Below are 138,693 nucleotides of genomic sequence, written 5' to 3'. Positions count from 1 at the left end.
AACACTACTTCAAACGTAATTGATATACTTGACGACAAAACAGTTTTCAATAACAATTACCCTTTTAGTAATCATCATTACAACAGACCTTCTGATACATGTACATGTACACTGAGGTCATAGGATACCTCCTAATATCATTTGGATCTCGTTGTGTCTAGAGTAGTGCAGCAACTCGACGTGGAATAGACTCAACAAGTCGTTAGAAGTCCTTTGTAGAAATATTGAGCCACGCTACCTCTATAGTAGGATTCTGAACACGAACAGACCTATCGTTTATGTCCCACAAATGGTCGATCGGATTAACGTTAGGCAATCTGTGTGGCCAAATCATTGCCTCGAATTTTCCAGAATTTTCTTCAAACAAATCGCGAACAATTGTGGCCCGGTGACATGACGTACTGTCATCCATAAAACTTCCGTCGTAGTTTGGGCACATGAATTCCATCAGTGGTTGCGAATGGTCTTCACACAACCAAACATAACCACTCCCAGTTAATGGTCAGATCACTTGGTCCAGAAGAACCAGTCCATTCCATGTAAACATAACCCACATCATTATGAAGCTACCACCAGCTTGGACAATGTCTTGTTGACAACTAGGGTCAATAGATTCATGACGTCTGCATCACACTCGAACCCTACAATCAGCTCTTACCCACTGAAATCGGGACTTATCTGACTAGACTACGGTTTTCCAATCGTCTAGGGTCCAACTAATATCGTCACGAGCCCAGGAGAGGCGCTACAGGCGCGTGCGTCTTTCGTTCCACACTGATTTATGCTGTAACTAACTCTACGCCAAGACCGCTGCTCTCGCCCTTTATGTGAAGGCCGTCGGCCACTGCGTTATCGGTAGTGAGAGGTAATACCTTAAATTTGGTACTCTCGGCACACGCTTGACGCTGTGGATCGGGGAATAATGAACTCCCTAAGGATTTCCGATATTCAACGATCTATGCCTCTAGCTCCAACTACCATTCCGCGTTCAAAGTCTGTTAACTCCCGTCGTCCGTCCATAAACACGTTGGAAACCTTGAAACTTCTTTAGGTCTGTCCACTGAAATAACTGAGTACGTGAAACTTTTTAGCGTTTACTTAAACTGCTGAGTGAAACTGCTGCTACTGTCTCGTTACTTATTTTTATCATTTCAACACCGACCTACGGAATTTTCCCTGACAGTGACAACTCAAACTTAACCTATTCATTTATCAAACTTAACCTATTCATTTATTACCCACAGTATACAAGCCCGACGCAATCTGACTGCTCTACAATGACAACAGGGCTTCAAATAATTAACATAAAAGAATGGCCCTGAATTGCAAGAAATTCTAACGCATGCTTTTTCATGACTCACTTACCTCACAGAAAATCTTCATAACACGAATTGCAGCAATTACAGCAAGCAGCAACTACAGCCAGCTAAGTAAGAGGATTCTACTAGGAGGCATATGGTTAGCAAAAGAAAGATTTTGTTGAAGATCAAACAATGTATTTAGCAGGTTTTACCTTCTTCATGTGACACCCAGTTCGAAAAATTATATAGTCGTCAGTAATTCCACTGCCCAAACATTATCAACTTCTGCACATCCATCACCATTTTACAATGCATTTCCTACCAACACTGAGTCTCCACGAAGGACATATGTCAAAGCCGTCAGCTCGCTAACTGCTAGTCCGTCCAACCACAAAGTCTCTTACCGAGGGCATAGAGCGCTGTCAGCGATATTAATTACAGCCTATAGCGCTGGCGACATACAAACATATAAACAGACTACTTACAACCTTTGCATATGGATCACCTGATTGCGAATGACAGCTCCACCAATGCACTGCCCTTCTTAAACCTTGTGTACGCGGTACTGCCGTCATCTGCGTATGTACATATCGCTATCACATGAGTTTCGTCACCTCAGCGTGTATTTTTGTATGTTTTTATGCTCATTATCATGTAAGAGTGCAGGTGAGTGTTGTTTTGCCCGTACCAGTAAGAGGAAAGCTGGCCACGAAACAATTTCGTAAGTGTCTTTATTCACATTTGGAGCATTCTGTGTTAAGTTGACTCTATAAAAGGGCCATGACACGAATTTATTTTAGTCGGGAAGATTTAGTTATGACCTCACAGTGTGCTAAGGTGCTTTGTTTTTGTGGTGGTTTAGCGAATGCTTCCTATCGGTGCATTCCAGGCAGTGTAGTGAGAGTACTGGGTTCCGTTATATTTGTACGTTGCAGTAGGAGTTATCGTCGTTTACGTCATTGATTTAAAAGCATAATTAAAATTTTTGAAACTGTCTTAAATAATGTAGTAGCGATAGGTAGTTGCCAGAGAATAGGTAGTTAAGTACAGGTTGGCAAAGAGACCCCGAAAGGTACATTAAATCACCTAATCGGAAACGATTTTTTTCTTTCGTACACAATTGCCCCTTTCCTTGAGGTGTGTACGTTATGTCTCAAGTGTATGTGTTAATTTTGGCTCACTGACATTGATGTGTGTGTAATGTGATGTCATGTTTCTGATGCTTAGTGATAACAGAAGCCAGAAGGTGAGATTCAATGCTGGCACACAGCCTACTCACCTCCAACAGCAACAAGGAGGCGGTGGAGCTTAGCGTCTCCATCCGACGGACAGTTAAACATCACTAGTGGTACCTGTCTTGTCTCAATGAGCTACTGCGGAGAGGTTTTGATTATAATCCAGAACGTAAATGGGAAGTCTCGTTATCAGAAAATTTACGCCACCACATCTTGTCCCCTTTCTCGTCAAAGAAATAATGCTGGTGAAAATTTCTTCCACCAACAGGATTATAAGTAACTACCTCCGAGTCGAGCTCCGTCGCACAGGTCTGTGTTATCCACCGCGGCCAGGGAGGCGGGTTTTGATTTTAAAACGAGCTTAAATATAAGCGTAGCTACCTCAGTATGAGATGTTCTCGCTGAACGGACTTGTCGCACTTATAGTTGTGACTGACAATGCGCAACTTTTCACAAACACAAATTTTATTGAGGTAAGTTCACAAGTTTGATGACTAAACAACAAACGAAAAGGTAACAATAACGATGCCAGTAACACTCTCCTAATTGAGGCAAACAAAAGTTCACTTCTAATTTTCCACAAAGATTCGTGGTAACACACACACTTGTAAGAGTCCAATTCAGAGACGAAGACGTAATCTTCAGCAGCCGAAGTACACGAGGTCGGCATCTGGAGTGAACTGATTTTTGGGGCTGGTTCTGCCCCTAAATAGCTGTCTCCAGCCAATCAGATTTTGGCGTGTTAATAACTTCCTGCAGGCTGTGGCTCGAGCTCCCCCTGCAGGAAGTAGCGCTCGGAATGTCTGTTTCCATTATCTTGGATGTAAATAGTCATTGTTTACCATGGTGCTTTTGGTACGCCTTGGACATAGACAACCTCGTCCTCTGTGATGACGTCCGCAGCTCGTGGTCGTGCGGTAGCGTTCTCGCTTCCCACGCCCGGGTTCCCGGGTTCGATTCCCGGCGGGGTCAGGGATTTTCCCTGCCTCGTGATGACTGGGTATTGTGTGCTGTCCTTAGGTTAGTTAGGTTTAAGTAGTTCTAAGTTCTAGGGGACTGATGACCATAGATGTTAAGTCCCATAGTGCTCAGAGCCATTTGAGCCCTCTGTGATGTAATATGGGTTGCCGGCCCTCTGGGGCTACCTTGGCTCCGGCATAACACAGATGAGCTTGTTCGCTGCGTTGAAACGTAATAATTTTTCACAATGAGTTCGGGTACTATGACGAAGCCTGAAAAATTTGCAGCTATAGGAACCAGTCACAGTAAAACAATAATCGACAAGTTAAATAAATGTGTCTTTGTGATCACTGAAATATAAATATATATTGTGCACACATGAGTTTTTACAGAAACCACTCTCTTACTTTGTTTGAATGTAGCTACAACAAGCGTTACAGAAGAAGTGAGTTGAACAAGGACAGACGATATCAAATATTCATACGAATATTACACATTTTTAAAGCAAATGTGCTAGCTTTAAATGACCTGAAGTAGAAACTAATCTAACTAATGGAAATTTCAACTAGTGAAATCAATCAGTTTATGTGTCAAACGTTTGAATAGAAGTAGTAATGTCATTCTGGCTACGTGAGTAGTATTCTTTATTTATTTTTTTTTTTTTTAGGGTTGTTTGGGGAAGGAGACCAGACAGCGAGGTCATCGGTCTCATCGGATTAGGGAAGGACGGGGAAGGAAGTCGGGCGTGCCCTTTGAAAGGAACCATCCCGGCATTTGCCTGGAGCTATTTAGGGAAATCACGGAAAACCTAAATCAGGATGGCCGGACGCGGGATTGAACCGTCGTCCTCCCGAATGCGAGTCCAGTGTCTAACCACTGCGCCACCTCGCTCGGTGAGTAGTATTACTCATCCCATTTATATTACTGGTATTTACGTGAAAAGGTGTAAAGATGTTATATATTTGCTTATAAATGATTATGAAATGCTGTGGATACTAATAAGCCTTAACAATGCTTTGGTGTTCGGTGGTGCGTAGGCCTATATACATGACAGTGGCTAACATATATAAACTTATGGTGCTGTTTAGCGTTCAGCTTGTTGCACTGATATTGAGAAGGGATCGGATTTCAAGAATTAATGATAATCGTTGAGGAGAGTGACCGTCTTTTTTTGGAAAGACTTTTGATGACTAGGACATTTAATCTGAATAATTTCACAATCGCCACTCCTAATGAAACGGTTCTTTGTAAGAGTCACAACTTACTCTACTAGTTCTGACTCTATTGACATCTCTTAGCTTTCATGCTGATTTGCTTCAATTACATGCAAATTTAAATGAATTTTTTTTAGTCACTAATCACTATTGCTTGTATTGCAGATCGAGAATAAAAGCAGTTGGTCGTATAATAAAACAGAGGGTAGTTGTGAAGGAGTTTTAATTATTAAAGCACAAAACTACTTCGTGGTCATAACAGTCAATGTCTTTGAATTATTTGGTAGCGAAACTACAAACGGGCCATACAGATACAGAACAACACGTATTACACTTTTATATCAAAATAAACTAAAATATGAGTATCGATCAACTACGGTATTATTGCTCACTTCTTACAGAAATGTGTCGCTGCCACTTTTGATGTTAAGCAAACCTTTAGTCTCATTTCTACTACTCTTCAGCACCTACGATTTTCTTTGTTTATCCTTGAGACATTTCGTTCAAAGTGAGCAGGAAAGGAACAGGTCGGCTTAATCTTCCTTATTCCTAGCCAGAAGGCCTAATGTACGATGCCGATGAACTTTAGATTTGCTAACTATTCCCAGAGCCCTTTTGCTTTCCTTCCTAAATTTTATTTAACTTCCTACATTACTTCATTTATGTACAGGCTGAACACCAGCAGTGACAAGCTGCTATCCTGTGCTATGCTCTTTTTAACAAGGACATGTTTTTTTGGACCCTCCACCTTTATTATTCTCACTAGACTTTTAAGGTATAAATTACCCGTCTGTCTCTGTACTTTAACCCCAATCTTTCAGACATCCTCCAAGAGCTCTCCTAGGTCCACCGAAGCTAGGAAGAGATCGTGATTTTTTTGAAACTGATTTCCTCGACTAACTCCAAACTCAGCCACAACACAAACACATCTCTACACCGTGAAGTCGTAGTCACCCACCCGCTACATAAACACTCTTGATAATTCATAACAAATGGAGGCACGCCATGGCAAACACCGCCGTCGCCCACTTTTCCAGCAGGACGTTTCTCAGGCTCTAAACTTTATGCCACAATTTCAAATCATTTTTTGTACTACTTTCGTGCTTAGAGTAAAAAAGCATAGGAAAATGTTGTTAGTACTGAGAAGTAAATTATACACCCAAGACCACATCCAACATGCTAACTGAAGCACACTTATCGAGGTAACAAGTGCTGCAATAGTACAATGCGCTAGTCAAGCGTATCCGAGAAATCGAGATTAAAAGTTTTCGGGCCTGTTGAGAGCGCCAGGTATCGAGCAGGAACATTACAATAACTTTATGTGGCGGCAGACTAGAAGTATACGTTCTTTGTTCGAGATTCATCCCTTTTTTCCTGATCTTCTACCGAAGACTTGTATCGGTAAAATGAATCAAGTTTCTTCAGAAAGAAACAATAATCATAATGATAGTCACCATTTTACGTTCCTGGTAAGGTATAATCAAGGTATTATTCTGTACCGTGTGGATCCATTCATGGATGTATTAAATTTTTTCGCATTGGGGTTATTACATTTATAATCTTTCATCGTCGTTGGGAGGACGACAGCGTTTGTCGTGGTAGCTGTCATAAAAGGACGTTTAATGAAAGCCGCTTTCTGATATGGAAATCTGATTTTATCTAGCAATGTCATCTTCCCGTTTTCAAGAATATTTATCCGTTATCAAGAAACACCATGACGACTGTGCACAGCAAATGGCTGAAATTTTTACGATATGTTCCTAAGATACGGATCTCGAATAGCCTTGAAAATTTTCTTTATATCGTTATTCTTTTCCAGGATATAGAGGCTCCATGTTACCATACTTGTACATGTAAAATACGCACGTAAAACCCAGCGTGAGGAGAAATTGTAGTTTATAAAGTGACGAAACACGGAGCAATATGCTGTAAAGTGTCTCTCATCATCATAAGGGTTCCGGGAGTTTCATGTTGTAGTACTGAAGCGCATGCAAAATTTTTGTGCAGATCGAATCCGGTCTGAGGTATAAAACGAATGTTGCCTTATCTCATTTTCGCATAAGTAAAGTATCAGAATTATACTGACTCGTAAAGTTGGTTTCTTACGAGTGACATGCCCTGCTGTAGCAGGAAAAAGAAAGGAACTAGCGGAAAAATGCTCCGATCGGAGCAGAAAAAAGGCGAATATGCTCCTGTTTAAAAGACTGACTGAGAAGTCGGGTATCAACCAAGTGTTTCATTCTACATTCGTCAGCACCTTAAAGAATTCTTCCAAAAATTTTGGCGTGCCAACATATTCGCACTTTTTTATGCTGATAGAGAAGGAGAAAGTGATAGTGGAGAAGAAACGGAAAAGTAATAAATACTGAAAGGTAGCAGACCGTGGTTGTGGTATTGAAGGAGCGAAGGAGACAATGACAGTGTGAGAGAAAGAGATGGACTCAGCGGCAGTGGAATATAGTTGACAGTGACAGAACAGTGTTAGGAGAAGAGTGAAGGGGACAGTGCGACCGAAATAAAGAGAAGGAGCGAGTGGAAGTGGCCGAGGGCCAGTGACAATGAGAAAGAGTGCTATGACAATGACAACGAGGAAGACAGAGGTAATGATAGTGAGAAGAAACAGAAGCAGTGGGAAGGAATGAACGATATAGAAGCAATAAGAGAGAGCAAGAGGAAGACATTGACAGAGAGAGGAGACGGTAGTAGTAGGACAGAACGAAGGAGACTGTGCTGTAAGATAGGAGACAATGACAGCCTCAAAGAGATAGTGGCAATGAGTTGGGCTGAATGAGTGAGTGAGAATGGGCAAGTATGAGTGGATGGATGTGAGCAACTTACAGCGATAGAGTAATGGGTGTGAACGAGCTACAGTCAGGGGAGCTTGTGGGAGTAAGAGGAGAGCTGCACGTTAAAAAGAGCGCGAATTTGTCCGCGTGCCAGAATTTCTGAGAAAATTTTTAAAGGTGCTGAGGAACAAAGAATGAGGCAATTGGTGCCCCACTTCTCAGTCAGTCTTTTAATTAAAAAGGAGCCTATTCGCCTTTTAACACAGCATTTTCAGCTGTTATTGTTGTTATGATGATGATGATTATTATTATTATTCGTTTCCAAAGAAATATGATAAGTTGAAACGATAAAAATGTTGGGTGGAATATTTCAAAATCATGACGAGACTGGATCGCAGTACAGGATGACGTCTTGCCTGGCGCCTCAGTCGGTTTCGCCACTGATCGGCAGATGGCGCTCTCGTGGTAAACACCCTTGCAAAACTTGGAAACTCGATTCTCGATAACGCCTGACAAGCGCATCTTACTAGAGCAGCATTTTATAAGTCTGACAGTAAGTATATTGAATTACAATCTGGGAAAGATTGATTGGTAAAGCGTCTGCTTCATTTGTGAGTGCTGTAGTTACAACTGACAACTGACAAATGGAGCGGCTGGAAGGCAGCCAGTAAGAGACAGCTGGTTACAAGAGCGTTCGCTGCTCCGTCGATAACAACGCACTACATTCGTAAGCTCTGAGCAAATTTACCTTCTTACCTCAAAGTATGCGGAGTGTCCCACCCGTGGGTGCTTAAGTTGTCCGTGATGTGCGAATGTTCGTTATTACGGTGCCTTAGCTTCATTTGTTCGTAGCGACGAACGCAATATTTGTACGGAGACGGTCGAGTGAAAACAACTTCTGACGTCGTCGACCATGAACGAGGACAGCCCAAGACGCTTAAATTTTTCCTGCTTAATGACGCTGCCAATTCACTGGGTTACTAGAAAGTTTGATAAGGTCATGATCCATCTCATTCTGTGTGACTGGTCTGATGCTGTACACCACAGCGCCGATTTAAGGTCGCGTGGGCCAAGACGCCATATTGTGGAACACATCCTCATATTTTTTAAAGGTTTTATTTTAATACCATGTAATATCTTATGGTAATATCTAACGCGACTTATTTCACTATTTTAAGTACTAACAATTCCTATGTTCGTTGCTTTTGAACCAATTATCAACACTACTTACATCACTGTCGACTCTAATTATCCCCACTCAAGTAGCAGGAAATAATGACTACTTACGGATAACCATAAAACTGAACGAAAATCTATGGACCACCACCTACTTTGGACTTGTATGTTCTGAAGCTGACCGAGTGACTTAGACGCTCTTACTTTGGTTTTCACTAAGTGGGAATAGCAAGGTGGCCACTGTTCTAGATTTTTACCATCTACATATACATATACATTGATACTCTGCAAACCACTGTGAAGTGCATTACAGAAGATACTCCCATTTTACCATTTATTAGGGCTTTTTCTTGCTGCATTAACGTATGGAGCCCCGGAGGTATTATTGCAAAAGTGTCTGTTAGCGCTGTGATTAGCCTAATCTTCGCTATTCCTATAGGAGCGATATGTAGTGGGCTGTAGTATATTCCTAGATTCACCACCTACAGTTGCTTCTACGAACTTTTTAGCAAGCTAGGCACATGGGACATTCCATTTCTGAAATCCTTGGGGAATTCAATATAATCCGAGGTTCACAGTGTCAGTGTGTGTTGAGAGTATCAAATTTCAGGCATTGCCTCTCATGACGGTCAACACAGTAGCCGACGGCCTTCACTTAACGACCCAGAGCAGCGGCTTTTGCGTAGAGTTGTCAGTACTTTCAGGCAACACTGAGTGACATAAACGCAGAAATCAACGTGGGACGTACAACGAATGTATCCGTCGGCACAGTGCGGCAAAATGTGGCGACGCGAATGCATTTGCTAACAGTACGACATCACCTATAGCGCATATCCTGGGCTCGTGACCATATCAGTTGGAACCGAGATGATTGGAAAACTTTGGTGTAGTCAGATAAGTTCCGATTTCAGTTGGTAAGAGCTGATGGTAAGTTTCGAGTGTGGCGCAGACCCCACGAAGCCATGGACCCAAGTTGTCAACAAGGCACTGTGCAAGCTGGTGGTCGCTCCTTAGTGGTGTGGGTTGTATTTAGATGGAATTGACTGGGCTCTCTGGTCAAATTGAACTGATCATTGATTGGAAATGATTATGTTCTGCTGCTTGGAGGCCATTTGTTTCAAAACAACGACGGAATTTTTATGGATGACAATACGCCATGTCACCTGCCACAATTGTTCGCAATTGGTTTGAAGAACATTCTGGACAGTTCGAGCGAAGGATGTGGCCATCCAGATCGCCCGACATGAATTCCATCGAACATTTATCGGTTATAATCGAGAGGTCAGTTCGTGCTCAAAATCCTGCGCCGGCAACACTTTCCCAATTATGGACGGCTGTAGAGGCAGCATGGCTCAATATTTCTGCAGGGGACTTCCAACTTCTTGTCGAGTCCATGCCAAGTCGACTTGCTGCATTACGTCGGGTAAAAGGTGGTCCAAGACGATGACATATCGCTTTAATTAGAGTGGACATATTGTGAACAACAGTCGACCATGCAGTGTTTGGATGCTGCATGGCAGAGTCAGGAGAAGATAATTAACACATGTTGTAGCTTGTGACCATATTCTAATAAACGTGCCAGAACGACAGTTATCATGTGTCTGACCGTTCCTCCACTTTTACTGCAAGAACACCACTTTCTGACCGCTCACAGTAGCATATTTTTGCCCGGTGCCAAAAAGTGGAACTATTATTTTTTTTCAGCACACTGCGCGAGCTCACCGATTAACGAACATACCTTCGATGTTTAAGAGTTGGGTTGGGGGGGGGGGGGGTTGGGTTATTTGGGGAAGGAGACCAGACAGCGAGGTCATCGGTCTCATCGGATTAGGGAAGGCTGGGGAAGGAAGTCGGCCGTGCCCTTTCATTTGAACCATCCCGGCATTTGCCTGGAGTGATTTAGGGAAATCACGGAAAACCTAAATCAGGATGGCCGGACGCGGGATTGAACCGTCGTCCTCCCGAATGCGAGTCCAGTGTCTAACCACTGCGCCACCTCGCTCGGTGTTTAAGAGTCCTGCAATATATACAGCCCGCGCCGCCGCACTCAGAACACCGTCATTTCAACCACTGGGTACTTTCTACAGTAAGCATAGGTATGATACTTATTATGTCTCTATGCTCGTCGTCGAATACGTGGAGCCTAGGAATCCTACTTGCTCGGTTCGCTAGACAAACAATTCAAACAAATCGTATTAATGAGTTCTGTTACAAAAAGTAAATGACAATACTTAACTTTGACAATTACACAGATGTGTCGCAAGTTAAGGGCGACATACAACATAAGCAATCTCTTCAGTATAACAATTCCCAATTCCGTGTTACGTAGTGTGTACAAGCGAAGTAACGGGCGTTGACTCCTCTATCCAAATCGCTTGTCTTGAAGTGGCTATTCAACGGGGCCGTCACCAGTCGGTCGGAGCCCTTATGTCCTAGCCGAGCGGTCTAAGGCGCTGCAAATGGCTCTGAGCACTATGGGACTTAACATCTGTGGTCATCAGTCCCCTAGAACTTAGAACTACTGAAACCTAACTAACTTAAGGACATCACACACATCCATGCGCGAGGCAGGATTCGAACCTGCGACCGTAGCGGTCACGCGATTCCAGACTGTAGCGCCTAGAACCGCACGGCCACACCGGCCGGCTAAGGCGCTGCAGTCATGGACTGTGCGGCTGATCCCGGCGGAGGTTCGAGTCCTCCCTCGGGCATGGGTGTGTGTCTTTGTCCTTAGACTCTGAGCACTATGCGACTTAATTTGTCCTTAGGATAATTTAGGTTAAGTAGAGTGTAAGCTAAGGGACTAATGACCTTAGCAGTTAAGCCCCATAAGATTTCACACACATTTGAGCATTTGAACCCTTATGTCCTCTTCACAGAGGGGCCGCTGCTGTTCTGTTGTCATCCTGGAGAAGAGTCGGTCAGTGTGCGATTGGCTGGCGTCTTCTCACAGCCATCTCCTGACTCGCGTGCCGGCGCATGACTTTACGCTGTAACAATACTGAGTCAAATGCGTTTTGGATGTCAAGAAATACTTCATCTACTGGACAGCCTTGGTCCACGGCTTACAGGCTGTTGTATAAAAAAGTGTAATTTTGGTTCCACGTGATCGATGTTTTCGGATTCCATACCGATGAACTGAGATCATTCTTTTCGAGATGCCTCATTACTTTTGAACTCAGAATATCTATATTACCAAGCGACTTTCCCGAAACATGGAACACAAGGCACTTGCAGGTTGCCTATCTAATGGCCTCCAGGGGCAACAAAAATTTTATTTTCAATATTTCGTGTGGTTATTGACAGAATTTAAAAATTTAAAGTGCTGTCATAAGCTGTTCAATAAAAGATGTAATTTTAGTTTGGAAGTTTAAGACAGTAAGACAAGGACACAGAGACTGTGTGTCTTGGGGCAGACGTCATGCAAATACCCGGACTTGATTCAGCCAATATTTGAGAATGAGGGCACTGAGAGACCTGTGACATACTTATCGCGTAATTTCAAACCTTTCCTGAACTTTTTCTCCCTCACATGCTGAACGTCAAGTATTTAATACATTAACTCATTCGTAAAGTTATCAGAAGTTGAAGCTGTTTTATACGTGGGAGTTTGGTTATTTAAAGAATCTTGGGTTTTATAAGATTCCGAAAGAAATAGACGTCAAAAAAATTGGTAATTCTGTGGCCACTTAAACTGATACCTTTCTTGTAGAAGGGTGTAACTTGTACTTTCTTCCACCCACTGGGTACGAGTTTTTGTTTGAGGTCTCTACGATGTTTTATAGTTAAAACAGGTGCAAACTTAGCTGAAAATTCAGAATGGAACCTGATATGGGCTCCACTTGGCCCTGGGGCTTTCTTCAAGTTTATTTTTTCATCGTTCGAACTGCCATGACTGACAGTCGCTAGCCGTTACAGGTGCCGACTTGCGCACAGTCTCTGAAAAAATGTTTATCAATTATTCCGGGTCATGTAAAGAAAAAGCAAAATGTGTAGTGTTAAATGTTGACGAATTTAAGGCCTCTGGACAGAACATAATTTCGTGACAAGCATCATAATTCTGTGTCACATAGCACAACGCCACGACACACCTGTAGCAAAGCCTGATGTATGTAGTGGTTAATGCTGGAAACTGTACACCTCACACAGTACAGCAGCTATTTGAATGGATGAAAATCTTACAGAAATGCATCTATACTTGGGAGGCAAACGTACTGTACATCAACATTATGGCTGAGCTCAAAAGTAACGAAGGGAACATGAGGCAGGGTCACAATATCAGCTTTAAGGCAACAAGATTACAACTGACTTTAATTCAGACGAAAAGATGTGAGAATATTTTATGCAAGTTATTCGACTATTTCGCTAACTGGCGTATGTTGTTTGGTGCGAGGGTACCTGTATATCATCAATATTTAGACGAGATTTACTTTAGCAATGTAAAGCAAACAACCTTTGTCCATAATACTGTGGTGGAAGTTCATATCGATGCACAGCAGATAACAGTGAAATTGAATGTCTAAAGAAAATTCTTGCACCCACGTGTAATACGTAAAATGTGACTTCTTAAACGATTTACCCTATATGTCGAATATGTTCTTCAAACTTCAGAAAGACACTCAATTTTATGTCTTCATGTAACTATATGGGCCGTAGCAGGAATATTACACGATGTCCCGCAAGAAATGCCACATTTTTTTCAACTGAAACCGGCTGAGAAAAAGAAGTGTTGCATAACTTACGGAACGCCCCTCGTGTATAGTTGACCGCTGCTCTTTATGCCACGCTGACCACATTGAAGTGCATGAGTCCACAGTTTTGAATGCACTGAATTCGCTGACACTACCGATTTGGTCCTGATGATCATTCCCGGAAACTAAACTATCTCGCAGCTTTCTTGAATGAAGCTGAACATGCCACCCATAGCATTTGGGTTGGGGGGGGGGGGGGAAGGGGGAGGTGGAGGATTGACGTCGGTTGGAAGAATGGGCTCTTGGACGTCTTGTTGTTTATGAATTGGCCACTGAAAGTACGGTTTTATATTGCATACAGTACAGAATAAATGTGGCGAAGTCGTCGTGGTCTCGCTGGACACAGACCATCGCTCGCCTGTGGTGACCCCACACAGCTCACAGCGTCTATAGTCGACTCGTCGTAAGTTGATTCCTGATAGTTACTGTGGGCTGGGTGCCACAGGTTTGCGCACCTGCCTGAACAAATCACGTAACGCAATTTTGTAAACATTTCTACGGCAATGTCACGGTGTTGTCGCAGTTATATAGGCGACTACTGCTAACATCTGCAGCCGTTAGCTGGCAACAACGATGTTAGCTATCAGGGCTCTTCTTATACCGACTTGACTATAGGCAAGTCTTACGATCTTGATGATGATGATGATGATGTTGATGATGTTTGGTTTGTGGGGCGCTCAACTGCGCAGTTATCAGTGCCGGTACAAATTCCCAACCTCTGCTCTGTCCAATCTCGCCAATTTCATGAATGATGATGAAATGATGAGGACAGCACAAACACCTAGTCATCCCGAGGCAGGTGAAAATCCCTGACCTCGCCGTTAATCGAACCCGGAACCCCGTACTCGGGAAGCGAGAACGCGACCGCGAGACCACGAGCTGCGGACTTACGATCTTGTTACAGCATCGTCACAGTCTTGTCGCAGTTATATAGGCGACTATTACTTTCGCCTGCAGCCGTTAACGCTATGCAGTTGAAAGCTGGCAACAGCGGTGTTAGCCGTCAGGGCTCTTCTTATACCGACTTCACTATAGGCAAAGCTTATCATCTTGAGACAGCATCGCATATGCAACCTGTTACACTTCAAGGAAGAACATGCAAATCACACCCTCCAATCCAACTACGTCCTAATAAGAAATTAACTGTTACGCACCGTACAGTTGATGTTATAGGGTAGAATACCAACGTGAAAAATGATACAGTTAGTATGCCACGCCTCATCAATATGTTACAGAAAAATTACCAATTTCGTTGATTAAAGCCGGAGCCAGGTTTACCGATTCGATTTCTTCAGTCCCTGGCAAAGAAGCTTGTAACTTGGATGCCAGGCGTGTCCTGCTTGACGATCTCAACGGACTGTTATTGTAGCCAGTCAGGCCCGTTATGCCGCTGCAAGTAAATTCACAGTAACAGACATTATTATCGACGCTTGTGCTACTGAACGTAGCATACGCCCATGAATAGCTTCACGAGGCTTTCAGGCGCTCAGCTGCCTAAAACTAATAAAATAGGCTGCCCTAAAATATGGGTTTGTGATCGATCTTGTTTTCCAACAATGTTCTGACTGGTTTGATGCGGCACGCCACAACTTTCTCTTCTATGCCATCCTCTTCATCTCTGAACAGCTCTTGTTGGATACATTCCAGTCTGTCTTGTCTCACAGTTTTTTCTCTCTGCGTTTTCATTTAGTACCATGTACATCATCCTGTGCCTACCTCTAGTCACGGCTTTGCACATATTCCTTTCATCGCACGTTCTGCGAAGAATCTCCTCACCTAATATCCCCTTAATTTTCATCTACCTTCTCTAACAACAGATCTCTGTTCAGTTTTCTTCTTTCTCGGACTTCCCAGACCCCAAAATGGTTCAAATGGCTCTAAGCACTATGGGACTTAACATCTGAGGTCATCAGTCCCCTAGACTTAGAACTACTTAAACCTAACTATCCTAAGGATAGAACACACATCCATGCCCGAGGCAGGATTCGAACCTGCGACCGTAGCAACCGCGCGGTTCCGGACTGAAGCGCCTAGAACCGCTCGACCACAGCGGCCGGCTCTCAGACCCCATGATTCACTTCCGTACAATGCTGTGCTCCAGACGTACATTCTAAGAAATGTCTTCTTCAAATTAAGGCCTTTGATACGTAGAGACTCCTTTAGCGAGAAATACCCTCTTTGCCTGTAGTGGTCTGTTTCTTATATCCAGCTTGCTTCGTCTGCCATTTTTTATTTTACTTCCGAGACACAGGATACCTTCAATTACAGCTCGTTTTTTCACTCTTATACACACACGCATGAGGAAAAATGGCTCTGAGCACTATGGGACTTAACTGCAGTGGTCATCAGTCCCTAGAACTTAGAACTACTTAAACCTAACTAACCTAAGGACATCACACACATCCATGCCCTAGGCAGGATTCGAACCTGCGACCGTAGCGGTCGCGAGGTTCCAGATTGTAGCGCCTAGAATCGCTCAGCCACTCCGGCCGGCACGCATGAGAAAAAGGGACTACAAGTTTTAGAATGGAAGATGGCGGTGGCGATCAAAACGTAGCACAGTTGAAGACATAATTTATTACGGCAACTGAAGATGAACGAAAGTCTGAAACACATCTTGGAATAAACTGCTTTAGAAAAAGTGCTTCGTAGCTGTATTTCTTCTTGTAATTTAATCCACAGCCTCGCCGCTCAGCCACCGTTAACACGGATAAATTAAAGATTGTTGTGTATAAACGGATGCAAGGTCATACGGATGCAAATTAAGTCTGTTTGCCAACAGAGGAATGTTGTTGGGACTTAAGAAACAGACCTTGTTAGCAAGAGGATAGAGATCTTACCTTCGCCCGGAATGACGTGTGGTTATCACGACAAGTGACATTGCTCCCATACCACATCCGCCTAATGTGTATCTCCACATCGTACCCGGGTGCTCCTTTCTTGCCGAATCAGGTGTGTGTGCAGATAAAAGCAAGCGGCAGGAGATCACGGTCTAGTTGAGTCAACGGCGCCGTCGCCTTGCCGCACATCAGCTCCCTGCAGAGAGGCAGCACGAGGGAACAGCAGCCATGGCGACAGCACCTCAGGACAGCACCGGTAAGTTCTCACGCAGCCGCTGAACGGGAAGGAAGGTTACAATTTTACGTTACTTAAACAGCGCTGTCATTAGAGGCAACGTATCGACCGTGGCCTAATTAAAGGAATCATACGGGTATTCGTCTCTAGCGGTTTAGGGAAATATGGAAGGTCTGTATCAGGAATATTGGACAGTGAGTACATCCTCCTCCCTAACAGGAGCCAGTACCTCAAGCCATCTGTTACCTCCCTCTCTTCTAAATGCCGAATACTGAGAGGCCAGTCTCAGAAATGTGGTACAGTGGCCCTAGGAGGTATCGCAGAGCCAGGACAAATGTATTGTGCTAAAGGGAGGATGACTTTGCAGAATATCTGTGGCTGTATTCAGCATGTTTTTTTCTTGTAGACAGCAGTACGCTTCGCGTCATGGAAGACTATGATATGTTACCGCACTGATAAGAATAAAGCACCTCTAAATCCTTCACGATCGCTGAATAGGCACAAACTATTAAATGTCTTTGGACGACAGTGGCAGAATTTTAATTTCAGACCTCGAGTCTCGAAATTGCTACTTTAGGCGAGCTGTTTTTCAGTTAATGTTCTTGTGGATAAAAAGAAAGGCCATAAGGCTTTTGTAACGTTACTTCGCGGTATGAGAATGATAACACAGGCCAACTAAAATTTTTGTGGAAAAACTTTTTTACTTTGATAACTGATCTTTACAGATTTTTATGAGCTGAAACCAAATCTAGCCTTAGTTTTCTTGTATCACGCATAGTTTTCGAGCAATATGCCTCCCTGGAGGCACCACCTTATCGTAGCACTGTCCGTGCGGGTGGGAGAGTTTGCGTGTTCCTGTGATGCTGAGAGCTATACCGGTGGTAGCGTAGCTACTGGCAGGTTCAACCTAGCCGGTCAGGTCTCAGCAGAGGAGCCAGACGAAGTGTGCCTCACAACGACCTACCGTCCCTTCCTCCCTTTCCCTTCCAGTCCCTTCCCTTTCCTTCTTCCCCTCTGTCAGTCTCTTCATCGGTGTAGGAGGCGGGTAATATCGATAGGTAAACACTCACGGCTTCTGTACCGACGAAGCAAGGCACCTGTGATGTGCCTTAAGAGCGTATGTCAGGATACTTCCAGTGGCATATGGCCATTCACTGCATCCCCTGCCTCTTGCCAGTCGTATCGGCCCTACGATCCACTGCCAACCAGAGGCGGAGGACGAGAGAGTGGATCTGCATCTGCGCAACTGCTTGTCCACTTTAAATATCTTCACGCGCAGATGACTCCGGCAAAGTTTCAATGGACTATGAGCTTTGAAAGTCCTGCGGCGATGGAGTACTGATGGTGAGGCAAGGGTTTGGTGTACCTGAACCTTAGTTGGTGCTCTGCACGTTAGGCGGTCAGACGGTGATGGTCGTTCTGGTACTCGTGAGAGACGGGAGGACTGGTTCGGCAGCTCGTCAGACGACAAAGCAGCCCTATTTAGGACCGCTCTGCTTTCCCTAATCCAGGGAGGGGCCTAGAAAAGGTGGCCTGAACATAGCCCGTCTCAACCCAGCACAAGTGGCAAACTGCGGTCACTTGTTCACTAACATATGCGGTCAAAAAAATAATAAAATAAATAGTTACCTTAAATATCTAATGATTGGAGTCTGGAACGTCCGTACTTTACAGGATAACGACCATAATCAGTGCCCAGAGAGAAAGACAGGACTTATCGCAAGGGAATTGGCTAGATATAACATCGACATTACCGCCATAAGTGAAACACATCTTAGCGACTCTGGACAGTTATGTGAACCGCTCGGAGGTTATACCTACTACTGGAGTGGAAAATCATCCACTGAAAGGGCGGAAAGTGGGGTAGGCTTTGCCATACGCAATAAATTGGCATGTTCACTAACAGCACTCCCAAAAGGTATCAGTGACAGAATAATAACACTCAGACTTCACCTGGCATCCAAGAAATATCTTCACTTGATCAATGTATACGCACCTACATTGCCATCTCCGGATGAAGAGAAGAACAAGTTCTACCAAGACCTCCGACACGTCCTTAGGGATATTCCTTCTGCAGATAAACTTCTGTTACTTGGTGATTTTAATGCTCGTGTTGGGAATGATTTCAGTGCTTGGAATGGAGTCCTCGGTCGCCATGGGATTGGAAAATGCAACTCGAATGGCTTGGATCTTCTAACTCTATGTGCCGAGTTTGAACTCTGTCTGACAAATACATATTTTCGTCTGCCTGAAAAATATAAAACGACATGGATGCATCCGCGATCTAAACACTGGCACCTTCTGGATTATGTGATAGTACGGAAAAAAGATCTTGGTGACGTACTGATCACACGTGCAATTAGAGGCGCTCAGGGATGGACAGACCATCGACTCGTGAGGTCCAAATTAAAGATAACTTTGAAGGCACCACGCCGAGCTTCAAAATACCAACAAAATTGTCCTGCAAAATCTTGGCCAATGATCAGACTATGAGAGCAAAACTGGATGAAAAATTTGGTGTCGATGGCCTTTTGATATCTGAATCTGCCCCTGTAGATGAACAGTGGAGTGCATACGCTAGCAGACTGCGTGGCTGTGCTTCAGAAGTCTTGGGAAAGCCTCAGAAGAAGCACCAGGACTGGTTTGACGACTCAGATCCAGAGATCAGAAAGCTAATTAATGATTTCAGAACCTCTCTTCGCACCCCTGATGATAACAAGCGTAGAGCAGCGCATTACAATCTGAAAGTGAAGCTACGTGCTCTCAAAGACAGTTGGTGGGCAAATAAAGCAAATGAAATACAGTTATATGCCGACTCACACCAAACGGGCAGATTCTTTGAGTCCCTGAAAACTATCTTTGGTCCAAGAGTTGGGAAGATAGCACCAGTCTATAACAAAGATAAAAGTTGTCGGCTGACGCAACAGAGTGACATCCTGTCTCGGTGGGCGGAACATTTTAATGACGTTCTTAATCCCGACCATCAGACAACCGATATTCCATACAAAGAAGCACTTGAAGACCTCCCAGTTGAGGAACAACTTGCGGATGCCCCTTACTACGATGAATTCATTTCAGCACTGGCTAAGCTGAAAAATGACAAAACAGCAGGATTAGATAACTTGCCATCAGAGCTATATAAATATGGGGGGGCCAAACATCAAGAAACCATTGTTTGCTCTGATCTTAAGGATTTGGGAGTATGAAATGATTCCACAAGACTGGAAAGATGCTTGCATTTCCAAGATCTATAAAGGCATGGGTGACATATCAGACTGCAGCTCCCACAGGGGCATTTCTCTTCTCTCAGCAGCGGGAAAAGTCCTTGCCCACATAATTAACACCCGGCTAACACACTTTGCAGAAAAACTGCTACCAGAGATCCAGTGTGGCTTTCGTCCAAACAGAGGCACAGTGGATGCCATATTTGTTGTCAAACAAATGCAAGAGAAAAGCTTAGAGCAACATCGGCCTTTGTTCATGTGCTTTGTAGACCTGGAAAAAGCTTTTGATCGTGTCCCACGGGAAGCTCTCTGGATCATACTAAAGAAAACTGGGTGCCCTGACAAAATTGTCAGTTTGATTCGGCAGTTTCATGAAAACATGATGGCAAAAATCCGCCATGAGGACAAGCTCTCAGAACAGTTTCCCGTGACATGTGGTGTAAAACAAGGCTGTGTTCTGGCTCCCACACTCTTCTCACTTTACTTCGCAGTTGTTATGAGAGACGCAACCAAAGCCTGTAGTAATCAAATTAGTCTCGACACAAGGACAGACCAAAGTGTCTTCAACATCTCTCGCCTCAGAACAAAAAGTCGCGTAACCAAACTATCAGTCTTAGAGATTCTCTACGCGGATGATGTATGCATGATGGCTAATTCTTGCGAAACTCTTCAGACTTACATAAATCTGCTAAATGCCTCCTGCAGAAGATTTGGCTTAGCCATTAGCATCACTAAGACGCAAGTTCTCAAACAGCCACTTAGAGGTCTTAATGCAGATGACTCCAGTATTGAGATAAATAACAAACCCTTGCAAAATGTGTCAAATTTCAAATACCTGGGAAGCCAAATTAGAAGTGACAACAGCCTGACAACGGAAATCGCAGCGCGTATAGCCAGCGGAGCCTCAGCCTTCGGTAAGCTTAATGACCGAGTATGGAAATCACATGATCTCAAACTACAAACAAAAATTGTAGTCTACAAAGCAGTAGTATTATCCACCTTACTCTATGCCTCGGAAACCTGGTGCTGTTACAAAGCTGACATTAAGAAGCTAGATAAATTTCATCTTCGATGTCTGAGATCAATTCTGCGCATCAAATGGGAAGACCGTGTCCCAAACACGGAGATTTTGCGCCGCGTGAAACTGGCTGGTATTGAAGCTTTAATAATGAAACATCAACTGAGATGGAGTGGTCACATAGTACGCATGGATGACAGTAGGCTACCTAAAGCGGTGTTCTACTCGCAGCTCTCCTGCGGGAAGAGGAGGAAAGGTGGTCAACACCTGCGATATAAAGACACCATTGAACGCCACCTTGCAGCCTGTGGCATCCCGAGCAACCGTTGGGAGGAGCTAGCATTGCGCCGATCGGAGTGGCGATCAACTGTACATAAGAGCATCGAACAATTCGAGCAAAAGCGTCTAATGAACCTGGATGCTAAAAGAGAGCTCCGAAAATCTCAGCTCAAGCCTGTCTACACGTATACTTACAACTCTGCTGGTCAACTTCACTGTGCTTCATGCAACAGGATATTCAAAGCGAAATTCGGATTCGCGAGCCACATCCGAGCCTACCACAACAAGGACAGAGAAGACTGACGGAGTCGCTGTCGCCGGACACGGCGAGGAGGACATCATCATCATTACATAGTATAAAAGTCCCATGCTATACGATAAACGAGGAAATTAATGAAACGCTTTGTTACAACATAATCATGGTTTGTGTTTACAGTAAGCTACTTAAAACAATGATATGTGTTAACAGATATTTCACTTGTCAGCTGGAACTGGTTTGTTTTTTCATTCTCTTTTTTCTTCGAAGCTTCTTGTGTAGCTTTTTCTAAGATGAGTAACCTGCTGAACTTCTCGGTGAAGTGACCAACAGTAGTCCCACACCACGTTGGTGTTCCAGCGGCCTTGGTAGCGTTTTTCCATCACTAGTTTTGGATGACTCAATAAACAGCCTCTAGTCTTCCTTTTTTTATTCAGTACCAAACTCATTCATCGGATCAGGAATGTCTGAGCAGTACACTAAATCACCTCTTGTTGAAAAAAATTGGATAATTGCTGCTCCATCTTTCTACGCATGTATATGCTGGTTCCAACTGTCAGTAAGTTCTCTTCTTTTAATCTAGAGCCAAGAAATTCAGCTTTTTCTTCCGTTAAGCCCAGATCCCTAAACAAATCGCCGGCCGGTGTGGCCGAGCGGTTCTAGGCGCTTCAGTCTGGAACCGCGCGACCGCTACGGTCGCAGGTACGAATCCTGCCTCGGGCATGGATGTGTGTGATGTCTTTAGGTTAGTTAGGTTTAAGTAGTTCTAAGTTCTAGGGGACTGATGACCTTAGATGTTAAGTCCCATAGTGCTCAGAGCCATTTGAACCATTTGAACCCTAAACAAATTGTTAAGCTCGGTCTGAGTAAACAATTTGGGCGCTAGACTTTCTGTATTACAATGGAATTCATCATCATCTGGTTCATCTAAATCAGATTGTACATCAGAAAATGCTTCTGTTGGAATAGAATTTAAATCATGTGGTGGTTCAGGAACCGACAAATCTACACCATGCCCTACTGGTCGGACGGCGGACGGAAGGTTAGGGTAACTTATTACCTTCCTGTTTTTCGAATTATGACCAGTAATATCAACAATGCAAAAGTAGAATCATCGGAAAAATTTCTTGGCTTCCTCCGTATCATAGGAACTGCAAATCTAAAGGCTTTTTCCTCCTTTTTGGACCCTTTTCTCAGGTCTTCAACGCACATATAACATACCTTATGCGGCGCGCAAGATTCATATTGATCACCAAGTTTAGATCCAAAGTATGATAGATAAACATTTTCCGACAAAGTCTGTAACGTTTCTTTGGTGTTTTTTAATCACAAATTCACCACAAATATAACAAAAACTGTCAGCAGAGTATTGTACTGAGCACATGTGCAGAAAACGAAAGTGAGAATAGGTTGACAGAAAAAAAACCGCCAGGTTGACAGTAAAAAAAATACCATCTATTAACACAAAAATAGAATCGTCCTTTCTTTTCCAGCAAACGTTTTTCAGCAGTGCTACAAGCGTCATCTACATTCATGACACCTCTTTTTTAAATTATTTTAACTATATAAAAGCTGTTATATTCTTTAAAAAAATCGCTTAATTTAAAAAGTTAACTGTAAAATGTGGAGAAATGCTGGGTGATACAGTTTTTTAAGTATCATATTTGGATTTCATACCCTAAAAAACCTAAGAATAAGGTTGTTGTTGTTGTTGTGGTCTTCAGTCCTGAGACTGGTTTGATGCAGCTCTCCATGCTACTCTATCCTGTGCAAGCTTCTTCATTTCCCAGTACTTACTGCAATCTACATCCTTCTGAATCTGCTTAGTGTATTCATCTCTTGGTCTCCCTCTACGATTTTTACCCTCCACGCTGCCCTCCAATGCTAAATTTGTGATCCCCTGATGCCTCAGAACATGTCCTACCAACCGGCACCTTCTTCTGGTCAAGTTGTGGCACAAACTCCTCCCCAATTCTACTCAATACCTCCTCATTAGTTATGTGATCTACCCATCTAATCTTCAGCATTTTTCTTTAGCACCACATTTCGAAAGCTTCTATTCTCTTCTTGTCTAAACTATTTATCGTCAACGTTTCACTTCCATACATGGCTACACTCCATACAAATACTTTCAGAAACGAGTTCTTGACCGGTTTTCGGCTATCCGTCTTTTAATGTCTGAAGACGGCCTTGTAAGCCGAAAACCGGTGAGCAATAAAAGTAATATTGTAGAACAAAAGCAAACTGGTGCTTTTCATTTATTATTTTGGGAGATACTTGCTTAAATTATGTTTTGGTATTTATGGGATTCTGTGTGTTTGTCTGGGGTTTTTGCTGGCCTGTGCCCTTACGATTTCCCGTTTCCTCGTCCGGGAGTCGCACGTAAAGTTTAAGGTGAGTGAATTTTGGTAGTTCCCGTCCAGTGGTTCGGTGTGCCCCGTGACTAATTGTTTTTTTTGCACCCTGCCTGTCCTATCTCCCTGGCTTAAGGTTGGCTCCTCTGTGCCCGTGCGCGAGTGTGTATGTGGGCGACGGTGATCGTTTCCTGACTTGTTTACCGATTCTTGCCCATTTCTCTGCATAGACTGCCGAATCTGTAATTTGGTCTATGCCATGTTATAGTTGCTTCAAGCTGGTTCGCACACTCCCCTTGGTAATGACATCTGCGCACCTATGAGACTGAATAATGTTTGAACTATTGTAAGCTGTCGGTTGTCGCCGTGTGTGTTAAATTTTAACTTGTATTTGAGGTTTGGTGTAATTGTATTTTGTTAACTGAGCTAATTTTATCTTGCCTACTGCTGCGATGTCAGAGAAAAAAAAATTGACAATCATAAATTTAATCTTACCCGTGAAGCCATATTTGTGGAGACTTGTTATTTAAATTTAATTGTCTTCCAAGCTTTCCCTTTGCTACTGTATTAAAAGTGTTTGTTGTTTTGACTAATCGCAGCTGCTTGCCTTAAAGAACTAAAGCTGATTTGAAACATTGAGAATTAGTGTAACTGTTCACTCCAATAAAGCCACCCTGTTAAAAGAAAAATTTTGGTGCTACCATTTGTTTCCCCCTTGTTCCCTTACCACGGCTGAGCGGAGAAAGACAGATGGTGACCAGTTTTGAAGTAACACACTGAGCCACTACTGATGTTCTTAATATTTTGTGTAGAGTGCTTTTGCCCAAACAGACACAGAGCAGTTAAATACTGTCGTACAAGCAATGCCCATGCTATGGGGCACAGATATACACTAAGATTGCAAGGCTACAGTGAGTGCCTAGAGAGAAGAGATATGTACAGCTCCCAACGAGGAATATGGTTCAAATGGCTCTGAACACTATGGGACTTAACTTCTGTGGTCATCAGTCCCCTAGAACTTAGAACTACTTAAACCTAACTAACCTACGGACATCACACACATCCATGCCCGAGGCAGGATTCGAACCTGGGACCGTAGCAGTCTCGCGGTTCCAGACTGTAGCGCCTAGAACCGCTCGGCCACTCCGGCCGGCCGAAGAATATGACTCTCTAGGCACGGGAAACAAGGGTGCATTACATTGTTATATATTTAACTCTGGATTACTAAATTTTGAAACGATTGAAGTAGGTATCTCTTGTCGGTTCCCTTCAATCTGGATATATGAACTATATGTGCTCTTGAGTAGCTTCAAGGCAACATATTGTTGTTAATAATGGCTGCATTATTTATTACCTGACTCCAGTGGTTTTCTGACACAGGTGCTCTTGTCTTAAATGTTTCAAATGTTTAGTAATGCTGTGTGTGTCTCCTAATAGTCGGCGTGTTTGCTTAATCACTCCTTTATCAATTGGAAGAGTGTAGTTTCTATCACAGTGACCCTCTTCAGTCCAATCTCGTCTTTTGCCACTAAAATTAGCGCAATGTGAATGGTGTAAATTATACGGAATGCTAAATATTGCATTTATAAATGCATATATCATTTATTGCATAAACAGATTTACAAAAAATGAAAATCGCTATTCAGAAAAGAGTTCATGAAGTCGCTGGGTCATGATCTGACAGTAACACAAATAGATCGGAGTCTGAGCGTACCAGGCATCTGTGACCTACGACCAGAGGTATGCGAGGCTCAGGACACAATCTAAGCAGCAGTAGCAGAACCTACAACAGCCTCAAGGAAGAAGTATGCTCATTTTGTCCTTCGAACAAACGAAGAATGGCTTCGATGTTTTGTAACCACTGCTCAAGCGCAAGTTGTGCAGAATACCGAGCTAGGTCTCTCTTGGATTGTAATAATAATAGTGAAAGCAGATGACTCTTTACTCTTTTGTGCGAAAAATGCTCTTGGAATTATAATAAATTTTTGGTAGGGCACAACATAAATTATGGCTTCTTTCCCAATAGTATTTCTAGCAGTAAAACGGTCATTATAGGGTATAAGTCAGGACAACTTTGTACTTATTTGGTGTGTAACATACCACTGGAGATCAATAATAGTAATTAACTAGTGTAGAAGTTAAAAATTATGACTTCCTTTGCATAAACTTTGGAGTAGTAAAATTTACGATAATTTAGTAGCACTGTCACATCTTCATCCTTTATCGCTCTAGGGTTAATAACATCGTCTACTCATTGTGTTTAGAGTACTTTTAAAGCTGTTCGTATTTTCCTCGTTCAGATTCAATAATATTCCTGTTTGATTAGGTTCCCCCAATGAGCAGGCACATTTTTTTTATATATTTGTTATCCAGAAATGTTTCGCTGAAGTTACAGCATTATCGGTGGTTTTTTAGTTGTTTTTTAATTAAATGTCAAAGCGTATTACTGTATGTACATAAAGTAAACATGGTGCGGATGACAAACTGTAAAACAACAAAACAGTTATAATGCAAAGTTCGGGAAGCCACAGAAACCACAGCACGTGTTAACAGTGTATATGAATATTTAATAGAAAGCAAACTAAAAAGCACACTGGTGGTGGGTTAACGTCAGCAAAATATATCTGTGTAAAAAAGAAGGAAAAGTTGTAACATTGATATTAAACTGGTGTTGAGAAAACCGCAATATGGTTTCATGTGTTACAAGACCTACTGTCTGAGCAGAGGTCAGCCGTGGCATTGTGGTGGCTCCCATAGTTACGGCCTCGCAAACTGTCTGGATACAGAGTTCTAACCTGCTATTGGCTGAGCAAAGCTCGGCCGTAGAGGCTAGCACGAATTTCCTGGATGGTAATTGGTTGGAACGCTCGAAACAGAAACATTGTCGTGGTGGCAGAAGACACTGAGGCCTGGGCTGGAACGGTGAGCATCCCGAATCTAAGAGTGAGTAAAAAATCTGGGTTTTTCTCAGGAAGAGGTCCAGGCGCGGGCCGGGCCGGAACCGAGTGCGGCCACATTTGATTAGCAAGAGTCTGAAATGGTGCTCACAGCAAGATAGCCCATGACAGACGAAGGAAGGAGGCCATCAAAAGAAGACTAGCACTGGCAAAGAGGGCAACATGGACAAGAGAAGTCTACTAATATCAAACAAAGGCTTTAAACTGAGGATGAAATTTCTGAGAATTTACGTTTGGGCTACGGCATTGTACAGTTGTGAAACATGGTCTGTGGGAAAACAGGAACAAAAGGGAATCGAAGGAATTGAGATGTGGTGCTATAGAAGAATGCTGAAAGTTGAGTTGACTGATAAGATAAGGAATGAGGACGGTTTCCGAAGAATCACCGAGGAAAGGAATATAAGGAAAACACTGACAAGAAGCAGGCACAGCGTGATATGACATCTGTTAAGTCATCAGGGAGTAACTTTCGTGGTAGTAGATGCTCTAGTGGGTAAAACTGTACGGGAAGACATCCAACAAGTAATTGAGGACGTAGGTTCCAACTGTTATTTTGAGATGAAAATGTTGGGACAGGAAAGCAATTCGTGGCTACCGCATCAAATCAATCAGGAGATTACCGACCCATGAAAAAGTTATCAGCAGGGACAATAAAACAGGGCGATAGTAGTCAGTGGCGGGCCAGGGTGGTGCAGTCGCTGCTGCAGTCTTGGTTATTCTTCCTATTAAAAAAAAAAATGTTCAAATGTGTGTGAATTCCTAAGGGACCAAACTGCTGAGGACATCGGTCCCTAGACTTACACACTACTTAAACTGACTTATGCTAAGAACAACACACATACACACACACACACACACACACACACACACACACACAGCCATGCCCGAAGGAGGACTCGAACCTCCGGCGGGAGGGGCCGCGCGATCCGTGACATGGCGCCTCAAACCGCGCAGCTACTCCGCGAGGCTTCCTATTTTACTGCTAATACATATCGATAAAACAAATATCGCAGTAGATTAATCTCTCGCTTTAAAAACACTTTTCTGCACTGGAAATAGATAACAATGTACATTGAACGTGTTCTGTCCCGGAAAGCATTCAGATTAGCGCACATGTTCATATGAATTTTTCTTCTTCAGATGATCGTTCCTGTCACATCCCAGAATACTGACCATTCCTCCTGGGGCACTATGTATAATATTCTTTTGAAAGCTGAAATTTTTCTATTTCCGGGAAATTGTGGTATATATCGTTTTCAATGGTAAATAATCTCTGAAACATTTAGTCTAGTATTATGTCAGAAATGAAAGAAAGTAGGGAGAAAACGTGCTGCTTAGATAACTGAACTGTGTATAAATTTACTGCGTAGGTCTAGAATATCTGTAGAAGGAATCAGACGATGACATCTTTAAGCAGCATTATGTCTGAAATACAAGATTCCCATGAGAGTGCATTCATCAATTTCCTAATGAGAGTTCTCAGTGAAATACGCAAAAAATCTTGTCAGGTCAACCAGATCAGTAGATTAGTTCTGTTGAATGGCAGCATATGTACAATAGTTGCAAGAAGTGCAAACTGAAAGTCCCACATCGTGTTTCACATGAAGCATGCTCGTTTGAAATTCCAGAACAAGGAGAAACTACTGACCCTATCAACGTTTCCACAGATACATGGGATACTGCATATATTTCTTCTGCGGCTTTTATTATAGTTTTGACATCCAATGGTGGTTTACAAACTTGTAATTTTTCATTGAAAGTTATCATCATTTCAATAATGTAACAACTTTACCGCTATTACTGCTTACGCTATTGTAATCGTCAGCATTTCAATATACTGAATATAAATTTTGTGTCTTGATAGGGCATCTCTTCGAAAATTGCATCTTTTATGCGTTACAAATTTAAAATTTGCCCATGTTGCTTCTGTATTATTCAAACATAATTTGAAAAGCACCGAACAACAGTCTTTTCTGCATTAATCAGATAAACTCAATGGAGTTGTGGGCGTTGGAGAAAACAATTCCTTTATTCCCACATATATTTAGCAATAACTTAACACTACACACATGAATGAATTGTGTAGACATGAACAGCACGGAATAACTATCAAAAGCTAAGTCAAAGAATAACTATATCACTGCACGTAAATTAACACTTCACGGAATGTTTATGAAGCACTGTACACTTGTAGGGATCGATTGTCAGAAATAGGTCACTACATGACTCCCTCATTTAATGCTAACGATACCGCAGATTAAATTTCACACGCCGTCCAGCTCTTGTAACTACTTCTTTCTTGAAACCGGGCGGTGCGTCACGTGTGTCAGTGGTTGTGTCAGGGAGTGGTGTAGTAGTCCTCGACGTCGGTCTTGGTGTTCGCTGAGCGTTGTGGTGTTCATGGGGTACAGGAACACATCTTGTAGCTTCTCCTGTCTTCTCTGGTTTGTGTTCAGTGGTAGCTGTGGTGTCTGTTGCGTCCAGAAATGCAGGCTTGATTCGGTCCACTGCGACTGTGGTGGGTGTACTGTTAATCATTATGCGGAAAGTATTGGTATCCCTACTGACTACCAGATATGGTCCGTAATAATAGTTAATGGTTTAATGGCTCTGAGCACTATGGGACTTAACTGCTGAGGTCATCAGTCTCCTAGAACTTAGAACTACTTAAACCTAACTAACCTAAGGACATCACACACATCCATGCCCGAGGCAGGATTTGAACCTGCGACCGTTGCGGTCGCGCGGTTCCAGACTGAAGCGCCTAGAACCGCTCGGCCACTGGTCCGTAATATGGTGGCTGCAGTGGTTTACGCACAGTATCATTGCGTAAGAATACATGCGTGCACTTGTCTAGCTCCGCAAAAACGAACGAGTGTTTTCCAAGCTGGTTTCTAGGTATTGTTGGTCTCAATTGGCTTATATGCTCTCTTAATCTTATGGCGAATTCTGAGGCTGTGATTGTATCATCTGCCATGCTGTGCAGAAATTCTCCAGGTAGGCGTAACGTTTGTCCATACACCAGTTCTGCTACTGTTGCTTTCAGATCACTTTTGAATGATGTTCGTAGACCAAAAAGTACGATAGGTAGTGTCTCTGTCCAATTCGGTGTTGCGTGACATCTCAGTGCTGCCTTTAACTGTCGATGAAGACGCTCAACCATGCCATTTGATGCGAGGTGGTATCTACATCTACATTTATACTCCGCAAGCCACCCAACGGTGTGTGGCGGAGGGCACTTCACGTGCCACTGTCATTACCTCCCTTTCCTGTTCGAGTCGCGTATGGTTCGCGGGAAGAACAACTGCCGGAAAGCCTGTGTGCGCGCTCGAATGTCTCTAATTTAACATCCGTGATCTCCTCGGGAGGTATAAGTAGGGGGAAGCAATATATTCGATACCTCATCCAGAAACGCACTCTATCGAAAACTGGACAGCAAGCTACACCGCAAAGCAGAGCGCCTCTCTTCCGGAGCCTGCCACTTGAGTTTTGCTAAACATCTCCGTAACGCTATCACGCTTACCAAATAACCCTGTGACGAAACGCGCCGCTCTTCTTTGGATCTTCTCTATCTCCTCCGTCAACCCGATCTGGTACGGAACCCACATTGATGAGCAATACTCAAGTATATGGCGAACGAGTGTTTTGTAAGCCACTTCCTTTGTTGATGGACTACATTTTCTAAGGACTCTCCCAATGAATCTCAACCTGGCACCCGCCTTACCAACAATTAATTTTATATGATCATTCCACTTCAAATCGTTCCGTACGCATACTCCCAGATATTTTACAGAAGTAACTGCTACCAGTGTTTGTTCCACTATCATATGATCATACAATAAAGGATCCTTCTTTCTATGTTTTCGCAATAATTACATTTGTCTATGCTAAGGGTCAGTTGCCACTCCCTGCACCAAGTGCCTATCCACTGCAGATCTTCCTGCATTTCGCTACAATTTTCTAATGCTGCAACTTCTCTGTATACTATAGCATTATCCGCGAAAAGCCGCATGGAACTTCCGACACTATCTACTAGGTCATTTATATATATTGTGAAATGCAATGGTCCCATAACACACCCCTGTGGCACGCCAGAGGTTACTTTAACGCCTGTAGACGTCTCTCCATTGAGAACAACATGCTGTGTTCTTCAATCCAGTCACACAGCTGGTCTGATATTCCGTAGGCTCTTACTTTGTTTAGCAGGCGACAGTGCGGAACTGTATCGAAAGCCTTCCGGAAGTCAAGGAAAATAGCATCTACCTGGGAGCCTGTATCTAATATTTTCTGGGTCTCATGAACAAATAAAGCGAGTTGGGTCTCACAAGATCGCTGTTTCCGGAATCCATGTTGATCCCTACAGAGTAGATTCTGGGTTTCCAGAAACGACATGATACGCGAGCAAAAAACGTGTCCTAAATTCTACAACAGATCGACGTCAGATATAAAGGTCTATAGTTTTGCGCATCTGCTCGACGACCCTTCTTGAAAACTAGAACTACCTGTGCTCTTTTCCAATCATTTGGAACCTTCCGTTCCTCTAGAGACTTGCGCTACACAGCTGTTAGAAGGGGGGCAAGTTCTTTCGCGTACTCTGTGTAGAATCGAATTGGTATCCCGTCAGATGCAGTGGACTTTCCTCGGTTGAGTGATTCCAGTTGCTTTTCTATTTCTTGGACACTTATTTCGATATCAGCCATTTTTTCGTTTGTGCGAGGATTTAGAGAAGGAACTGCAGTGTGGTCTTCCTCTGTGAAACAGCTTTGGAAATAGGTGTTTAGTATTTCAGTTTTACGCGTGTCATCCCTTGTTTCAATGCCATCATCATCCCGGAGTGTCTGGATATGCTGTTTCGAGCCAGTTACTGATTTAACGTAAGACCAGAACTTCCTAGGATTTTCTGTCAAGTCGGTACATAGAATTTTACTTTCGCAGTCACTGAACGCTTCACGCATAGCCCTCCTTACGCTAACTTTGACATGCCGTGGTGCGTATGCGTTTTGTACCTAATAACGTAGCCAATGCTTTGAAAACGCAGGCTTCAAATTGTCGTCCTTGATCAGTTGTCATTCTCAGTGGAACTCCAAACCGGGCAATCCAACCACGAAAAAATGTTTGAGCTATAGTTTCTGCAGTGATGTCCTTCATTGGAAATGCCTCACGCCACCTAGTAAATCTGTCAATCACCGTGAGGCAATAACTGTAGCCTTCCGATGTGGGCCGATGATGTCAACATGCACATAGTCAAAACGTTGATTTGGTGGAAGAAATGTGCCTAATGGTGCCCTGACGTGCTGTGTGATTTTATTCCTCTGGCACGCCAAGCATTGCTTCACAAATGTTTTACAGTCTGTGTGCATACATGGCCATACAAATTTTTGTTTGACCAATCTGAGTGTGGCTCTTACTCCTGAGTGTGACAGACTGTGCATTGATGCAATTGCCTGTGTTCTGAATTGCTGTGGCACAAATGGACGTATTTTTCCTCTTGCTACGTCACAGTACAATTCAATGCTTGCTTCAGGAAATGTCATGAGCTGTAGCTTCAATCCTTTCTCTTGTTGCAATAGATCAAGCAACTCACTATCACACTGTTGCGCATGCGCGAGGGCGTCGTAATCAATGGCCTTTGTCACTGCTTCCACCTGTGCGATGTCATCTACTACTGTGGACACTGCTTCTATGCGAGAAAGTGCATCAGCTGGAACATTTAGCTTCCCTTCCACATACACAATGCTGGTCGTGAACTGGCTGATATAATCTAAGTGTCGCAGCTGCCTGGGCGATGCTTTCTCTGGCTTTACCTTAAAGGCATCGGTAAGTGATTTATGATCTGTGTAAATCGTGAACTGTCGCCCTTCTAATGCGTGTCTGAATTTTTTTACTGCCGCATAAGCGGCGTACAGCTCACGGTCATATGTTGCCCAACGTTGCTTAGATGGTGACAACTTATGACTATAAAAAGCAATGGGCTGCCATAACTGATCAATTTGTTGCTGAAGTACGATACCAATGGCAGTGGACGAAGCATCAACCATGAGAGCGAGTGGAGCATGCGCGACCGGGTGTGCTAATTGTGCGGCCTCTGCTATAGCTTTTTTTTTTTATAGCGTGAAGCGCGGTGTCCGCCACGATAGTCCAATGCACACTGTGGTTAGGTTTAGGCGCGCCTTTAAGTAGTTCATTCAATGGTGCAGTTATCAGTGCATGATTGCGAATGAAACGTTGGTAGAAATTCACTATTCCAATGAATTGTCGCAATTCTCTGACTGTGACAGGGCGGGGGTATTTGTTTATGGCCTCTACTTTACTGTGGCGGTCGAATACCCTGTGCATTCACCAAATATCCTAGAAAGTGGACCTCTTTCTCACCAAAAACACACTTGGCAGGATTAATTACTAGTCCATGTGCGCGTTGGCGGTCAAACACTTGTGCCTAATGCTGAAAGTGCTCTTCCGATGCAGACATCACCAATAAATCATCTATATACACATAGCAAAAATCTAAATCTCTTGTAACCTCATCCATAAAACGTTGGAAGGTCTGGGCGGCGTTACATAGTCCGAATGACATTCGGGTGAATTCAAATAGACCGAATGGTATTGTCACCGCTGTTTTAGGAATGTCTTCTGCAGCTATAGGGATCTGATAGTAAGCTCGAACTAGATCAATGGTAGAAAATATAGTCTTACCGTGAACATTTGCAGAAAAGTCTTGTATATGTGGAACTGGGTACCGATCGGGAATGGTCCTTGCATTGAGTTGGCGATAGTCACCGCAGGGGCGCCATCCATTCTTCTTTTTAAGCCCGATGTGAATTGGGGATGCCCAACTGCTACTAGAAACTCTGCAGATACCTTGTGACAGCATGCTGCGAAATTCCTGCTTTACCACTTTTAGCTTTTCGGCCGTTAAACGTCTAGGCCGTGCGTGAGTTGGCGGCCCTGGCGTGGTCAAAATGTGGTGGACGGTTGTATGCTTGACTGGTGGGAGAGTAGGCGATTGCTGTGTGATCTCGGGGTATCCTTTCAGTAATCGTATATATGGTGTGTCGCCTGTGACTGTGCGTAGCTCTAGTGGTGTGATACAACGGACTTTTCCTGTTGTATGCAGACTAGTAGTCAAATCTATTAGTCGCTGACGTTGCAGATCTGGCAGTAAGTCGTAGAAGAACAAAAAATCTGCTCCGATAATAGGCTGTGATACATCTGCCACTGTAAATTGCTATTCAAACACACGGCGTAGCCCCAAGTTAAGGAATAATGTTACTCGACGGTATGTTCTAATTTTGGAGTAAAAAATGGTTCAAATGGCTCTGAGCACTATGGGACTTAACATCTAAGGTCATCAGTCCCCTATAACTTAGAACTACATAAACCTAACTAACCTAAGGACATCACACACATCCATGCCCGATGCAGGATTCGAACCTGCGACCGTAGCGGTCGCGCGGTTCCAGACTGTAGCGCCTAGAACCGCTCGGCTACCACGGCCGGCAATTTTGGAGTGATTGGTGGCGAATAGATAAGAGTTGTCGCAGCTCCGGCGTGATAGGCGGTTTGCTGATATACGGACACTTCTGCGCCTGTATCGACGAGAAACTGTAGTTTTGTTTCGCGGTCTGTCACAAAAAGTCGGCGAGTGTTTGCACTGGAAGTTATCGCTGCTACGGTGTCTGCTTCATGTTTCCACTTGCAAGGTGGAGTACACTTTCGTGCATCATTACCAATTGTCTTGTGGTACCAGCATAAGTTCTGTAGTGATGGTGATCGATTGCGACTTCGTGACCGTCAGCGGCGTGGCCGTTGGCGGTTGTGCGTTGTTTGTAATGCAGCTACCTGTGCGGTCAACTGTGCCAGTTGTGATTGTAGGGAGACTAGCGTCACTGTGGGCGAATTTTCTTGTTGTGGAGTTAATGTTGAGACACTGGCTTTCTAACTGGGCAAACCACAATAGAAGATTATGTAACCAGAATGGTGGAGGTTTTATCGTCACCCTGTTAATTGCACTGCTGGCTTCAGGTTGAATTGAGACTGGCGAATCGGTCATTATCGTGCTGAAACGAGTGCGACGCGGTTGGCGCGGAAGTTACAAACGTGAACGTTGCGGAACTTCGTTAAACGCTGAAGCCGACGCGGATGTTAACGTAGTTCGTCGGGGTCACCAAATGTGGGTGTTGCAGAAAACAGTTCCTTTATTCCCACATATATTTAGCAATAACTTAACACTACACACATGAATAGCACGGAATAACTGTCAAAAGCTAAGTCAAAGAATAACTATATCACTGCACGTAAATTAACACTTCACGGAATGTTTATGAAGCACTGTGCACTTGTAGGGATCGATTGTCAGAAATAGGTCACTACAGAGTCATTGGGACCATTGTTGAAATAGAATATTTCGATAACTTTGTGCTTATTAGGGTGATAACTCTTATTAGCATGATAACCTTAAAAAGTAAGTAAACTGTTTATTATTTCAAAAGTAATTGCCATATTCGTTAATACTTTTATCACACTGTGATAAGATGGTAAATGCATCCATGGAAAAATGTTTGCCGTTTCCTTTGGAACCATGATTGTAACCAGGCGCGCACTTCTTCTTCCGAAGCATGTCTGACGCTACGAATGTCTTTCTTCAGGGCTCCAAAAATACGGAAATCGCGTGGGGAGAGATCGGGACTGTATGGATGATGTGTAAGGGCTTCCAAAATAATTTTGGCACATGTAGACACTTTACAGCAGTTACTTTAGAAATAATAAACAATTTACTTGCTTCTTTTCCATCTATCTAGTTTTGATTTGACTGTTCCTTATAGTAAAGAGATTGAGTCGCCTAGTACTGAAGTAGAGAATGCATTTCTGCGCCGGGTCAAAGTCACTTTATGCGAGGTAAATGTACGGAATTCAAATGCATCAGCCTGTTGGTGATGGGGATGGTTCCTTTGAAAGGGCACGGCCGATTTCCTTCCCCATCCTTCCCTCACCCGAGCTGGCGCTCCGTCTCTAATGACCTCGTTGTCGACGGGACGTTAAACACTAATATCCTCCTCCTCCTGTTGGTGTTGCACAAAGCATGTTCTCTACTTGTTACTAGGTGTTCGATCCTTCTGTTGGATTCAAATACTGTACTTGCTTTCCATAATCTTTACCAGACTGTACCTTCACACATCTTAAAGCTGTTAGACATTGTATTGGCGGCTGCTCGACCTCTTGATGATGGTTATATAATCCTCCCACTTTATGGCAACGGTGCAACAACATTTTTTTGAGGTAACTTCCTAAACAAGTTTTGAAGATGCCTCAAAACAGCTATATGCGTCAATAAAGCTTCTGTTAGCATTGCAGCCTAGGCTGTTTTTCCTACTGCAAAGCGTCGATGATGTGTTTGTTAGCAGCATATCCGCTAGTGATTTACCAGACAGCGATGATGTGCGTAGCTTTCTCAGATGACTGCAAATCGACAGTGAGCGACATCAGGCAGTTAATTACCTTATATCTTGGATGTGCAGCAGTTTTTAATAATTCGGCCTTCCGTCTCCTGTGCTTACTGGAACAAAACTCTTCGAATCTGTGGACTGTCTACATCTACATTTATACTCCGCAAGCCACCCAACGGTGTGTGGCGGAGGGCACTTTACGTGCCACTATCATTACCTCCCTTTCCTGTTCCAGTCGCGTATGCTTTGCGGGAAGAACGACTGACGGAAAGCCTCCGTGCGCGCTCGAATGTCTCTAATTTAACATCCGTGATCTCCTCGGGAGGTATAAGTAGGGGGAAGCAATATATTCGATACCTCATCCAGAAACGCACCCTATCGAAATCTGGACAGCAAGCTACACCGTGATGCAGAGCGCCTCTCTTGCAGAGTCTCCCACTTGAGTTTTGCTAAACATCTCCGTAACGCTATCACGCTTACCAAATAACCCTGTGACGAAACGCGCCGCTCTTCTTTGGATCTTCTCTATCTCCTCCGTCAACCTGACCTGGCACGGATCCCACACTGATGAGCAATACTCAAGTATGGGTCGAACGAGTGTTTTGTAAGCCACCTCCTTTGTTGACGCACTACATTTTCTAAGGACTCTCCCAATGAATCTCAACCTGGCACCCATCTTACCAACAATTAATTTTATGTGATCATTCCACTTCAAATCGTTCCGTACGCATACTCCCAGATATTTTACAGAAGTAACTGCTACCAGTGTTTGTTCTCCTATCATATAATCATCTTTCTATGTATTCGCAATACATTACATTCGTCTATGTTAAGGGTCAGCTGCCACTCCCTGCACCAAGTGGCTATCCGCTGCACATCTTCCTGCATTACGTTTCAATTTTCTAATGCTGCAACTTCTCTGTATACTACAGCATAATCCGTGAAAAGCCGCATGGAACTTCCGACACTATACAATACTTCTAGATAATAAACTTTAAGGGATTAGAGGAGAGTTCAGCAACGATGCACTTCACAGTTGGAAAGTAGGAAGCAGAAGTTTCCCCTCCAGTGACAACAAACAGGGAGCAGATTTGACTCTGAACAGGGTCATGTAAAGTTGGTGGTGTCACAGGGTTATTAGTTAATATCATTGTTTTAACACGAGTGTGTAAGCATTTAAATTCCACAAAACTCTTTTGCACAGTAGCTAAACACATGCACTTTTGTCAGCTGATGATTCAAAGTTGCTAGAGTTGATTTGGTGACTGCGGCGTGCCTGTGTGCTCAGGCCTGTGGAAGACGCGCTACACGATGGCGCTACTGTGCCTGCTGGGTCTGGGCATCAGCCTGGCGATGCGCGTCAACCTGTCGGTGGCCATCGTGGACATGGTCAACGAGACGGCCGTGCGGGAGCGGGACTCCAACGGCAGCGCCCTCCCCTTCTTCGACCCTGACGCCTGTCCGGGGGAGCTGGCGGTCAGGGGTCCGGGTGGTCGCAAAGTGAGTGAGTCTCTCCTATAGTGAAAACTGTGTCTGGTATGTTTTCCTCAGAAATGACTTCCGAAATTTTCGTAATAATGTTTGCAGAAGGCCTCTGAACTGGGACACGTGTACTTAACAAGTGACCATCTTCTATTAATTTATTCTTCTTTTATTGATAAGCTCTCGACAGTTTCATCTGAAACTCCATCCGAACTGGTCTCGGAAGGGCCATCGTTACCGACTGACGCCAGTGTCATCCTCAGCCGATAGGCGTCACTGCACGTGTGTGTGGAAGGGCATGTGGTCAGCACATCGTCCTCTCTGCCATTGTCAGTTTTTCCAACCAGAGCTGCTAGTTCTCAGTGAGGTAGCTCATCAATTGTCCTCACATGGGTTGAGTGCACCCTGCTTGTCAAAAGGGCTCAGCAGACCCGGATGGTCGTCCATTCAAGTGGTATCCAAGCCCAACGGCACTTAACTTCGGTGATCTGACGGTAACCGGTGTTACCACTGTGGCAAGGACGTTGGCATCGACAGGTTCATATTTACTCTTAATTAATCACACCACGTGACATAAAACGTGAAGCACACAGAAGACATGGTCTGAAATCAAAGTAACTTCTTACACGATTAAAGTTGAAATTCCTTAGGTAGAATAGCCGCAAGAGTTCAATAGTATTGTTTCTGTTTAGTGTTGTCATCAGGCATGGTAGGATGTTAACAGTGTCAAATGTTGAGTGATCAGTGGAAAGGACACGGAATGCAAACTCCACTCTCATACTTGAATCTTCATACACGTTTCTCAGGTCAGTCACTATTCCTTAGAATGTGCTGTACGTGACGCAAACTATACTGGTTCAAATGGTTCATATGGTTCTGAGCACTATGGGACTCAACTGCTGAGGTCATAAGTCCCCTAGAACTTAGAACTACTTAAACAACCTAAGGACATCACACACATCCATGCCCGAGGCAGGATTCGAGCCTGCGACCGTAGAGGTCTCCCGGTTCCAGACTGTAGCGCCTAGAACCGCTCGGCCACTCCGGCCGGCTATACTGGCCAAGCCTTCCCACTAGAGACTGGGCCACTTAAGATGACCTTTCTTGGATTGTCTAAGTGAATCGGCGTGTATTGTTTCCTGCTGTCTGTACTCTGTGAAACTCTCGTACATGATGTCCCCAAAAACAAATCTGGCAGCGCTCTGGATTCTTCCGAAAGTCCGTAGTATGTCCATAGCCTCGTATATTCTACACACTATCAGAACATTAATGTTTAACGTCGATTAATGCATCAGTGAAATAAAGACACAGGGATGAGTGTGTAAAGGTTCAGCCATTCCTTTCAGTCCGCTTCGTTATAAGCAGCGGAACGTGTGTAGTCTAGTACGACTCCCTTAGGCTCAAGTAGCTGAGTTTCCTGGCAGTCCATAAGTGTTGTACTACATAGCAGCCATGTTCCATACCTCTACTGCCTGGAGCCGACTGACATATCAAGGCGCGGCCTTAAGGCTAGGAACTACCTCTTGAAAAGCGTCGCTTCACGTCAACAGTTCTGAAAAAAGGCAACTGTCATAATTTAAAACCGTGTGCAAGATATCCAAATTGCTTCACTAAAATTTCAGTTCTTTAATACATTACAGAAAAACATATTTTACTCTCTGTGTTAGGGCAGCTCCGCCTCGGACTTTAACTATTAGTAGCGGCTGATTTACACCCTCAGCGAATGTCAGACGTATATCGTCATTTCACAGTACTCGAGTATCTCACTTCCTTACACATTGATACTTTTTGACGAGTTTCCTGAACTTGTCTAGTCTTCGTCATACCCGAATTGTGATCGAATTTACCCAGTCAGTACAAGAAGTTTCCAGACTTAATAATAATAATAATAAAAAAAAAAAAAAAAAAGAGAAAAGTTAAAATGGTGATTTTAATGCTCCCAGTGTTCTACACAGGCTCTGCTCTCCCGCCCCCCCTCTCCCCTCCAAAAGTTGAATGCGACGCACAGAACGTTCATAAAACCAGGCGAAACTGCCAGAAATGTCCTCCTTTGCGGTATTATTCAACTCGCTTGTCACATTGGCTTGAATGTCGGCTATGTCGAAAGTGAATTCCTGCACTTCGATGTTTTGTATTAGGTTAGTACTGATAACGTCATCCACCACGATTTATTCCAGAAAAAATTATCCACATTTAACATTTCGATTGAGTCGTGGCAGACGTCAACAGTGTTTGAACATACATTTCTCCCCTTCATTCTGGAGAATTTCTTAAACATTTGATTTAGGTATGTGTTTTCAAAACGATTTATGGCACAATGAAATTTAGGTCCTATAGCTACATGTCCACTGTATGACACTGCCTGTTCACGACTGACTTGTAGAATGCACACCTACTGTTTCGTTTACATTTGTTAGTTCAAGTTACCACAGTAGTTACTGAACTGACGTCGCTTATACGCCAGTAATAAAATAAATTCCACAATTTTTTGGATGGACGCTACCTATCAGCATCTAGGTTTGCCTTGCAATCTAGTATCTGCTTTCGGAATCTCTGACTTGCCATGAAGTAAACCAGCTTGCAGAAGTCAACACAGGATATGGTGGCCGGTTCACAGTAATTAATTTTCGTCCGAAGTGTGGGCGAGTTCATTTGTTTGCTTCGAAGGGGGGGCCGACATTGTTTTCCCACTTTCAGGTGTTTAGCGATACGCTACTCTGACAGAATCGAGGCACATATTCTCTATCTCAAACTACACTGGTGACCAGAATTAAAGTAACAAACGGAAATTTTGCAAGGTTTCGTTTATTTTGCCAGAAAACAGCAGGAACAGGTGGTAGCAAAGTAGAAACAATGTAAAGAATACAGAACGTAAACAACTGCAATGTGCATAACGGTAGACAAAAATGTTCTTCATTTTTCCCAACTTAACGGATTTGCACACATATTCTGACAACTGGTTAAAGTGCTCAGTATAGAATGTGATCACCTCTTGCAGCAATACAGGCGTGACAACGACGGGAAATGTTGTGAATGATATCAACAATCTCATGTTGAGGCAATAACGCGCATTCCTCCTGCAGAGCTGCTCGCAAGTCTTGGAGAGTGGTTGGTGGAAGCTGACGTGATGCAGCCTGTCTCCCCGTGAATCCCATCCCATGCATTCTCTATGGGATTCAAATCTGGAGAGCTATTAGGTCAGGGTGCAATATTTTCCGTTTCCAAGAGAACATCAACGACCTGTGCTCTATGAGATCGAGCATTACCATCCATAAGTACCTAGTCTGGGCCCACAGCACCTCGCAACAACTGCACGTGAGGTCCCAAGATCTTGTCATGATACCTGACACAAGTTAAACCTTGCCGATTCATCCATACAATTTCATGAAGATCTGTTCGAGTGGTCAGCGTAATTCCCGGCCACATCATTAGAGATACTCCTCGGTATCGATCTCTTTCCACAGTGTTTGGGTCCAGAAATCGAGTTCCATGTTCCCTCGAGATACGAATCCGTCGAGAATCACTGTCCAGACCAAATCGGGACTCATCTGTGAAAAGAACATTGGCCCACTGTTCGACCGTCTAAGTGACATGCTGGCGACTCCGCTCTAGTCTTCCCTTCAGTGAAGACGCGTCACAGGTACTCAGACAGCAGGTCTCAGACAATAAAGGCCACTCTGCTGGAGCCTTCTGCACACCGTTTGCCTCAAGACAACAGGTCCGGCGCATGTTGCGGGGTTAGATGCCATTTGACATGCGGTACTAAGACAGTATCGTCATGTCCTTACAGCCAATAACGGTCCTTTCTTTGTGATGTCACTTATGAGCGGCCCTACAATTTCAGACTCTTTAAACTGTAGACACATCCGAGAAACAAAAGAGCGATTTAGAATAAGTTATGAGGCCACACCAGTTTGTGACTGCCCTGCTTCCATTCTTCCTATGGCCCACCACCGCAGAGAGTCCGATAGGCGTCTTCTCTGTGCCATACTGCTCAATCTGTCACTGTCTACAGAGGAATTGTGGATGAGGGTCTACATGGCAAACACTACGCCGTTTCATAGGTGCCCTGACGTCATTGTTGGCGTGGTTATCTGTTGACCGGAGTTTGTATGATTAAAATGTGAATTAGACACAAAACAGTGAAATAGCGGTTTGTTGCTTTAATTTTGGACACCAGTGTATTTTTTGAGAAACTAATCGGTAAAAAAAATCATTTTTGCGTTACTTATAGCCTCATATGTCAGCTTCATGATTACGTGCCCATCATTTCGTTGATGGTAATAGTTAGTGTGATATTTGAATTTAAGTAAGACACTTCGCGAAATTGGAAAAAGTTTGCAATGAAAAACAAGGGTCGCTATGATTTTGCATGTGGTGCGTATTAGATAATACGTTACTGTGCATGAAATGTAGGTAACACGTTGAATTTTTCTTTAGACTTGGCTGGGTGATCTGCGGTCATGGGCGCCAGAAAGAAATATCCACACCATTCTTCATATACCATAAACGGTTTGAGATATCGAAAAGAGATTTTGGCCACTAATAGCACACAAAGAAGAGAGTATTATGTCATACGGTTTTGTATGTGGTATTCCACTACAACAGATTTTTTTGATGAAAGAATGTACCCTGGATGTGCTTTTTCATAAGCTGTTAACTTTACTTGTCCTAAGTTCCTCACTTAACAAACGACTTTTTCATAATTGTCTCGCAGTTGCGTCTGCCCAATATGTTAGTGAGGTAGCATTATGTAAACTCCGCTGTTTCTTGGCAAAATACACAAATTTTAACGTGATGACAAGAGAAATGCAAGTTTCATTCGAGATTCACCACTCATGACGCTTGTCTGAAAGTTACAAATGGTTAACAAGTCCGGCCTAAATAAACCGCCACTTTTTGTTGCATTTTTAACAGAATTTTGATGTCACTATGCAAATGTTGGCATGGAAAGGGCACACTTACTATTTAGAAGAACTATGCATGTAGGCTTCGTTTATAACGGGTATTTTTCTTCTAGCGTTCGATTTTTCCCATGTATCCCGCTGACGGTCTGCCTGCAACCCCCATCAGTACCACTCTCCACGTATGCTCCGCCGACTGTGCATCTGCCGGCCACATTATTCTGTGCACACTCTGTTTCCCACAACCGCAGGCCTTCTCCAAGTATACCTTCTGCTCCTATGAGTCTTGAACAATGTATTCGCTATTACAAGCTGAAATTTACTGCAGAGCTGCTGGCGTCGTTCTCCTCTCACATTCCAAGTACAAAGCCCTAATTCTCTCATGTCCCTGTTTTGTATTCCTTCCCCTACTATAGCATACCAACTCCTAATGGCTTCTAGAATATCATCTCCCTTTACGTACTGAATTATCCTTTCGGTTCCCTGTCATACTCTCCACACCTCCACGTCACAAGCCTGTGAAGTCGACAGGTATAGCTGAAAGAAAGAGTAAACGAATTTTCTGTTTTTGTTTGTTGCAGGACGGTGACTTCGCGTGGGACAAGCAGAAGCAGGGCGAAATCCTGGCCGCCTATTACTAGGGCTATGTAATCGGACACTTCCCCGGCGGCATGCTAGCAGATTACTTTGGAGGGAAGATAGTGTTCGCAGTTGGCATCTTTGTTTCGTCTCTGCTCTCTATTCTTACTCCGGCTTCAGCGTGGGCTGGTGATTACGTCCTGTTCGCCAACAGAGTCGCACAGGGGTTGGTGCAGGTACGTCTTGCGCTCCCATGTTTCTTTCCTCTCTGAACACTTATGAATTAAAGTGCAAGTGAAAGCGCCCTACGACACTGATTCGTTGGCAAGCAGTAATAATCATGAACTTCGTTGTATACACTTTCCTTTTACATAAATTACAAGACGCCGAAGTGGCGTCAAATCGAAAGACTTGTACCCAGCGAACGGTCTACCCGACGGGAGGCCCTAGTCACACGACATAAATTACTGATAGAACATTTGAGCCATTGGTGATATGGCGTTAGATGAGAAAGCGATATAACATGTATATATTTATGCTATGAATAAACGAAACAAATGTCTTCAGAGAAGTTAAATAGGACGAATCAGCAAATACGACATACGCCAAAAGTGCAGCTGCTTTCCAATTGAAGACCGTAACTGCATTTTTTTTACTTTTTGTTAATTCTGTAAGCTGACATTTGTTTTAATTTTTTTTTCTAAAATTTAATTTGAAGTCCAGGCATTGGTACATACATGATGTAACTTTCATAATCGATGTTCCAAAAATAACCTTTCGTCAAGCAACATGCATTTCACTTGCAGCCAAGTTTCAATTATATATATTCCATAATTATAATTCCGACTAAGAAGTGCAGTTAACATGATCTCTTTGTTTCAGGCTGGAATAGTACCAGCCATACAAACTCTTGTCTGCAGATGGGCGCCAGACCACGAAAGAAGCAAATTCTCTACAATATTTGTAGATAAGACGTGAAATTTGTCGGTGCTGCAATGTAGCTAACATAGATGGTACAGATCCTTCTATTCCCTAAAGACGACACTCCTTGCCGATAGAATCGATAATTACACCGACCTCGTTGTCCTGTTCTCATTTTCATGGTACTGCGTAAGCAAGATAACTCTATGCTGTTAATCTGTTCAGTTCTTCTTCCGGTCATTATTTTACAAGCAACGTTTGTGTGTAGTGGCTCCAGTTATACATTACTTACGCGTACCGGAGGTATAACGGAAGTTTGAGGCCATGCAGATCTGCATTACGTTTTTGTCCTTATAACGTCCGTCTCTGGAAAGAGTACATTTCCATACGCAGTGGAGAAATAATCCTTACCAAGTAACTCAGATTTGCTTAATATTTTTTATGTATACCATTCAGCAATTAGCCAAACAGCACAAAATTTTTGGTTTTCTTTGTGTTTAGGCCTTGGTCCTCTAATTAAAAAAGCAGCCCGATAATCCAAGAACTGACTGACTCAGTCCGAAGCGTTCTCGGAAAACCCAACTGCATTGACCGATCGAGGTCTCCCACTCAGTCGATAGACCTCAGGAGGCGAATATGTGGAGGCATGTGGTCAGCAAACCTCTCTCCCAGCCTTTGTCAGTTTTCGTGACTGGAGCCACTACTTCGCAGTCAAGTAGCTCCTCAATTGTCCTCACATGACAATCACCCAGCACAGTATTAGCCAAGCCCCCCAGCATTTAATTTCAGAGATCTGATGGGAAATGGTGTTACCACTGCGGCAAGGCTGTTGGCACTGTTAGTTCTACTCTTAGAAAAACTAAAATTCCATATAAGTCGATGGCAATAATTGTATTTCATCGTAGTTGTGTGGTGGAACTGTAAACTACTGATGTAAGTGCAGTTTGTGGATAGACAATCCCATGTAGTGTACATACGTGGTGGGCAGAAGCAGACTTAAAATTTGGAAGGGTCTTGCAGCGAGGCTGTGCTGAGAAATGTTAAGAAAAAAAATTCGATACATTGCACCGCTTTCAAGTTATTTAGCATTGAAGGTAGAAAATCAGATCGTTGCCCCCGCAAATTTAAGCATTTGCACGAGTTAAAATGCGGCGACAATGCAAAGACATCTGTGGGTCTCTGAATTTCTTTTTGTTCAAATGATTACCACCAGTCAAAATATCCCTTTTTCGGAAGTGATATATTTAAGCTAGGTGAGCGAAAGCTACATTTGTTCATTTTGAGGAAACCAAACGAAGAACAAGTTTAGCGACGCAATCTCTGGCGGGCTCCTTGAATTTGTCCACTCGACGACCTGCCCCCCAGGGGTTCCACAACTCTTTTCTGGATACGTGCGTAGGGAGCACGGGACCCCGAGCTAGTGCGGCCCTCTTTCCTTTCCGGGCTGCATACCTTCCTTTTCCACATCCTTCCCCATCCTCCATCTTCCCCCGCCCCCCCCCCCTCACCTCTGCCTCTTCCCTTCCCTTTATCCCCCTCTGGGAGTATGTTTAGTACCTACGTCTGGAGATGGACGCTTGAATCTTTAAAACAGTCTCTCTTCTTCGCTTTCTCTGCTGGGAAGTCTCTGTCCTTCCTTTGTCCTTCTCTTTTCCTTACCTCTTCTCTTTCCCCTCTTCTCTGCTGCGACGTTTGAGACCTCTCTTCTTTCATTTCCTTTTCTTTGTTCCTCCCTTTCTCTTTTTTCCTCCCTGTGCATGTCTGAAGGCCGACCCACGCATTCTCACCTGTAGCCGGTGACGGGGTAACGCGTAATTCGCCACCCTGGGTAGACATGTAGGACACGTACGTACCCCCTTGTAACGGCCAGGCCCAGGGAGGGGTGATTACCCGAGCTGGTACCTTCTGAAAGTGCCGATTGGTCCCTCCGTCCGTTTCGCGTGAGGTGTGACCTGAAATGTGAACAATCACCTAAGGCGGGTGTGCCCTCAGAGAGGGCCCCCACAAGGAAGGAGCGCGCCATCGGAGACGCCGGTAATCATGGGGGATACCTCTGCAATGGTTTCCTCATCATCTACTATGTCTGCTCACAAGTGAAAGTTAAATGAGTCTCAGCCACGGACAATTCTTCCATCAGTGCCACAGTTCCTTGTTGTTTCTCGGTCGGACAAAGATCAAGACTTCTCCACAGTCAACCCTTTCGTTATTCAGAAAGGTGTCGACGCAATTGCAGGTCCTGTAAAGTCTTGTTCCCGATTACGCAATGCACCTTGTTCTTAGAAACAGTCAGTGCCCTCCAGGCACAAAAATTGCTGCGTACTTCACTGCTGCACACCTTCCCTAACCGGGTGGAAGCGCACCGCACATGAAATTCATCACCTTAAGTTGCAGCCACAACTGCCATATATGCCCGAGACGCTGGAAATTTGCCCAAGCCGATTAGACACTTTTTTCATCTCTAGCGAAATTCGATGACCTTCACTTTCCTAGCGTCGACGATGAGGTCACTCCTATTACAGAAGTTATTCTTACAGCTGCGGAACGTTCAATACCTCGCACCTTCGATTTGCCCCGACGCCCCCCAGTTCCTTGGTGGAACGAGGCATGCCGTGGCGCAATACGTGAGCGGCGACGTACTCTTCGCGTTTTTCGCCACCATCCCCCTTTGGCTAACTGTATCCGCTATAAGCAGTTCCATGCGCGATGTCGTCGGGTCTTCCGCGATAGAAAGAAGGCAAGATGGGACTTCTTTACTAGCTCATTTAACACCTTCACTCCCTCCTCGGAAGTTTGGAGTCGGATTCGACAGTTATCTGGCGGGCCTAGTTTCTCTCTGGTCTCTGGGCTCACTGTCGCGCATGATACCTTAGTGGACCCCGTCGCAAATTCTAACTCAATGGGTCAACACTCTGCTGAGATTTTGAGCTCTTCAAATTACTCGCCAGTTTTCTCCCGAAGAAACGTGCAGAGGAAGTGCGACCTCTTGCTTTCTCCTCTCAAAATCGCTAAAGCTATAATACTGTTTTCTCCATGCGGGAACTCCAACACGTACTCTCTTCTTCTCACTCTTCCGCCCCAGGACCGTATGGTATCCACATCCAAATGTTGCTGCATTTATCATACCATAATCTGCGCTAACTCCTTCGCCTTTATAATCGAATTTGGACCGACAGTCCTTTTCCGAGAAGATGGCGGGAAGCTATCGTCGTTCCTGTTCCGAAACCTGGAAAGGACAAACATCTGTCGTGGACTATGTGGCTGGTCCCAGCGGAGGTTCGAGTCCTCCCTCGGGCGTGGGTGTATTTGTTTGTCCTTAGGATAGTTTAGGTTAAGTAGTGTGTAAGCTTAGGGACTGATGACCTTAGCAGTTAAGTCCCATAAGATTTCACACACATTTGAACATTTTTGACAAACATCTCCCCTCTAGCTATCGCCCCATTTCTCTCACGAGTAGTGTATGTTAGGTTTTGGAGCGTATTGTGAACTGCCATTTAGCCTGGTGGCTGGAGTCCCGAAGTCTCTTAACACCTGCCCAATGCGGTTTCCGAAAGCATCCATCTGCCGTTGACCATCTTGTTGCTCTCTCCACTTATAACATGAACAATTTTCTCAGAAAACGCCAAACAGTAGGAGTATTGTTTGATCTGGAGAGAGCATACAATACCTGTTGGAGAACTGTTCTCTTGGGACTTTCGAGGTCGGCTGCCCCTTTTTCTTCGTGAATTTATGGCAGAGCGCACATTTAAAGTGCGGGTGAACACTACTTTCTCCCAAGAAAATGGAGTACCCCAGGGCTCCGTGCTAAGTGTTGTACTGTTTGCCATTGCCATAAATCAAATTATGGATTGTCTCCTTCCCGATGTCTCGGGCTCCCTCATTGTGGATTTTGCGATCTACTACAGCTCTCAACGGACCTGCCTTCTTGATCGAGTCTTCAAGGATGTCTTCAACGCCTCCACTCTTGGAGCATCGAAACCGACTTCTGCTTTTCTCCCAGTAAGACCGTTTGTGTCAATTTTTGGCCTCGTACGGAGTTTCTTCCGCCTTCCTTACGTGTAGGCCCTGTCTACCTTCCGTTCGCTAAATTCTTGGGTCTTATGTTTGACACAAGACTGTGCTGGTCCTCTCACGTTTCCTACCTTTCGGCTCGCTGTCTGCGATCCCTAAACACCCTCCGTGTCCTGAATGATACCTCCTGGGGAGCGGACCGAGTGGTCCTTCTCCGCCTCTATCGCGCTCGAAATTGGACTATGGAAACATAGTTTACTCCTCTGCTCGGCCGTCTATTCTTCGGCGTCTCGACTCTGTCCACCACCGTGGATTACATTTAGCGTCTGGAGCATTTTACACCAGCCCTGTGGAAAGACTTTATGCTGAGACTGCTGAACCTCCGCTGTCCAATCGGCGAGCTGTCCTTCGGAGTCGTTATGCTAGTCATCTGTCTTCCATGCCTGCTAATCTGGCCCATGACATTTCTTTCGACGCCTCCTTGGATTTAGAGTATGCAGACCAGCCTTCCTCTCTACTACCACCGGGAGTCCGCTTCCGTCAACTGCTCCATTCTCTTTCCTTCCACTTTCCTAAGACTTTCGTGACAACTTGGGGTACAGCACCACCTTGGCTCCTGCCCCGGACCTGCCTGCTCCATGACCTTTGTCAGTTTCCCAAGGATGGTACCCCTTCTATTGTTTATCGTCGGGCATTTGCTGCTCTGTGCGCACAAATGAAGGATGCCACATTTATTTACACTGATGGCTCAAAAACATCATTTGGTGTTGGGAGTGCCTATATTGTTGGCGACACCCCTAATCGATTTCGGCTTACCGACCAGTGTTTGGTTTTTACTGCGGAGCTTTACGCTGTTCTCGAGGCTGTCCAATACATCCGTCACCATCAGCGGATACAGTATATTATATGCTCATATTCGCTCAGCTCTCTCCTCAGTCTCCAAGCTCTCTACCCTGTCCACCCTCTGGTCCATCGGATTCAGGACTGCCTCAACTTGCTCCACTTGGGGGGGCGTCTCTGTGGCGTTCCTCTGGATCTCAGGACATGTTGGTATATGTGGAAACGAGGAGGCCGATATAGCGGCCAAGGCTGCAGTCTCTCTTCTTCAGCCTGCTGTTCGCATGGTTCCCTTCGCCGATCTACGGAGTGTTTTATGTCATCGTGTTGCTCTTTTATGGCACGAACATTGATCGACACTTCCCAATAATAAATAGCGGGACGTGAAAGCTCTTCCCTGTGCTTGGACCTCTTCCTCCCGAACTCGTCGTCGGGAGGAGATAATTTTAACTAGACTCCGGATAGGACACTGTCTTTTTAGCCATCGACATCTTTTAAGTGGCGTCCCCCCCCCCCCGCCCCCACTTCTCTTTGTCCTCACTGCTCTCAACAGTGGACGGTGAGACACGTTTTGGTTTTGCTTGAGTGCCGCTATTTTACTCCGTTACGCGCCCGTCTACAGCTGTCGCCTGATATGTCTTCCATTTTAGTAGATGATACGCGCTCAGCCGATAGCGTTCTCGAGTTTATTAGTGTCAGTGAGATGACGTCAGTCATTTGAAGCTCTTTTTGGGGACAAACAACCCTTCTTCTATAGTGTTTTTCTAAGCTTTCCTTCTGTTGTTAGTTTCCCCACTTTTTTTGAGTTTCGCTCCCATTGCTGCTGGTTTCCAGTTTTTTTTTTACCTTTTCCTAAATCACAGACCGAGCGCTAATGACCGTAGCAGTTTTGCGCCCTAAAACCATAAAAAAAAGTGACGACCTGATTGACTAAATTCAATGCTAAGTAACTCAGACGGAGCAACGTATCGATATTTTTCTTACTGATTATTACCAGCGCAACCTCCCGTGCAACACGCTTACAAGCTTAACAGACTGTTTCTGATCACCCTGTATACTGACGACCATATCATACATACCTGTGAATGGCATGTTGTTATGGTACATTGGGAGGAGCTTGACTTTAAATTTATATGACCATAAGCTGCTTAAAGAAGTTGATGAATATCAACGGGGACAGTTGAAAATATGTGCCGCGACCGAGATTCGACCCCGGGATTTCCTGCTTACGTGGCAGACGCTCTATCCGACTGAGCCACTGAGGACACAGAAGTGAGTGCGACTGCAGGGACTTATCTCTGGTACGCTCCCCATGGGAGCCACACTTCCAACTTACTGTTCACATACTACACTTGTAATGCCCCTGCCAACTATGCTCATTACTCGCGGCAGTCAATCACCGATTCCCGTAAGAGTTTGACCAATGAGAGTGTATCGGCACTGAAGAAGATCGTTTGCTGGTAATTCTTATCTATATGAAGATGGTATCTGTTCTTTATATATTAAATTTATATGGTAAACTGTAACGCAAAGCAAATCTTGAAGCCTCTTGAAGCCACTCTCCTCCTCCTCTGCCCCTCTTCCCCCTCTCCCCCCCCCCCCCGCCAACTGGACAAGCGTGACTCGTTACTTAGTAGAGGGGGGGGGGGGGGAGTGGGGGCGTTTGGTGCATTGTGTCGCATTTTGACCCACGTAACACTATGAAAATTACAAAGTTAAAGAATTAAAAAATAATGGTAAAGCAAAAATGAAACCCAGGAATAGACAATGTTGAGGAAGCACTGAATTAATGTTAACTTACAATGTTTATCACAGGCAAGGAAAACCAATGAAATCGTGTACAGAATGTGGTCGTACAGTTCTGTTACTGTTAAGAGCTTCTACATCAATGACATAAAGTAAATAACACAATGAGCAGCAGGCAGAGCAGTAGGGAACGTTTCGTACACTGTGGTTCAAGTTCGTACTACAGTAATCATCAGCTACGCATGAGAACATCTATCCAACCTCAAAAGGGTGCTCGGAAATTCTCTGTTAGTTGCAAATGCAAGTATTTTCCGAACACACTTGGTTCCATGGCCGATTAAAAAAATTGTAAGGGAAAGGTTGGTAAAACATGAAATATGCGCAAAAATGACAACACAAAGTTTATATATATATATATATATATATATATATATATATATATATATATATATATATATATATATATACTTCTTAACATCCAAACAATACACTTTCCAACCTCTCAAATCTAGCAACTCTCAGTACACTAATCAAGTTAGTCAGTTTGCGAGCTGGTGTGACCGAGCGATTCTAGGCGCTTCAGTCTAGAACCGAGCGACCGCTACGGTCGCAGGTTCGAGTCCTGCCTCGGGCATGGATGTGGTCCTTAGGTTAGTTAGGTTTAAGTAGTTCTAAGTTCTAGGGGACTGATGACCTCAGATGTTAAGTACCATAGTGCTCAGAGCAATTTGAATTATTTGAATCAGTTTCTAATGCATCGGCCAGAACTCGTTCCAGCAGATCTTCCTCTGTCTCTATAGGAGTCTCATATATTAAACTTTGCGTAGGACCCCACCATACGAGTTAAGTGGCGATCGGGCGGCCACGCGGTTGGGCCACCTCGGCCTATCCATCTTTCATCGTATCATCTGCTGAGATGATTCTGAACAGCACGTGAGAAGTGAGGTGGTGCACTATCATCCTGAAACAAAATTTCGTGACGGACATTCAGTGGCAAAGCTTCCAAGAACGGGTCCAATACGTTTTGTAGGAAGACAAAGTATGAAAGACCAGTTAGTTCGCTTGGAAGAGGTGTGGTACAATCACATGACCACTGAGAATACCTGATCCCACTTTAACAACCGGTACTAAAATCCCTGAACATGCATGGCTCGAAGGTTTTCGTCTGCCCAGACTTAGTTGTTTCATCTGTGAGCAGAACTCGACGTGGAAACAAGGGTGTGTCAAATGGTTCAAATGGCTCTAAGCACTATAGGACTTTACATCTGGGGTCATCAATCCCCTAGACTTAGAACTTCTTAAACCTAACTAACCTAAGGACACCCCACACATCCATGCCCGAGACAGGATTCGAACCTGCGACCGTAGCAGCATCACGGTTCCAGACTGAAGCGCCTAGAACCGCTCGGTTACAATGGGTGGCTCAAGGGTTTGTCGATGCAGTTGTGAAGGAACCACAGGTAGTAAGCTACATGTAATGGAAAATCGCCTGGTCTCATAGCGTGTGCCCTTTGTAAGTGGTACAGATGCAGTTGTTCTTCACGCAGAACGTCCCAGACGATAATCAGACTAACACTCATTGCAGGCGAAATTGTACGAGTACGCTTTGACCGATTCTCTTCAACGTGATGCAGTACATCTTCTTCAAATTCTGGCTTGTGGCGTTGCCATGGAGCACCACAGTCCTGCCTCGTTACGGTGGAGATACCTGTCTCTCGGAGCCGCTGCGTAACTTGAGCAAAAAGCTTGTGCGATGGCGTGGTACGTTCCGGAAAACGTTCGTGATACATAGACTACAAGCTCTTCCGTTACCTCGAGTTTCACAATACACATGAAGTATGTTTATGCGTTCCGAAAACGGGTACTCAACCATATTTACTGTTGTTGATAATTCTTCCGGGTTATATGGCCGTGGTCCATGGAATACTTCTATTCTTAACGTTTCGTCCAATACTACATTGGACAGCCTCAGAGGTAAGGCTGGTCCTGTTCAGTCCTGCCGACTGACGGCAGGACTGAACAGGACCAGCCATACCTCTGAGGATGTCCAATGTAGTATTGGACGAAACGTTAGGAATATAAGTGTTCCATGGACCACGGCCATATAACCCGGAAGAATTATCAACAACAGTACCATCCGGTCGTGAAAGCCTTCATTGCATATTTATTGTATCGGAGACGCACAGGCACTGAATAGGTCTCGCAGCAAGTCAGGCGTTAAGTGACAGCAGGTGACCGTCTGACATAATACACGTTATACTGTCTACCCTACCTCGCAGAACAAGCAATTTTTCTGTTTCCATCAGCAGACGACATGTGAATTGAAGCCGTCGTATAACGGAAAGAGTACGTCTACAAGTCCTTGAAGTTCGTAACGGGAATTTCCGAACACCTTGTATATCATCAAGGTCTTTAATTAACAAAAGTTCTACGCCTGGTCGCGGAGACTTTAAAAGACTAGTGCAATAGCTGAAATTTACACAAAGTCCGAAACGCGCGAACAGTAGGCACTCTAAACACGTACGAAACTCCAGGCGCCCAAAATCTCACAAATCTTACAACAAATCACGAGCGCCAAGGCTCAGCGAAACTCAGTAGCGAATAAGCTCCAAGACTGGCTGTGCCTGCTTACTTAGACACACCGTCACCTGACCTATTGCTGTATACAAGACACAAACTTCCCCATGCCGCAGCCGGCCTCTGTGATCGGGCGGTTCTAGGCGCTTCAGTCTGCAACCGCACTGCTGCTACGGTCGAAGGTTCGAATCCTGCCTCGGTCATGGATGTGTGTGATGTCTTTAGGTTTAAGTAGTTCTAAGTCTAGGGGACTGATGACCTCAGATGTTAAGTCCCATAGTGCTTAGAGCCATTTGAACCATTTGAACCCTATGCCGGCCGGCCGCGGTGGTCTAGCGGTTCTAGGCGCACAGTCCGGAACCGCGCGACTGCTACGATCGCAGGTTCGAATCCTGCCTCGGGCATGGATGTGTGTGATGTCCTTAGATTAGTTAGGTTTAAGTAGTTCTAAGTTCTAGGGGACTGATGACCACAGATGTTAAGTCCCATAGTGCTCAGAGCCATTTGAACCATTTGAACCCTATGCCACATATATATAATAAACATATTCACAATTTTATTGATTGGCGACTCCATGGAGTGTTCTGTGCAGCACGACCAGATAATGGATATAATTGGAAGGAGAAACAGCATTGTCGTATTTTTTTGTTTTATTATCCGCAAATTCGGTTTTCGGTCACTTAGTGACCATCCTCAGTGCTGTAATATACAATTAAAATTGGTAGACACTGGTATCAACAAGCTTAGAGCTTAGAGCTTGTTGATACCAGTGTCTACCAATTTTAATTGTATATTACAGCACTGAGGATGGTCACTAAGTGACCGAAAATCGATTTTGCGGATAATAAAACAAAAAAAAAAAAAAAAAAATACGACCAATGATGTTTCGCCTTCCAATTATATTCAAAATTTCTTAAGTACCTTCATCAAATTTATTATTGAAATAGCTGTAAGTTTGCCTAAAACATATAAATTACACTTGTAGTGAGAGGATGGCTCAGCTCAAGTCAAATGGGTAACTCACCAGTGCGTGTCGTGGCAGCACCATACTTGTCAATCCAAATATTAGTTCGTAGCGTTTTTGTTTTGCATGTTGGTATTGGTTTCTGTGCACTTATTTATCGATTGTCATTTTCTGTTTGTATTCCACTGTTGCTCTTTGACTTTACATATTGGCATTTTGTCATTTGGAGATAGTGAGTGGAGTTGTGGACGCTAGAAAATGGAGTGACAAGTGGAGAAATCGGAACAGTTCCGGAATATTGTTCTGCTCGAGTTCGAAAGAGGGGAGACAACAGCGAATGCAGCCAGAAACATCTGTATCGTATATGGGGATAATGTCATTGGACAGAGCATGGCAAGGAAATGGTTTTCTCGTTTTGAGGATGATCGTTTTGACATTAGTGACTCTCCACGTTCAGGAAGATTTTCGGAGTATGATGAAGATCGTTTAAACGCATTAATCCGCTATGATTCACGTCTCTGTTCTTGAGAAATGTGATGAACTGTGATCATTTCACCATCGTGCGACATTTTCTTGCAACAAAAGTTAGCGGATGGCCGTATGTGCATCTCTGCTAGCTCGTCATCAGTTGGCTCGTGAACAAAACCGACCATCCTGTATCGTTACCGCTGACGAAATGTTCTCTTAGCGATAACATCAGAAAAAGAAAGACTGACTGAGCACAAACAAAGCAGCAATTTCCTGTACAAAGAGTTGCGCGCATCCAAAAAAAGGACAGTGTTATGCACCTTGTGGGTAGGTGTAGCCATCACTACATTTATTGACATTTATTGTCAGCGACTGAGACTCTTGCAGAGCAGTCCAAGGACGACGCACATAAGACTTCATGAAGTTATGATATTCCACGATAGCTCCCGCCAGCATTCTGCTAGACAGATAAAAAACACAAAACAGGAGTTGGATTGAGAAGTCATGCCACACCCACTTTTTTCAGCTGAACTTAAGCGGCCAGACTTTCACGTTTTCCGCTCTCTATCGAACATCATTCAAGGAATTTCCTGTCAGAATGAAAATGTACTAACATGCCTCACGAGTTCTTAGCCTCAAAACCACGTGATTTCTACAGTCACGGAATCCGAAAGTTACCCCAGCATTGGCAGACTGTTGTAAGTAGTGAAAGAGAATATATGACGACTAATGTCTCTGTTATGTGTACCTGTTGTTTTTGTTAAATTTACAGAAAAATGCCATGTACTTATGTACCAACCAATTTTATCCTTGGTTTTCTTTACTGGTTGTTTAATGCACAGTCTGAATCACGTTGGGGCCCCTGCCTCACTTTCTTCTCACCTACTCCTTCCCTTTCGTGCCCTTCGACTTTTATAACTGCAATATTGTTTCTGTACAAGTTATGAATAACCATTAGCTCCCTATTTTTTATCGTTGCTACCTTCCGAATTTCAAAGACTATATTCCAGTTAACATAGTCTAAAGACGAACTTCCAGCATGCTGGAGTAATTGCAGGACAGCAGCTTGTGTTAATCAGTACAATGGAAAAACAGCCAAAGTTCCAAATTTCACTTTTATTTACTTGATGACTAGTTTTGGGTCGGGAGATCTTTTCAAATCATCCAGATAGTCAAAACGGTATTTCCCAAAATATAGGAATCATGTCGAGATAACAAACATATACGTATAACAAAGTGCAATGCTTTGTTAGAGGCGTTTCACCGTATACACGCTGGAAAAAGTATATTTAGAATATGACATCTGGGCCACTAGAGTCAACCATATACATTGGAGTCCAAACGAAAGAAGTGATACATGTACACGCCTGGAAATGGAAAAAAGAACACATTGACACCGGTGTGTCAGACCCACCATACTTGCTCCGGACACTGCGAGAGCGCTGTACAAGCAATGATCACACGCACGGCACAGCGGACACACCAGGAACCGCGGTGTTGGCCGTCGAATGGCGCTAGCTGCGCAGCATTTGTGCACCGCCGCCGTCAGTGTCAGCGAGTTTCCGTGGCATACGGAGCTCCATCGCAGTCTTTAACACTGGTAGCATGCCGCGACAGCGTGGACGTGAACCGTATGTGCAGTTGACGGACTTTGAGCGAGGGCGTATAGTGGGCATGCGGGAGGCCGGGTGGACGTACCGCCGAATTACTCAACACGTGGGGCGTGAGGTCTCCACAGTACATCGATGTTGTCGCCAGTGGTCGGCGGAAGGTGCACGTGCCCGTCGACCTGGGACCGGACCGCAGCGACGCACGGATGCACGCCAAGACCGTAGGATCCTACGCAGTGCCGTAGGGGACCGCACCGCCACTTCCCAGCAAATTAGGGACACTGTTGCTCCTGGGGTATCGGCGAGGACCATTCGCAACCGTCTCCATGAAGCTGGGCTACGGTCCCGCACACCGTTAGGCCGTCTTCCGCTCACGCCCCAACATCGTGCAGCCCGCCTCCAGTGGTGTCGAGACAGGCGTGAATGGAGGGACGAATGGAGACGTGTCGTCTTCAGCGATGAGAGTCGCTTCTGCCTTGGTGCCAATGATGGTCGTATGCGTGTTTGGCGCCGTGCAGGTGAGCGCCACAATCAGGACTGCATACGACCGAGGCACACAGGGCCAACACCCGGCATCATGGTGTGGGGAGCGATCTCCTACACTGGCCGTACACCACTGGTGATCGTCGAGGGGACACTGAATAGTGCACGGTACATCCAAACCGTCATCGAACCCATCGTTCTACCATTCCTAGACCGGCAAGGGAACTTGCTGTTCCAACAGGACAATGCACGTCCGCATGTATCCCGTGCCACCCAACGTGCTCTAGAAGGTGTAAGTCAACTACCCTGGCCAGCAAGATCTCCGGATCTGTCCCCCATTGAGCATGTTTGGGACTGGATGAAGCGTCGTCTCACGCGGTCTGCACGTCCAGCACGAACGCTGGTCCAACTGAGGCGCCAGGTGGAAATGGCATGGCAAGCCGTTCCACAGGACTACATCCAGCATCTCTACGATCGTCTCCATGGGAGAATAGCAGCCTGCATTGCTGCGAAAGGTGGATATACACTGTACTAGTGCCGACATTGTGCATGCTCTGTTGCCTGTGTCTATGTGCCTGTGGTTCTGTCAGTGTGATCATGTGATGTATCTGACCCCAGGAATGTGTCAATAAAGTTTCCCCTTCCTGGGACAATGAATTCACGGTGTTCTTATTTCAATTTCCAGGAGTGTATGTAATCCCTGTGAACAATACCAGCGCCACATGAATGCTGGAGTGTTTTCTCCCCAAGACTTAATTGAAAAGCGCAACTTGTTTGTCGTGCAGGGATGTACGGTGGTATGGTGATCTCGATGGCGGCAACGGGCGCTCTATGCGCGACGTCGGTACGCTGGCCGCTGACCTTCTACGTGTTTGGCGGCGTCGGGCTGCTATGGTGCCTGCCATGGTGGCTGCTGGCTGCCGACTCGCCGGCGCTGCACAGGAACATCGACCCGGCTGAGCGTCGATACATCGAGGCCACTATACAATCCAGTGCCAAGGTGCAGTGTCTTGTTTTTTGGGTCGTCAGTCTACCGACAGGTTGCACGCGTCCCATCATCGCTTCCTCTCCCAAGTCAACCTCTTCCTCTCAGAGTAGGACTTACACCCAACATACTCAGTTATTTATTGGATATGTTCCAATCTCTTTCTCTTCTACCAGTTTTGCCCTCTACAGCTGCCTCTAGTAGAATGAAAGTTGTTGCCTGCTGTCTTAACCTATGTCCAAGTATCCTGTATTTCCTTCTTCCTCGCTCATGCTGTCGGCGACATACTCATGTCTTATCTTACGAATCCACGTAATTTTCAACATCATGTAATATTATGATTCAAAAGATTTTATTATTTTTCGATTTTTCCGCAGTCCATATTGTGCTTCAAACGTGATTTTCAGAAATTTCTTTCTCAAATTAAGGACTACGTTCGATAGCAACAGATTCCTCTTTGTGAGTAATTCCCTCTTTGGCAACCTAATCTGCTTCTTACATCCTCCTTGCTTTTTGCTTTGTCCGTCGTTTTATTTTGTTTACAAGGAAGCGGAAGTGCTTAACTTTCGACTGCAGGGGTTGGACAAAATTATGAAATAAACTACGTGAAATACATGCTTGAACATAAATACAGATGCTAGTCAAGCCTGCACGTTGCCCTGTTGAACCGTGAATTTACTTTCAAAACTTTTTCTTAAGAATTTGCTTGATTTACTAGCGATTCATCAAGAAAATTAACACATTTAATCACACTATGTGAGCGTGGAAGTAGTTCCAGTGGGAAACTGATGAAAACAAATCAAATTTCTTTCAACAAATGAAAATTTTATTCCTAAAAGCCTATTTTTTTAAACAGATTTAAAATTATAATCAGAAAGCACCCTCTCAATATCAAGTTACAATTTATTTAGAGGCAGAAAGAAGAAATTTTGACTGTATGTGCTTTCGGGCTGAGAACCTTGCCGCTCCATTTTGACACGGCCGTAGACACGGCCGTAGTCACGACCGCTCACAACAACCTCTGAAAGACTACACTGGTGCAAATCTGCAATACACCAGATTACTTTAAACTAAAAATTTTAACAACTCACACAAGCACATAAACTATGCACCCCATAGGAGGGATGGAAATGGTACAAAACACTAACATTAAAATCTTACGGTGGAAGGGTGGCAACTTCATATACTAAAATGACCATTTAAATAAAAACCCGTGAAATGCAGTCTTACAGAAAATATACAAGGTTGACCACACATGCTCTACATTACACATATATCGCCTCTCAAGATGATAGGCAAGATAAAAACATATTTCAGGAATTCGGCCGTTACACTTCAAGCAAAAATTCGTTAACATCGAATCCGACAAGCATGACAGAGGCAGCTATTAACGTACGGCAGACCGACAGAAAGACAGACAGACACCAACTGCCTAACAAATGTGGACGAGAGACAGACGAGCAAGCTGGGGACGAGAGACTGACCCAGACTCACCGACTGGCGAGCTCATAGCGCCCCTTAAACGCACGTGAACAGGCAACCTTTCCCATTTCCCACCAGAGGGAGACACCAAAGCTGCGATTGCCACAGCAGCGCCACCGCCAGAAACGGAGGCCGACTGCTTCACGCTTCTCGCTGCGGCGCGCTCTTCAAAACAGCAATTTTTACCACGGCTCACCTGTCATATATGACACCTGCGCAATATCCTCAATACACTAAAAGTGTCAGTTGTGGTCAGAACAGTATTCAGTAGTCGTGAGGGCATTATATCGGAGCTAAGTGAATTCGGATGTAGTTAAACTGCTGGTGTTCCCTTGGTGGCTGCTTCCGTAAGCAAGGTTGCCGAGGTGTTTTGTGGTGGTCCAAGAAGCACCCTATCGAAGATATGCACCGTCGTTTTATTTTGTTTACAAGGAAGCGGAAGTGCTTAACTTTCGACTGCAGGGGTTGGACAAAATTATGAAATAAACTACGTGAAATACATGCTTGAACATAAATACAGATGCTAGTCAAGCCTGCACGTTGCCCTGTTGAACCGTGAATTTACTTTCAAAACTTTTTCTTAAGAATTTGCTTGATTTACTAGCGATTCATCAAGAAAATTAACACATTTAATCACACTATGTGAGCGTGGAAGTAGTTCCAGTGGGAAACTGATGAAAACAAATCAAATTTCTTTCAACAAATGAAAATTTTATTCCTAAAAGCCTATTTTTTTAAACAGATTTAAAATTATAATCAGAAAGCACCCTCTCAATATCAAGTTACAATTTATTTAGAGGCAGAAAGAAGAAATTTTGACTGTATGTGCTTTCGGGCTGAGAACCTTGCCGCTCCATTTTGACACGGCCGTAGTCACGACCGCTCACAACAACCTCTGAAAGACTACACTGGTGCAAATCTGCAATACACCAGATTACTTTAAACTAAAAATTTTAACAACTCACACAAGCACATAAACTATGCACCCCATAGGAGGGATGGAAATGGTACAAAACACTAACATTAAAATCTTACGGTGGAAGGGTGGCAACTTCATATACTAAAATGACCATTTAAATAAAAACCCGTGAAATGCAGTCTTACAGAAAATATACAAGGTTGACCACACATGCTCAACATTACACATATATCGCCTCTCAAGATGATAGGCAAGATAAAAACATATTTCAGGAATTCGGCCGTTACACTTCAAGCAAAAATTCGTTAACATCGAATCCGACAAGCATGACAGAGGCAGCTATTAACGTACGGCAGACCGACAGAAAGACAGACAGACACCAACTGCCTAACAAATGTGGACGAGAGACAGACGAGCAAGCTGGGGACGAGAGACTGACCCAGACTCACCGACTGGCGAGCTCATAGCGCCCCTTAAACGCACGTGAACAGGCAACCTTTCCCATTTCCCACCAGAGGGAGACACCAAAGCTGCGATTGCCACAGCAGCGCCACCGCCAGAAACGGAGGCCGACTGCTTCACGCTTCTCGCTGCGGCGCGCTCTTCAAAACAGCAATTTTTACCACGGCTCACCTGTCATATATGACACCTGCGCAATATCCTCAATACACTAAAAGTGTCAGTTGTGGTCAGAACAGTATTCAGTAGTCGTGAGGGCATTATATCGGAGCTAAGTGAATTCGGATGTAGTTAAACTGCTGGTGTTCCCTTGGTGGCTGCTTCCGTAAGCAAGGTTGCCGAGGTGTTTTGTGGTGGTCCAAGAAGCACCCTATCGAAGATATGCACCGCATGCAGGGAAAGCAGAAAAATATCATCTGCTAAAACATGGCCGGAAGTGTGTTACGAGTGATCGTGGCTTATGTCAAGTGGAGAGGATCGTGATGAGAAGTAGAAAGCTGACAGCTGCAAAAGTACTAGAGAACTGAATATCGCTCTCGCGAACCCTGTCAGCACTAAGACGACGGCAGCTCCATAAACTCGGAACTGCAGACCGAGATGGAATTCCAAAACCTCTCACCAGTGTGTAAATACCCTCAGTAGAAAACACGCGGTGCTAAGCCACAAAACCGGGACTGTGGAGCAAAGGAAGGGAAGAATGTCATTTGGTCGGATGAGTGTTGATTCACACTGTTTACTACTTTTGGCCGAATTTACAGCCCAGGAGTGAAAGAATGTGGTAGAGGCTCGGTGCTGATTGAGGGAGCCATATCGTGGTATTCCATGGGCCCCGTGGTTAACTGCGAGGTCGCATTACTTTCAAGGATTTAGCTGATGAGATCCATTCCATGATAAAATGTTTATTTCCCAATGGTGGTGGTGTGTTCCAACTTGACAGGGCCCCTGTGATACAGCTCGCCTCATCCAGGACTAATTTTTTTAGCTCAAGTATCAACTGTCGCAGCTCGCCTGGGCACCACAGCCACCAGTTCTCAATACTATTGAGCCTTTGTGGTCTACTTTGGAAAGAAGGGTGCGTGATCGCTATTCACCTCCATTGTCGTTATCTGAACTTGCCACTATTTTGCAAGAAAATGATATAAGATTCCCCTGAAAACCCTACAGGAACTGTATTTATCCAATATGAAACGACTGGAAACTGTTTTGAAGTCCAGTGGTTTAGTCATGGTAATTCATTGGGTTTGTGGAGTCTTCGTATCTTTATTAACGCCCTGTACGTTGCCCCTAGGTATTACGCAAGTTTGTCGCTATTCCCATTTCTGCCACAAATTACTTTCGTCTTTCTTTGGTATACTGTCAATATTCTGTACTCATCAGACTCTATAAACCTTTCAAAAAACCCCTTAATTCCTTCTCACATTCACTGAGAAAAGAAAGGTCATAAGCGTGCCTAATTATTGATGTCGTTTCATCTGGAGTTTCAATCCAACACCTGAATGTTTCTTTTATTTCCATCATTCCTTCTTCGATGTGTAAATTCAACAGCAGGTCCAAAATGGTTCAAATGGCTCTGAGCACTATGGGACTTAACTTCTGAGGCCATCAGTCCCATAGAACATAGAACCACGTAAACCTAACTAATATAAGAACATCACATACATCCATGGCCGAGGCAGGATTCGAACCTGCGACCGTAGCGGTCGCGCGGTTCCGGACTGTAGCGCCTAGAACTGTTCGGCCACCCCGGCTGGCACAACAGCAGGAACGAAGTACTATTTTCCCTGTCGTATACGCTTTGTAATCAGTGCACTTTGTTCTTGGTCTCTCACTCCTATTGTTGCCTCTTCGTTCTTGCACGATTTGTACACTGAAACGCCAAAGAAACTGGCCATGCGTATTCAAATATAGAGATATTTATACAGCCAGAATATGGCGCTGCGGTCGGCAATGCCCATATAAGACAACAAGTGTCTGACGCAGTTGTTAGATCGGTTACTGCTGCTACAATGGCAGGTTATCAAGATTTAAGTGACTTTGAACGTGGTGTTACAGTCAGCTCTCGAGCGGTGGGGTATAGCATCTCCGAGGTAACGATGAAGTGGGCATTTTCCCGTACGACCATTTCACGAGTGTACCGCGAATATCAGTATTCCGGTAAAACATCAAATCACCGACATCGCTGTGGCTGGAAAAAACTCCTGCAAGAACGGTATCAACACGACTGAAGAGAATCGTTCAACGTGATAGAAGTGCAACCCTTCCAGAGAACTGGAAATAAGCAACAATAATACCATACTGAATATATCAGGTATTTACAGTAGTTATTTCAAGTAAGGAGACAAAAGTAATTGGGAAAACAATAGGTCCATTTCTGTGCTAAGCGCTGGGTATAAAATATATTCTAAAGTAGAGAACAGCACTAATTGTTGAAAACATTCTGTTAGAAGAGCAAACAGGCTTTAGAAAAGACAGATCGTGCATAGACATGTCGTTAGCCAGAAGCCAAATCTTTGAGAACACAAAGACGTATTTTTGGCTCTGAGCACTATGCGACTTAACTTCTGAGGTCATTAGTCGCCTAGAACTTAGAACTAATTAAACCTAACTAACCTAAGGACATCACACACATCCATGCCCGAGGCAGGATTCGAACCTGCGACCGTAGCGGTCGCTCGGTTCTAGACTGCAGCGCCTAGAACCGCACGGCCACTCCGGCCGGCAGAACACAAAGAGTTCAAGAGAATGATACATCTACTCTTTCTAGACTATGGGAAAGCTTTCCATAAAGTAAACAGAGAAAAGCTTTTGGGAGTTACCTCTGCAAGTAGAAAGCATGTACCAAGAATCAGAAAGCGAAATTGCAGGAAATCGAAAATCCTTGACGAGGACAAATTTGAGAGTAAGACAAAGATGCAGTCTCTCTCCGATTGTTCTTAACATTTATACTGACGACATGCTGAGGCAATGGCAATAAAATTAAGCTTTTATGCTTATGAATTCAACAAAAGGAACTTCTGTGTGAAACTACCCTTTACTGATGATAAAATCGTGATTACTGACAGCGAGTACATATCCTAAAATTCGGGAGGACGACGGTTCACTCCCGCGTCCGGCCATCCTGATTTAGGTCTTCCGTGGTTTCCCTAAATCGCTCCAGGCAAATGCTGGAATGGTTCCTTTGAAAGGGCACGGCCGACTTCCTTCCCCGTCCTTCCCTAATCCGATGAGACCGATGACCTCGCAGTTTGGTCCCTTCCCCCCAAACAACCCAACCAAGCACATCCTAATGTGCTGCTCATATTTTAACCACAACAGTTAAGTTACATAATCTACTAGTGTCCTCAAATAAAACAAAAGTATGACTTTCAGAGGGCGGGAGCAATCCCAGCAGAATATCAGAAAATAATCATAAATTAGGAAGAGTAAATTCGCTCCAGTTCTTAACTACTTTATGACAGAAATGAACGTACAAAGGGAAGTACTAAAATTTAATTATATTAATGTTCAATATGCAGCACCCTCAGCATTAAAGTAAGAAAGGAAAATCTACTCAAGTTCTGTATAACGATGTCGGTACCAACTGTGACATATGGAAGTCACTAGTGAACTGTTACAAAAAGAAATGAAAAAGAATACACGCATCGGAGATGCGATTCCTAAGAAGAGTAGGTGGGTACACAACCCGACTGGAGGAGGAATGCTGACGTCAGAGAAGAACTAGCACTGAAAATCTTCAATGAGCAGATCAATGAATACAGGAACAGCTGGAAGGACAATGTTACAAGAATGGAAGACGACAGAACACCAAAATTAATAAAGAAATATTACCCAGTGGGCAAAAGATCTTTAGGAAGACCGAGGGCGTAACAGGCAAATGCCTAAGACATGCAGAAAGAAAAAGAAGAGTGTTATTTAGAATTTAGCGGTGAGTAGGGTCGGCTCCGGGAGCTAGGTAGTTTTGAATAGTGGTCAAAGAACCTACCCCTAGAACACAATGACAAACAGTAAATTCTCCCTCCTTCGCAAGCATCGGAAATTCACGTCTCGTCACCTCCGTAATGCCCAGCCTCGAATGCAACTGTTACATCGCTTTAATGCACGTGAAGTTGATTAGGAACGTTGTTTGTCGTATAAGTCGGTTCTGGCTTTGTTAGTTGGTACTGATTTGGTCTCGCTTTACTTACAGTCGTACCGTTAACGCTCTATGGAATTTTATCAGACTTCGTTGAAGGGTGGCAACGAATTTAAGGTCCCTACCTCCAGAGTGCAACACCCAAAGAATTCAACAAAGCAACAACCAAACACCAGTCCAGTCAGACCAGCGCCTCTAGCGGTATAGCACAAAGAAAATAATAAATTGTGAACCCAAAAGGCATTTTTCATTTTAGTGCAATACTGTCTTATTTGTTGCATATGTACCGAAGTAAGATTTTCATTGTGTTCATGTTGCAGTTTTGATTGTGACTGCTCTGTAATGATGATAATTATGTGATTACTTGCCGAATACTTCCATAATTTCACTGCTACGCGCCAGTTCAAGGATAAGGCCTAAGAGACAGGGCCATAAATTCTCTCTTGACTGTCGTTTCACTTCTCGTCTGTTCTGGCAATCTGTCTGTGCACTAGCCCTTGGACAATATAGAGTAGTCAGCAGTTGTAACCTGTGCACTACGTTTCTGATATTGCAGCAAAAACTGCCAGTGCCGTGGAGGAGCCTGCTGTCGACGCCAGCTATCTGGGCCCTGGTCGTCTACCTCATGGCCTCGGACATTACTCTGTACCTGTTACTGTCTTCGCTGCCGCTCTACATCGCCGACATCTTGCACTTTGACGTGGAAAGTGTAAGTATAGAAAAACTTTTGCGTACCAATGTTACCAGCGGAAACGAATCCTTATGATAAATACAGCGACATTTGTTCGTGTATCTTCGCTTGGTGGCTGGTTCATTTTTGCAATGAAAACGTTAAATTTCTTTTGTTACATCACTAACAAGATTAGGGTCACTCGTTTGAATCTCATTGCTGAGGGAAAAGGAGAAAAGTTCTCCACTTGACAGCGACATTTCTCGACGTAGTCTCCTTATCAATCAATCTACACCGTCCAAAGATATATCAATGAGTAGATTCAAGGAGACGTTACGACACTACACAAGGAACCTGTAACTGAGCTCCCTCAAACGATTTTGTAACCTGTGCACTACGTTCGCAGCTCAACACGAGATGGGGTTTGTAGATCTTGAGACAAAAGTTATCGAAATAATCATTATTCTGCAATATATCCTCTTTGGTTTTTTTTTTTTTTATTATTGAATTTCAATTCCCCCCGAAGGGGGCGGGCTGGCAGCAGCTTAGTATGCCGCTCTTCAGCCGACAGATTTTGTGACAAAGATCAAGAGAACAAATAATAACAAAACAGGCGATAAAATCGGAGACTTAGAGAGTAACAAGGCGAAAAGAAATCGTGGAACTTAAAACAACAACAGAGGGATGATGATGCTAATAAAAATACATACGAAGCAGACAGGGAAAACAATAGACAATTAAAAAACACGGCGACAGTCTGGATTCTGTTCGCAAAAGACATAAAATTCACACCTAGCGACAGCATGGTTTCTGTTCGCAACACGAGAAAGACAAACAACACTGAATAGTCATTGGAACACTGCACTAAAAAGTTGGCAGATGTGACACCACAGTCGAGAGCAGGTGGGGGGAAACTGGACAGAAGATGGGAAAACAAAAAAGGGGGGAAAGGAGAGTAAAAGCGAAGGGGGGAACCAGGAAAGGAGCTGATGGAGGATGAGGACCCAGAAGAGGGGTGAGGGGCAGACGCGACAGGGAGTGGGGTAGGCAGAGGAGGGGAATACAAAAGGACTGGGGGGGAGAAGGGAGGTAGGGAGAGGTTTAGTGGGGAGAAAACAGGACGGAAGGGGGGGGGAAGAGGGAGCCCAGGGAAAGGACAGAGGAAAGGAGGGGGAGTGAGGATTAGAGTTGATAGGAAGGATAAATGGAGGGAGAGAGGGCATCATCCGGGAGGGGGAGTTGACGGAAGCCACCTTGGGAAAGGAGATGGAGGGTGTAGAGATGGAGGGTAGGGGGGACACAACGGTGAAGACGTGGCAGGGGGCGGGGATGGGAGAGGAGAGGAGCAACCAGGGGGTGAGGGGGTTCAAGACGGCGGGAGGTGTAGAGGATGCGGATATGTTCGAGTCCTCTTTGGGCAAGTGAGCGTCTCATATAGCGAGGGAACAGGTGGTATGAACGAAGTGTAAATATGACTTTACAGTGAAAGTGTTATTCAGAATTACAGCCACTGCGGCGACTACAGCCGTTATAAAATGCATTAAATTTATTAGCAATTGCGAATTTCGACAACCATCGGCTCTAGAATGGAATGACGACAATGAAAATTTCTGCCGGACCGCACTGGAGTCCGTATATACCGCTTATCGCTAGAGGTCGCCTTAGCATTTGGCTATCCGCGAGTGACTCACGGCCAGACTCAAACTTCCATATGTCGTCAACATAGGCACTGCAAAATCGTATTTATCCGCCAACACCATGCAAGCACTTGCAGAAAATGTCTCGCCTGTACGGGAATAGACGTAATGGATGTATGAATACAGGTTGCAGACACAGGGTTGACGGCATTTGGAAATTTAAGTTGTCTACGAGTCGTACAGGGATAGCTAAATGGTAAGGCGATCGCTCGTGATAAGCGGGAAACCTGGGTTCGAGTCCCGGTCTAACACAAATTTGACTTATACTCATTCCAATCTACAGATGATGGTTGTCCATATTTGCAGTTGTGAATACGTTTAACGTAAGTGTAACTATAGTCATTAACAAATAAACGAACCAGCAGGATGAAGAATCCTCACTGGCTTATCGGACACGAGAAGTTAGCAGGACGCTGTGGGAGAGAAGCGGTTTGGAGAGTCCACTGCTGTGGAACGCTTTGCTGCTGGACGTTATTTGAGGAACTCCATCTACTGGTGGGAGGTCGCTCAAGACTTTGAGCGTAAGCAGTGCCGATCAGTCGCGGTAGAAATCTGGCCCAGTCTCTCTCCGCCGCACCCTCTGTGTAAACAACGACCAGCTGCCCAGTAATGGGGACTCACAATGTCAACTGAAGATCGGCGCACCTCCGTGAGATTCCCGTGCGTAGTACAAGAGCTGGGTAATGCGTCAGGGACAAACTCACCCTCCAATGTTCTCGAGGCATATTACTTAAGTATTGCGTTTGTAACATGACTAGCACTCACGAGATCGGAGGTGGTTTCATTTGGTTTGAGTATGGCAGCCCGTCGGTGGGCCTCTGTTTTGAGGTTTGACTGAAGGCGAAGGAGGCCTGATGGCTAGGCCAGGTAGTGGCCGCTCAGCCCACACCGTCCAGACGTGACGTCACACGAGAAGATACGACTCGCACGAAGACTAGACAGCTTTGTAAACTTTTACATGCTTCGTAAATCATAAAACTTACGGTGGATTGAGACACGTCAATTTATAGAGCAGAACACCAGATTCAGTTGACACCTGGACTACGCAAATGATATGCGTAATTAGTCATAGAGTCAGGAAGGTATCTGTAACGGACTTTTCCCTCAATATTTAATAAAAATTGCAAGTACTTAAGTAGAAGAGAGGTCGACTTATCATATTAAAGCCCTCATCGAGACGCATTGAGTGAATGATCTACATGTTTTCGTTCATTTCTAAATGGAGAGTAAGAGGGTATTTAACAAAGTGTTTGGTAAAACTGAGCTTAATTAATGAACCGAGACGGATTCACGATCAGCCTGCCCATGTGTGTTGGTGAAAGTAAACATGTTTCACATACAACATTTAGATTGTAAGTTTGAAACATCCCCTTTGAAAAATTATACAAGACTGTGCTTAAACTGACACACAATATTTTTAGCGCAACGCAATCTGACTTTCAATAATCTCTACAAGAGAATGGCCCTGACTAACATTAACCTGTACTTTTCACAAATCACTTACCTCACAAAAATCTTGGTTACTCCCACTACTGCAATACAGCAAGCGCCACTACTCCCAGCTAAATAAAAGATTCAAACTATGGAAGGCACTAACTACTGATAGGGATAGTTAGCAAATGAAAGATATTAATAGAGTACAAACAATGTATTTACCTTGATATCATCATATATATATATATATATATATATATATATATATATATATATATATATATATATATATATATATATAGCAGTTCATCACAAATTTCAAAACTCCGCCATCTCTCTCCCCACATCCACCACTGCTGGCGGCTCACCTCCAACTGCGCAACGCTACGCGCTGTTCACAGCCAGCTGACTAACACTACAATGGCGAGTATTACAACAATGCAAAGCAGCCACAGACTGCACACAGCACAGCCAGTGATTTTCAAACAGAGGTGGCGTTACCAATAAAAAAACCTAAACAGCCTACTTACATAGCCCCCATGCTCCCCACAAAAAATTTTACACATTTTTTTGGGCACTGGGCAATACATATTTGTTAAAATTTTTCATAATCGTAATTACAATAACAAAGAAATCAAATGCACACACTTATTGATACAATGTTGGTCAAAAGCTAAAATTTTCTCACAATCCATAAAGACAGTCCTGATCATTCATCACAGTAACATTGCAGTGTTTTTCTCAAAGTCTGAGCAGTAAAAGAAAATGCACACGGAAGTAGTGGATTTCCATGCAGTCTTGAAGAAGTAGTGTTGTCCTTCCAACGGAAAGACAGTGCTGACTCTTGACATGCTGACAGGTAATGGGCCACAACAGAGCAAACCCACAGCGGAGTCAGTCGAAGTTTTGAAGAGTATTGGTGGGTAGGTCATCACAGAGCAGACCCACTGTAGTCCTGGTAGAGATTACGGTATTGGTGGGCCACCAGAGGTGCAGACCCACTGCAGTCCTTGTAGAAATAATGGTATTGATGGATCATCAAAGATGCAGACCCACTGTAGTCCTTGTAGAGATGGCCAGCAGCCATCCGTTGTGACTGTGCAGGTGCACCATCACCATTGAAGAGTCTTGCGGATAATATAGCAAGTCCATAACCACTACTTGTGCACTCACAAAGTTTTTGGAATTGTCCTTAGAACCAGCAATGCTGTTATCCAGTCCCTTGCTGAATTATTAACACACATGCAAACACTAACAGCCCTACTTCTCACATATTGTCCATATACTATGACCAACAGAAACGTGTGCAGTGAAATGATACTTAATTTGAAGAACTGGTGTCAATTACAATATTATAACATAAGAATACAATTACAAAGGTACAAAATACATCATTAAAGAACATAACAATACAGATAACATTTGTAGTAATATGGGCTTTACAAAAGAATAGAAATAAACATATACATCAGTGTTACAGGAATTATGACATAAGTAAACACATAAAGATCAGAAGTACTTTTGAAACATCACCTTCACATGTGAGCAACAAACCAGAATAAATAATGTCTAAACATCTTTGAAAAGTAAATAACATAGTATTAGAAAAATTCTACAACATAGGTCTTATCAGCTAAACACATGAAGACAGGAAAAACAGAAATACACAAGGGTACACAAACATATAGAGGGAGGACACAAAAGGAAAGGACAGGGTTTGTTTTACTGCAGTATTTTGCAAACAAAACTTTCTTTACTTCTCGGAGATCTCCTTTCGTTCCTCACTATTTCCAAAAAGTCCTATCTATACCTGTTCTCTGTACTTTTTTGGTATGACTTCTCAATGCATTTCTTCCAATTCATCGCAATGCAGTCTCTTATATAGTCTACCCCCTCTTAAGCTAACTTAAATCTACTGAGCTCATATGCTAAACTAAGGTACGAGGCAATGCAGCAGCAAAAAACAATTAACATAAACAGCTGTGACAAAAAAAAATGGAAAATTGCAAAGCAAGCTACAGGAAATCTAAATTACCAAGCAATGCAACGTTACAACTAATATGAGCCAATGTGCAGCAACAAGAAAAATAAATCAGTAGTAAAACTAGCTTAAAAGAATAATACAAAGTGAAATTTAGTAGCACTATGCATGGCAAACAGCAGCAGCAAATGCTATAATTAATACCTAAGCATGGCAAAGATCAAGCAGAAAAAATATTACACTAAAGACAACAATGCAGATAAGGGAAATGTCTGTTCACATCTTAATGTCTATGTAATTAAAGTGGTGCACCACAAAAACTAATTCTACAAAAGATTACTAAGTACTAGAAAAGAAAATTATGTATGCAGTTCCTGCGAAGGTAAATGTCTTTTTGTGCTCCCTCATTTTTTTTTAAAAAAAATTATTATTTACTCGATCTGTAGACAGAAAATATTTACATTAATACATCTATAAAATTTTATTTTTACCAATGCTGCAGTGCAGCTAGAAACTAGATATTAAATGAAATAAGCAATTACGCAAACCAAAGCATAAAAATATCATTCAATAGTCATGTGACATTTCATAAGTTAGTAGAAATTCTCTCAACTGTCGTAGAAAGACGCTTGTCAGAATCAGGTGTGCAGATGTAAAAATGTTTCCAAGTTATTATTAGCATGTCGTATTTACAATGCTTTCTACAAAGGAACGTCAATAGCGAGGATAATGGCCTCCCCTTTTTTTTTACCTGTGCCGCTGAAAAGTGCTCGCAATAATGGCTTTTTCTCAAGGCGGCTGGCACATCTGGCCGCTCACAACGAATTACGTCACGGTCACTTACCTTTCATACCGAAACATTTACGACAGCAGTTTTCGCTACAGTGACAGTCTCATATAAAAAAATTCACAGGTTGAGAATTTGGTTACAAATGTGTAGAAACAAAATCTTATGAATATAACAGTGTCCAAAAAATTTTCGCCGGCATTGTGATACATTCACGCATTTACACACATTTCATAATTCTAAAATACGATTCTTGGTTTCCAACATCCTTTTCCACAAAGCAGAGTCCCTAATTCATTACTCCTTACCTTATTACACATATACATATTCGTCAACACTTATTCAATATTTCCTCATAACAGACATGTAGCATAATCAAATTCCTCATATAGCATCAGCTTCTTGACCATAAACATACCTCAGCAGCATAATACACATCGTCGTCGTAATAATATCATAACACCTCAGTCAAATCTCAAAAAAGTGCTCAGAGCCATTTGAACCATTTGAACCACAAAGCATTTCACTTTTGTTTATCATGAGGTAAGTACATTGACTTCTGCAGAACTTAGCTTTCGGAGGACGATAACTACGAGACTTTCACAGAGGTTATCTTACAACATGACACACAGTTTAGCGCTACAGTACACGTATTTGAGTGATTAATTTCGCACTTCAAACATTTATTTTTTTAAGATATTTGAAGTACAATGATACAAGGGTTTTCCGTGATATATTTCATTCCATTGCTGTAATCTGTAACACCTGAGGGTATAATTACATTAATCCTCAGGGGGGTACACGCCTACTTTGTGTACCATGTGTTTGGCAAGCACAAGGAGCCCTAGCTAATATGGTATTTGCTTATACAACTTTACACATCGGTACCATATTTCTCTAACACAGAATTACACAGCTATCTGATTATTTGACAGAGATAAACATTTATTTTACTACATCTGTGACAGACGTTTACGTAATTACACCGTTGGATAACTTCACACTTACGAAATTGTATGTTGTTTGTACTTTGTGAACTGTTCATATTTTTTCAGAACCATTGTGATACTATGAGAGCTTTGAATGATGTATTTGGTTTGGGATCACGATTTTTAAAGTACGTTTGAGGTTGATGACACTATTGAAATGAGCAGAGAATTTTTTTAGGTTTTGAAACTATTGGAGAAAGCTACGACGATTTTGAGAGTTGACTGAGGTGTTATGATGTTATTTTTACGACGACGATGTGTACTATGCTGTTGAGATATGTTTATGATCAATAAGATGATGCTACCGTATATGAGGAATAAGAAGTATGTTGGAAACCAAGAGTCGTACTTTAAGAGTTATGAAATGTGTGTAAATGTGTGACTGTATCACAATTCTGACGAATATTTTTTTTGGACACTGTTATATCAATAAGATTTTGTTTCTACAGATTTGTAACGCTAATTCTTGACCTGTGAAATTTTTTTATATGAGACTGTCACTGTAGCGGAAACTGCTGTCGTAAATATTTCCGTACGAAAGTTAAGTGACCACCTGCACGTAATGCGTCGCGGGCACCCAGCTGTGTCAGACACCTGGAGAAAAAGCCATTATTGCGAGCCCTTTTCAGCGGCACAGGTAGAAAAAAAAGGGAGGCCATTATCCTTGCTATTGACGTTCTTTTGTAGAAAGCATTGTAAATACGACACGCTAATAATAACTTGGAAACATTCTTACATCTGCACACCTGATTAGGACAAGTGTATATCTACGAGAGTTGAGAGAATGTCTACGAACTTATGAAATGTCACATGACTATTGAATGATATTTTTATGCTTCGCTTTTCATAGTTGCTTATTTCATTTGATATCTAGTTTCGAGCTGTGTTGCAGCATTGCTTTTATAAAATAAAATGCATTTGCTAATGTGAACACTTTCTGTCAACAGATCTATTAAATAATAATTTTGTAATCCACATTCTTAAAAAAAAGGAGCACTTGGAAAGGAAAGAACAATAAGAAGGGACTAGTAACAGTAACTGCACACATAATTTTCTTTTCAAGTATATGGTAATATTTTTTTACAATAAGTTGTTGTGGTGCATCACTTTAATTACATAGACATTAAGATGTGAATAGACATTTCCCTTATCTGCATTGTTGTCTTTAGTGTACTAGCTTGCGCTTTGTCATGTTTAGATATAATTTATTGCTTCTGCTGTTTGCCAGGCATAGTGCTACTGAATTTTAATTTGTGTTACTCTGTTAAGCCAGTTTTACTACTGATTTATTTTTCTTGTTTGCTGCTCATTGCCTTATATTAGTTGTAATTAATGCTGCTTGCTTCGCCATTTGTATTTTTGATCATTGCTGTTTGTGTTAATTGTTTTGTGCTGCTGCATTGCCTCGTCCCTTAGTTTAGCATCTGAGCTCAGTAGATATAAGTTAGCTTAAGAGGGGGCAGCCTATAAGAGAATGAGTAGCGATTAATTGGAAAAAATGCATTGAGAAGCTATACGAGTAAAGTACAGAAAGCAGGTATAGATAGGACTTTTGGAAATAATGAGGAACGAAGGGAGATCTCCAAGAAGTAAAGAAAGTTTTGTTTGCAACATACTGCAGTAAAAGAAACCCTGTCCTTTCCTTGTGTTATCCCACTATGTGTTTGTGTTCCCTTTTGTATTTATGTTTTTCCTGTCTTTATATGTTTACCTCATAAGACTTATGATGTAGAATTTTTCTAATACTAAGCTACATTCACTATGATGAGGAATACTGTTATCCTCAAATATAATTGGTATTAATAATATGTTATTTACCTTGTAAATATGCTTAGACATTATTTATTCTGTTTTGTTGCTCATGTGTGAAGTTGATGTTTCAAAAGTTATTCTGCTCTTTATGTATGTACTTATGTCATTATTTTTGTAACATTGATGTATATGTTTATTTATATTCTGTTGTAAAACCTGTACTACAAATGTTATCTGTATTGTTATGTTCTTTAATGATGTATTTTGTACCTTTGTAATTGTATTCTTATGTTATAAAATTGTAATTGATACCAGTTCATCATATTATTAACTTGTAAGTTACATTTCACTGCACACGTTTCTGTTGGTCATAGTATATGGACAATATGTGAGAAGTAGGGACTGATAGTGTTTGCACGTGTGTTAATAATTCAGCAAGGGACTGGATAACAGCATTGCTGGTTCTAAGGACAATTAAAAAAAAAACTTTGTGAGTGCACAAGTGGTGGTTTATGGACTTGCTATATTGTCCGCAAGACTCTTCGATGGTGATTTTGCACCTGCACAGTTGCAACAGATGGCTGCTGGCTGTCTCTACAAGGACTACAGTGGGTCTACACCTTTGCTGACTCACCAGTACCATTATTTCTACAAGGACTGCAGTGGGTCTGCACCTCTGGTGGCCCACAAATACCGTAATCTCTACCAGGACTACAGTGGGTCTGCTCTGTGATGACCTACCCACCAATACTCTTCAAAACTTCGACTGACTCCGCTGTGGGTTTGCTCTGTTGTGGCCCATTACCTGTCAGCATGTCAAGAGTCAGCACCGTCTTTCCGCTGGAAGGACAACGCTACTTCTTCAAGACTGCATGGAAATCCACTACTTCCATGTGCATTTTCTTTTACTGCTCAGACTTTGAGAAAAACACTGCAATATGATGAATGATCAGGACTGTCTTTATGGACTGTGAAAAAATTTTAGCTTTTGACCAACATTGTATCAATAAGTGTGTGCATTTGATTTCTTTGTTATTGTAATTACGATTATGAAAAATTTTAACAAATATGTATTGCCCAGTGCCCAAACCAATTTGTAAAATTTTTTGTGGGGAGCATGGGGGCTATGTAAGTAGGCTGTTTAGGTTTTTTTGGTAACGCCACCTCTGTATGAAAATCACTGGCTGTGCTGTGTGCAGTCTGTGGCTGCTTTGCATTGTTGTAATACTCGCCATTGTAGTGTTAGGCAGCTGGCTGCGAACAGCGCGTAGCGTTGCCCAGTTGGAGGTGAGCCGCCAGCAGTGGTGGATGTGGGAAGAGAGATGGCGGAGTTTTGAAATTTGTCATGAACTGCTATATATATATATATATATATATATATATATATATATATATATATATATGAAAGATATTAATAGAGTACAAACAATGTATTTACCTTGATATCATATATATATATATATATATATATATATATATATATATATATGATATCAAGGTAAATACATTGTTTGTACTCTATTAATATCTTTCCTTTGCTAACTATCCCTATCAGTAGTTAGTGCCTTCCATAGTTTGAATCTTTTATTTAGCTGGCAGTAGTGGCGCTTGCTGTATTGCAGTAGTGGGAGAAACGAAGATTATTGTGAGGTAAGTGATTTAGTGATTTGTGAAAGGTATAGTTTAATGTTAGTCAGGGCTATTCTTTTGTAGAGATTTTTGAAAGTCAGATTGCGTTGCGCTAAAAAAATATTGTGTGTCAGTTTAAGGACAGTCGAGTATAAGTGTTCAAAAAGGGGACGTTTCAAGTTTTATATGTTTAATTATATATTTCAGTTATTTAAGCACATTTTTTCGTACTTTCGCCCGTGATTTAAACGTCGTTACGAAATTTGGATTGCAGAAGTGCAAAGAGCAGGTCATTCCCTTCAAGACAGGTGTGTCATTCAAGTGTGTACTGTAATGATTAGAGGCATGGTAAGAAATGATCAATTCTTTTGAACTCTACAATCATTCGAATTAGATTTGTGGGCGAACTACTTGATGTATTATTAAGTAAATATATCACATCAGTTAGGTTTTCATCGCGCTTCTAACGACGCACGTAACCTTAAGACTGAACTTCCGTACAAAAAGGTGTAATCTGGGCTAGTGGTTACTCTAACATTAATTCATGGAATTAACGGGATTTGGGGAAACCCACTTATAAGTGGGGACTTCTGTATTGTCACTTTCATAATCGATCGGACACAGTTGAAGACGCTGGTTCTGTGTTGGTCTGGGCTTTGATTTTGCCGCAGGTTTTTATGAATTGTGGAGTTTTTTCGGTACGTTAGGCACTACACTTAGAATTACTTTCATGGCGCTTCACTTTGGGCTCTGAAAATTTCACAGCGGTCACTTACAATTATTTTGTCTCAGGTTAGGTGGAACTGGTGATTTTCGTGTGTAGAACAGAGTCGGAATAAGATTAATATCCTACCGAGTTGGACCTTAACTCAGACTCTTCAGTGTGGTTTCTAGCAGTACTTGACACATAGAATTATTACTTCGAGTGTCGTATGGGCAATCATTTATTGTGATTAGGAATGATCTGAATATCTAACGTTTTGCTCTGTGAACACATGCTTTATTACTGGTTTTATTTGAAATTTATAGTGAGTTTCTAATAACGATATCGGGACTCACGCTACTTTAGATCTATCAAATGAAGACATATTTAAAGTCTGAAAACGAGTCGGTGATCATATTTTGGCACTTTATTTTACAGATCTTTCTTAATCACACAAACTTTCACACTTCACTACTACGGTTTCGGCTACTGCCATGTTCAGATCTGATTTGTTTGTAACAGATCTGAAAATGGGAGCAGCCGAGACCGGTAATAGTGAAATGTGAAAGTTTATGTGATCAATACGGACCAGTAAAATAAAACTTTAGATCCAATTAGCAACAGTGAATAGATTAACCATCAGTCTGGTATTTCATTTCTGAAAAAGTTTAATAAACTGTTAATTCTCAACTTTAAACTCGTACTTGGCGAATATAATCTTGCATGCAGCACTTATCAGCAATATGTTACTTATTCTGATTTGTGCATCTGGGACAATTGATTGTTTTTATTCAGAAAGCAACAGATATGGTAACAGCATCCATCATAAGGATGAGCAAAAGACATTATAATTCATAAAACTTTTGATCAGTAACTACATAAACACAACTAAAACGAAGTGTAACTCCACGTATTACGATCTGTCAGTGCTAATCATTGTGGATTTCTGTCATTACTACTTGAGTCTCTATAAATATCCATAGATAGTAGTGCTAGCATTTCAGCACTCATAAATGAGTTTGCGATGCGTAAGTTGGAAACAATCGAAGAAAACAAGAATTCCGTTATACAGGTAGGAACTGGTGCTTACGTATTGAGGAAAAATATAAGCAAACGAGTCATCCAAGGCATATGGAAAACAATGTACTTGACTTTTGATGGTTAACTGTGTTGTTACAGTCTGCCAAAATAAAGACTGCAACAGAACCGAACTTCTCAACGTGACGAATGTGAGAAGGACAAATATTTCCTTTTCCCCTTCATTCTCATGCTTAAATTATTTAAAAAAATGCGCTGAGACAGATTCGATTAAACTTCAAATGTGCCATTTAATTTCTCAGCCAACTTTCCTCCAATGAACCACCATATGTTCAGTTCGAAATGAAGTTTGACTTTGGTGAAATCAAGGTATTGCAGAATTTTGTCAGGACCAAAAATCATCTGAATGATGGCAGATTTTCTTGTAAGGAAACCGTCCACCACACGGCGAATTTAAAGAGGTCGTGGCGAGTCGCCTACCCGGTAGCTACTCCTCCTTTCCAGCAGGAAGTGTTTACCTAGGCCATGGAAACGCTTTCACACAACCCCGCTAGTTCCAAGGTACGCTGACAATTGGTGGATCTGTGCGATGTCCTAGTGCCAAAGGAGAAACACAGAACGAAGTGCCACAAGTGGGGCAGTACTGTGTGCATCCTGCCTTCTAACACTGAAACGCCCGACATCTCTCCCATAAGAGTCCACCTGCCAATGTTTTGTTTATCTGGAAGTAATAAATAACGCCAAAGGAACTGACCCTGAGATGATAATTAATACAATGAGCATATTTTTACTGTATCTTTAATCATAATGTGTGATGGAGGTTGCAAATTTTTCAGAATAAGTTTTGTAACGGGATGACTGCGATCAGTTTAGCTACAGACTAGAATGAAACAAATTTTATGGAAATAAATGCAGTTATAAAATAGTTAGTTACATTTTTGCAATTGATGCACCTAATCTTTTCACCTAATGTTCAATTCAAATGCCGCGCGCAAGTGCAGTTTTCACGTTTAATACATGTAATATTATTTCTAAAGCTAGGTTGTACAATATACCCACCGCTATAAAAACAAGGTACTCAACATGACCTTAATAGGAGTTGTACGACTATACACATTAGCTTGCCAGTGTGGGCTGACAAAGTTGAACTACAGATTCGAACTTGGTACATTCCATTTTTCCCATTGACATAATAACTTGGTGAACAGAAGCATTGTCTAGATTTTTCTTTTACGATCTAATTATGTTGTCGCATCTTTTATCTTGTCGTCTGATTGATCCAAAACACTTACGTAGTATTGGTCAGCTACTGGTCTCCCCCCTCCACCCCCCCCGCCCCCGCCCCCTATAATATAATAAATATAAAGAATGTCTTTTGCAATCAAGATGATGAAAGTAAAATGATCCTGGCGATTTAGCTACGCCACTTTCCTCAGCAGCTATAACAACATGACGTTTCGAACTCTGCCGAGATTCCATTCAGGATTCTTCAAATGATTTTAGGGTTTAGGTGGATGAACGCTATTTCTGCGTTAGGTAATGGATCCCAGATCTCACCCACAATAACAAATCGTAGCGTAAAATCAATTTATTTTTTAAAAGTATCCATACATCGTAGAAATCTTAGTTTCCGCATTTGCGGAAACGAAGTCCATCCTCGTCCATCCTCGCTTAATGGTGTACATATGACGTCCGCTGTTTCATTCATCCTCATCATAAAGCATTCAGTTCTATATAGGACATTTTCTCGATATTTTCGTCGTTTTCAAGAGAAATATGGACACATTACTATTAAATTTTTCTTTTCTGAAAATAAAATAATCCCGTGATCAGGCCTAGAGGACAATGCGATTTTTACCGGCCTCTGTATCATTCTGACATCATTTAAAGATGAAGGTTTAACGTGCCACTCTCGAAGCTGTTGTCAGCTTTCCAGACTGCTGCTTCTCATTCAAGTATCCCTTCAGCTGGGCTCACGAGAATAAATGCACCCCATTCCAGTCGCCTCACCTACGAAACAATCACTGGCAACACCGGGAGCTCAACCTCGGACCTCCGCACGACAGTTAGACTTTCTGACCGCTCAGTTTCTTTCCTTTTTCTGTATCTGTCGAAAATAGCGTTCTTACGTAAGTAAAAGAAATTTGTATGAATATTCGTTGTATATAATATGCGTCAAAGAAAGAAATTTGTCACAGCATTGTATTTCTTATTACGCATTCGAACGAAAACGTACTTTGATAAACCGTTTAAACGAACTTTTTCATTTGTCAAGTCGACACTTGGCTCACTTTACAACACGAATAAAATTTTTGGGAACAGGACCATTCCTCTACTAAGAAAAATAATATTTTCCTAGCCCTTGTTTTTGGAGAAAGGAAGAACCGCAGAGTGTCCTTGAAGATCCGCTATCATTTCAGTAAAATGTTGACTTGGAAACTATTAGATTTAGAGCATCATGGTTTGCTGTAAAACATTTATCAGCTCTCAAAGCTATTTTCAGAATTTCAATGTGCGTCCTACTCGCCACTCGTAGAACATCAAGGCGATATTGAGTTCTGCCCAAGAAGGGGTCGCTGCTGAAGTATCATTTCTGATTGCTTCATTGACTAGTGCCGAACGGAACCAATGTCAACCATTGTTGCTGTGTACACGTGATCCTTGAAGTAACCCCACAAAGCAAAGTGTAATGGAGTCGCATAGGGAGAGGGCGGGGGCCATGTGATAAAATCATCACGACCCTTCCATCTCTCAGGAAATGTGTCATTCAGTACATCCCGCAGTACGGGGCCGCCATCACACCCGAAGATGATAGACGGCTGCAGCTCTTCAATCAGCGGTAGCAGCAACTGTTCGAGCATATCAAGGTAAACATTTCCCGTTACGGTTTCTCTGTGAAGAACAATGAGCCCATCACCGTATCGTGCATTACCCCGCACTTAACATTAAAATTCGGGCTATCACAGTTGTATTCAAGCTCGCTGTCTGGGTTTTAGGAGCCGCAAATTGTAATGGCCTCCTCCCACCATTTTCATATATTCCAAATCAAATCTGCAGGAAATCTCAAATGGGATAAAAGAGCATTGAGAGTTGTAAACGTTTCACAATAAACCAAGACTGTCCATCTGTAACAGTTTCCAAGTTATTATCTTTTGAAATGACAGCAAGGTTCTAAGGACATCCTGTGTTGCTCTGGTGTGCTGTCTGTTTAGCTGTCAGTAGAAATTGAACATCAGATGGAGTAAGAAAAAGGTTAGGGCACGAAATATTTCGTAGTGTTTTTACATGGACCATCGCGGATTCGCCTCAGATGACTGAGGGAAACTGAGGGAAACCTAAATTAGGAAATCCAATTGGGGATTTGAGTTCTTTTGTGGAGAACCAATATCCATTGTGCTTACTACTGTCCATCATTGTTCAGATAAAGTTAGCGTGACATGCCACATAGGGTCTCAAATTTGCGAATGCGATATACACTCGTATAATGAAAAATTTTGACCTACTTGCTTCGATATGCTTTTCATCAGTTACTTCTGTCCAGTTGACAGATCTAAAATTTATTTTCGCCTTTAAGAAACATTTAATATGAGCAAATGCTAAATATGAAGATACTTGTACTAGAAAAACTGTTTCCCAAACAGCTGTTTTTACTGTTTCACGCTATGGACAGTGACTGGTTTCTGAACGTAAGGTTCCATTATCACGTGATTTCCACAGTCTTTAATGCAAAAGAATATGTTACAGTCTTTTTCATAGGAGTATAACTTTTATAGATACTTTAAAACTAACTGCTTGCATTTGATAATGGAGTTATATTTTCTGAAGCTTTTTTACTCTAGAAGTCGAATTAACAAAGGTAACAGTTTGTAAAAAAATATGCTATACATCCAAGTTTATACGACAGCGGACCCACAATACTTCATTGAAAAAACTAAAGCAAATATTGACTAATTTACTAACTCCTTATGTAAAACAGTGTCTTAGGTGTCACAGAAAACGGAAATCTTTTGTATCCAGAAAGAAACTGCTCACAACAATCACAATGTACGATTGTTAAAGAAGTTTAATTTAAGTATTTTTATGTCAAACAGTTTTTATAATTTTTATTGATTTACGATGCATTTCGACCTCTGGTAGCTCGTCTTTACACAGAGAAGGGAAGGCCTCGGACACGGTCAACCGATTCGGCTCATATTTGGCAGGTCGCTTGCATACAACTTAAAGTGAAATACTAATATATTTTGGCGCAATAACCCCGTTTTTGAGAAAAGTACCCCTAAAGTTCATGACGCGCATTCGAATCAGAACTGACGGATAATTGAAAATAGATTTTTTTCATCAACGTAGATAGGGTCCGCAAAAGCGTATTTTCCTAAAACTGGTAGAAAGAAACTTTTTCGACTACCGCTCATGAACCGGTAAGGTATGCGTTGTTAAACGAAAGCGCAGTTGGAGTAGCGACCAAGGCATCTGGCAGGGAACCAGAGAACCTGTGTTGTATTCGCTGTTGTAGTCCGCAGTTTTTTTTCCGCATCGAAACTGGTAGGACTAGGTAAGTAAGGTATAACGTCCTAGCATTGTAAGGAATTTGTAAGCCTCGTTGTAAGAAAACGAAGGATTGCTGCGAAGGCGAGCATTAGACGCACTTTTTCGCATAAGGAAAAACTGACCTTTGTCGCAGTTGGTTAACCAACTCGTTAAAAAAATGTGCAACAAAAAGACTGTTGGAGACTTAGTTCTCGGCCAACTAGGCCTTAGGCCTTTGTCAAAAGTAGACAACATACACACACGCATACACTTACGCAAACGCAGCTCACAATCACATGACCACAATCTTTGGCAGTTAAGAGTTAGCCTATCAGTCTGGCTCTAGCTGCCAGAGACTGTGGTCATATGTGTGTGTGTGAATTGCATTTGCGTGAGTGTCTGCATGTGTGTTTATGTTATCTACTTTCGACAGAGACCGTGTTGGCCGAAAACTAACTCTCGAACAGTCTTTTTGTTGTGCCTTTCTGCATCATCGCTATATAGTGAGTAGCAACTATCCTTTGTAAGCCTCGTTGTAAGAAAAATAAATATTGGTACATTCCATTCTGGATTTTCCGTCGCTAAGAAATATGTACGTTACCAGTTCAAAACCTGAGAAACTGACAAACACAATTTAGAAAACGTATCTTGAGGACATTTTAAAACCATGCGTTGCTTATAACAATTTTTGTCCGATACTGAATTCTTGGCGTGGACAACCTAACACCGCCATGTGCTTACAGATGACGAGGGTCAACCGACGCACAGTCGAAGTAATACCGTCAGACAGCGCACTTGTGTGCCAGCCAGCTATGTGATGTTTATTTTTATCGCCAAGTTAAAAACTTTTTTCAAGGATTCAAAATTGCGGATGCAATAACAATCCACAGCATAATTTATGATCGCCGGCCGCGGTGGTCTCGCGGTTCTAGGCGCGCAGTCCGGAACCGTGCGACTGCTACGGTCGCAGGTTCGAATCCTGCCTCGGGCATGGATGTGTGTGATGACCTTAGGTTAGTTAGGTTTAAGTAGTTCTAAGTTCTGGGGGACTGATGACCACAGCTGTTAAGTCCCATAGTGCTCAGAGCCATTTGAACCATTTGAACCATAATTTATGATCAGCTTACAGCAACGACTTTTCGGGCAATGTTATCGTATGAGTTGTATGCTTCGAAAATTAATTTCCGAAAAAGAGATATTTTAAAATTAAATCACGTTTGTTTTCCTCCGAATCTTCGAAAGGAATGATGTACATGCGCGTAGATTGCGTTCCTTAAAAAAATAGTTCAGATGGCTCTGAGCACTATGGGACTTAACATCTGAGGTCATCATTCCCCTAGAACTTAGGACTAGTTAAACCTAACTAACCTAAGGACATCACACACATCCACGCCTGAGGTAGGTTTCGAACCTGCGACCATAGCAGTCGCGCAGTTGCGGACTGAAGCGCCTAGAACCGCTCGGCCACCGGCCTGCGTTCCTTAGATATTCTTGGTGCCGACAGTATATTTGCATTTAATGCTTACGAAGCAAGTAGGCCTACCATCCATCTAGTTATTCGAAGGAAAATGAGGACATGTAACAGAGTGAGAGACAGTAGCGGTCGCGCGGTTCCAGACTGAAGCGCCTATAACCGCTCGGCCACACCGGCCGGCCAAATCATTTAACACATTTATTTGCCTACCTTATTATTATTCCCCATTATTTTACTTACCTCTTTAACCATCCTGTTCCTATCAATTTCGAAATGGAAAAAATACAAATAAAAAAACTGTAGAATAAAGCCGACAACCGAACACAGGCTTCCGCTCAGCAGCCAGATAACTTTGTCGCTACGCCATCGGCTCTTTTGTTTAACACCTCTTAGCTTATGGATACGTAAGCGGCAGCCGAAAGAGTTTCTTTCGTCTACTTCTGTGTAATTAGACGTTTGCGACGCATTATATGTGGTTGAAAAGTTCTCAGTTTTCAATTATCTATTATTATCCATCAATCGCGTCAATTCTGTGTCGACTGCACGTCAAAGCTAGCGGTTGTTGAGCCAAAATATCTTGGAGTCTTCGTTTTAGTTAATGCAGAAGCAACCTGCCAAATATGAGCCGAATCTGTTGGCAGTAGCTAAGGGCTTCCCCTTGTTAGTTTTAATTAATGATGTAAAGTATAGGCAGCACAAATAAACAGATGTGACAACAAATTGTTACTAATCCATCTAGTTGTTTATGCTCTCTAGAGTATTGCAAAAATGATCGAAGTACCTGTATTTTACACAGAATGGTATCCTGTCTTCTGTTCCTCAAATCACCGGCGCAGTTGGCAATTTGCTGTTTGGATGGTTGGTCGACTTCATTTACCGGAAGGGATATGTGTCAAAAATTAGTGGCTTCCGTATTATAAACGGAATAGGTAAGTTTACGCATTGTATTTATTTCTTGTGTTTAGACCCTCTTTGCAAGAGTTTTTATCTAGTGTGCTAGTTAGTGAGTGAAAGCAGTAAATGACACGTTATATTAAAAAAGGCGTAAATAATAATTATTTTTAGTCATTATTTCACTATCCAGAATGATCTCGGGGTCTGTTTAGCAATTTCTAGATTTCCAACGGCCGGCCGGAGTGGCCGAGCGGTTCTAGGCGCTACAGTCAGGAACCGCGCGACCGCTACGGTCTCAGGTTCGAATCCTGCCTCGGGCATGGGTGTGTGCGATGTCCTTAGGTTAGTTAGGTTTAAGTAGTTCTAAGTTCTAGGGGACTGATGACCTCAGAAGTTATGTCCCATTGTGCTCAGAGCCATTTCAGCTAGATTTCCAATTGGATTTTCGGTAACCGATTGGGGAGCACACTATCTATTGATTTGTTTATTTAATATGACTGCAAGTATAGCTTGAGAGAGTACTCGAAGCCAAATTATTGACCAACTCATTAGGAATGCACACAGTCCACTGTGAATAATCTCCAACTCTCTGCTTGAGCAAGGTGTAATTTATAACTAAGTATAAGTGCCAAATGGAAACATTGTTGTGATCTCTCTACTTTACAACTGAAAGGAAACAGCCCTCGGTCACAATTTTTAACGAATTAGCCGGGTTTCAACACTGGTAGGAGTGTCTTCCTCAGAATTTAAATCAAAGAATGGTCTATAACATGCTCACAGAATTATGACTAAAAGCGTATGATACAGAGTATAAGTACGGAATCATCGTGAAAGACTAGCAGTACTTATATGTCATTTATAAAATAATAATTATGCCAAAAGGGCATTAGTCACAAAGATATTTAAGATAAAACTGTGATGACGAGCAGCCCCTAGTCGCCCTTAGTGACTCGCCATCATCATTTAAATTCTGAGGAAGATACTCCTAGCAGTGTTGAAACCCAGTTAATTTGTTAAAAATAGTGACCGAGGGTTGTTTTCTTTCAGTTGTAACTATTCACTGTCTCTGAACGTGCAGCCACGTACAAAATTTTGTCTCTCTGCTTTGCTTTTATCTCCTTCCATGTCATATCCTTCTCTTGCCCCTTGGCAATGTTTTAAAGAGAAGTCATAGTGACATTACTAAATGCGACGTTCTCCAAATACGTGATACTGACATTGTTTTCTTTGAGATCCTATAAAAGACCTCAAAAACATATCAGCAACCATGTTATATCGAGCACGAATGCAGACAGTCGTGAAACTGAACTCTTGAAGACACAGTAACCATCAGACAGAGCGACCATGAGACAGTTTCACACTCATTAAAAGTCCCAACACTCTGTGCTCAGTACAAACCTTGGTTGTTGCACCAAACAAGTAGCACCTAACTTTCACAAAGGCCAGTACAATCGCTAAAGTCCAGTTAATGAATATTTCACACTTCATGTGCACGCGGCTTGCAAAAAGGATTGTATGCTACTCCATCTACCTCAAATTCCTGGAATAGTTCAGAACCAAAAACCATCTTAGAGATGTCCTTGCTTAGGTAAAAATCCTTACTCAACTCTGGATGAGAAAGAGGAACCTCCAAAGGAACCTGTTTTATACTGAAACTTCCTGGCAGATTAAAACTGTGTGCCCGACCGAGACTCGAGCTCGGGACCTTTGCCTTTCGCGGGCAAGTGCAAGTTTGGAAGGTAGGAGACGAGATACTGGCAGAAGTAAAGCTGTGAGTACCGGGCCTGAGTCGTGCTTCGGTAGCTCAGATGGTAGAGCACTTGCCCGCGAAAGGCAAAGATCCCGAGTTCGAGTCTCGGTCGGGCACACAGTTTTAATCTGCCAGGAAGTTTCATATCAGCGCACACTCCGCTGCAGAGTGAAAATCTCATTCTGTTTTATACTGTCTGTGCTTGGGCATCCCACTCACAATTAGTTTTCTTACCCATCAATGTACACAAATCTGGCATAGCCAGAACAGTCAGATTCAAACCTATTATAAAAACAGTTAGATCCCAAAATTCGATGAAGCTGCTTCTTTGTCATAATGGGAAAAATTTCTAATTAGAGGTGAAATCTTTCATGCAGTCACAAAGTTTCACAATAATTTAGTTGTCCCTGTCTGAGCTACAACTTCTCCAAATTTACTGTTACATCAAACTGTTTGTAGACACTCAACAACATATCCAGAACTTTTTATTATATTTCCCCCAATTCTCTTCTACCATTCACACTTCATCAATGTATGTTGTCAATGTCTTTCTGAGATATGACAGAAGAGTGCTCTTAAGACCTCCAGTAAATGCAGCTGAAATGATTTTCAACCCAATGGGTAACTTGCAAAACTAATAGTAACATCCATATTATAAGAATGCTATGAACATTCAACATGGAGGATGCAGTTAAATTTTCCAGTAGCAGTATAGGTCAATTGAAGATAGAACCTTAACATCCTGAAGTTTATTCAGTAACTCATCTCGCATCAATGGTCATGTTTCTGGCACAACAATTGTATTAATGTGCTTGGAATCCAACATCAACCCAAAACTATTTGCCTTCTTTGGCACAACTAACAATGGACTATTATATGAGATGACATAAGATTCAGTTACACCTTACTACAACATTTTCTCAATTTCTGCTGCAGCTCTCTCTTTGTAGATTACTGGTGTTCGAAACTGTCTGACAAAGAATCTCTTTTGTTCCTTAAATTTGAACTGGTATAAAAATCCCTTAATAGCATCAGGGTGTTCAGAAAACACTGAAGAATGATGATGCAGTACCTCAAAAATATTTCGTTTTACTTCCATATCTACCTCCTAAATACAGTCATCCCAGTTCATACTGTCTTATTCAGTACTAACACATCTTTGGCAATCTAGTAATAGAACTGTATTGTCTATACTCGTATTTACAACAGACCTCGATTCAAAAGACAATGTAGCCCCTGTGAGAACTTTAAGACAGTCATTTGAGCTCTTCTCCCTAATCACACACTCAAAAACACTTAACTTCAGTGTAGTGCATTACACTCACCAACACTTCACTATGACCCAAGTCCATCATATCTTGGCATGTAGACAAAAAATAACTGCCAATATAACATCAGTAGCCAGTCTAGGCTACTTCAACACTCCTTCCATGGATTGCCCCTTCACCTTGTTCCTCCATAAACGAAGAGTAGGCCATGAACTAACACCATTACATCTCTGAAACGCCAGCTCACTCATCATGGACCCCTGGCTACCCATACCAAAAATGAAACATATAATACTTGCATAAATATCTATTTGGATCATTGGACCCACTATAGAATTTGCACACTCTCTTAGAGGAAAACCTCCCTCACATTTTAAAATTTCATACATTCACCATATTCACAGCACCCAATTAGTTGCTGAATGCATTTGTCAGTCATGTGGCGATGGGCTCACAGCCCACACATTATTCCATGGCTCAAATGATCACACCTACACAATGCATAGGCCTGAATCTCTATCATTCCCATGACCATTTCTGTAATTACTTTAAAGTCTAGCATTGCTATTACTACTGCTTCTCCTATAATGACTTTACACATTGCAATCTGATCTGTTGTCCTGATGCCTCCACCTGTCATTGCAATACTTGTCCCAATGTGAATCATATCACTGATGACGGTAATTTCTATTTTGTTGCGTCCTAGGATCAGCATAAACGATTATTGTTCCCATCATGGCTATTCTCATCCCCACTGTTATTCTCCAATTCCTGTTACAAACTCTGAAAACCCTCCAAGTCATCTTTCATATAAATGGCAAGAATATTTGAATGTAAATGTGAAGGAAGTTTCATAAGACAAATATAAATGAATTAAGCTGGGCCGCAAGAATTATATAGGAATCGATTTTTTTTAACAATGTGTATTCAAAGGATTTTACAAGACCACTAAATCCAGAACTGCTAAAATTTTGCGTATATAGAATTGTATATTTGACCCTATCCTGGGCTGCCTCAGACCAATATCCAGACAAGAGTAAGTACCTAAACTCTTCATATGATGCACAGGTTATAATCATTGTACACATATGTACAGTAGTTCATGTTTCAAGTATTCACTCACAAATTCAATCTTGTGACCAAAAGGCCAAATAGGTTGGAGTGAAAAATCGAATTGATCCAGTCAAGGATGAGTGTTGTTGGCGAATTTCTAACAAAACTGAAACTATTTGACAGTTAAAAATGATTATGATCAGAACTAGACATGTCTTCACCATGTACAGTGTCTCTATGAAAATCACTACACCCAGAATGAGTTTTTCTCCACTCATAATGAAACAAAGGAACTGGCTCATCTTCATGCCTTGAGTATTCCTCATCAATAGGTACATGGCCCTTACTATGCTGTGGACCTTCAACATCTTTAGCCATCTTCTCTCTTCAACATGTAAATCTCTCGTTCAACTTTTGTTCTTATTCCCTTCCTCTCTTATTAATTTCCATTTGATCTTTTTTAAATCTTAACAGTGACCTTACTTTCTCTGACCCACCAATCCTGATAGGGAACAACACTACACTTCAGCTCAATATTTGCCACTAAATGAACATCAGAAGAACATAGCTCATCAACCTGCTATATTACTTTGTTGGACTATTGTTGTAGAACGCTTTTATTCTTCAAAATTATTTTCTAAACCTTCAAAAATTGTGGCATCACTTAAAATCTGTTCTTGAATTTGTGTAACAACTTGCTGATCAGGTTCACCCTTAAATCTATTTGAAAACTCTGTTGTATTCCTCTCATATTCTTGTGTTAAAATTTGAAAATTATTTTGCAAATGTTTTTTAGTTCATTCATCAATAACCAACTGAAACTGACTCTTACTTCTTCCTTAGTAATAAGTTTACCTTCACCATTAGAAATTCTTTTATCAAACTCCATATGTAACTCTTCCTTTAATTGTGTGGCCAACTCAGTAAGTTACCCTGCACCTCTTCACTAATGTTTTCAACCTATTCTCTTTATCTGTCAGTAATCTCCTTGTGATCCACAGCTTTACTTTCTATTTTCACTAATAAAACCTTATCCAATTCTCTATTATTAATCTTGCTACTGGCTTCTGACTTTATGAATTGTACTTCATTAATCTCTAGTTTTTTTATCTATTCTTTCAAATAGCTTTTCATTAATCCATAGTATTTTATCAGGCTTTTTAAACTGCTTCTCACTAGCCTCCAGTCTTCTATTGAATCCTCTTGCAATTACTCTATTTTCATCCCTCTTGGCCAATAGTTACTCCAAAACAGACTGACCAAATATCAGTTTTGTAACTGACCTAACACTTGCTGTTCAACCTGAACAGGACAAAGTGTAGAAGCAGAAGAAGGATCTGCTGATGCACCACAGCTATTAACACATTCAAGTTGCTGAAGAGCATCACAAATGTGTTCATTCTCACATAACAACACTCCCTGAACTGGTTATTAGCACCACCAAAAAAGGAAATAAGCAAAAATCTTGAAGTCACGCCACAGATCTCAGTCAAAAAAGATTCATTTTCAATATACAGAAAAAGTACATTTCGTATGGTGTTAGACACACTATGCTTGTTCCTGTGTATTCTTGTGTATTCCTGTGTATTTTAATCAGTTAATAAATATGTGATATTGAAAATTAGTATAGGTCATCGCTTTACAACTGAACACTCACAGTCCAATTTTTTTTGCAGGAGTGTTCTCTCATCTGGAAATATGCACAGTCTACTTTTACAATGTCCATTTCTATATTAGTAATCACATAGTCTCTTGGTATACACAGAATTGTACCCTCTATATTTCACTAATTCACACATTCAGTTCTTGTACAGTTTTAAGTCCACTATGTATTATACTCCGTATTTCCTTTTCGATTTAGGAAAAATCAGGTAATGGTTATTTTGATCAGGTATATCAGTCACATTTCAGCATCCTAAGTGTATATAATAAAACTTACAAATTTCAGTAGTAATTTCTTATCATTTTTCATGTGACTTAAGCAACACCAGTTCTCCTACTGTATCTTAGTTAGTTTTCACTTTATCTGTGCCTTTTCTGACAGGTTTGCTGTTGTATATGGTATTTGCTAACCATTGCTTTTCTATTAATGAGACATAACTGTTGGAAGGGAATTTGACATTCTCCTTAATAACATTAGGCTCTTTTATTCCTTCCATAATTTGAGTAGCTGTACATCCTGTACTTTTGAGCCCAAGATTAATATACTTTTAATGTCTTCCCTAATTTCTATGCTTATCATGGCAAAAGTCTGACAAAATCTCCCTATCTCCCTCTTGTGTAGCATTCTGCATAGTAAGTGGCCATGTACTTTAATTCGACTTCCTGAATCTGCATACTAGCTTCCGATTTCTTGGAAATAAATTCTGACCCATTATCAGATAATATAGCTTTAGTTTTACCTATTTTTACAAAATAATACTATATCACTTTATCACACAGAGCTTTGCCTTTGCTTTTTCTCATGAAGTATAATTTAATGAATTTAGAAAACAGTTCAAGGGCTACTAGAATATAATGCAAACTTCTTGGTGTTCCTGATGATCGGCCAAACAAATCTAATGCTACTAGTTGTAATACTTCATTGGGTACATGAACCACATGGGACCTCTACTTTTTAATTGGTTACTTCAGATTTTTGACACAGGTCACAGGTATTTAATCGTTCATGTACTCTTCTAGATATTTTATTAAAATCACATAGTACTGACACTTGTTTTGGAAAAGAAAAGAAAAAGAAATACTTTGCGTTTTGTAGAAAATGGAATTTTTAAAACCCAGACTGAATATTAGGACAGTCTTTCCAGTGTGTTGGCAATGTTCAGCACAGGCATGAATCTTTTTACGTTGAAGAGTAATGTTTTCAGGCTGAGGAATTTGTAATAGTTGAAATTGGACTTGCAACTACACAGCCAGGCTAATTTCAATAATGTGAAGATTCAAAACTGATATCAGTAAGAAGTGGTGGATGAGGTAAATACGAAGGGACTGTCTGCAGTGTACATTTAAGTAGCCGTACTTGCAGCCAGTACAGGTGTACTGCAACTTAGTTTGCACTGGATGCTGTGTCCTATGACTGGCAGAAGAGCTGAGCCGACAATGACGCCCTCTTGCACACAGGTCTGTTGGGTCCCGCGGTGGCGCTGGTGGTGGTGGCGCTGGTGGGCTGCGACTCGGCCGCCATCGTGGCGTTGCTGGCGTTCGGCGGCTTCTGCATGGCCGCACACTGCTCCGCCTTCTACATGAACATGCAGGCCATAGCGCCCAACTTCGCCGGCACTCTCGTCGGCTTCGTCAACACCTTCGCCAACATATCGGGCATCATTGTCCCTTATGTCGTCGGAGCTGTCACCAATGAAAATGTACGTCATATCATATCACTTGTGGCAAGTAGAAGCAGCTTCACACCTGGTCCACACTGTGGAAGTGATTAAAAAAAGATACCACTTTGAATCTCAGAGCAGCTTAAGGGATGTAGAAGTCGAATCGAGCATTATTTGCCAAATTGCCATAATTCGAAAATGTAACAGTGTGGTGCTATGACATACGGCCGGGATAGTGGGGTGCCACTCCATATCCGCATCCAGTGACGCCTGTGGGCTGAGGATGATACGGCGGCCGGTCGGTACCGTTGGGCCTTCATGGCCTGTTCGGAAGAAGTTTAGTAGTTTAGTGGTGCTATGGCTGTGACACAGCAGTCCCCAACGAGGAACGCACGAAAATGTTATACTGTAGAATTCAGTTACTGTAAGCATATGCTTCTGTGGCCATTGTCACTAGAGATGGGACGTTCGCGAACTAACGGGTCCAAAGGAACACTTCGCCAAGATGAACGGAAGGGGCGAGGAACGAATTCTAAGGAACGGTCTTTCATAGTTCACTTCGGTCGCTGATTTCTACTTATAGTTCCCAGGAACGGGAAACGGTCGTCTCGTTCCCGCAACGGCACGTCGGCCGGTCTCGTTCCAGCCTCGGTCCCTTTCCCGTCTGTCTTGGTCTCAGGTCGCTCGGCCGGACTCGGCCTTCTTCGTGTGGTCACTCGTCGCAGTTCCACTGCCGTCTGTTCGTAGTTCAGTATCGAGTTGTTGTTCGTTTCGTTCGCTGCGCACGTCCTTTCTAGATCAGTTTCAAACCTTTTTTGAACTCTGAACTTCTGGTTCTTTTCGTATTCTATTCAGCGTCCATGACCGGTAATTAAAATATATTTTATAATTACATAAATTACTTAAAATTACGTGGTATGTAATAGATACATTTTTTCGGGTAACAAAACAGCATATCAGCTTACTTCACTATTTCGATAAATAGCAGAAGAAATACTTGTAAAAAGGCAAGATTTTTTTTGTTATTACACACGCAAAGGAAGTCAGCACGGCACACAACAGTGGCCATTTTTCGTCTTTTTTTGATCCAAGGTAAAAGGGCATGTTCATTGTTATGGATGGCAGACCGACTTACAACCGAATGAAGCCCCCGCTCCATAATCGAGTGTCTGGTGTCAAATTTTGTAAAGAGAATATGATTACTTCTACAATATTATTTCAGTGGTACAGGGTGGCGCACGAAAAATCGGCCCCGAGTACTAGACTCTCATTGTCACCCACCAGTCATCATCTATTGCTAGTAGGTTGTTGTTTGCATTAGCTTTTTTGTTATTTCTTCTCTGCCTAATTATTACATGTTTATCTATTGTGATCGTAGCGGTCAACAAATCGTGCGTAACTGGCGAGCAGTCTGTACTCTGGGCCGGTTTTTCGTGCGCCACCTTATATTATTTCACTGCGATCAGCCACATAACGCTGCAGCTGGCTTAACGAGAGGTTTTGCAGAATCAAGAAAATTACAAGTGTGTGAGAATTCTGTTATGAATAAAAATTCTGTACTCCAGGGGGGAGGCAAGTGCCCCTTCTTGGCGCCTTCCATCTCAGTCACCTGTGCTACTAATTTTTCATAAGAACCACATAACAAGCACAAATGAACGGTGAACGAGTAAAAGTGAACGGTTCCCAAAAAAGAGCGATCACCAGTGAACTAGTTCCCAAGGATGAAACAGTTGGTCCATCTCTAATTGTCACAGTAAATAAAATTCTTCTGGATTTGTGATGTGTGTGTACGACGGCCGACGTTTCGGGCACTATGGCAAGTCGCCTTCCTCAGGGCGTTTCCTCTCTCTCTTTTTTATTTTTTGCTAACTGCTGAGTGAGAACAGTTTGGTTGTTGTATACTGGCGGAATATGCAACTGAAAGGCTACATGCTTCTGGAATTTACGAAATCGGGTGCGAGTGTGGACTAGTTTATGCAGGCGAGACGGGGTGACCCATTAGCACATGTGTATCTGAACATGAAAGATTTATCCAACTAAAACAGCACATCAAGTCAGCAGTGAAGAATACTAGGATGAGAGCGGCAAACAGATAGAATTTAGAGAAGCCTGTGTACTGGCGAAACAGCCTCTTATGTTCAGGAGGAAGATTAGAGAGGCGATAGAAATAGCCAAGCGAACAGTCGGCATGAATAGAGAGCACACGTACCGCCGACTTCCAGCGTCTTGGCTGTCGGCAGTAACAGCACTATGGAAGGGCAGCTCACAAGATGCAACACACACAGGCACGAGTGAGACCACAGCGGCCATAAGTGTGAAGAGTACTGGCATACTCCAGCCGGCACTACGCAGCAAGTAAACACCACTACGTCACAACGACTGCCAGTTTCCCATTAGCTTTTTTCCACCAGTGGCAAACAATAAGGCAAACACTAGTCAAGAACGTCTGTTTCCACCAATGAAAAGAGATAATGAAAACACGAATAAAGGGCGTTTAACACCCCTCCTCCTCACGTTCAAAGGCCTATCAGAGTTCGATAACAGCCTCTTCCGCCAGTACATAAGAACCAAACCTTACTCATTCAGCATTAGCACTTGCAATAGTGACTGAGAGGTCGGAACTTTTGCACATTGACGTAGAAAAATTTAGAGACAGTGCAGTTACTGATTAAACTAGGTCGAGGTAGTTGCTTAAGCTGAACAGTAAAAATCTAGGCAAAGTTTCAATTGATATCCACAGTTGCTTCCATACATGCGAGTTTTCTGCTTTGTTTATAGACAAAAGCTTGACTACTAAATAAATTACTGTAACGCCACTAAATTGTTGCAGTATTAAGCTGCACTATACATGTATTATTGCAGTAAGCTCTTCGGCATGAGTTGCTGGGAGGTCTGCTGGTTTTGATGATGGAATCTTAAAGCCGAGTGTTCAATTTCTATTAATGTGTGGAGAACATCAATTTCTAACAAGTATATCAGTAACTAACTTTTATTCTAAGGATTACAATAATAGAGTAAGCTACTGATGGAAAGCAAAAAGGGATTAGATCTGAACTCTCTTATTATTCTTAAATTAATTATTTTCACAGTAAATGTTCGAAATATATGCTCCCAACACTGCTAAAAAGTAGATCTTTAGAGAAATTTTGATGTAATCCTCGAAAAAAATTAACAGCTTGTCACAAACGATCGTTGCCTCGAAAATTCTTGCATCTCGTTCGTGAAAAATGTTGACTTCTGTGCAGTCGTCGTTGATTGGCTGGCGTTAAATAGCCGCACTTCTGCAACGTTTCATGTTTGATCTATAGCGATGTGGCAAATTTTGTTCGAAATGAGATTCCTTAGCTCGCTCTTACATAACTATCACATTTTTAACGTGAAACCTGAATAACTTCCGAACAGAAACCATTTATTAACTGTGTACCTTCTTTCCACGCTTCTTTCTACATTACTAGTACATCAACAAGCTCGTTAACTCTTACATAATATAACTATGATAAACACATGTTTGTTAAGATTCAGTGTCTCCCAGCACCAATGTAAAGGTCGCTACTGGGAAGGGAACCAACATGTAACCGTCAGTGGATATACAGTGGCTATACATGAGTACCTCCAGAGTTTCAGAAGATGAATGTAAGACAACTACGCGACATACAAAAAAATGGAACATATCATTGGATAGGGGATCTCTCCAAATTTCGATTCGTAATACACGACATGGCACAGTTGCGTTATGGGAAAGACATGTCAGAAAATCTAGAGAAATCATCTGCTATGCATCAAATCATTTCATGTCTGCAGATAGGCAATCCAGTGAACAGATATCCAAAGCGGGCTGCTGTCGCACCTTCCTGAGCAATTCGTATCAGCGACTTCAGTGAACTGCACAACGCACTGACGTTTGGTGCATCGCAAATTTTGCCAATAATGAGCACCTGTAACGTGAGTTAAGAACTTGGAGTCTCTATCCACTGACACAAGGCTATTTTCTGCATATTTCGTAGTTTCTGCTGTGAAGATACTTATGAATAATCTTGAAAGAGTAGGTTCATTTCGCTGGAATGCTGTTTGCGGAGGAACTGCTACCGATGAGACCCATGCAGACATTCTATTGCCATGACTACTGACGTAACCCACCCCTTCGCCATCACTGATGAATGTACAGTGCGCCTGTACAGGGATCCCATATGACTCCACACGCCCCACACCATTACAGAGCCTACACCAGCTTGAACTGTTCCCTGCTGACATGCTAGATCTATGTATACATGAGATTGTCTGCATCCCCGTACACGTCCATCTGCTCGATACAATTTGAAACGAGACTCGCCCGACCATATTTTCAGTCATCAACAGTCCAATGTCTGAGTTGACGGGCTCATGCGAGACGCAAAGCTATGCGTCGAGCAGTCATCAAAGGTACACGATGTTTCCTTGAATGGTTCGCACGCTGACACTTGTTCATGGCCCAGCATAGAAATCTTTAGCAATTTGCGGAAGGGTTGCACTTCTATCACGTTGAACGATTCTCTTCAGTCGTCGCTGGACCCGTCTTTGCAGGAACTTTTTCCGCCCCCGGCGATGTCGAAGATTTGATGTTTTACCGGATTCCTGATATTCACGGTGCACTTGTGAAACGGTTGCACTGGAAAATCCCCACTTCATCGCGACTTCGGAGACGCTGTGTCCCACCGCTCGTGCGCCGACTGTAACATCACGTTCAAACTTACCTAAATCTTGAGAACTTGCCATTGTAGCAGCAGTAACCGACATAACAACTGCACCAGACACTTGTTGTCTTACATAGGCGTTGCCGACCGCAGCACCGTATTTGATTACGCATGCCTATACCAGTTTCTTTGGCGCTTCAGTGCATTTCTACAACTTGTTGACTGTTATTTTTCAATCCTACCAAGTTTCAACGTGCACCATTGCTGAAGAACAGCCATGTTCCATATTGTAAAAAGAAGTTTGTTAGTTCCAAACTTAGGCCTTAGTTTGAGAAAGAAATTTCTCAGCATGTAGGTCGACATTGTTTGAAAGTGAAACATGAACTGTGGTAAAGCAGAAACAAAGAGAATAGAAGCGTTTTAGATATGTTGCTATGGAAGAATGTTGAAAATTAGTAGGACTAATAAAATAAGAAAAGGAGAAGTTCTCTGTAGGATCAACGAGGAAAGGAATATACATGATCGTAACTGCATCACTAAGTGGGTATTCCTGTCAGTATAGGCAACCACTTTACGTCGTCCACACTTCCACACTTCAACACTTCATCTTCTGCCCAGGGGAAAATAAAAATTAATGGCTTGCTCTTACATCATGTACTTGGTGTACTAACCAACCCAAAAACACACTAATCCTAATAGGTGTAATTATTAGGTTGAAAGTGAAGTAAATGTTGATGTAATGTTTTTCAGTACACTATTCTCAGTCACCACTAAAAATATCTGCACTTTTACCCATTACATTCTGTATGGGAAAGACTGGCTAAAAAAATGGACACGGTGACAGGGTATGTGTTAAGATATCAGGGAATATCTTCAGTCAAACTAGAGGGAGCGAAAGAGAGCAAACACTGTGGGGGAAGACAGAGATTTCAATATATCGAACAATTAATCGAGGACATTGAATGCAAATGCTACTCTTCAATGAAGATGTTGATGCAAGGGAAGACGTTGTGGAAGGCCACATCAAAGAAGAAATAAGAAGATAGAATAGTAGCATAATATATAAAGAGTTGAGTTAGAAGCTCTGGCCTTAAAGTTCAACTCATTAACTGTTTATGTGCCGAAATTTGTACCTGACATTGTGAATGCGTTCAGGTAAAATCACACCAACATTTTATGTCTTCAGCGTGGTTGCTAAAATTCCCACGACGAATCGAATATGCAGAAACTATTCCACTCTTATTCAATTAGTAAACGATGTATAGTTTCAGAGATTGACGCATTCTTACTACATTTTCCCTGAATGTTGTAGTCACTGTAAAATCTTATAACTCATAATGCTAGTGAATAAATTAGCCATAGTAAGCTGTATGTACACGAAAGTTTGTTCACGTCGTTATAACAAAGAAGTCTATAGATGAGGTACGCGATATGAAGTCTCTATAGATGAGGCACACGATCTTACACCAATGACAAGGGTAGAACTGTATGTAATCCCTGACACTGAAATCGCACTGTGGCCTTCTCTACGAAACGAAACGGGGACAGATAGAACAAAAGAAGTAACAATGGTGGAGTCCACTAAAATTAGGCCTCTTCGATTTGTGAAGGGCCACTCTAGGGAGGACATGGTCATAAGTGTTCACACACGCGATGTTGATCACGTAATATACATGGGACTAAAAGTAGACACCGTAGGGGAGAAGAACTGACCATTTTTGTAAAGCGAGTGATACCACCGGAAATGGTAATTTCCGGTGGTATTAACATACCATTTTTTTCTTTTACCTTAGACTGAAACACGGATGGACAACTCAAAACACAACTATAACTACAGTTATAGTTAAATTACATTGATTATATCCAAAGTTGGGCTGCGTCTTGTCATTTGCAGAAACAAACCCCCTACAGAACATTTATCTGCACGTCGCTGCAGACTAAGAGGTGTTTGGAATTCTGCGCTTCATCGTAGTCGCATATCTCGCCTTCTTCAGTGTAGACGCTCTTCTACATGTTGGTTTTGTGCCTCTTCATTCCCATTGTTAGTTTGAGCGCCTCCCATGTCCCAACTGAAATGTGGTAACCAGTTTTCGGAGTATCCATGGTAATGCAGAATCGACCAGGTGATCTTCTATTCCACGAGTCGATGTGATGAGATTCAGGTGAAAACGACGGTGGAATTGGTGCCGATTTCTCTAGGAGAATCTTCAGGGGTCTCTGAATTACGGCGGCCTTCCAATATTAACTATTGTGAATCTCTCTCCTGCTTTTCCAGTTTTTCTGCTACAGTTCTCCTGATATGTGGGGCTTTCATGCCAGTAAGTGGGCAGGTTTTTCTGTCTGGGGTTTGTCTTAAGAAAGCCTTTCATATTCAGAATGGTATGTCCTTTCTTCCAGGAGTGCTAGTTTTCCAAAGTAAGCAGGAAAGCTTCTGTGAAGTTGGAAGGTAGGAGATGAGGTAGTGGCGCAATTAAACGGTAAGGACGGTCGTGAGTCGTATTTGGGTAGCTCAGTCGGTACGGCACTTGCCTGCGAACGGCAAAGGCCCCGAGTTCGAGTTTCGATCCGGCAGACAGTTTTAATCTGCCAGGAAGTTTCGTTAATATCCATCCGTTAGTATTAATATTAATAGTTGTCTCATTAAATGTTAGATGAATATGGAATCAGTTTCTCCAGTTTGTTGCGACGTACTCAGCGGCTGAAAAACGCAGTGCTAGGTCTGATGTGCAAAAGATATTGGTATGTACTCCCCAATTGGTGTTTCTTATTACTCAGTATCCTCGCAGTAGGGCTTAAAAGTCAGAATGTAGTCCAATTTTACACCCAGCTGCTTTAGGTTCTGGCAATGGGGAACGTGTTAGACGTTACAGGTAACATATAATTTCATTTCTGCCTCCCTTTTTCCAAATACGGTAAATCTCGACGAGTTCGGTGATGACGAGTAGGGGCGACCCTCTATAACTGGATAATTCTGCAACATTACGATCGACCTTATTTTCTACCTCCCCGAAAGTTACTGCAGCATCATGCCTATAGATAAATACCGTGTTGTCGACAGGCGACCACTGTGGCCGAGCGGTTATAGGCGCTTCAGTGCGGAACCGCGCTGCTGCTACGGTCGCAGGTTCGAATCCTGCCTCGGGCATGGATGTGTGTGATGCCCTTAGGTTAGTTAGATTTAAGTAGTTCTAAGTCTAGGGGACTGATGACCACAGATGTTAAGTTCAAAATGGCTCTGGCACTATGGGACTTAACTGCTGTGGTCATCAGTCCCCTAGAACTTAGAACTACTTAAACCTAACTAACCTAAGGACATCACACACATCCATGCCCGAGGCAGGATTCGAACCTGCGACCGTAGCGGTCACGCGGCTCCAGACTGTAGCGCCTAGAACCGCACGGCCACTCCGGCCGGCCAGATGTTAAGTGCCATAGTGCTTAGAGCCATTTGTTGTCGACAAAAACCGGCTGATTATTAGTACAGATGTTGTATGGAAGGAGACTTTATAGGGTAGCACATTATTTTGTGCTTTCCATCTGCATATTCTTTCTTGCAGAGTGACATAATATCTTCCATTCCGTAAAAGACATCTGAAGAACGACGTTAGCCGGTAATCCATTGTGGTCAGACATACCTTTCTTACGGAAATATTGTAAATGAAATGATTCTGTGGCATTGACTGCCAGGAGTCCCCACCTGAGGAAGTAGGGCCGCCGAGTTACAAGTCTTTTCAGTTGACGCCACTTCGGGAAACTTGTGTGTCGATGATAAGGAGAACAATACAACACCCAGTCCCCGAGTGGAGAAAATCTCCGATCCGGCCGGGAATCGAATCCGCGCCCGTCGTATGGCAATCAGACGCGCTGACCAGTCGGCCAAGGAGGGGGACAATATCTTCTGGTTTACTGTTTAACATGTTTGTGTAAGATCGATAAAGCGCTGATGTAACATACTACATGAAGATACGAAACAAATTACGTAAAATTATCAGAAAAAGATATTTACGAGCGTGCGATACTATCAGGCCGCTACTGATACTTTTGGAAGCAAAAAGCTTAACACGTTCGTTACTACACACAAGGCATTATTTTTTGGTCAAAGACACGGTACCAATAATTCTACAAATAACTGTTAACAATTTTACAGCAATGCGCTATCCATCTGCATGAACAAAGAAAGGGGTGTTTGAAACATAGGGAAGGATGCTTCGCAGAAACTGATCCCTGCCCAGGCAATGGCCCATGGGAACCACTTGACGTTTGCTTCATTTCTGCAAGTAATTAGTTTTACCGACTGCGTCTGCATGTCTGTGTCCTGCTGCCGATGCGTTTAGAAAGCTGCCGCATAATACATGTGGGATACGCAACACTGTTTACGTGAATTATTACTCTACCTGTGCGTTTGCGTAGTGACGTCACAATCGTACATCTTTACGTAACAAGAAGATAACGTGAGCAATTAGCAAAACGACACATGCGTGGAAAGCATCTTCAAGAAGATCCGAACAAGCAATGCTCGGCGCTATCATTATCTCGACGATACGCTAGGTAACCCTGCTTTTTCTTCCACGTGCGTCGACTGCTTGCGTTTCTGATGTAACGTGTGAGAAAAAGCTCGACGAAAGCAAGTGTGTTTCAATTCACGTATTAACGCCACACATGCAATTTATGTAGGGGATAATGTTAAACCGTGTAAAGCATTTTTTTTTTTTTTTTTGGAACCAATACGATGAGTTGCAACAGTACAGCTCACTGAGCTTTCTCTCACGCCTTTGAACTCCGAATTTAGTAAGAATTTATACGAGACAAATCACTGTAAATTACGGTTACCGAGACCTGACTCCAGGTGGAAATTTTTACACCATATTAAAATACAATAAACTTTGATAATACAAGTGACTACGAAACAGTTGAACGAGTATTTCTGAAATTGTATGTGGGTACATTTATTGGGTGCAGCGCATCACAGTGTCGGTTTCAATTGAGGTAGCGGTCATGTTAGGATCAGATCATATCTTCAAGCAACGAGACGTGAAGACTGTGTGAAACTGACTTTACTGTCCGCCTCGGTAGCTGCACGGTCGACGCGGCGGATTGCTAACCGAAGGCGCCCGAGTTCGATTGCCAGGCTGGTAGGAGATTTTCTCCGCTTGGGGACCTGGTGTTCTGTTGTCCTTACGAACGTATAACTGACAATACACTATTGCCATGGCTGTGTGGTATGCCTCGAAAGCCAATAAATTATAAAAAGAAACGACTTTACTGATAATGTACAAAAACATTTGTACCGTTGTAGGACACGGTTGGTAGAGTCGCAAACACAAAGTGAGACGGCCAGAACAAGCGACAAAGTAAATACTCGGTGTCAAGAAAGTGTTTCATGTTTTGAAAAGTGGTAGTATGCAGTGCTGTTTTTCTGGGGGAACGCTGAGGGATGCGTACCCCTAAACTTTTTCGTCGACAAAGTAATTTTTTTGCGATGTTGAGAAGTAGGAAGAGTGCCAAAGATTTATTTCACGGACGTAAATTTTTTATTTCATTTTTTCGTGTTGATAATTGCAATACGAACGATACCAGTGCAGTTTTTGGTGGGAAAATCGATGTTATTGACTGTTTCAAGCATTTGGAAGCCGCAGCAACCGTTCTCGACAACTGAATCGCTGGCAGCCAGTTCGACAAGCATGTAGTGCCTTCACCCGCTAATAGTGGACCATGGTAGTGCTAAACGGATATGCGTACGCTCAAATCGCATGCTTCATTTGAGGTTATGTTAACTGAAGTGTTCGATACCACTTTCTCTTGTATGTTTGTTGCTCGGTATCGCCTGCTTCATTTGAGCTGTAAAGTAAACTGAAGAGTCCGATACCATTTTTTTTAGTTCGACATGTTGATGACGTCATGGCTAAAAGCAGACGGGTGGTATCCCATGCTTTAGCCATAGATTTTTTCGCTGCATTATATCCCGTGTCGGAGTACCCTCAAACTCTTTTTTAGAAAAAAGCACTGGTAGTATGGATAAAAGAAAGAATAAAGTCTAATAAATGTGGGGTCTAAAATTGCGTACCTTGAGAGCTACGAACACTTGTTCATCTTCGCTACAGTGAAACAGTATCTCTTTTCTGTTTTTATTATTCAGTCTTCTGACTGGTATGATGCGCCCCGTCACGAATTCCTTTCCTGTGCCAATCTTTTCATCTCAGAGAATCGCTTGCACCCTAAGTCTTCAGTTACTTGTTGGATGTGTTCTAATCTCTGTCTTCCTCTCCAGTTTTTACCCTCCACAGCTCTCTCAAGTATCATGAAAGTTATTCCCTGATGTATCAACACTTTTCATAGCGTCATGCCCCCTCTTCTTGTCAGTGTTTGCAGTATGCTTCTTTCTTCGTCGATTCCGCCTACAATCTCCTCATTCCTTACCTTCTGAGACCACCTAATTCTCAACATTCTGTTGAAGCACCACATTTCAAGCGCTTCGGTTCATCTCTGTTTCCCTTTTCTCGCTGTCCATGTTTCTCTGCCATACAACGCTGTGCTCCAAATGTACAGCCTCAGAAATTTCTTCCTCAAATTAAGGCCTATGTTCATACTAGTGCCGGCCGCTGTGGTAGAGCGGTTCTAGGCGCTTCAGTCCGGAACCACGCAGCTGCTACGGTCGCAGGTTCGAATCCTGCCTCGGGGATGGAGGTGTGTTAGTTAGGTTTAAGTAGTTCTAAGTCTAGGGGACTGATGATATTAGGATGTTATGTTCCATAGTGCTTAGAGCCATTTGAACCATTTTTTTCATACTAGTAGATGTCTTCCATCTGCGAATTCCCTCTTTGCCTATGCAAGTATGTTTATTATGTCCTACTTGCTTCGTCCGTCATGGGCTGTTTTGCTCCTAAAATAGCAGGATTTCTTAACTTCATCTACTTTTTGATCACCAATTTTCATGTTAAGCTTTTCGCTATTCTTAGTTCTGCTACTTCTCATTAATTTCACCTTTCTTCGGTTTACTGCCAATCCACACTCTGGGCTCACTACACTGTTCTTTACATTCAACAGATTCTGTAATACTACTTCGCCTCAGCCGAGAATATCAATGTCATCAGCTAACATGATATCCTTTTACCTGAACTTTAATCCTACTCTTGAACACTTTTTTTAATTTCAGTCATTATTACTTGGGTGTGTAGACTGTACGGCAGTGGAAAAAGCCTTCACCCCTCTCTTACATCCTTTTTAACCGCAGCACTTCGTTCTTGGCCTTACAATCTGATTGGTTCCTCTTGGTTTTACTACACATTGTAAAACGCCAATCTTTACTCAAAGCTCACTCTTATTTTCGAACATCTTGCACACTTTACATTGTCGAACGTTTTTCCAGGTCCAGAAATTCTGTGAACCCGCCTTTTCATAAGCCTTGCTTCAACTGCTAAGCGCAGTGTCAGAACTCCTTAAGCGAAATTGATCGTCACCTAACAGGTCCTCAGATTTCTTTTACTGCAAGACTTACAGGACAACGTACTGCAACACAAGAAGACTAGTTTTAACATATGTTCAGCACCTGTCAAAAGCCTTCGCTGTCCTGCTACAGGTAGTACCATTATAACAACGGCTGGAGATGTGGCTCGTACGTGATGGAGCAGTAGTCTATTTTCTCCGAACTGTCTGAGAACACCTCGGACATTTTAATGGATTGGTCGGGGAGTTTTAGTACGTTCGGCAGATGGTTCTACCCGATCTTAATCCCTGGGTTTTTTGGTTGCTGAGCCACTTGAAATCTTTGGTGTATGCAAGCCCAAAAGATGACGTTCAGACACTACAGAAAAGCGTCATCATACCTTGAATTTTCCAGACAGTATGTGATTCCCTAAGACGTCGGACAGAAGCATGCCTTACAATGAATGGATAAAGAATTGAGTACATCCTTCATCGTTGTCTCACAAGTGCAGGTCGTATGAAGCAGCAAACAAATTGTGACAGAAGTTCTGCTGTTTCACGGTAAGAGAATTAGATGTTTTCATATGTTTACTCATGCGTTTACTGCATTCTGTAGTTCGTAATAGCAAAGAGCTTGCAATGGAAGAGAAGTGTTTCACAGTAGCGCAAATGAACAAGGGCTCACAGATCATCAAGCATTCATTTTAGAGCCCATGTTTACTGGCCATTTCTTTCCTGTTTTGGTCCGTACTACCACCTCTCAAAATATGGAATACTTTTACTCAAAATTCTGTATATGACGTGCGGTTATCATCTAGAAAGAAAAATACTCATTAATACTCCGTAGGTAAAAAGCTTGTACTACAAGCGCCTCGGGCTTTTGGCGGATAGAGAGGTCGGGAAAGTCACGATAATTGTAAGCAAATTTAATGATTTACACGATAAAATTGAGCTCGCAGTCGAACAGAAAGGAAACGATGAAGTGCAATCCTTTGATCTAAACATCACGAAGCAAGTGGTACGCATGCCTCCAAAGTGTACAGGAAACCCACAATGCCGAAAGTTTAATTATAATCAACCTGTATATGTTCTAAATGAAGCATGGTACATAAATATTATTCTCATAGTGACGCTACAGATGGAGAGCTGTCCGTCTTCTGTACCAAGTCTACCTAGAGACATAGGAGTCTGAAGTTCCTGGTTTGGCACAACAACATTTCCTGAACTAAATGAGGCGGAATGTCAGAATGAACCAACCTACTTCGCACAGACAGAACATTCTGTCACGTTGTAACTCATACGTAGGGACTGCGTCATTGACGATTGATACGGGCACACGTTTTGACATCTGCGCTTCGTTCATCGCTATTTAACTTCATTACATGGGTAAAACATTCAATATTAAAGCCGACCAATAGAAAGGTGAATCCTTAAAGAATATGTACCTATTCTCTCTGCAAACTTAATCATTCATTCACTTTTCCACACATCCTGTTAATCTGAATTCACTCATGCCATTGTTTCTGGGTTTCACAATTTTCGGCGCCGGCCGTTGTGGCTGAGCGGTTCTAGGCGCTTCAATCCGGAACCGCGCTGCTGCTACGGTCGCAGGTTCGAATCCTGCCCGAGTATGGCCCTGAGCACTATGGGACTCAACTGCTGTGGTCATCAGTCCCCTAGAACTTAGAACTACTTAAACCTAACTAACCTAAGGACATCACACACATCCATGCCCGAGGCAGGATTCGAACCTGCGACCGTAGCAGTCGCACGGTTCCTGACTGCGCGCCTAGAACCGCGAGACCACCGCGGCCGGCGCCTCGAGTATGGATGTGTGTGATGTCCTTAGGTTATTTACGTTTAAGTAGTTTTAAGTCTAGGGAACTGATGACCTCAGATGTTAAGTCCCATAGTGCTCAGAGCCATCTGAACTATTTTAACCATTACAATTTTCACACGCGTTGTTTCACGGCAAACATCTCCTCCGCTGTAAATGGGACACTCCCTCAATAATTACTAAGATGTGAATGATAAAAGAATGTCGTAAATTTCCTTGTTAGATTACTTTGATCTTGTTAGAAGATTTCGCTGATAAATGTTCCAACAGCCAATAATAAATACATACCGATGCGGCCGGAGTGGCCAAGCGGTTCTAGGCGCTACAGTCCGGAACCGCGCGACCGCTACGGTCGGAGGTTCGAATCCTGCCTCGGGCATGGAAGTGTGTGATGTCCTTAGGTTAGTTAGGTTTAAGTAGTTCTAAGTTCTAGGGGACTTATGACCTCAGCAGTTGAGTCCCATAGTGCTCAGAGCCACATACCGATGCTTGAAGGCAGCTGCCGGAGTGACATTACAAAGTAAATCCATTTAGCCTGTCACAACTAAACTGCTACTATTTTCTTTCTTCTCTTCTTTGTGGACAAGCGTTAACAATGCAGTGAAGCCGAACCATTTGGTGTGAAGACAGCGCAATACATTAAATTTTCAAAGCTCCTGCAAATAAGTAAATTTTTGTATCTGCAATTCCTTAGCTGAGATTACAGTCAAGACAACAGACAATTTTTAATTCTTGCCTTGAAGACTGGTGAGAATACATTGAAAGAAAAATCGCAACCTCAAAAAATATTTAATTTCGCGGCAATACATTTGTTTTGGTAACAGATTTATGTGATTAACGTTGCAAGATCACAGGTTAATGTAAGCACGAGATAAGCCATTGCAAATGTGAAATACTGGTACATTAATAACCCGTGTAACCACCAGAAAGTTGAATGCAAGCATGCAAACGTGCATACATTGCGTTTTACAGATGTCGGATGCGTTTGTGGGAAGGAGTTCTATTACTGTGGCTCTTGGTCGGTCAACGCAGGAACGTTTAATGCTATTTGTGGGTGGCACTGTAGGTGTCGTTCGATGATGTCCCATATGTGCTCGATTGGAGACAGATATGCTAATCGGTCATGCTAAGGCAACATTTCGACACTTTGTAGAGCAAGTTCGGATACAACAGCGGTTTGTGGGCGAGCGTTATCCTTAGAAAACACCCCCTGGAATTCTGTTAGTGAATGGCAGCATAACAGATCGATTCACCAGACTGACGTACAATTCTGCAGGCAGGGCGCATGGGATAACCACGAGAGCGCTTCTCCTGTCATACGAAATCGCACCCAAGACCATAACTGCAGGTGTACGTCCAGTGTTCCTAGCACGCAGACAGGTTGTTTGCAGGCCCTTAACCGGCCTCCTAACCAAAGCGCTCTCCTTCTAACCAATGAGCGCAAGCCACTGGTACCGAGGCAGAACCAGTTTTCATCAGAAAACAAACAGACGACCATCCTGGCCTCCAATGAGCTCTCGCTTGACATCAGTCAAGTCGCTAACGGTAGCGACAGTTGGGCTCAGTGGAAAGCACGCTACAGATCGCCTGTATGGGAGCTGTCCATGAAGTAACCGATTTTCACCAGTTCGTTGTCTGACTGTGGTGCCAACTGATGTTCAGATTGCTGCTGGAAATGCAGTACGATGCGCCGAACACGATGACCTTCCCTCTTTGTGGTGCCACGTGACCGTCCGGAGTCCGGTCTTCTTGCGATCGTAGACACCCGTGTCCACCGTTGCCAGCAATCACGTACAATGGCTCTGTTCCTGCCAGCTCTTGCTGCAACATAGCAAGTAGAACATCCAACGTCTCGGAGCTCTAGTAAACGACCTCGCTTAATTTCAGTCCTGATAATGGCGTCTTCGTCACCTTAAACATCAACTTACCATTCCAGTCTCAAAGATAAATACTTTCATGACCGTTCCAGCTAGTATTTCAAGCAAATCTGATCTGGACGCTACTACCGCCTCTCTTATGCAACTGTTGCAAAATTTGAGTGGACATCATCCTTTAGATGTAGAAACAAGCCTACCAACTTTCGTTCATGTGGCCCAACTCCTTCTTGGTTTCGTGATTTGTTTTCTCTCAACATGTGAAAGCTACTGGATATCAGTATGTGGATTCTTCTCTCATGTCAACAGCCGACGCGGGCGTCGTGGAACTTGGTGTTCTACATGACGGCAGCGGTGGCGGCGGCCGGCTACGTCCTCTACGCCGTCTTCACCACCGCCGAGGAGCAGCCTTGGAACGTCCCATCCACAGGTGAGGGCTTGAGGCTGCTTTACGCCGCTTCCACCGACAGAGCGCGTCACTGCTGGCCGTCACACTGCTTGCTCTCTCTGCCTCGGATCTGATGGCTATATAAGCTCGTTTCACTCTTCGGTGCCGGCCCTGTAGATGTCAAATTGTCTGTCAGGAGAGTTCCTACGCCCGCATCTCGTGGTCGTGTGGTAGCGTTCTCGCTTCCCACGCCCGGGTTCCCGGGTTCGATTCCCGGCGGGGTCAGGGATTTTCTCTGCCTCGTGATGGCTGGGTGTTTTGTCATGTCCTTAGGTTAGTTAGGTTTAAGTAGTTCTAAGTTCTAGGGGACTGATGACCATAGATGTTAAGTCCCATAGTGCTCAGAGCCATTTGAACCATTTGAACCATTTGGGACTCAACATCTTAGGTCATGAGTCCCCTAGAACTTAGAACTACTTAAACCTAACTAACCTAAGGACATCACACACACCCATGCCCCAGGCAGGATTCGAACCTGCGACCGTAGCAGTCCCGCGGGTCCGGACTGCAGCGTCAGAACCGCTAGACCACCGCGGCCGGCCCGGGTTCCCGGGTTCGATTCCCGGCGGGGTCAGGGATTTTCTCTGCCTCGTGATGGCTGGGTGTTGTGTGCTGTCCTTAGGTTAGTTAGGTTTAAGTAGTTCTAAGTTCTAGGGGACTGATGACCATAGATGTTAAGTCCCATAGTGCTCAGAGCCATTTGAACCATGTGAACCATTTGACAGTTCCTACGATGACACACTGGTCCCAGGCACGCTCAGTTGGGATCATTTTAGCAGCTGCCGCTAACCGTTTCTGTTTAGATTCCTGCGTCCTGAAAAAATACGTACATGAGTCGGATGAGGTGTGCTTTTATTGAAAGACTGACTGGTCGCCGAACTGTTGAATGTAGGCATGAGGAATAGGATGGAGGATCCTTTCAAGAGACTGCACATACTTGGACGTATATAGGCCAGAAACATGACTGATCCACCTACCTAACATGGGACTGTAAGCCTAAGACCTGCTATGGTACCTAGCCGCCGCCACGTTCTTTTACGACCATCATAAAGAGACTGACAAATCGTGCACTCGTCGGTGAAGAGAACCCAATTACACTGATACAGGTGTTTGCTTCTCCGCATTCCCCAGTTCTATTGGAAGGGGGGGAGAGGGAATGGAGTTCTCAATTTCTCTATTGTTGGATACCTAGAGGCCAAATTAAACGCGTTGAGACAGTTAACGTATTGTCAGTTCTACACAGGCCTCCTAGTTGCCCCCAAGAAGGCAGTCATTGCTCTATTTGCGTTCTTCTAGGGGTATCTACAAAACATAATTTGTAAGTAGAGATAAAATTGGTATAGTTCACCACGGGCTATTTGTAAGAACAAAGTCTTCATCGTTTTGTGTCTCACGAGTGCACTTGAATGTCAGGCTGACCTCGCTGTGGTGTGTGCCACTTCTCGTGTTGATAGCCATTCTTACCGTAAAGTGACATTTAGGAACGGCCTACGCCACAAACAGTCCTTCAAGACAAGTTAACAAAGTGAACAGTGCACACAAGCCGCACTATCCCGTGCTCTACAGTACTACATTTAGACAGCAGCGAATTGATCCGGGTTGTTAAATGCCACTTGGTCACCTAGAATAGGAGGATGGCCATGTGGCGTCACCCAGTATAGGAGTATGGCCATCTGGCCTCAGGATGTCAAGTATGCGTGAAAGAAAACGATCCGGGTAAATTTTCGAGAACACCATTGCAGAGAGGAATCTCAGTGGTATTCCTACTAGGACACCTTCGCTGATATGTATCATAGATAGATCACCCGTGGTCTAGGGGACGCCGGCACGGTAGCTCAGCGTGTTCGGTCGGAGGGTTAGCAGCCCTCTGTAATAAAAAAAACTGAGTTAATCGATCAACAACGAACCTAAACGGATGTCTTACGGCGTCCGCCCCGAGCATATGCAACAACGAAACCGAACAAAATGAGATTCAAACAAAAAAAAGGTAGCGTCTTTGATTCATAATCAAAACGTCTTCGGTCCCAGGTTCGATCCCCGCCACTGCCTAAATTTTGAAAAAATAATCAGCATTGGCGGCCGGAGACTTCCGTCATAAGAAGTCAGCCTCATTCTGCCAACGGCCTTGTCAAAGAGGGCGGAGTTGCGGATGGCACTCTCTTGTCCTAGGGGTGGGAAATTGCCCCTAAAGGTGGAAGAATCAGCAATGATCAACGACATGAGGATGCAGAAGGCAATGGAAACCACTGCATTAAAGACACGTAACGTGTATCCACAGGACATGTGGCCTGTAATTGAAGAAGTGTCATGATGATCTCTCCATTGGCAAAAGATTCCGGAATAGTCCCCCATTCGGATCTCCGGGAGGGGACTGCCAAGGGGGAGGTTACCATGAGAAAAAGATTGAATAATCAACGAAAGGATAACGTTCTGCGAGTCGGGGCGTGGAATGTCAGAAGCTTGAACGAGGTAGGGAAACTAGAAAATCTGAAAAGGGAAATGCAAAGGCTCAATCTAGATATAGTAGGGGTCAGTGAAGTGAAGTGGAAGGAAGACAAGGATTTCTGGTCAGATGAGTATCGGGTAATATCAACAGCAGCAGAAAATGGTATAACAGGTGTAGGATTCGTTATGAATAGGAAGGTAGAGCAGAGGGTGTGTTACTGTGAACAGTTCAGTGACCGGGTTGTTCTAATCAGAATCGACAGCAGACCAACACCGACAACGATAGTTCAGGTATACATGCCGACGTCGGAAGCTGAAGATGAACAGATAGAGAAAGCGTATGAGGATATTGAAAGGGTAATGCAGTATGTAAAGGGGGACGAAAATCTAATAGTCATGGGCGACTGAAATGCATTTGTAGGGGAAGGAGTAGAAGAAAAGGTTACAGGAGAATATGGGCTTGGGACAAGGAATGAAAGAGGAGAAAGACTAATTGAGTTCTGTAACAAGTTTCAGCTAGTAATAGCGAATACCCTGTTCAAGAATCACAAGAGGAGGAGGTATACTTGGAAAAGGCCGGGAGATACGGGAAGATTTCAATTAGATTACATCATGGTCAGACAGAGATTCCGAAATCAGATACTGGATTGTAAGGTGTACCCAGGAGCAGATATAGACTCAGATCACAATATAGTAGTGATGAAGAGTAGGCTGAAGTTCAAGACATTAGTCAGGAAGAATCAATACGCAAAGAAGTGGGATACGGAAGTACTAAGGAATGACGAGATACGTTTGAAGTTCTCTAACGGCCTAACGCTGTAGATAACAGCAATAAGGAATAGCGCAGTAGGCAGTACAGTTGAAGAGGAATGGACATCTCTAAAAAGAGCCATCAAAGAAGTTGGGAATGAAAACATAGGTACAAAGAAGGTAGCTGCGAAGAAACCATGGGTAACAGAAGAAATACTTCAGTTGATTGATGAAAGGAGGAAGTACAAACATGTTCAGGGAAAATCAGGAATACAGAAATACAAGTCGCTGAGGAATGAAATAAATAGGAAGTGCAGGGAAGCTAAGACGAAATGGCTGCAGGAAAAATATGAAGACATCGAAAAAGAAATGATTGTCGGAAGGACAGACTCAGCATACAGGAAAGTCAAAACAACCTTTGGTGACATTAAAAGCAACGGTGGTAACATTAAGAGTGCAACGGAAATTCCACTGTTAAATGCAGAGGGGAGAGCAGATAGTTGGAAAGAATACATTGAAAGCCTCTATGAGGGTGAAGATTTGTCTGATGTGATAGAAGAAGAAACATGAGTCGATTTAGAAGAGATAGGGGATTCAGTATTAGAATCGGAATTTAAAAGAGCTTTGGAGGACTTACGGTCAAATAAGGCAGAAGGGATAGATAACATTCCATCAGAATTTCTAAAATCATTGGGGGAAGTGGCAACAAAACGACTATTCACGTTGGTGTGTAGAATATATGAGTCTGGCGACATACCGTATGACTTTCGGAAAAGCATCATCCACACAATTCCGAAGACGGCAAGAGCTGACAAGTGCGAGAATTATCGCACAATCAGAATGAGATTTTCACTCTGCAGCGGAGTGTGCGCTGATATGAAACTTCCTGGCAGATTGAAACTGTGTGCCCGACCGAGACTCGAACTCGGGACCTTTGCCTTTCGCAGGCAAGTGCTCTACCATCTGAGCTGCCGAAGCACGACTCACGCCCGGTACTCACAGCTTTACTTCTGCCAGTACCTCGTCTCCTACCTTCCAAACTTTACAGAAGCTCTCCTGCGAACCTTGCAGAACTAGCACTCCTGAAAGAAAGGATATTGCGGAGACATGGCTTAGCCACAGCCTGGGGGATGTTTCCAGAATGAGATTTTCACTCTGCAGCGGAGTGTGCGCTGATATGAAACTTCCTGGCAGATTAAAACTGTGTGCCCGACCGAGACTCGAACTCGGGACCTTTGCCTTTCGCGGGCAAGTGCTCTACCATCTGAGCTACCGAAGCACGACTCACGCCCGGTACTCACAGCTTTACTTCTGCCAGTACCTCGTCTCCTACCTTACAAACTTTACAGAAGCTCTCCCGCGAACCTGGCAGAACTAGCACTCCTGAAAGAAAGGATACTGCGGAGACATGGCTTAGCCACAGCAGGAGAGCTTCTGTAAAGTTTGGAAGGTAGGAGACGAGGTACTGGCAGAAGTAAAGCTGTGAGTACCGGGCGTGAGTCGTGCTTCGGTAGCTCAGATGGTAGAGCACTTGCCCGCGAAAGGCAAAGGTCCCGATTTCGAGTCTCTGTCGGGCACACAGTTTTAATCTGCCAGGAAGTTTCATCGCACAATCAGCTTAACAGCTCATGCATCGAAGCTGCTTACAAGAATAATATACAGAAGAATGGAAAAGAAAATTGAGAATGCGCTAGGTGGCGATCAGTTTGGCTTTAGGAAAAGTAAAGGGACGAGAGAGGCAATTCTGACGTTACGGCTAATAATGGAAGCAAGGCTAAAGAAAAATCAAGACACTTTCATAGGATTTGTCGATCTGGAAAAAGCGTTCGACAATATAAAATGGTGCAAGCTGTTCGAGATTCTGAAAAAAGTAGGGGTAAGCTATAGGGAGAGACGGGTCATATACAATACGTACAACAACCAAGAGGGAATAATAAGAGTGGACGATCAAGAACGAAGTGCTCGTATTAAGAAGGGTGTAAGACAAGGCTGTAGCCTTTCGCCCCTACTCTTCAATCTGTACTTCGAGGAAGCAATGATGGAAATAAAAGAAAGGTTCAGGAGTGGAATTAAAATACAAGGTGAAAGGATATCAATGATACGATTCGCTGTGACATTGCTATCCTGAGTGAAAGTGATTTGCTGAACGGAATGAACAGTCTAATGAGTACACAGTATGGTTTGAAAGTAAATCGGAGAAAGACGAAGATAATGAGAAGTAGTAGAAATGAGAACAGCGAGAAACTTAACATCAGGATTGATGGTCACGAAGTCAATGAAGTTAAGGAATTCTGCTACCTAGGCAGTAAAATAACCAATGACGGACGGAGCAAGGAGGACATCAAAAGCAGACTCACTATGGCAAAAAAGGCGTTTCTGGCCAAGAGAAGTCTACTAATATCAAATACCGGCCTTAATTTGAGGAAGAAATTTCTGAGGATGTACGTCTGGGGTACAGCATTGTATGGTAGTGTAACATGGACTGTGGGAAAACCGGAACAGAAGAGAATCGAAGCATTTGAGATGTGGTGCTACAGACGAATGTTGAAAATTAGGTGGACTGATAAGGTAAGGAATGAGGAGGTTCTACGCAGAATCGGGGAGGAAAGGAATATGTGGAAAACACTGATAAGGAGATGGGACAGGATGATAGGACATCTGCTAAGACATGAGGGAATGACTTCCATGGTACTAGAGGGAGCTGTAGAGGGCAAAAACTGTAGAGGAAGACAGAGATTGGAATACGTCAAGCAAATAATTGAGGACGTAGGTTGCAAGTGCTACTCTGAGATGAAGAGGTTAGCACAGGAAAGGAATTCATGGCGGGCCGCATCAAACCAGTCAGTAGACTTATGACCAAAAAAAAAAAAAAAAAAAAAAAAAATCATAGCTAGCGTTGCGCTGTACCAAAGCTACGGTTCGGTAGTTGTGGTGCTGTACATAAATACGTAGTAAATGGCAGGATTAACGGTAGCAGTGTTAGCACTGGCAAGGAAAGATACCTTAATGAAAGTGTAAAAGAGAAGCTCGGAGCTGATGACTTGTCTTCGTCTTTTTGTTTTTTGTTTCTTTAGTTGTTTGTTTTACACATAATTAGAACCGCCATCATTCAGTGTTAGTGTATTTCATATCCTTACTGAACATAAATTGCATTTTATTAGGAATAAAAATTAGTTGATCACTTATCAGTGTCCATTTTAAGTAACTAAAGCAATTAATTTTTATGCATGTACAGTATACATGCACAGATATAAAAAAATTGGGTAATTGGTTGGTTGGTTTATTGGGGGAAGGAGACCAGACAGCGAGGTCATCGGTCTCATCAGATTAGGGAAGGATGGGGAAGGAAGTCGGCCGTGCCCTTTGAAAGGAACCGTCCCGGCATTTGCCTGGAGCGATTTAGGGAAATCACGGAAAACCTAAATCAGGATGGCCGGACGCGGGATTGAACCGTCGTCCTCCCGAATGCGCGTCCAGTGTCTAACCACTGCGCCACCTCGCTCGGTCGGGTAATTATTTTTGTTATTTTCACTCAATATAATTTTCTTCATTATGATGGGAGGCAAGAGTTTCGTGTTATTATTGATAAATGCGAAAGTTGTTTATGAATAACAGAAATATGTTTTACTCGTGTATAAGTTCGACGAAGTACTGAAGCGATGTTTGATGTATTTTTGTTTCGTGTTTTTTTATCTTTTTCTGAGAAAATCGCTTTCTTTAGCGCTATATGATAGATCTGTATTTTTTCTTTGTCCCGTGTTTCACTTTACAAATCAACTGTTTTCCAATAAAAGCTGAATTAGAAATTGAAAATTTCAATTTTGCTATGTATACTTTTTCTTGTCACGTAACAGATAGGGGGCTAATGATGTAGAGCAAAAATGTTCCGCAGGTTACGCGTCCTTTTATATATCCTCACTCAACTTCTAGACGTTTCAACACTTATGGTTTCTAGGAGAATCTATTAATGGTAATGGACTGTAGTCCTGCAGTCCCAAAAAAGTGCATTTGCCAATGTTTGTTTGTCTCAAAGTAGTAACTAACACCAAGGAAAGAGTGTCTAAGATAATAATTAACTGAGTGAACTTACAGTTTATTTTTTTTTTCAAACTTTATGTGTGATGGAAAGACGTAGTTGTTTCTGTGGAAGTTATGTAAAGGGCATCTACACTGAATTTAGCTGTGGTGCAGAATAAGATAATTTTTATAACAGTAAGAGCAATTATATTTCGATTATCTTCATGAAGCTCATGTATCTAACCCTTTTGATTGGTATTAGTTGCAAATGTCACACTCGAATGCAGTTTGTTGAGCCAATAAATTAAATTAGTGTAAATAAGCGTCTCTAGCAGGTTAGCATAATAAATCCATCGCCACATAAATTAATGTATAGGATGGTCCTAAGAAATTTATTACAGTAGTATTATTCACTTTATTCGCTTAAAGGATGTACACCACAACACTGATCACATTTGTAATGCAATTCAAATAAAGCTCTCCAGTTAACTGTGAGTAATTTGTATTCAACGACAAACAGTAGTTAACGTACTCAAAAATTTTCTATTTTTGTTCCAGAGAACGAAGCCACAGCGAAGAATGACAAGGGCGTTGTGAACACAGCGTTTGATGCGGACGACTCTCTGTTCAACAGTCGAAGATCTAGACTCTAAGTGTCTTTCTGTATCAGGTTACGCTACAGCCCATCTGTCTTAATCTTAAAAATTCTTATTTATTGTCAGTACATCTCCAGCAACCCTTACTCTAACAGCTGAAGCTGATGCTAAATTTGTCATGTTACTAAAATTACATGTCAAAGTCCAAATAAATGCCACTTTTTGCTCTCTGTTTATTTCATTGTAACAACTCGTTATTCTGTCGAGCCTTGGTATGTTTCTACGAGGGGCGTTCAGAAAGTAAGCTCCCATCGGTCGCGAAATGGAAACGACTATGAAAATCCGATAAAGCTTTGCACAGATGTGTTGGGTAGTGTCTCTAGTATAACCCCAGTTAGCATCACGTCGCTCTTCTCATTTCTGAGCTCGCAGTGAGTGCGTAAAGATGTCTAGAAAATAGTGTCTGCCGCCAAGTACGAGGGCCTGGTGAGAAATTTCGCCTGAAGCTATGCAGCTAACATTACATAACAGTCGTGCTGTTTCTTCCTCAAGACAATTCTCAGCCGCATTCTGCAGGGGCAATGAAGATGCTCCTGCATCGTTTTCAAATGGAAATGTGAGATTACCCAAAATACAGTCCGCAATTGTCTCCCCCTGAGTTTCATCTCTGGTCACATGAACCGCTGTCTTTGAAGACAACATTTTGACACAGACAACGAGGTGTAGGCCAGCGTGGAGAATTGGCGGAAAGCACTGGCGGCTGCCTTCTATGATGAGGCTATTGAAAAGTTGGTACAACGCTATGACAAAAGTCTAAGTCAGAACGGCGACTACATAGAGAAGTAGCTGAAAGGTGTAGCTAATTGTTACAAGTAAAACATTTCTGATGTTCACTGTGGTTTCAATTTGGCAATCAATCGGAGCTTACTTTCTGAACAGGCCTCGTACAACGAGACCTGACTGTATAAAAACGAGTACCTGTCTGTCAGACAAACTTTACTGTCATACTGACAGTTACTTGCTGACACTAAGCTATGGCAAGCACATAGTCGGGTGTATGAACAAAGTACAGTGTAGTTCACGTATTGTTATAGCAATGTATGTATTAAGATAAGTAGAGGCTAATAGCTCTCACCGGTGAGAGAAAACATCATCTCCATGTAAAATTATTGACAATTTCGTGTCTCCTTATCGACTCATGGCCTGTTGGTTCCCGTCTCAGGATCTGCGACGACAGATTTTGTTTACAGACTTATCAAATGTTTCGCGAGCACGTGTGGCTGGAATTGTCAAAGGCTCGCTCTGCATTGTTGATGTCTACCAGCTGACCCTTCACAATATCAACGAGTCGTGCTGGCAGAAGTCAAAAAAATCGCTTAAGAAACATCGGCCGAAGATTCCTAGACAGAAGCCAATAGCGCATAGCTCATCCTGCCATATTTCAGAAATGTGATGTCTTACCTCGAACGGAACGATCATTCCAATTAAATAATCTAGACTGTGAGTCGTTCGTATAAATACGAAGCAAGATCACTGTTCTCTTCAAGTGACCCATTTCTGTACAGTCTGGAGTTAATGTAATGGCAGTGGAACTGGCCCTAAGAACGGAACCCGAGCTTATAAGTAGGGGAAATAGTTTTAAATGTGATAACGCAAAAGACAGTAGAAACGGTAGTAGTAGTAATTTTATTCAACGGCAGGTCTCTTTCACAAAGATACTTGACATGTCTTGCTAATGCAATCTAAGAACAACATAAATGAAGTGCTTCACATATACAGACATTTGCAGACTTAAAGGTCTAGTGTGTCAAGGATGGGACTGGTAACCGCCCGTGGTCTTATAGTAGAAAACATCCCGGGATTTGCCTGACGTAAATTATAAAGACAACGGCTGGATGAAGACTGGAGTCTTTATGCTATTGTGTCCTCAGTGCCCAGTCGGGCAGGGACAATGCCGTCGAGGTTGCTAATTTTTGGTCTGATTATATGTAGTGTTTGTTATCTGTTTATATATATAACTAATATTGTATCACTGTAATTGCCTCACATATTATCTATTTTGTACGCAACACTCTTGGCACGAATAAATAAACAAATTCTTCATTACTAGATATGTATTCTGTTAGTAAAAGGGTGACTGGCCTTTCAGAACATGATGCACGAATTTTAACGCTAAGAGGGTTTTGTCCTCAAACAAATGTTATATATATTTACCAACTGTGTGAAAAAGCAAATACAGTAGCACTAGAGAGTTTTTTAAACCTCGTTAAGGAACATCAGTGACAGGACTTTTACAATGCTGATAATGTGGATGACAAATGTAATGCTCTCCTTAACACATTTCTCGTGCTCTTTGAAAGGTGCTTTCTGTTACAAAGCTCCAAACAGGTCACTAGCAAAAAGGCAGCGTGGGTGGCTGACAAATGGGATAAGGATATCGTGTTGAACAAAGTGGGAACTATATCAAAATGTTATAAGTAGTCACAATCGAATTACAGGATGCTTGAGGGCAATATCTACCTAGTACCTCTACAGCCCCACCAGATATAAGACCGGAAGTTGCCACGTACACAGAGAGATGGTATGCATTGTGAATGATGGAAGCTCTTTCTAGATTTTAGTCTTATTAAGGGAGGTTGGTGTCCATGCAACGGGTGAGTAGTGCAGACAGTTTTGAAAGGTGCCTCGAAATGTTATTAGGAAGGCAAAGAGTATGTAATACACAAATAGAATAGCTAAATCACAGGACGAAATTAAAAGCATACGTCAGTCGTGAAAGAAGTGTCTGATCAGCAGCACAAGGTCGAGGATATAAACTAAGGCGCATTAAAAATGTTTCTGTGTTACTGATAAGTCAAAAATATGTACAGTATTGAACAAACACTTTCTGAAAATAGCTGGTGAATTAAATAAAACTTCGTTTCTACATGGAATCATGTAACTATCTTGGAAAATAACTGTCCGAAACTAACATCTGAAATACTCCTCCGTGATACTGACAAGGAGGAGACTGAGGCAATAATTAAATCACTGAAGATTAAGGGCTGTCTTGGATGTGACGGAGTATCTAGCAGAGTGCTAGAGTACTGTGCCGCACATGTTAGCCCTGCACTTAGCCATATTTATAATTTTTCCTGTAGGAATGATAAGTTTCCTGAACGATTAAAGTACTCAGTAGTAAGGCTGCTTTATAAAAAGGGAGAAAAGGGGTAATATAGACAATTCTAGACCTATATCTATGCCTTCAGTATTTGTTATAGTTATTGAAACGGCTCTGTATGTCAGGATAATTGATCATTCATTTCACATAATTTACTGTCAAATGTACAGTTTGGTTTTAGAAGTGGTTTAACGATTGGAAATGGTATATTTTCTTTGCGAGATACTGGATGGATTGAACATAATGTTTCAAAAGCTAGGCATCACTTTTTTCTGTTTAACTAAGGTGTTTGATTGTGTTGATCTAAAAATATTGCTCCACAAGTTCGACCGTTATAGAATAGGGGGAGTAGCTCACAACTGGTTCCCCTCTTACTTTAAGAACAGACAGCAAAACGCTATTCTCCACAGTATTGAGAATGGCTATGATGTGGGGTCCCAGTGGGGCACGGTTAAATGCGGGGCGCCACAGCGATCAGCCCTGGTTCAAAATGACTCTGAGCACTATGGGACTTAACATCTGAGGTCATCAGTCCCCTAGAACTTAGAACTACTTAAACCTAACTAACCTAAGGACATCACACACATCCATGCCCGAGGCAGGATTCGAACCTGCGACCGTAGCGGTCGCGCGGTTCCAGACTGTAGCGCCTAGAACCGCTCGGCCGATCAACGCTGGGGCCAGTACTTTTCCTTATTTATATAAATGATGTGCTTTCTAATATTACAGGCGATTCTAAAATATTTGTGTTTGCAGATGATACTTTCTTCGCAGAAAAGATATTGAACGCAACGTTGACCCTATTCCAAATACTACAGCTGAAGACATAAGTTCATGGCCAGTATAAAATTAATATAAAATTAACTAACGCTCAGAACAGTAAGCCTCAAGTTTTATAATTTCTAACACACAATTCAACAAAATCTGATGTTTTAATTACGCAGGAGGACATATGTTTAGTGAGACTGAACAGTTCAAATTTATAGATGTTCACATAGATAGTAAACTGTCGTGGAAAGCCCATCTTCAAGATTTTGATCGAAGACTTATGTTGCCATTTTTACCATTGGAATAGTATCTGAAGTAAGTGATAGTTCTGCACTAAAAGTAGTGTACTTTACTTATTTTGATTCGCTTGTTACGAATGGTATTATATCTTGAGGAATCTCTTCCAATTCTGAAAGATTATTTTTGGCCAAGAATCTGGCGGTCCGGGCAGTAAGTGGTGTAAGTTCACGAACCGCTGTTCATTAATCTGGGTATCCTGACATTCGCCTCTCAATATACATACGTGTTCTTTAATGTCGTTTGGTGTTGACAATATCAGCTTATTCGCAAGAAGTAACAGCTTTCACTCATTTAATACCACGAGAAAGTCTAATCTGCATTTAGATAGCACCTCCTTGACTCTTGTACAGAAAGGCATAAGGTATTCTGCTGCACTCACTTACAATAAGCTACCATGAGAATTCAAAACTCTTAGAAGTAATCCACTTGCTTTCAAATCTAAACTTAAGAGTTTCCTCATGGGTCACTCCTTCTATTCTGTCGAGGAATTCCTTTAAAAATTAAGCTTATACCTGTGTTATATTGTTGATTACATTTATAAAACTTACAGATCGTCGTCTTTTTAGTATTCATGAACATTTTATTTTTTCTATTATTACTTTTCTTTTGTAATTTCATGTACTGAAACGTTCCATGATCATAGATATTTGCTCTTCAATTTGGTCCTGCCGTACTAGACGTGTAAAATAAAAAAATAAAACAAAAAATATAGTGAGAAATTGTTATATGGAATGTTATACGTTTTATTATAGTTATTATTATTTATTTGCGTAAAATTTGTGTAAAATTTGTTACCAAACCCCTAATCTGTGTTATCAGACAAGGGAAAGGCGTCAGACGCGGCCAACCAGTTCGGCTCATATTTGGCAGATCGCTTGTGTACACCGTAAAATGAGAGCCTCTGAGATATTTTGGTTCAACATCCCCCTCCCCTCCCCTTCCCCCCCTCCCCACTGTGAGAAAAATACCCCTAAAGCTTGTAATGAACACTCAAAGTTGATGCAATAAATAAATAATCAGAGAAGTGGCATTTTTCATCATATATGAAGTGCAGGGAACCAAACACAACCGGTCGGTATCCCTTTCCTTTCTCTTGGGGAACCGAGAAGGTAGGGGCCGCATAAGGCGATGTGGGGGGCCTAATGTCACCATATAACAATTGATTGATGATCTGCTACAACTTCGGAATCCTCGGTGGGAATAGGTTACAAGGCTCCTACTGTACTGGCATCTGACGAATTAATTGAATGTCATATTGAATTTGTAACACTCATTCGATCAGTTAAAACATCAGGGATTTGATTCAGCAAATTCAAAATCTCTGAAGCTTATCCTGGTTAGAACGTGTTCCGACTCAAATTTACTTCCAGTGTTAATACTGCGGACCAGATACGCTCGCACAGGCTACACTTCTCCTCAGGGTGAAATTGAAACTTCTGGAACCCAAAATGCATGTGTTTTTGTAATAAAATCGCAACCTAAAATAAAGGTTGAAGGAAGACGTCTAGAGTTGTATATGCAGGGATGGGCCCATGCATATTCAGCCACCACATACGTGGATAAGATTCGCAGGCCAGACACGGACCCTAAATTGTCTCAGGCAGCTGTTTATTAACAGCTCCAGATGGATTGCCTACCAAGAGGCCTGCCAGCGCTGCAACCCAACAACAGTGGCGTCCTGCACGTTCACCAGGCTTCCAGTCGTTGTCGGGCGATCACCGCTCTCGAAGACCTCCGCTTCCACAGCTACTCGCCTCTGCCGACGGTCGGGCCCTCGTCCTTGTGGACATTTTCTACGTATCGCTCCAGAAGGTCTTTTCGTTGTATATATTCAGGAATACACATTGCCGAACGACTTTCAATTTGCAGGCCAGACTGACAACTGACAAAGTGACGAAACTAATGCACAAACTTGGGAGCCTAAACACCATGCAGTACAGACTACCTCTGAGGACGCTACGAATGTATCACCAAGTTCTCTTCTAAGCCGCAGTACGCTTTCCAGCACGTGCATGGACGCACCGACTGTTTTTAGTACCACACAGAAACACAGTGAAGCGAGGACAGAGAAGAATACCACTCAGGACGTAGAAACCTTGTGTGTTTCAGGGGACTTGCCCCGTTGACATCACTATACGCTACAGAGCTGCGGCATACGGAGTAAAGAGGTACAGTCACGACAAGGTTCGTGAAATAACTGGGGAAAACGTTGTAGACATGGGTCAATTAAAGAACTGGCGTCTTGATACACGGTAACGGGAGGGGGAAACGACCACGAAGGCCTCCTCCTTCCCCAATATACACGTACGACTGCAGCTGAAGCATGCAGATCCAAGTCGTGGCACGGTTCACTTTTTGCCCGGCTACTGAGAGTATGGGATTGGGACAAGGCAAGGAATGAGAGAAGAGAAAGGCTAATGGAGTTCTGTAATAAATTTCAGCTAATAATAGCAAATATTCTGTTCAAGAATCAACAGAGGGGAGGTATACTTGGAAAAGGCCTGGTGATACGGGAAGATTTCAGTTAGATTACTTCGTGGTCAGAAAGAGATCCTGAAATTAGGAACTGGATTTTAAGGCGCACCCAGGAGCAGATATAGAGTCAGATCGCAATGCAGTGGTTATGAAGAAGAGGCTGAAGTTTAAGAGGTCAGGAAGAATCAATACGCAAAGAAGTGGGATACTGAAGTACTTAGGAATTACGAGATATGCTATAAGTTCTCTAAGGCTATAGATACAGCAAGTAATAAGGATTAGTTCAGTAGGCATACAACTGAAGAGGAATGGGCATCTCTAAAAAGGGCAACCACAGAAGTTGGAAAGAAAAACATAGGTACAAAGAAAGTAACTGCGAAGAAACCATGGGTAACAGAAGAAATACTTCAATTTTGATGGATGAAATAAGGAAGTACAAAGATAATAAGGGAACCTCAGGAATACAAAAATCAAAAGTACAAGTCGCTGAGGAATGAAATAAGGAGGAAGTGCAGGGAGGCTAAGATGAAACGGCTATACGAAAAATGTGAAGAAATCGAAGAAGAAATGATTGTCGGAAGGACTGACTCAGCATATAGGGAAGTCAAATCAACCTTTGGTGAAATTAAAAGCAAGGGTATTAATATTAACAGCGCAATGGGAATTCCACTCTTAAATGGAGAGGAGAGAGCGGATAGGTGGAAAGAATACATTGAAGGTTTCTATGAGTGGGAAGATTTGTCTGATGTGAAAGAAAAAGAAATTGGAGTCGATTTAGAAGAGATAGGAGATCCAGTATTAGAATCAGAATTTAAAATAGCTTTGGAGGAATTAAGATCAAATAAGGCAGAATGGATAGAAACATTCCATCAGAATTTCTAACATCATTGGGGTAAGTGGCAACAAAACGACTATTCACGTTGGTGTGTAGAAAGTATTAGTCTGGCGCCATATCATCTGACTTTCGGAAAAATATTATTCCCACAATTCGGAAGACTGCAAGCGCTGACAAATTCGAGAATTATTGCACCATCAGCTTAACAGCTTATGCATCCAAGTTGCTGACAAGAATAATGGAAAAGAAAATTGAGGATACGTTAGATGACGACCCGTTTGGCCTTAGGACAGGTAAAGATACCAGAGAGGCAATTATGACGTTGCGGTTGATAATGGAACAAGACTAAAGAAAAATCAGGACACGTTCTAGGATTTGACGACATGGAAAAAGGGTTCGACAGTGTGAAATGGTGCAAGAGAAATTCAGAGAAAAATAGGGGTACACTATAGGGAGAGACAGGTAATATACAATATGTACAAAAGCCAAGAGGGAATAATGAGAGTGGACGACGAAGAACGAAGTGCTCGGATTAAAAAGAATGTGAGACAGGGATGTAGTCTTTCGCCCATACTGTTCAATCTGGACATTGAGGAAGCAACGATGGAAATAAAAGAAAGGTTCAGAAATTGAATTAAAATTCAACGTGATAGGATATCAATGATACGATTCACTGATGACATTGCTATCCTGAGTGGAAGTGAAGAAGAATTACATAATCTGCTGAATGGAATAAACAATCTAATGAGTACAGAATATGGACTGACAGCACAGCATTGTATGGTAGTGAAACATGGAATGTGAGAAAACCGGAACAGAAGAGAAGCAGAGCGTTTGATATGTGGTGCTACAGACGAAAGTTGAAAAATTAGGTAGCCCGATAAGGCAAGGAATGAGGAGGTTCTGCCCGCATCTCGTGGTCGTGCGGTAGCGTTCTCGCTTCCCACGCCCGGGTTCCCGGGTTCGATTCCCGGCGGGGTCAGGGATTTTCTCTGCCTCGTGATGGCTGGGTCTTGTGTGCTGTCCTTAGGTTAGTTAGGTTTAAGTAGTTCTAAGTTCTAGGGGACTGATGACCATAGATGTTAAGTCCCATAGTGCTCAGAGCTATTTGAACCATTTGAGGAGGTTCTGCGCAGAATCGGAGAGGAAAGGAATATGTGGAAAATACTGACAGAGAGAAGGTACACGATTATAGGACTTCTGTTACGACATCAGGTAATGTCTTACTAGAGGGAGCTATAGAGGACAAAAACTGTAGAGGAAGACAAAGATTGGAATACGTCCAGCAAATAACTGAGGATGTAGGTTGCAAGTGCTACTCTGACATGAAGAGGCTGCCGCAGAAGAGGATTTTTGGGGGCCACATCAAACCAGTTTGAAAACCGATGACTCAAACAAAAAGAGCACATTCGACCAGCGTGAGCCTTAGCTATGTGCCCATTGGGTCTCCTGAACACGTGGCATTACACTTCAACAAGCCCACACACGTAAGACCTGTAGCAGGATACAATGACATCAAAGAAATGTTACGAGACCCAGACATGATACGCTCTAGGCAACATCAGTGATAAGGTTCAAGAACACTGCAAGATGTCTATAGATAAGAAAATCCACACGACAGATCTCGAACAGACAAAACAAACACGACAGCAGGAACGTTGGGAGGACACAAACTCAGCCACAGCCACAGACACTGATGCAGATGCAGGCACAAAAAATGACACAAACACATCAACACCGTGAGCCGTTAGACATAGATTCATAACATAAAAAGTACAACACCTAAAATAGATAAATAAGATAACTATAAGAAAAGCATAGATTGCACATGATTGGCTCATGTATCTCAACTGTACTTTATAAATGATAATTAAATAATGTAAAGCCAACTGCTTAAGGCAATCAACGAGATAAACATTACAGCTAAGAAAAACGTCCTACAGGGAGTCGAGGCTCAAAGTTTAAGTTACGAGGCTTCCCTCCTGCCTATGGCACTGGTTATGGGAAACTGCATCTTGCACACAAACACACAACGTAGCAGCACACATACAACATGTAGAACTACATCGAGATATAACAACACAAACAGTGCAAAAGGTATAGCCTACGTAAGTATTTAAAAGTTGTAATAGTTAGGACTGTTCTTAGATAGTAGAAGCAAATACACACAGAGCCACTCATGAGCTACTGTATTTAATTTAGTAATGCACTATGTGATCAAAAGTATCCGGACACCTGGCTGAAAAGGACTTAAAAGTTCGTGGCCCCCCACTATCGGTAAAGCTGGAATTCAATATCGTGTTGGCCCACTCTTACCCTTGATGACACCTTCCAGTCTCGCAGGCGTACGTTCAATCAGTTGCTGGAAGGTTTCTTAGGGAATGGCAGCCCATTCTTCACGGAGTGCTGCACTGAGGAGAGGTATCGATGTCGGTCGGTGAAGCTTGGCACGAAGTCGGCGTTCCAAAACATCCCAAAGGTGTTCTATAGGATTCACGTCAGGACTCTGTCCAGGCCAGTCCATTACAGGGATGATACGGTCGTGTAACCACTCCGCCACAGGCTGTGCATTATGAACAGGTGCTCGAGCGTGCTGAAAGATGCAGTTGCCATCCCCGAATTGCTCTTCAACAGTGGGAAGCAAGAAGGTGCTAAAAACGTCAATGTATGACTGCGCTGTGATAGTGCCACGCAAAACAACAAGGGGTGCATGCCCCCTCGATGAAAAACACGACCACATCGTAACGCCACCACCTGTTGGCACTACACATGCTGCAGATGACGTTCACCGGGCATTCGCCATACCCACACCCTGCCATCGGATCGCTGCATTGTGTACCGTTATTCGTCACTCCACACAACGTTTTTCCACTGTTCAGTCGTCCAATGTTTACACTCCTTACGTCAAGCGAGGCGTCGTTTGATATTTACCGGGATGTTGTGTGGCTTATGAGCAGCCGCTCGACCATGAAATCCAAGTTTTCTCACCTCCCGCCTAACCGTCGTAGTACTTGCAGTTGATCCTGATGCAATTTGTAATTCATATGTGATGGTCTGGATAGATGTCTGCCTATTACTCTCTTCAACTGTCGGCTGCATCTGTCAGTCAACAGACGAGGTCGGCCTGTATGCTTTTGTGCTGCACGTGTCCCTTCACTTGTCCGCTTCACTACCATATTGGAAACAGTGCACCTAGGGATGTTTAGGAGTGTTGAAAACTCGCGTACAGACGTATGACACAGGTGACACCCTACCACCTGACTACGTTCGAAGTCCGTGAGTTCCGCGGAGCGGTCCACTATGTTCTCTCACGAAGTCTAATGACTACTGAGGTCGCTGATATGGAGTACCTGCAGTAGGAGGCAGGACAATGCACCTAATATGAAAATTTTTGTGGGTGTCCGGATACTTTTGATCACATAGTGTATAAGAAGACATACTCTTGTACGCTACTTCAGGTGGGACAGGCTCTATGTTTCTGCTGAGGCACTCCCACGTGGAATAGCAACAAAAATAACCGTAATTAATATATTATATTTTGTTGCAACAGTAAAAGGGAATTTGCTATCTTCCTACTATTTTCTTATAAATTACTAAAATTTATTGTTTTAACACTCCTTTTCATACATCTATATTACTTCCATTTGCAGTTCATTGTCATTACCCTTTTTTATCGATCAAAACAAATTTTGCTAGAAACAATGTGCTACTACATGTAAAATTGTATAATGTACGACCTGCCTTTAAAATTATCAGGTAAAAGGTCTTCAGTAAGCAATAAATGAGATGATATATATGTTCTTCATCCCTCACAGAAGAACATTTTTAGTTTATTTCATTTGTGGACTTCCGTTCTTGAACTGTTCTGACCCAGTTCATGTTCCGTAAACGACAGTGATATGTAAAACAGGCCAATCAATGACTACCTTAGTCCACTATTCGGTATTTTACATTACCTAGATATCACAAAATCCAGTAGTCAAGACAAATCCTGAATTTTCACGTGGATCCGCACCGTACTGAGCAAAGGCAAATTTTCCCCCTTCACTATTCGGCATTGTGGTTAACTGATGGCAGTTCGTAGATATGCGTATTCCCTTCCATTCCCTGATTCATTGGCTTGGCTGCTGTTAATTCTAGGGCAGTTGTACCCCTGTTTGCATCGTTAAAGCGAAAGGTTTCCTTGGTCGCTTTTGATTAATCAATTTCTTCACTATTCTTAGGCCACCCCGTGAAAATCACTCAAGAGCGGTCCCAATGTCGCGGGCCTTCCAAAGTATTGTTAACTTTGGTATTTTCAGTAGCATCTAAACATACTGACAAAAAAATGGTTCAAATGGCTCCGAGCACTATGGGACTTAACATCTGACGTCATCAGTCCCCTAACTAACCTAAGGACATCACACACATCCCTGCCCGAGGCAGGATTCGAACCTGTGACCGCAGCGGTAGCGCGGTTCCAGACTGAGCGCCTGGAACCGCTCGGCCACACCGGCCGGCCATAGTGACACCTGTGGATATCCTCTACATAGTAGGAAAAACTTTCAACTGAACTCTGAAGTAATACTTAGTAGTTAATTCATTTCTGCACCTACACAGTAGGTTATCATGAACAATTTTCCATTTTAATCCCTCCAAGGACACATTCTCGTAGACAATTTGGTCATCCAGCCCACTCAATCTGCATCTGCCCAAAGGGCAAATCACTTGAAGTATAGGAAGGTGCGAAAATTGGAGGACATCAGCTTCATGCTGCAGTATAACAGCTAATCACAAAAACTGCGCCATTTCCACACTGGACTCGAATAGACAGAACCTCTGTCCCCTAACTGGTGTGTTGATGAGTTTATTAAAGCAACGGCACGCTCACATACCACTACCTTCCGGTACACGCCGTGCTCTGCACTTAAATTTGCCCCGTATTCCAATACCTTCCGCTAATGCAAGCTATTGCTTAGAAGTTGAAGTTACAACATATTACCTCGTAATTTTTCAAGAATTGGGGTTCTTTTCATTACCAGTATTAATCTGGAACAGATCCTGTACCCAAATAGCCCAGTGACTTTGTTGATATTGCGTACACAATATTTGTGTACAGGTAGGACTGTTGCCCTGAAAAAATTCAGTATTGGTTTGCACCACAGAAAGATATTTCGAGCTCACCTTAGCAGCTGTACCTAACATCACCTGCATCCTGTTTACTCAGCTGAGGTGGACAGGTCAGTGCACCTCCAAATTTCTGTAATAGTTCCATACCACTTACCTCAGTAGGCTGACCTAGAACACGAAGTTCGTATTGTAAAAACTTTTTGAGTCGCAAAGTGCCAAACACTTATTGGGAGTTCGCGCCTTCCAGTGGAATAAACCGTAGCACAACACAAGGAATAGTACCAAGCAATGGAATTCTATTAATTTCCTCCATTCCCCAAAAAGATTTCTTCTATGTTTTCTGGTATAAAATCTCGCGCCTGTCACGCAACCGCAATCTGCTACCAGTGAAATGATAGCAGAGCATAGAGCAGGAAATGGGAGATATCACGTCATAAAATATAAAATGCCTCCACAAATATAATTTGCTTCCCAGAGGAATACCTTTTGAAGAATTTCGTTAAACAATAACAAATGGATTTCAAGTAATTTAACATCAATATTCAGTTGAGCTTAAGGGACAGTAAAATCAGTATTTAATAATAATTCCAAACTATACTTTTATAATTTTTTAATTTAATTAACAAATAAAAGAAAATGCGGACATTAAAGAGTGACCTCCTTCTCTTGAGTAAACACGCCAATACAATGGTTTGGTAATTCACTTACGGGAGCAACCCACACAGTGCTATATTGCGCCACCCTATCAGTGCGTTTGGGCTAGATGTTGGCAGCTGTGCTACATTTACATCCAATTTCAGAACATAGAACGAGATGTTATGTCGTGATCGCATGGATAGATATGACCTAAAATCGATAGAATTGCGAAAAATGAGAAGGGAATAGGTATAAATTGAGAGAATATACACCGAAATGCTGTGAAATTGAGGAAGTACTTGCGTATCTTCTGGTTTGCGCAAAACAATTTGTACATGGGACCAAGTATGCGGCAACAGGAGAAATCCGGGAAAACGTTGACATCGAAACCAAGGGAATCAGGGAGGTAGTAAATTTTTTTCCGTCGAGGCAGTGTTATACTGTATGTCTGTTGAGCTACCAGTGATACACGCGAGTTGACTACTGTATTTGATGATTTTCAGGACGGCATAGAACCATTCACCTCTAAAATTACTTGCATCTGAGTTAAAGAATAACAGGGAGTGGACGGGGCGATCGACTGAGATAGAGCTTTAACGGGGTACGATTTACTGGTTGACTGATTCATCCTAGATAAGGAGAAGTTGCTGCAGGTCAATTTTTTTCGTGTTCTGTCCGGATGCATCAGTCACATGGCATAGCCTGCGTTCTAATCGTATACATCCATGTGTTCTGTATGCGGTTTAAAGCACTGTCTACTTGGGATCGTTAATGGTAAACCTGTCGGTCATCAGAGGACTTCCATCTCATGTGTGATGAAACTTGACACATTCCTCTAAACGAACTTTGATTTATGTGATGTATTCCATCCCGCCTATCGCATCTTGGGTGTGACTTCAGCGTCATAACTAAGTTAGCGATCGGAGCTTGTGAGGCGTTGCAATCCCCGTGTACACATTTGCCTGACAGATCTGCTGTTTACAGAGTTAGTGATTAATAACTTGTAATTTTCATATGTCGGACGCTGCTGCTATGCGTTTATTGGGTTCCTTGTAGGATGTATCCCCCACTACTAACGATCATTTTATATAGGTCTGATGCAGGCATCGTATAATTTCTGAAAGGTGTTCGGATGTGAACAGTGGACACCATATGTCTCCGGAAAGCTATATTGTTCTTGTATCAAGCAGAGGAAGTGTTTTATGGTTCGATACTATAGCGCCGGCGGCGGTGGCCGAGCGGTTCTAGGCGCTTCAGTCCGGAACCGCGCGACTGCTGCGGTCGCAGGTTCGAATCCTGCCTCGGGCATGGATGTGTGTGATGTCCTTAGGTTAGTTAGGTTTAAGTAGTTCTAAGTTCTAGGGGATTGATGACCTCAGATGTGCTCAGAGCCATTGAACCATTGATACTATAGCTTTTGGTAGAGAAATCGGGAAGGAGGAGGTATGTCATGAGCTTGAAATATATTTCAAATAACTTCCGGGAATTCAGCCAGGTAACACTTTCAGCGACCGCCGATATTTCGGCGGGAGAACACCCCGCCATTTTCAAGGCAAACTGCAACGGACAGCGGCGTACATGCAAATTTAATACCTCGGTTCTCGGACAGAAGCAGGAAAGATAACACACACACACTGAACACTAGTGCCACCAAAGATGACCAAAGTCAGAGCTATCGATAGTGAGACTATGAATTCGCAGGTGAGGTAGCATTGACTCTGTCCCTCTGTTTTTTGACAAGGGAGACAGCCGGATTCCAAACAGAGTTTAAACAGAAACATCCATCCCTGTTAACGAGGTTGCTCTTAACACCTATAGTGCGGTTCCCCCTATGTTATATGGCCTTCCAAAGGTTCACAAGGAAGGGGTTCCTTTCCGTCCTATAGTGATCAACATCGGCGCTCCGACATATCGTGTATCCAAGCATCTTGCTTCTCTGTTGAGTCCACAAGTAGGTCGGTGTGAAGATCATTTCAGGAACTCAGCTGATTTTTTACGTCGTTTGGAGGGACTGAAGTTGAATGACTCTGATATTTTAGTGAGTTTCGATGTGGTCTCTCTCTTCACTCGTGTTCCTCTGTCTGATTCGTTGCGGTTAATTGAGGCCAGGTTTGGTGCTGAATTAACTAATCTCTTTAGGCATGTGTTGACATCCACTTACTTTCTCTTTAATGACCAGTATTACGAGCAGACAATGGAGTTGCGATGGGTACTCCGCTGTCTCCTGTGATCGCAAATTTGTTCATGGAAGACTTCGAGGAACGTGCATTGGAGTTGGCGCCTTTGAAACCCGCCTGTTTCTTTAGATACGTTGACGACACCTTCGTTGTTTGGCCTCATGGTAGGGAGAATTTGAATGTCTTTCTAGAACATCTGAACTCGATCCACCCGAACATTCGTTTTACGATGGAGGTAGAAGAGGATGGTTGCCTTCCCTTTCTTGACGTGTTGGTTAGGAGGAAGGATGATGGATCATTGGGACATGCAGTCTACAGGAAACGTACTCACACCGACTCGTACTTACAGGCTAATAGTTGTCACCATCCGGCTCAGCGTGAAGGGGTACTTCGTACCTTGGTACACAGGGCATATGTCGTTTCTGACGCTGAGATTTTGCCAGCTGAGCTGTCCCATCTTGAAGTTACATTTCGTCAAAATGGTTATAGTGATAGACAGATTGAACGTGCGTTGCGCTATCGACCTACTGTACATCGGGTGATTGATGATAATTCTGAGTCAACACCTAAGTCTACTGCCTTTTTGCCTTACGTAGGAAACACGTCCAACAAGATCGGTCGTATTTTACGGAAATACGATGTGAAATGTGTTTTCCGACCTCCATCTAAAATTAGAGCACTTTTGAGTTCCGTTAAGGATGATCTTGGACTGTGTAAGGCGGGTGTATATCGTATTCCTTGTAGCTGCGGCATGGCATATATTGGTCAAACTATCAGGACCGTGGAGGACCGATGTACTGAGCATAAACGGCACACACGATTACAGCAGCCAAATACATCTGCTATTGCCGAACATTGCTTGGATACTGGTCACCCCATGTTATATAATAACACCGAGATATTGGCATGCACGTCCAGCTATTGGGACAGTGTTATTAGGGAGGCAGTTGAGATTAAATTAGCGAGCAACCTCGTTAACAGGGGTGGATGTTTCTGTTTAAACTCTGTTTGGAATCCGGCTGTCTCCCTTGTCAAAAAACAGAGGGACAGAGTCAATGCTACCTCACCTGAGAATTCATAGTCTCACTATCGATAACTCTGACTTTGGTCATCTTTGTTGGCACTAGTGTTCAGTGTGTGTGTGGGTTATCTTTCCTGCTTCTGTCCGAGAACCGAGGTATTAAATTTGCTTGTACGCCGCTGTCCGTTGCAGTTTGCCTTGAAAATGGCGGGGTGTTCTCCCGCCGAAATATCGGCGGTCGCTGAAAGTGTTACCTGGCTGAATTCCCGGAAGTTATTTGAAAGTTGTATACGCCGGGAGAAACTCAGGTCTCACATTGAAATATATTTCTCACAAAGCAGTATTAACAACGCTACATTCCATACGTCTGGTAGGTCGGAAACGCCTGTGATCTAATATTATTGACCCGTTTTAAGTGCAGAACTTTGTAGCCTTAGGGCTGCGTGTGTTTATGTTCTCTCTCACCAATACCTTCCAGCTACCGATTCTAGACTCTCGAACAGTACTTTATAGTTGATTTACGTAAAAATGCGTCGAACTCCATCCATCTGGAGCTCCATCGCCTATAAAAATAATTCTTTTCTTGTTTTTCTTAACTGTCTGCTATTACATCACAGCACTTTGAAATCTGTTACTATACATCGATAAGGAGTGCTAAGCTCCTCAGCATGGGCGCATTTCCAGAAATCTAATGCACTTGGATCGGTGAGGACTCGGAATGCTCAATTCATTCAAGAGACGTGGAGTGTATCGGTCTTCTTCTGGACGGTTGCATTTTAATTCGGCAACGCTGCTACATGGCTGGTTGGTCAATGGCAGAGTGAGGAGGGTCTTCCACTCTCTAATTTTACCCTAAGACAGCGAGAGTGCTGTGTGTATGGGTATACAGAGAGAAAGATCGTAAATTAAACACTATGCTCGAGGTGAAAGAAATATGTGGAGCGCTGTCTGGTATACTTTGATGATTTATGTGTTCGAGAATTAACACTGAATGGACGTACTGCACAGTCATCTATTCATGTTCGCAATGATACTCGCAAAGTGGAGAGGGGCTGGTTCAGCTATGATACTGAAATTGGGGAATGTTGCTGTCACATGATTGGCTGGTGTTGAGATTATTGTAAAATTCTTCGCGCTATCAAATGTGAAGCTTATTATTAGAATACATAGATGGTGTCTTTTTCATCCCATCCGTGCACTGGTTACCACGTAATGATTGACTGATATCGCTTGTTTGAGAAGGGAACAAGTTTTGGTGGATGGGCAGCAACTTCTGGGGGGCTGCTAGCAGCGAAACAGTGATCGCGTACATAGTGCAATATGAAGAATCAGTCGAAAGGGACCGCTGAGTCGTCAGCTATTCCGTCAGTGTGAGAGACGAGTTTAAATTTAGAGCATGTGAATCACCTTCGGACTGTAGTTTGGAAACCTATGCCAACGCCGTAAAACTCATCCAGTTTGCTTATGTTGTAACTGTCTTTTATTTAAAATGTTACAGTGTTATGCTACCCGCCTAATAATATGATTCACACAGTGCAATGTATAGTTTCCTGCGAGAACCCGTGGATCAGAACTTCTTAATGTCAGTTTAGAATGTGGCCCAGGTGTCGAAGTCGTGGCAGAAAGAGGGAAAGGTTTGACATTGTACAAAGGCGTGTTAGAAAACAGTGAAGCATCTGAACAGGACCAGAGGGAGCGTCTCATACGATCATTTGCCTGGAGTATAGGTGATCAAACTTTAAAGTGGCCTCTGCGGTGCCCGTGTATTTACACTACTGGCCACTAAAATTGCTACACCAAGAAGAAATGCAGATGCTAAATGGGTTTTCATTGGACAAATATATTACACTAGAACTGACATGTGATTATATTTTCACGCGATTTGGGTGCATATATCCTGACAAATCAGTACCCAGAACAGCCACCTCTAGCCGTAATAACGGCCTTGATACGCCTGGACATTGAGTCAAACAGAGCTTGGATGGCGTGTACAGGTACAGTTGCCCATGCAGCTTCAACACGATACCACAGTTCTTCAAGAGTGGTGACTGGCGTATTGTGACGAGCCAGTTGCTCGGCCACCATTGACCAGAGGTTTTCAATTGGTGAGAGATCTGGAGAATGTGCTGGTCAGGGCAGCAGTCGAACATTTTCTGTATCCAGAAAGGAACGTACAGCACCTGCAACATGTTTTCGTGCATTATCCTGCTGAAATGTAGGGTTTCGCAGGGATCGAATGAAGGGTAGAGCCACGGGTCGTAACACATCTGAAATGTAACGTCCACTTTTCAAAGTGCCTTCAGTGCGAACAAGAGCTGACCGAGACGTGTAACCAATGACACCCCGTACCATCACGTCGGGTGATACGCCAGTATGGCGATGACGAATACACGCATCCAATGTGCGTTCACTGCGATATCGCCGCCGGCCGGAGTGGCCGTGCGGCTCTAGGCGCTACAGTCTGGAGCCGAGCGACCGCTACGGTCGCAGGTTCGAATCCTGCCTCGGGCATGGATGTGTGTGATGTCCTTAGGTTAGTTAGGTTTAATTAGTTCTAAGTTCTAGGTGACTGATGACCTCAGAAGTTAAGTCGCATAGTGCTCAGAGCCATTTGAACCATTTTTTTGCGATATCGCCAAACAGGGATGCGACCATCATGATGCTGTAAACAGAACCTGGATTCATCCGAAAAAATGACGTTTTGCCAGTCGTGCACCCAGGATCGTCATTGAGTACACCATCGCAGGCGCTCCTGTCTGTGATGCAGCGTCAAGGGTAATCACAGCCATGGTCTCCGAGCTGATAGTCCATGCTGCTGCAAACGTCTTCGAACTGTTCGTGCAGATGGTTGTTGTCTTGCAAACGCCCCTATCTGTTGAGTCAGGGATCGAGACGTGGCTGCACGATCCGTTACAGCTATGCGGATGAGATGCCTATCATATCGACTGCTAGTGATACGAGGCCGTTGGGATCCAGCACGGCGTTCCGTATTACCCTCCTGAACCCACCGATTTCATATTCTGCTAACAGTCATTGGATCTTGACCAACGCGAGCAGCAGTGTCGCGATACGATAAACCGCAATCGCGATAGGCCACAATCCGACCTTTATCAAAGTCGGAAACGTGATGATACGCATTTCTCCTCCTTACACGAGGCATCACAACAACGTTTCACCAGGCAACGCCGGTCAACTGCTGTTTGTGTATGAGAAATCGGTTGGAAACTTTCCTCACGTCAGCACGTTGTAGGTGTCGCCACCGGCGCCAACCTTGTGTGAATTCTCTGAAAAGCTAATCATTTGCATATCACAGCATCTTCTTCCTTTCGGTTAAATTTATCGTCGGTAGCACGTCATCTTCGTGGTGTAGCAATTTTAATGTCCAGTAGTGTATTAGGCGGCAGTAGCTGTAGTTGCAGTTTGAGGTGATGGACTTGGTAAACCGTTAGGAATGCGTGGATGGGTGCACGCTGCGGTATTCTGGGGGAGCATTGCGAAATCTCTTTCTCTACGTCGGAGCCCCACCGCAGCTTTGCGTAATTGCGTCAGCATCGGTGTCTAGATGACTTATATACCGGATGAAGTTAGTGGAAGTTCTATAGTTCGTAATTTTTCTCTGTTTGGGGGCTAGAGAATAACGATGATAGCATGTTGGGCTGATTGATTTGAATGGATGCGGATCTCTAGTATTTGTATGTGGTTTGGGATCGTAGCACATTGCGCGCATTTCCGTCGAATGGTCAAAACATGGTCCTGTTGCACTAACTCAGGTTGTTCTGTTTCTACACGGGTTGCAGAAGGTGGTGGGTATCGTTTCCTTCGACTTCTGCTCAGTTCCGACTTAAAATGGAACGGTCACATGCGCGAAGCTGTAGAAATGGAATCAGGTGCAAGATGCGTAGGGGCTGGCTAAAACAGGTTGGAATTTTACTGTAGCAGCTAGGTTCGAAGAAGGTGACTCGTTTCGAGATATGGGAGTTTGAGAAATATGATTCACTTGTGGGTGTGATCCGATGCAGGTATGTGCTTGAATCGAGAGGCCTGATTCAAAATCACTTACATCATTTCTAGCGTATAGCGAAACACCAGAGATCTGAGAAGCTAGTGTACTTTTTCTTCTTACGACCTCAATCGGCACATCATCTAATATTACTGTTTGTGCTTCTTATCAATCAGTCGATATATCGCTGAAGCTCTGATATTGTTTCGAGAGAGAATGCACTACAAATACTACAGAATTATCTAGTTGGGGCGGTGTGAGGGAGTTGCAAATACCGCTTACATACCACGTTCCTTAGCAGAATCACATTCAAAGTTCACTGATTTTATCACGAGGTTGCATCATGGATGGATAATACGCATTCGTACGATGATGGTGACGGTATTTATCCGGAAAAAACCACCTCATTCAGAGGTCATGTCGTACCTCGATTTGTAAAGCGGGTATAGCTTTTAACATGGATACTTGTGTGCACCTGTAGAACCAAGACTGCTTGTGACAGTGAGGTACAGTAGTTGGTGCGATCGGTTTTTTCTTTAACGTTTAGCCGATTAAGTCTCTCTTTTTAAGACACAGTGGTAGGACTGGCAAGAAAAACCTAAGAGACATGCTCACCCATAGCTGATTTTAGTTCAGTATTATGTCGTATCGTAGACAATTAGTTATTGACGGAGTATTATTCTTAGTAGTAACGGATGCGTCATATGTTCGAATTTGACCATTAGGTTTTATACAGGATGTGTTTGTAGGAAGGAAATGACTATGTACAGTGGTAAGGATAGTATGGATTTGACTTGGAGTGCTGTGATAGCAAAGGGAAGAGTATGTCCAGTCGTAAGGAAGGTACAGATATTTCCATTTCTAGAGCTACTGTCGACAGCAGGGTGTATTTTCGATACTTCGCCCATTGTCGAATGCCGTTCAATTGAGACCGCGATTGTAACATTTAATTGTAAGTATAATGATAAAAAATATACACTCCTGGAAATTGAAATAAGAACACCGTGAATTCATTGTCCCAGGAAGGGGAAACTTTATTGACACATTCCTGGGGTCAGATACATCACATGATCACACTGACAGAACCACAGGCACATAGACACAGGCAACAGAGCATGCACAATGTCGGCACTAGTACAGTGTATATCCACCTTTCGCAGCAATGCAGGCTGCTATTCTCCCATGGAGACGATCGTAGAGATGCTGGATGTAGTCCTGTGGAACGGCTTGCCATGCCATTTCCACCTGGCGCCTCAGTTGGACCAGCGTTCGTGCTGGACGTGCAGACCGCGTGAGACGACGTTTCATCCAGTCCCAAACATGCTCAATGGGGGACAGATCCGGAGATCGTGCTGGCCAGGGTAGTTGACTTACACCTTCTAGAGCACGTTGGGTGGCACGGGATACATGCGGACGTGCATTGTCCTGTTGGAACAGCAAGTTCCCATGCCGGTCTAGGAATGGTAGAACGATGGGTTCGATGACGGTTTGGATGTACCGTACACTATTCAGTGTCCCCTCGACGATCACCAGTGGTGTACGGCCAGTGTAGGAGATCGCTCCCCACACCATGATGCCGGGTGTTGGCCCTGTGTGCCTCGGTCGTATGCAGTCCTGATTGTGGCGCTCACCTGCACGGCGCCAAACATGCATACGACCATCATTGGCACCAAGGCAGAAGCGACTCTCATCGCTGAAGACGACACGTCTCCATTCGTCCCTCCATTCACGCCTGTCGCGACACCACTGGGAGGCGGGCTGCACGATGTTGGGGCGTGAGCGGAAGACGGCCTAACGGTGTGCGGGACCGTAGCCCAGCTTCATGGAGACGGTTGCGAATGGTCCTCGCCGATACCCCAGGAGCAACAGTGTCCCTAATTTGCTGGGAAGTGGCGGTGCGGTCCCCTACGGCACTGCGTAGGATCCTACGGTCTTGGCGTGCATCCGTGCGTCGCTGTGGTCCGGTCGCAGGTCGACGGGCACGTGCACCTTCCGCCGACCACTGGCGACAACATCGATGTACTGTGGAGACCTCACGCCCCACGTGTTGAGCAATTCGGCGGTACGTCCACCCGGCCTCCCGCATGCCCACTATACGCCCTCGCTCAAAGTCCGTCAACTGCACATACGGTTCACGTCCACGCTGTCGCGGCATGCTACCAGTGTTAAAGACTGCGATGGAGCTCCGTATGCCACGGCAAACTGGCTGACACTGACGGCGGCGGTGCACAAATGCTGCGCAGCTAGCGCCATTCGACGGCCAACACCGCGGTTCCTGGTGTGTCCGCTGTGCCGTGCGTGTGATCATTGCTTGTACAGCCCTCTCGCAGTGTCCGGAGCAAGTATGGTGGGTCTGACACACCGGTGTCAATGTGTTCTTTTTTCCATTTCCAGGAGTGTATGTGACTGGCTTTCCAGAATGATTAAATCTATGCACGGCCTGTGGTGGTAATGATTCAGGTTTCACCTTAACAGCAGCACCTGTCCGAATGCATAGGCCTGTAGGAGTGTAGGGATGTATCTGAGTTAACTTTGCAGTCTTCTAGACGACCGAATAGTGAACTAATACTTAGTAGGCGTCGGGCGTCTTTCGTGATCA

The 138,693-nt window shown here is 43.0% G+C and overlaps 1 protein-coding gene across 1 annotated transcript; it reads left to right on the top strand.

The window, feature by feature from the left end:
- Window positions 1-43,086: 43,086 nt before the first annotated feature.
- On the top strand, window positions 43,087-115,670 carry LOC126252278 (sialin-like). Its single transcript, XM_049953151.1, has 8 exons — window positions 43,087-43,230; window positions 57,294-57,297; window positions 57,394-57,608; window positions 65,142-65,294; window positions 84,063-84,195; window positions 91,352-91,593; window positions 107,667-107,787; window positions 115,576-115,670. The coding sequence occupies exons 1-8, from the start codon at window positions 43,087-43,089 to the stop codon at window positions 115,668-115,670; spliced, it is 1,107 nt and encodes a 368-aa protein (XP_049809108.1).
- Window positions 115,671-138,693: the final 23,023 nt, after the last annotated feature.

Source organism: Schistocerca nitens, chromosome 4 (assembly GCF_023898315.1).
Source record: "Schistocerca nitens isolate TAMUIC-IGC-003100 chromosome 4, iqSchNite1.1, whole genome shotgun sequence".
In the NCBI taxonomy this organism is placed as follows: domain Eukaryota; kingdom Metazoa; phylum Arthropoda; class Insecta; order Orthoptera; family Acrididae; genus Schistocerca; species Schistocerca nitens.
This window is presented reverse-complemented; position numbering and strand designations above follow the sequence as displayed.

Bases quoted from the DNA above. Each gene is read 5' to 3' on its own strand.
- LOC126252278 (XM_049953151.1), top strand. From the start codon at position 43,087: ATGCTAGCAGATTACTTTGGAGGGAAGATAGTGTTCGCAGTTGGCATC. The intron at 57,609-65,141 runs GTGCAGTGTCTT...CTGATATTGCAG, and splicing joins CTATACAATCCAGTGCCAAG to CAAAAACTGCCAGTGCCGTG. The intron at 91,594-107,666 runs GTACGTCATATC...TCATGTCAACAG, and splicing joins GAGCTGTCACCAATGAAAAT to CCGACGCGGGCGTCGTGGAA.